The 142,745-nt window shown below is 34.4% G+C and overlaps 14 protein-coding genes, 1 long non-coding RNA gene and 2 pseudogenes across 33 annotated transcripts; 9 read left to right on the forward strand and 8 right to left on the reverse strand.

Moving 5' to 3' along the window:
• Window positions 1–1,230: 1,230 nt before the first annotated feature.
• Window positions 1,231–2,382, reverse strand: LOC148554909 (serine/threonine-protein phosphatase 7 long form homolog). Its single transcript, XM_088490542.1, has 3 exons — window positions 1,973–2,382; window positions 1,654–1,741; window positions 1,231–1,560 (listed from the first exon to the last, which is right to left on the reverse strand). Exons 1-3 carry the CDS (start codon window positions 2,380–2,382, stop codon window positions 1,231–1,233), a joined length of 828 nt encoding a protein of 275 aa, XP_088346668.1.
• Window positions 2,383–15,253: 12,871 nt separating this feature from the next.
• Window positions 15,254–17,540, forward strand: LOC107646682 (uncharacterized). Its single transcript, XM_016350850.2, has 2 exons — window positions 15,254–16,885; window positions 17,239–17,540. The coding sequence occupies exon 1, from the start codon at window positions 15,616–15,618 to the stop codon at window positions 16,828–16,830; it is 1,215 nt and encodes a 404-aa protein (XP_016206336.1). The 5' UTR covers window positions 15,254–15,615; the 3' UTR covers window positions 16,831–16,885; window positions 17,239–17,540.
• Window positions 17,541–24,956: 7,416 nt separating this feature from the next.
• On the forward strand, window positions 24,957–27,925 carry LOC107648097 (uncharacterized). Its single transcript, XR_015885765.1, has 4 exons — window positions 24,957–25,124; window positions 25,217–25,270; window positions 25,348–25,504; window positions 27,644–27,925. It is a non-coding gene; the product is annotated as an uncharacterized LOC107648097 (long non-coding RNA).
• A 14,882-nt stretch (window positions 27,926–42,807) lies between these two features.
• On the forward strand, window positions 42,808–48,112 carry LOC107646197 (casein kinase 1-like protein 9). 2 transcript variants are annotated; one of them, XM_016350402.3, is made up of 14 exons: window positions 42,808–43,616; window positions 43,706–43,746; window positions 44,343–44,412; window positions 44,692–44,840; window positions 44,927–45,022; window positions 45,215–45,285; window positions 45,740–45,801; window positions 45,921–45,984; window positions 46,104–46,188; window positions 46,381–46,507; window positions 46,630–46,706; window positions 46,787–46,871; window positions 47,127–47,251; window positions 47,480–48,112. In XM_016350402.3, exons 1-14 carry the CDS (start codon window positions 43,541–43,543, stop codon window positions 47,747–47,749), a joined length of 1,398 nt encoding a protein of 465 aa, XP_016205888.1. In that variant the 5' UTR covers window positions 42,808–43,540; the 3' UTR covers window positions 47,750–48,112. The 2 variants fall into 2 exon arrangements, with proteins under 2 accessions (XP_016205888.1, XP_088345836.1); XM_088489710.1 differs by having other exon boundaries at window positions 42,966–43,616; window positions 44,343–44,468; window positions 44,571–44,840.
• A 241-nt stretch (window positions 48,113–48,353) lies between these two features.
• LOC107646198 (vacuolar protein sorting-associated protein 2 homolog 3) lies at window positions 48,354–51,684 on the reverse strand. Its single transcript, XM_016350403.3, has 11 exons — window positions 51,499–51,684; window positions 51,365–51,409; window positions 51,139–51,173; window positions 50,998–51,048; window positions 50,669–50,773; window positions 50,495–50,566; window positions 49,877–49,948; window positions 49,687–49,767; window positions 48,998–49,033; window positions 48,864–48,919; window positions 48,354–48,717 (listed from the first exon to the last, which is right to left on the reverse strand). The coding sequence occupies exons 1-11, from the start codon at window positions 51,530–51,532 to the stop codon at window positions 48,666–48,668; spliced, it is 639 nt and encodes a 212-aa protein (XP_016205889.1). The 5' UTR covers window positions 51,533–51,684; the 3' UTR covers window positions 48,354–48,665.
• Window positions 51,685–55,256: 3,572 nt separating this feature from the next.
• Window positions 55,257–56,686, forward strand: RIC7 (ROP-interactive CRIB motif-containing protein 7). Its single transcript, XM_016352103.3, has one exon. It carries the CDS (start codon window positions 55,257–55,259, stop codon window positions 56,658–56,660), a length of 1,404 nt encoding a protein of 467 aa, XP_016207589.1. The 3' UTR covers window positions 56,661–56,686.
• A 301-nt stretch (window positions 56,687–56,987) lies between these two features.
• LOC110263241 (uncharacterized) lies at window positions 56,988–59,466 on the reverse strand. The gene is made up of 4 exons (XM_021104269.2): window positions 59,232–59,466; window positions 59,022–59,125; window positions 57,699–57,807; window positions 56,988–57,502 (listed from the first exon to the last, which is right to left on the reverse strand). Exons 1-4 carry the CDS (start codon window positions 59,293–59,295, stop codon window positions 56,988–56,990), a joined length of 792 nt encoding a protein of 263 aa, XP_020959928.1. The 5' UTR covers window positions 59,296–59,466.
• Window positions 59,467–63,076: 3,610 nt separating this feature from the next.
• On the reverse strand, window positions 63,077–67,278 carry LOC107646684 (glycolipid transfer protein 1-like). Its single transcript, XM_016350851.1, has 6 exons — window positions 67,158–67,278; window positions 66,015–66,070; window positions 65,804–65,934; window positions 63,560–63,695; window positions 63,348–63,479; window positions 63,077–63,109 (listed from the first exon to the last, which is right to left on the reverse strand). The coding sequence occupies exons 1-6, from the start codon at window positions 67,276–67,278 to the stop codon at window positions 63,077–63,079; spliced, it is 609 nt and encodes a 202-aa protein (XP_016206337.1).
• Window positions 67,279–70,061: 2,783 nt separating this feature from the next.
• Window positions 70,062–73,893, forward strand: LOC107646261 (glutathione gamma-glutamylcysteinyltransferase 1). Of its 2 annotated transcripts, none has more exons than XM_016350458.3 (8): window positions 70,062–70,275; window positions 70,349–70,505; window positions 70,587–70,825; window positions 70,934–71,097; window positions 71,237–71,288; window positions 72,041–72,268; window positions 72,348–72,848; window positions 73,412–73,893. In XM_016350458.3, exons 1-8 carry the CDS (start codon window positions 70,201–70,203, stop codon window positions 73,496–73,498), a joined length of 1,503 nt encoding a protein of 500 aa, XP_016205944.1. In that variant the 5' UTR covers window positions 70,062–70,200; the 3' UTR covers window positions 73,499–73,893. The 2 variants fall into 2 exon arrangements, with proteins under 2 accessions (XP_016205944.1, XP_016205945.1); XM_016350459.3 differs by having other exon boundaries at window positions 70,109–70,270.
• A 3,079-nt stretch (window positions 73,894–76,972) lies between these two features.
• LOC107646262 (glutathione gamma-glutamylcysteinyltransferase 3) lies at window positions 76,973–81,078 on the forward strand. Of its 3 annotated transcripts, none has more exons than XM_016350460.3 (8): window positions 76,973–77,288; window positions 77,394–77,550; window positions 77,703–77,941; window positions 78,177–78,340; window positions 78,563–78,614; window positions 79,059–79,286; window positions 79,397–79,909; window positions 80,778–81,078. In XM_016350460.3, the coding sequence occupies exons 1-8, from the start codon at window positions 77,214–77,216 to the stop codon at window positions 80,841–80,843; spliced, it is 1,494 nt and encodes a 497-aa protein (XP_016205946.1). In that variant the 5' UTR covers window positions 76,973–77,213; the 3' UTR covers window positions 80,844–81,078. The 3 variants fall into 3 exon arrangements, with proteins under 3 accessions (XP_016205946.1, XP_088346333.1, XP_088346334.1); XM_088490207.1 differs by having other exon boundaries at window positions 77,073–77,288; window positions 77,397–77,550; XM_088490208.1 differs by having other exon boundaries at window positions 77,124–77,283.
• A 2,814-nt stretch (window positions 81,079–83,892) lies between these two features.
• Window positions 83,893–86,041, forward strand: LOC148554910 (uncharacterized; annotated as a pseudogene).
• An 837-nt stretch (window positions 86,042–86,878) lies between these two features.
• LOC107646265 (uncharacterized) lies at window positions 86,879–101,004 on the forward strand. Of its 14 annotated transcripts, none has more exons than XR_015886087.1 (7): window positions 86,879–87,170; window positions 87,255–87,323; window positions 89,414–90,977; window positions 91,105–91,272; window positions 91,356–91,632; window positions 92,136–92,264; window positions 92,376–92,668. XR_015886087.1 is itself a non-coding variant. In XM_088491656.1 (7 exons), the coding sequence occupies exons 6-7, from the start codon at window positions 99,421–99,423 to the stop codon at window positions 100,091–100,093; spliced, it is 570 nt and encodes a 189-aa protein (XP_088347782.1). In that variant the 5' UTR covers window positions 86,879–87,164; window positions 87,255–87,323; window positions 92,136–92,264; window positions 92,376–92,448; window positions 95,617–97,476; window positions 98,485–99,420; the 3' UTR covers window positions 100,094–100,226. The 14 variants fall into 14 exon arrangements, 8 of the variants coding, with proteins under 8 accessions (XP_088347782.1, XP_088347784.1, XP_088347781.1 ...); XR_015886086.1 differs by having other exon boundaries at window positions 86,879–87,164; XM_088491656.1 differs by lacking the exons at window positions 89,414–90,977; window positions 91,105–91,272; window positions 91,356–91,632 and adding exons at window positions 95,617–97,476; window positions 98,485–99,952; window positions 100,056–100,226 and having other exon boundaries at window positions 86,879–87,164; window positions 92,376–92,448.
• Window positions 89,180–93,442, reverse strand: LOC107646259 (Long-chain fatty alcohol dehydrogenase family protein). 2 transcript variants are annotated; one of them, XM_016350457.3, is made up of 4 exons: window positions 93,293–93,442; window positions 92,067–92,297; window positions 91,391–91,663; window positions 89,180–91,126 (listed from the first exon to the last, which is right to left on the reverse strand). In XM_016350457.3, the coding sequence occupies exons 2-4, from the start codon at window positions 92,286–92,288 to the stop codon at window positions 89,396–89,398; spliced, it is 2,226 nt and encodes a 741-aa protein (XP_016205943.1). In that variant the 5' UTR covers window positions 92,289–92,297; window positions 93,293–93,442; the 3' UTR covers window positions 89,180–89,395. The 2 variants fall into 2 exon arrangements, with proteins under 2 accessions (XP_016205943.1, XP_016205942.1); XM_016350456.3 differs by lacking the exon at window positions 93,293–93,442 and having other exon boundaries at window positions 92,067–92,441.
• A 7,783-nt stretch (window positions 101,005–108,787) lies between the features above and the next one.
• On the reverse strand, window positions 108,788–109,329 carry LOC148554911 (uncharacterized). The gene is made up of 2 exons (XM_088490543.1): window positions 109,313–109,329; window positions 108,788–109,217 (listed from the first exon to the last, which is right to left on the reverse strand). The coding sequence occupies exons 1-2, from the start codon at window positions 109,327–109,329 to the stop codon at window positions 108,788–108,790; spliced, it is 447 nt and encodes a 148-aa protein (XP_088346669.1).
• A 5,410-nt stretch (window positions 109,330–114,739) lies between these two features.
• LOC148554912 (uncharacterized) lies at window positions 114,740–115,168 on the forward strand. The gene has a single exon (XM_088490544.1). It carries the CDS (start codon window positions 114,740–114,742, stop codon window positions 115,166–115,168), a length of 429 nt encoding a protein of 142 aa, XP_088346670.1.
• Window positions 115,169–132,684: 17,516 nt separating this feature from the next.
• On the reverse strand, window positions 132,685–133,188 carry LOC107646685 (serine/threonine protein phosphatase 2A 57 kDa regulatory subunit B' beta isoform pseudogene; annotated as a pseudogene).
• A 7,276-nt stretch (window positions 133,189–140,464) lies between these two features.
• LOC148554913 (uncharacterized) lies at window positions 140,465–140,809 on the reverse strand. The gene has a single exon (XM_088490545.1). The coding sequence runs from the start codon at window positions 140,807–140,809 to the stop codon at window positions 140,465–140,467; it is 345 nt and encodes a 114-aa protein (XP_088346671.1).
• Between the last annotated feature and the right edge of the window lie 1,936 nt (window positions 140,810–142,745).

Consider the following 142,745-nt stretch of genomic DNA (forward strand, 5'->3'; position numbering starts at 1 on the left):
CAAATTTGGAAATTATGTTCTAACTGATCTACTTCTTTTTTTAAAAAAAAATTGAGTTCATATGATCAAAACACGAACAATCCGATCATTTTCAAAAGTATAAAACTGAAAATGAGAAGCTACACATGTCTCATTTGAATGAAGTATAATTTCATTATATTTTGGGTAATTTACTGGAATAAAATAAATGAGAGAAACATTTACTGAAATGCAACAATTGCAAATTCCTTACCTGCATGTCCTGATTCATTATTATATAAACCGTGGTAGGTAACCACGTTTTACCATTTAGACATAAACCATGGGAGGTTGGCACGGTTTATGGGTGAGAAACAATGATCATAAACCGTGGGAGGTTAGTACGGTTTATGAAGAGAGAAATTTGATCATAAAACCCTGTAATCTGCCACAGTTTATGAAGTAATATGTAAATGCAAAAAACCTTGTTGCGTCCCACGGTTTATGAAGAGAAGAATTCTATATATATGAGTGAGATTCAAGTTGTTAAGGAGGAGCATTATCACAATGGCAAGTGAGGAAGAGAGTTTTCTTGTCTTAGTGCATTGCTCTAGAAAAATTCAAAGAAGCAAAAAAATGGTGTGAAGTTCACTGACAGAGAACCATTGAGTGTATTTATCAGTTCATCAAGCACTTTGTCAGATGTAAAGAACAGCATCTTGCAGAAGCTTGGGGTATTTGGGAGCAAGTGGGTGAAGAAACTATTCTACAAGATTCCCATCGCAGTTGTGTCGACCGGTGTTAAGTATGATACGTTCGTGATAGCGGCCGATGAAGATATTCGGCTTCTGTTTCATTGTGTTAGGAGTTTTCCAGAGGTCAGTATACACGAGCTGCATGCGAAGTTGGAGGTTGGTGTCGAAAGTTCTGGGGCATCAGCTCCAATTCATAGCTCGACTGCCGTGGGCGGTTACTCTAGTTCGATGCCTGCGACCGGACCAACTGTTCCGCAGGTTGCATCCCCTTCGTTTTCGGCTGATTTAGATCGAACGGAGGCAGTTGCTTCTGTACCGTTCGAGAATCGTGGGGTCTGGCAGTAGACATTTAAGGTGGATACTGGTGGTGGCATGATTCACGATGTTCAAGGGTTCGGGGAGGTGCCTGCGACGATCCTCTATGACGAGCCTCCTCTGACAAGACAATCGGTCTAGGATCATAAAATGCAACATCTGGGGACAGGAATCTGTGGGCCACACGGCACCACCAGTCCAATTACTCCGCCGATGGACCCGGATCAGCTACTCTATCGACCGGGATGACTGAATCCATCCTGTTGTCCCAATGCAAATACCATTCCTGATAATATCTGGGGAACCATCGATCTCCACCCCTTCCATCCTTTGCATGGAGACAATCTATGTTCAGAGCCAACTGGGGGAGATGCTGAACCCCGCCGAACTGTGGTATCACTCTATCCATCTGATGCCACTCTATCACAGCAAAATATATCAGACTAGTGACCTCCATCCATAGCCTACAGTGCTCCTCAACAAGTATCTCCGGATGAACAATAGTAGCAACATCGGGAGCAGAATAAGGCTCCTACAGAAACTGTACCAGAGAATGTAATCTTAGGTTAGACCATCACAGTATACATGAACGACTACTTGTAAGAACAAAAAATAAACGACTCACATCGCGATCAAGCAATCTATCCAAACAAAGGCGTGCAGACACCACTCTTTGATCCCCTGCATCGTTTGTCAGCAGATAGATTGCCCACCTACAAGTTTCATTGTGAGCATTTCATTAGGAATGACAACACATGCAATTGAACAGGTTATCGATAGAAAACAATAAACCATACCTGGATGCCAGCGAAAATTCGAACACATCAAAACCACTGGGTCTGAGACTAGGAAACCTCCAGAAAATCCAAGACTATAGAAGCTATAGTAGCCCGGCCAAGTTAACAACGTTTTTATTTGTCCCACGACAAAGACATCTATACAACCAGGCTAGTGCAGCTGAGCCCCAGCTATATCTTTCCAAGTTGTCCATCGATGTCAAATAAGGCAACCAGCGAAAGTGAACCCGGTTTGCGTTCTTGTCCGCAAACAGCTGAGACGACAACAACATCAGAATATAAGCACGCGTGTATATACGCACGGTCTCTTCACTCGCATCTGCTAGGAGAACCCGAAACCTCTCATGGAACCATGTGTAGTGAACCGTCATCTGCTTGATTTTGTCGTGCGGAGGTAACTCACCAAACAACTCCCGAAACCACTGCCATGCGGGTCTTCCATTCTCCATCAGATTCTCAAAGTTAGTCAGGCATCCACTAACGGCCTCCCCATCGATGGGCAAACCCAGCTGATATGCCACATCTTGCAAAGTGATAGTGCACTCCCCAAACGGCATGTGAAAGGTGTGGGTCTCAGGCCGCCACCTCTCAATGAATGTGCTAAGTAGAGACTCATCAACCCAGAATCACCGACTGTTCAGCCTAGCCAAGTGATACAAGCTCGTGGTCTCCAGATACGGTATAATCAATTCGTGTAAAAGCATATTCTATTGTCTCCTGACACAGGTAATAACCCTAGTAGACTGCAACATGTGGATAAGGAAATCCTCAGCATGCTTGCAATATTAATAACGGTCAATATGATTTAAAAAAATTTGTATACACTCACAACTTGAGCATGTGTATTCTTTATCCATAACTGAAACACGACATTTTTTATTTCTCATATTGGTTTTCTATTTTCTCTAATAATAGTAATAACAATAATAACATTAATAATAATAATAATAACCACTATATAACAATAATAATAATAAAAATAATAATAATAATAATAGCTCACAATAATAATAATAATAATAATAATAATAATAATAATAATAATAATAATAATAATAATAATAATAATAATAATAATAATAATAATACAACTACTAAGACGACAACGACAATAACAATAATAAGAAGGTAGTATAACTAACCTCTTGATCGATGCTTCCAGCCACATGCGCAACACCATTTAATCGATACATGCGAGCTTCGTCTTCCATGGCTCCACTACCCAAATGCTTCAAAACCCCAAAGCCTTTCCCGGATTCTCTCTCAACCTCCCATATTCAAAAATTTTGGTTTAACGCATATGAGATCCGTCATGGCTTAACGCGAATTATGTATTTATATTACTCCACTCATAAACCGTGGTAACCATCAGGGTTTTAAGAGCACAAAGTTTACTCATAAACCGTGGTAACCAAGCACAGTTTCAGCCCATGTTTTTCATGCATAAACCGTGGTAACCTACTGCGGTTTATGCTCATTGTTTCTCCCTTCATAAAACGTGACAACCTCCCACGGTTTATGATCATTGTTTCTCACCCATAAACCGTGCCAACCTTCCACGGTTTATGTCTAAAGGGTAAAACGTGGTTTCCTACCATGGTCTACATAATAATGAATCAGGACACGCAGATAAAGAATTTGTAAATGTTGCAATTCAGTAAATGTTTCTCTCACTGGTTTATCTCTCCAGCGAATCAAATTAGCCAAAGGTGTGCGTTCATGAGCCCATGCTAAAGTTTCAATCAATTCCTGCTAATATCCGCGCCAGGAGATTAAAAACATAAATCCAGTAGCCCAAACAAGATGTCCAAATAAGAACATCCATGCCCAGATGGATAAACTATTCATACCAAATGGGTTATATCCATTGATAAGTTGTGAAGAGTTTAACCATAGATAATCTCTTAACCATCCCATCAAATAGGTAGAAGATTCATTAAACTGTGAGATATTACCCTGCCATAGTGTAATGTGTTTCCAATTCCAGTAAAAAGTAACCCAGCCAATCGTATTTAACATCCAGAAAACTGCCAAATAAAATGCGTCCCAAGCCGAAATATCACAAGTACCACCTCGTTCCGGACCATCGCAAGGAAAACTATAACCAAAATCTTTTTTATCTGCCATTAACTTGGAATCACGTGCATCCAAAGCACCTTTTACTAAGATCAATGTAGTTGTATGTAAACCTAGAGCAATAGCATGATGAACTAAGAAATCTCCGGGTCCTATTGTTAAGAATAGAGAATTACTACTCTCATTTATAGCATTTAACCAACCGGGCAACCATATGCTTCGCCCCGCATTATATATATATATATATATATATATATATATATATTTTATATTTTATAATAATAATAATTATTTTTTTATATACATATAACATGAATGATATTACTATATTATATAGATTTTAATAATTAGAAGGAAATTTTCTATGATATTAATAATCATAATAATTGTAAGGGTTAAGTATTGTTTTCGTCCCTAACGATTTGGGTCAAAATCAAAATCGTCCCCGACCTTTTTTCGTTATCAAAATCATCATCAACGTTCAAAAACGCTTTAAAATCATCATTTTTACCAATTTTTTTATTACCAAACTACCCCTCATTAAAAATTATAAAATAAAATAAATATAATTATAAAATAAATAAAAAAGAAAGGAAAGAAAGGGATATAGAGAGAAACGGGGGGAGAGAAAGAAGGGGGTGGGGGCGCGAGAAGGGGGGTTAGGGGGAAGGAAGGGAAGCCGCACCGCCGCACTGCTATACCGCCGCCCCGTCGCACCGCCGCCCCGCCACCCCGTCGCACCGCCGCACCGCCGCCCTGCCGCTTGTGATCCGCCACTGTTCCTCATCCTCGCCCTCACCGCCCGCTTCTTCTTCTTCTTCTTCTTCTTCTTCTTCTTCTTCTTCTTCTTCTTCTTCTTCTTCTTCTTCTTCTTCTTCTTCTTCTTCTTCTTGTGATCCGCCACTGTTCCTCCTCCTCTTCTTATTCTGTGAACTGGATTTTTATTGTAGAATTTTTGAATTTTTTGTGAAATTTGTTATGGAATATCTATAATTTAATTTTTTGTGATTTGGCTTAAATTTAGAATATTGTTGTTGCTGAATTTGTTGATTATTGTTCAAAGTGAATTTGTTGATTATTCTGAGTTATGATTTTTTGAGGTGGGGGTGGTGGTGGTTCTGGTGTTGATGATGATAGTGGGGGTGGTGGTGGGTTCTGTTTTGAGTTTTGTTCTTCTTCTGGTGATGATGATGATGATGATGATGATGATGATGATGACCATGATGATAATGGTGGTGGTGGTGGTGGTGGGTTCTTGTTCATCTTGGACTTCTGGTTGATTTTGGTCGATTTTGGGGAAAGTTCTGATGATGGTGATGATGACCATGATGATACTGGTGGTGGTGGTGGTGGGTTCGCGTTGGACGTAGGCTTCTGTTCTGGCAGTGGAGGTGGTGAGGTGAGGAAGGTGAAGAGGAGAATGATGATGATGAGGGTATTTTGGTCCAAGAATTCGGGAAAGGATAATTTTAAAGCGTTTTTGAACGTTGAAAATGATTTTAATAACGAAAAAAGGTCGGAGACGAATTTGATTTTCACCCCTTACCTTATGGACGATTTTAGTACTTAACCCTAATTGTAAAGAAAGAAAAGAGCAAGCTCATGATTTCTATCAATCCTTGCAAATATAGAATTGTTTATGTTTTTAAGAAATTTTATTATTGTGTTTTTGTTGAGGGACTAAATTCTTAAAGTGGTCTCCAAAATTTGCATGTTTACTAACTTGATCTTTGATATTTTAGTTGCACTGATTTAGACTCTCAGATTAAATTTCAGACTACATATAGATCCCTGGTCCAATTTTAAGACTGAATCAACGGTGAGAAAACTGATGTGGCATAGCCAGTGCAACAGAGATGAATGGAACAACGCACATGAGATGAATGGAACAACGTCGTTTTGATCTTTGAGGTGTTTTGAAAGTAAAAAACGTCGTTGTTTTGCTATGCAGAGGAATAAAAAAGTTGATTGGTGAGAGGAGTGATCACTTACAACATCTTCTTCCTCTTTTCTCACCAACATCAACGCTTTGTCTCCTCCATTAGAACAGACAATGATGGTAGTTTAGGACAATCTAACGTTGCCTGATTTCTTCCGTTTCTTCCAACGACTCTTGAAGATAGTGACCATGGAGAGCTACTGAAGCAAAGGGTGAGAAACAATTTCGAGCAAGATTGAAATGGTGAGCATATATGTAGTAGGTGGGTTGTGGGGACTTACAGCAAAAATGGTAGCATGGCCAAGATTAGTAAGGTGGACAAAGAGGTTGTCAATGGGACTAGTGCCGGTTTAGATGTGCAGGAACCAAGCACCCATGACAGACAATATGGCGAGCCTGTCATTTGTTAGGTACCAGACAAATGACATAGCAAAATATAGAGATGAAAAATTAGAAATTTGTATAAAATATGGAAACAATTGAATAACTTTCTTTGAGAATTACAACTTCTCTCTATCACAAGGAGACTACAAAACACTCTCTCTTGACAAAAGGAGAACACACTTCTCTCTATATATATAGAAGAAAACTACTCAAAGAAATATTATGTTATTCTCTTTGGATGACTTGATTGAAATGAATTAAAGAAAAACTCAATTTATAGGTGAGTCTTTTCAATATGAACCATCTGTCAATTAGAGGTATATAATTCTTCTCTTTTTTAACCACTAAAATTCTAAGGTTATAAACTAAGGTTGTTTATTACCTCTCATTTTATTTAGTTATTATTTATTTATATATTTTCTAAAATTAGCTTTACTAATTTTCACAATCTCCCACTTAAAGCTAATTTTGATAAATTTTCAAAATTCATGTTGCTCATGTATTCCATAGGCCGTATAAGGATCTACACCATTCAAACTTTTCTGTGTTGATTGGTTTTGTCATGGCATCTGCTAGGTTATCTTTAGTGTGAATCTTCTGCATATCAACACTTCCTTCTTCTATTACTTCCCAAACAAAGTGATATTGTACTCCAATGTGTTTTGTTCTTGAATGAAAGGCAGGATTCCTTGCAATGTGCAAGGCACTCTGACTATCACAATACACAGAAATCTTCTGTTGTTTGTGCCCGAGTTCTTCTATCAACCTTTGGATCCAAATAGCTTCCTTGCATGCTTGTGTAGCTGCCATATATTCAGCTTCTGTAGTAGATAAAGCTACAACAGTCTGTAATTTAGATAGCCAGCTCACAGCTCCTCCTGCAAGTGTAAACACATAGCCTGTAGTAGATTTTCGTTTATCAAGATCACCTGCAAAGTCTGAGTCGACATATCCATTGACAATGAATTCTGATCCTCCAAAACATAATGCAACATTTGAGGTTCCTTTGATGTATCTCAAGATCCTCTTAACAACATTCCAATGCTCTTTACCCGGATCTGCCATAAATCGACTTACCATCGCAACTGCTTGAGCAATATCTGGCCTTGTACAGATCATGGCATACATAAGGCTTCCCACCGCTGATGCATACGGTACTCGAGACATTTCCATCCTCTCTGCTTCACTACTAGGGCACATACTTGAGGATAATTTGAAATTCATAGGAAGTGGGGTTGAAATTGGCTTACATTCTTGCATATTGAAGTGTTGCAAGATTTTCTTCAAATAATTCTTTTGCGATAGCCAAATCTTCCTATCCTTTTTGTCTCGGTGAATTTGCATCCCTAAAATCTTGTTTGCTGGTCCCAAGTCTTTCATATCAAACTCTCTAGCCAACTGTGCCTTCAATTCTTGGATTTGATCTTTGTTGGGACCTACTACCAACATGTCATCCACATACAACAGTAGAATGATGAAATCATTATCACCAGACCTCTTGTAATAAGTACAATGATCTGAACTAAGTCTGTTGTATCCAAGGCTAATAATGAAAGAATCAAATCTCTTGTACCAACACCTTGGCGCCTGCTTTAGACCGTACAGAGATTTAGTTAACCTGCAAACCAAGTTTTCTTTTCCTTTTTCTTCAAAACCTTCTGGTTGGAGCATATATATCTCTTCTTCAAGTTCTCCATGAAGAAAAGCAGTCTTTACATCTAATTGCTCTAGATGTAAATCAAATGCAGCACACATAGCCAAAACTACTCTAATAGTAGTTAGTCTCACCACTGGAGAAAATATTTCATTGAAGTCAATACCTTCTTTCTGAGCATATCCCTTGACAACCAATCTTGCACGATATCGTTCCACCTGATCATTACTATCTCGTTTGATCTTGTAAACCCATTTGTTACCAATGGCTTTCCGACCTGCTGGAAGTTCAACAAGTTTCCAGGTATGGTTTCTATGTAATGCCTCAATTTCTTCTTGCATTGCTGTCATCTACATAGAAGCGTCTGGAATGTGCATAGCCTCCATAAAAGTTGTTGGCTCTCCATCTTCTGTCAAAAGACAATATGCATCATGGTTTGTTAAAACATAATTTGAGTGCCATGATGGGGTTCTTCTTTGTCGAGTGGATCGACGAACTTCTATGTCATTGGCCTCTGCTTCTTGTTCTTCGTGCTGTGGTTCTACTTCAGAAAGATCATCTTCTCTGTATTTTTTATCTATTTGAACAGTGGTTATCTCTTTAACAGTGCTGTCATTTTCTTGTTCCTTTTGAAATTCATCTTCTGCAAATATTACATCTCTACTGACAACTACCTTGCGGGCAGTGGGATCCCACAGGCGATACCCCTTAACTCCGTCAGTATAACCCAAGAATATACATTTTCTAGACTTTGGATCTAGCTTTGTTCTTTCCTGGGAATTGTACATCACATACACAGGACAACCAAATATATGTAAAGAAGAATAATTAGGTGGCTTACCTTGCCACATCTCCATTGGTGTCTTTAACCCAATTGCAGTTGATGGTGACCGATTTATCACATAACAGGCGGTTTTAACAGCTTCTGCCCAAAAAGACTTGGCTAAACCTGCAGTTTGCAACATAGCTCGTGCTCTTTCTAGGAGAGTCCTATTCATTCGCTCTGCTACACCATTTTGCTGAGGCGTATATGCAACTATGAATTGTCGTTGAATACCTGCTTGCTTGCAAAATGTTAGAAAATCACCATCAACATATTCTCCTCCATTATCTGTCCTTAAACACTTGATCTTCTTTCCAGATTCAAGTTCTAACTTTGCTTTGAACTCTTTGAACATCGCAAACACGTCTGACTTTTTCTTGATCGGGTACACCCATAGCCTCCTAGAGTAATCATCAATAAATAATACAAGATATTTTGCTCCTCCTAGGGACATCTCCGGCGATTCCCACACATCAGAATGAATCAACTCCAATATGTGCTTGCTCCGAGCAGTTGATCTACCAAACGTCAATCTATGTTGTTTGCTTGTAACGCAGTGCTTACAAAATGGTAAGTTTACCGATTTGAGCCCGGGAATGAGATTACGTTCTACAAGAATCTTCAAGCCTCGTTCTGACATGTGGCCTAGTTTGCAATGCCATATCATCGTCATTTCTTCTTGGCTTGTTGAAGCAACTGATGCCTCTGCCTCTTGCAAAGTATCTCTCATAAGCATGTATAGATTTGCTGCAATCTTTTCTGCTTTTATTACCACAAGAGCTCCTTTAACAACTTTTAAGATCCCACCTTCAACATGGGTCTTACAACCAAGTTCATCCAATTGCCCAATCGACAACAAATTCTTCTTCAAGCCTTTCACGTGTCTTACCCCTTGAAGTGAACGAATAGAACCATCAAACATTTTTATTTTGACAGTATCCATTCCAACAATTTCTAAGGCATGATCATTTCCCATAGACACAGATCCTTCCAAGACAGGTTCATATGTACAAAACCAATCACGATGAGGAGTCATGTGCCATGTTGCTCCTGAATCAACAATCCAAACATCAGTGAGCTGTTTACTGCCTTTAGAACCAATTGTTGCTTCGCCATACAGGATTTCTCCATCAGAAGTACTTGCAACACATCCTTGAGAACTTGATCCTTCTGGAACCTTCTCTATAGTCTTCTTATTCCAACAATCTTTCTTGAAGTGCCCTTTCTTACCACAATTGTAGCATTTGACCTGCTTCTTACTTTGTGACTTTGGTCTACTTTGACTCCCACTGAAACCACGCTCCATTGATCTCCCTCTTGTCATCAACAAAGCCTCTACTTGTTTTGAGCTTTCTAATCTATCTTCCTTATTCTTGCGCCTAGATTCTTCTTCAAGATCCGCAACAGCCATGTCATCAAAAGAAAGATAATCAGTCAAAACATTATTAGTTAAGTTAATGATAAGCTGATCATATGAATCTGGTAGACTTTGAAGTAAGAGCTCTGCACTTTCATTTTCCGCTATGGTATATTCCAACGATGAGAGTTGGGAAAATAGCGTATTTAGATTGTTGATGTGATTCGTTGCCGATGTGGATTCATTCATTCGAAGAGTATAAAGTCTTCTCTTCAAGAATATCTTGTTGTGAAGTGACTTGACTTCATATAATTTGGTGAGAGCATCCCAAATTTCCTTTGCTGTCTTTTTCTCTGCTACACTAGATAAAACTGAATCAACTAGTGCCAAGTGTAAGTTTGCAACAGCATTGTTGTCCATCTCCTTCCATTTTTCATCTGTAATTCCAGTGGGTCTACCTTCAATTGCTGTCACGCAATTGTCTTTTCTCATAATGGCTTTTATCTTCAATTTCCATATGGAAAAATTACTCCCACTGAATTTCGGAATTTCATACTTTGCTGCCATTTTTTTTTAAACGGTAACTCGCAGCGGAAAAAAAAATATATTAATCAGCAACCTTTGGCTCTGATACTACTGTTAGGTACCAGACAAATGACACAGCAAAATATAGAGATAAAAAATTAGAAATTTGTATAAAATATGGAAACAATTGAATAACTTTCTTTGAGAATTACAACTTCTCTCTATGACAAGGAGACTACGAAACACTCTCTCTTGACAAAAGGAGAACACACTTCTCTATATATATATATATATAGAAGAAAACTACTCAAAGACATATTATGTTATTCTCTTTGGATGACTTGATTGAAATGAATTAAAGAAAAACTCAATTTATAGGTGAGTCTCTTCAATATGAACCATCCGTCAATTAGAGGTATATAATTCTTCTCTTTTTCAACCACTAAAATTCTAAGGTTATAAACTAAAATTGTTTATTACCTCTCATTTTATTTAGTTATTATTTATTTATTTATATATTTTCTAAAATTAGCTTTACTAATTTTCACATCATTCTTGATCTCTTTAGTTCTCAATTCCTTGATCTTTTTAGGAGAGTCCCATTCGAGAGGGTCAAACCAGAGGCCACCAGGGTAACTAACATGGGTGCCAGTGAACTTGTTGTTTGGGAATATAGGGTCGGTGTTGACACAGCTTGACTTGTTAAAAATTCGGAAATGAAGATGCCCGCAGCACCCAGCATTGCCCACCTGCAGTGCACTAGCTCTGCCTGTACATTCAATCTCAGGCTCTTTGGATCAAACTCCAGACCAAGTGGATCAAACCTAAAGTCTCCAGGGAGGCTGGCATCAAGCCATGGAGGAAGCGTGTTTCTTGCCCAGTTTGCTGTCGACGATGACTGCTTCAAGCTCCCTACGATGTGGCTTTCACTTCCTATCATGGTGACGACTATTTCTAGAGACAACAACAAGAAGAAGAGGACGAAGAAGAAGAAGAAGTGAATCAGAAGCACATGAAGAAGAAGAAGATTTAGGGTTTATAATTGGAGATCAGGGACCCGATTGGAGGATTTCACACTAACAGCCACGTCAACTAGTTGTTATATTATGCCACGTGACACTAGTTGTGCCACATCAGTTTTTTGGTTGCTGACTCACACCTTATATTATGCCACGTGACACTAGTTGTGCCACATCAGCTTTTTGGTTGCTGACTCACGCCTGAAATTAGGCCAGAACCTGTATGTAACCCGAAGTTCAATTTAGGGGTCCAAATTAGTACAATTGGAATCTCAAGGATCAAATTGATGCACAGCGTAAATTTTGGAGACCACTTTAGAGATTTAGTCTTGTTGAGCAATTCATTATTAGTTGCTAAGTTGGCTTTTCTTTTGATGGAAAAAGAGGATTTGTAAATTATAATTATTGGTGCCACTTTCATTCATATCTTATGTTTTCATTTATCATCTTCCTAGTTGCACATCCATTGCAAAATTATTGTATTAAAGTCTAAAAGGTTTGTATCCTCAAGCAATGACATTGTATATTTTCTTTGTGTGAGAGAGATTTCCTTGGTCGATTTTGCTATTTCCAATCCCAAAAAAAAAAATTAAGTCCCCCAAAACCTTAAGTCCGAATATGGATTGGTGTTTTTTTTTGTACCTGTTGCACCATGTTGATATCTGTCCCTGCAACAATTATGTCGTCAATGTAGACAAGTAGAAAAACAATGGAAGTTTCTTCCTCTAATGAGAATAAAGAGTAGTCACTTTTGCATTGTTTAAAACCATTCTGTTTGAGTGTGAAGCATAATTTGGTAAACCACTATTTCAATTTCTATCTTAATCCATAAAGTGATTTTGTTAGTCTGCATACAAGACCATTTTTTCATTTAGGATGACCCAAGGAAAGTTTCATATACACTTTTTCATCTAAATTACTATTTAGAAATGCATTATTGATATCTATTTGTACCAGATGCCAAACTTTTACAGTTGCAATTGATAAGAGGACCCTTGTGATTGAAACTTTTGCCACTGAACTAAAGGAGTCTTTAAAATCAATGCCAACTTATTGTGTGTAGCCTTTAGCAACGAGCCTGACCTTATATCGCTCCAAGCTTCCATCAGCCTTAAGCTTAACTTTATATATCCATCTGCACCCTGTTGGTTTCTTGCCTTATGGTAATGGGACCGACTCCCAAGTGTGATTAGATTCTAAAGCATCCAATTTCTTTTTTATTGCAATTCTCTATTTATGATGCTACACTTCCTGATGGTAAAACTGGGGTTCAGGAATGATGTTGGCTTGGTAGACTGTTGTATGGTAGGTGTGGTTTTATTTGTGATTGTTGATATAGTTGTTGATTGGATATGGTGAATTAGTGTGGCAAATATAGTCATTTAGGTACCTAGGTGGGCAAGTAGCTCTCCTAGTTCTTTTAAATTGACTGTGTGGTTAAGAAAGTTAAAATTGAGGATTGGTTGGAAGGTGCTAACAAAGATAAATTAGGTGTTGGTTGGTTAGGGGGCTGGGTTGGATGGGATCTCGGGTAGAGAGTGTTATGTCTAAAACAAGATTAAGTAATGGAATATCATAAAATGGGTCAAGGAGTACATATGTGTGTGGATTCTTGGTAAGAGGTAGTATTTCTTCATGGAAAGTGACATCTCAAGAGATAAAAAAACTGTTTTGTCTTTAAATTATAAAGTTTGTATTCCTTATAACCAATGGGATATCCCAAGAAGACTAATGTATCTACTCTTGGGTTGAATTTGGGTCGTGATTTTGATTTTGTAGCAACATATGCAAGGCAACCAAAGACTTGTAGATCTTGATAGTTTAGTTGCTTTTGGAATAATGCTTCGAATGGAGACTTCATGTTGAACAAAGGAGTATGTATTCTATTTATTAAAAATCCAGCAGTGTTTACGCATTTTCTCCAAAAGGCTATAGGAACTTGAGATTAAAAGGATATGGCTCTAGCTACATTTAATAAATGCTAATATTTTCGTTCCACCATTGCATTTTGTTGTGGTTTGTAAGGGCATGAAAATTGGTGTAGCACCCCTCTTTCTTGCAAGAATTCAGTGATTGCCAACTCCTTAGCATTATCAGACCTGAAACACTTGATCTTTCTTTGAAACTGAGTTTTTATGAATGAGTAAAATTGCTTCATACATGCTGTAGTCTCAGATTTGTTAGTCAACGAACAAAACCATGAAAATCTAGTAGCATTATCAACAAGGGTGACAAAATATCTCTTCCCATTATATGTTGGAACATGGTAAGGTCTCCATACATCACAATGATCAAAAGAATTTGGAGACATATTATTATTTGATTCAAAAGCAAGTTTTTGAACTTGGCTAAAGGATAGACATGACAATGAGATTCTTTTGTATGTAAAGTGTATTTATTTAAAATTTCTAAGACTGAAATGAGAGAATTCAAAATTTTATTTGAAGCATGTCCTAAGTGTGCATGCCATAACTTTGAACTACTACATAGATTTAAGTAATTATCAACTTGTTTTATTGTTAATTGATTGGAAGGAATCGAGGCTTTTAAGATGTATAAGTCTGCGTCCAGCTCACCCTTCCCAATCATCTTCAGAGACTTCTTGTCCTGAATGGTAAAATCATGAGAGTTAATAAAAATTGTGAGAGTTGTATTTTTGAGAAAATAAAAAACTGAGAGTAGGTTGATATGAAATTTGGAAACATATAAAATATTATTTAGGGTGATGGTGGGACTTAGAATGACAATGGCTATGAGCTTAGCTTGGAAGGTGGAATTATTAGACAAAGAAACTGAGAAATGTTAAGATGTATGAATTAAATGAAAAAGGGATAAATTGCATGCAATGTGGATAGTGACTCCATTATCAAGAATCCAATCGATTTTGGATAATTTTGATATAAAATTGAGGTGTTGAGAACGATATCTGTTAGAATATTCACTAAAGTTGCTGCATTGGATAGAATTTTTTGAAGCTTTTGATTGTTTAGAAGATGCACCAATTGTTGAATTTGGCTTGCATTTAGTGTCAAAGTTTGATTTTTTTCCTGTGCATTAGTAACAGTATCAGTAGTAATATTGTGTGTAGCTTGCTTAGTTCCTCCTCTATCTTTTTCATAGCTTGGTGAAAAATCATGTCATCTATAACACTTATCCATAGTGTGTTCAAGCATCCTACAATGTGAGCATAGGGGTCTATCTTTTTTCATGTTTTTCGTCCTCTACCAAAAGAATTTGGTAAACTCTGAAAATTTTAGTTTCTTACTAAGAAAGTAAGTTGAGAAGAATTTGACGAGCTGTCTAGTGACATGGACTTCTCTTCTTGAATTACAAGTGCTAAGACTCTGTTAATGGCTGGTAGAGCTTCCATGAGTAGAATCTGACCTCTGAGTTGTGCAAAAAAGTCATCTAGTCCCTTAAAAAAGCAATGCACATACTCAGCTTGTAAAAAAATTTAAAAGAGGCCTTTAGCATCTCCACAATTACACTGAGCTAGGTGATAAGAATTGAGTTCTTCCCAAAGAACTTTAATCTTGGTGAAGTATTGAGAAATTGACATAACATCTTAGCATAAATTTATCAATTCTCTCTTGATTTCAAAGATTCGGAATCCATTACTATGTTAAAATCTCTTTTTAAGGTCGTTCCACAGTGTTGGAGATGATATTAAGATGGTATCTAATGGCTCACAAAAGCAAGCTGTAACTGATTATGGTTGAATAACTATAGTTAATTTATTTACCATATTGAGTTAGGTTTTAGTAAGGTTAATTTTCTAATAGCTATAAATAGTGGATAACAATATGTACTCCCTGGTACTCAGTGGTTCATTTTCAATTTTAGGTTTTGTATTTGTTCATATGACAAATCTACTGAGTCTTCTTCTTCCGCCTCAATATTATTTTCTTCACTAAAATCAGATCTAGACCTCGATTTCTTCATAGTGCGGTGAGCGTGGAAGATCGTGAAAGAGGTAAAGTTTTAGCCACAAATACAGTATTGAGTTAGCATCAATGGCCGACACTCCTTCCGACCTAATGTCTGGGGGAAATCACGGGTCACATGAGAACCAGGAGCTTTCAGCTGGTGAGCTTCGAAATCTAGCTCGCATTCTAAGCCAACTCTCGAGTTTGCAGCCACAGAGCGCGAAATCGAGTACCAATCTGCTTGCGGATCCAGCAAGTGTTTACTTCCTACATCCAGGTGAGAATCCTGGAGTTTCTATTGTCCCAATTGTGCTGAATGCTAAGAACTACAATTCCTGGTCAAGAGCTATGAAATTAGCGCTGAAATCAAAGAATAAGATAGGCTTTGTTGATGGAACCATTGTGAAACCAGATAAAAATGATCCTGCATATATAGCATGGGATAAATGTAATACTTATGTTGTTTCTTGGTTAAATCTATCATTGAGTGCTGAGATTGCACATAGTGTTGTTTGGAATGAAACTGCTGTAGATTTGTGGCTTGATTTGAAGCATAGGTATTATCATGGAGACAGATACAGGGTTGCTGAATTAGAAGAAGAGTTGTATGCTATGAAACAAGGGAATCTAAGCATAACAAATTATTTTACCAAGTTTAAGGCTATTTGGGAAGACATTGACAGTTTCAAACCAGTTCCACAATGCAAGGAATGCTATGAAAAATGTGACTGTGGCTTAGGAACCATGAGAGATTATCGAGATGAAACTTATGCAGTGAGATTTTTAAGAGGATTGAATGAACAGTATGGGACTGTGAGATCCCAAATCATGCTGATGAAGCCTCTTCCAGACATCAATGAAATTTTTTCTTTACTTATTCAGCAAGAGAGACAGTTTAATGGATCAGATTTGGAGACTCAGAACTTTACAGCTTTGGCCAATTCAATTCATAATTTCAACAATAATTCAAGCAGTGTTTCTAGAGGAAGAGGACGAGGAACCCGTGGAGGTAGAGGTGGAAGAGGAGGAAGAAATTCAGCACCTAAGATCTGTTCTTATTATCACAAGGCAGGGCATCTTGTGGATACTTGTTACCACAAACATGGATTTTCACCTCATCTACAGAGGCAGAAATGGCCACGAGAGACTAGCAACGGAGCTATGGCTAATCATGTTGTTGCTGGAATTGAAGAGAGCAGTACCAACAATATCAAGCAGGACAAGGAAGCTGATGGTCAATCCCAATTCAATCAGAGTTTGAGAGATGCACTGATTACCTTTCTTCGGCAGGAGTGTGCATAGTCATCTCAAGGAGCAAGTGTGAGAGATGTCAATCAATCAAATGCAGGAAGTTGAGGTATACCTTTAGAGACTTATACACTTTGCATGAGCTCTCATATTGCACGATTATTGTCAGTAAAAATCTTTTTCTCAAATTCTTGGGTGCTTGATACAGGAGCTACTGATCATGTATCACACTCATTGCATTTTTTTACAAATTTTAGACATATTAGGCCGATTCTGGTAAAATTACCAGATGGAACACACACAACTGCAACTATAAATGAAACTATGGTATTTTCAGCTACATTCTATCTCACGGATGTGCTGTACATACCAAGTTTCAACTTCAATCTTTTATCTATTTCCAAACTTACAAAAGACCTGCATTGTGAATGTGTTTTTACTGACAAACTTTGTGAGATACAGAATCAGACCTCTTTGAAGATGATTGGCACAGCTAGAGCAAAACATGGATTATACATGATGGATTTTCCTGCATTAGAGTTAGCACACAAGGACAACATGGAAAATACAACATACAATAGGAGTACTAGGATTCTAGATCCACAAAGTCATAGTGACAAGATTTTACTTTCTTCTAATCTTAGGACAGCAAATTTGGTTACACAAACTTCATGTTTTTCTGTTGAGAATTTATGGCATTTTAGATTGGGTCATGTACCACAAAACAAATTTGATATTATCAAACAAATATATCCTTGTGTGCAGTTTCCTACATCTACTTGCTCTAAACCATGTGATTTTTGCCATTATGCCAAGCAAAAACGGTTACCATATACCCTTAGTGAAACAACAAGTTTAAACAGTTTTGATTTAATACATATTGATATCTGGGGGCCAATGTCACTTATTTCTCTACAAGGTTATAAATATTTTTTAACTGTAGTAGATGATAAAATCAGATTTGTATGGATTTATTTCATGAAATTAAAGTTAGAGGCCAGCAGTTTAGTTCAGAATTTTGTTGCTTATATGAAAACTCAATTTAATTCTCAAGTAAAGATTATTCGAACTGACAATGGTCCTGAGTTTAAACTTGATATTTTTTATAATTCACAGGGTATAGTGCATCAAACATCATGTGTTGAGACACCTCAACAAAATGGTATTGTTGAGCGGAAATACCAACATATTCTCAACATTGCAAGAGCATTAATGTTTCAATCATCCTTGCCAAAAAAATTTTGGAATTTTGCTATTGGTTTAGCTGTTCATTTAATTAATAGACTTTCGACTCCAGTTTTAAAAAATAAAACCCCTTATGCTACCTTATTTGGCAAGGATGCGGACATCAGTAACCTTAAAGTGTTTGGATGCTTGGCTTTTGCTTCAACGTTAATTCATGGACGAAAAAAATTTGATAAACGAGCACGAAAGAGTATTTTTCTTGGTTGCCCACTTGGCACAAAAGGATATATTTTGTTTGATATTCACACTAGAGAACTATTTTTGTCTCGAAATGTGGAGTTTTATGAACATTATTTTCCTTATAAATCCTTTCATGATGACATGACCAAAAATTTTATAAGTGCTTCTTCTCTACCTATTGCTGATTCTAATTTTAATGAATTTGATCTTTTCACTTATGATTCTTTAGATGCATTTCATCCATCTCATGTAAATTTTGATTCTTTTCATGATCCTAGGGACCCTACCTCACTCACTGATTCACATGTAGTTTCTACTAGTCCACTAAATAATACATCATCTAATTCTCATTCAAATGATAATATGCATCATAAGGATCTTAGAAGATCAATTCGTACACATAAACCACCTTCTTATCCTCAAGATTATCATTGTATGTTACTTAGAACAGGAAGCTCTAGTAACCAATCATGTTCTAAGCGGTACGGTCTATCTCACATGGTGGATTATGGGAAGCTATCCCCTGCCCATAAAGCCTTTTCCCTAGCAATAACAACAACAGTTGAACCGAAGACTTATGAACAAGCTGTGCAGCACGAATGTTGGAGAATGCAATTAGTGCGAAATTGCTTGCTCTTGAGAAGAACAAAACTTGGTCTATCACTTCTTTGCCTCTTGGAAAGCGCCTCATTGGATGCAAGTGGGTTTTTAAAGTGAAGTTTCACCTAGATGGTAGTGTTGAACGCCACAAAGCACGTCTTGTGGCTCAAGGTTTTCGTCAAAGAGTTGGCTATGATTACTTTGATACATTCAGTCCGGTTGTAAAAATCACTACTTTACGACTTATTCTTACTCTTGCTGCGGTACATGATTGGAAACTTCACCAATTAGACGTCAATACAGCATTCTTGCATGGTGAGTTGCAAGAAGAGGTTTATATGAAACCCCCCAAGGTCTCGATATTCCAAATGGTGCTGTTTGTAAGTTGAATCGTTCTTTATATGGCTTGAAACAAGCAAGCCGTCAATGGAATTTAAGATTAAGTGGTTTTCTTCAGCAACATGGCTTTATCAAGTCTCCTCATGATCACTCTTTGTTCACCAAGCACACTAACCTCGGCTTGGCTATTATTATTGTTTATGTTGATGATCTTGTTTTATCTGGAGATAATCTATTTGAAATTGAAGCTATTAAAAAGGCTCTTGATGCTGAATTTAGTATTAAGGACTTAGGCCGGTTGAAATTTTTTCTTGGAATAGAAGTTGCTCGTAGTTCTGAAGGGATTGCTTTGTATCAACGTAAGTACACTCTTGATTTGCTTGAGGAATATGGTATGTTGGAAGCTAAACCTACTTTAGTTCCTATACTGTATAATGGGAAACTTTCTAAGGAGAGTGGCACAAGATTACAAGATCCATTACAATATAGAAGACTGCTCGGACGACTCCTATATCTCACCAATACTCGTCCGGACATTGCTTTTGCAGTTGGGAAGCTCAGCCAATTTTCGGATTGTGCAACTGATGACCATTACAAGGCAGCACTACATGTTCTTCGATACATCAAGAAATCTCCTTCTAAGGGTCTTTTCTTCTCTTCAAATAATGATCTCAAATTGACTGGTTATGTTGATTCGGATTGGGCAACTTGTTCCGATACCCGTCGATCAATAACTGGGTATTGTTTTTTCTTAGTTTCTTCATTAGTGTCTTGGAAGAGTAAGAAGCAAACAACTGTAGCATGTTCTTCCTCAGAAGCTGAATATCGTGCCATGGCACAAGCAACTCGGGAAGGTTAATGGCTTCTTTATCTTCTTAATGACTGCCATGTATCTCATCCTCACCCAATCAATCTCTATTGTGACAATCAATCTGCGCTGTACATTGCAACTAATCCGGTTTTTCACGAAAGAACGAAGCACATTGAAGTAGATTGTCACATTGTTCGTGAAAAGTCTCAAACAGGGGTGCTGAAATTGCTACCTATTAAATCAGCTCATCAAACGGCTGATTTACTTACTAAAGCGTTATCACCGGGTGTCTTCGAATCTTTACTTTTTAAGTTGGGCATGCTTGACTTACACGCCCTACTTGAGGGAGGATATTCTGATGATAAGAGGATAAATGTTTCATCAAGCCTTAATTCAAGGGAGGATGATAATAATGTTGCTGAACTTGCAACTAATTCGATCAGTTTCAACTTGAGGGAGGATGTTGGAGATGATATTAAGATGGTATCTAATGGCTCACAAAAGCAAGCTGTAACTAATTATGGTTGAATAACTATAGTTAATTTATTTACCATATTGAGTTAGGTTTTAGTAAGGTTAATTTTCTAATAGCTATAAATAGTGGATAACAATATGTACTCCCTGGTACTCGGTGGTTCATTTTCAATTTTAGGTTTTGTATTTGTTCATATGACAAATCTACTGAGTCTTCTTCTTCCGCCTCAATATTATTTTCTTCACTAAAATCAGATCTAGACCTCGATTTCTTCACACAGTTCTGCCGCTGAATTAACATAAACCAACGATGTTGCAATTTCTTTAGATACTGAGTTTAGGATCTAAGTGCTTACCACATTGTTGATACATTGCCAATTCTCAAATGGAGGCCACTCAGATAAAGACGCGTAAAACGTCTTTTTTTTAAAGATGCTTTCATGTTGTGTTTTAATTGGTTTCTGTATAATTTATTCGGTGTTTCTCATCACATATTATTAAATTCTTCAAAAGATTTTCTTTCCAGAAACAATAAAAAATATTTAATTTGGACTAAAACAAAAAAGGTAATAAATTAACTATTAGATTTTTTTAAAAGATTATTTACATAAAAAAAATATATCACATTCATCTATATATATATATATTTATATATATAAAACAAGCTCTTAAAATTTTTATAAATAAAAAAAATTAATTTTTATTCGTATAATATATAAAATAATTACTATATTATTATTATATTATAGATTAAAATTTACTAATTTAAATTTTGTTTTTATTTTTAATATAAGCATTAGAAATAAATAAATTTTTTATAACAAGATGTAATGTAACAAAATATATATAATATTAATTAGTTTTTAAAAAATTCTGAAAAGATGATTTTTTTTAATAAAGTGTTATTAAAAATTAATATTATAAAAACTAATTTCAACCAATATGATATAATAGGTTATTAAATATATTTAATACAGCTTCTTCCTGTCCAGCAAGATGTCTTCTGTCGAGAAGGTTATATCTGCACTCTGGACTTTCTTCATTGGTGCTTCCATGAATATAAATTTTTATTGAGTTTGAATTTTAAATAATTTTTAATTGAATTTCGAATATTTTTATTTTAAAGAATTAGAATATTTTAACATCATTTTTTTCGTATCTTTTTAATTGAATCTTTGATTTTTTAAATTATAAACCTTATTTATAATTAAGAGTAATATTTTAACACCACCAATTAGTCACACATATAAAAATACAAGAACAATTCTATTGGCATAATTATAATCTAACTTTATAAGCAATACAATACAATGAAACTATATATAAGTAATATAACTAAATTTTATCTACATCTATATATAGTCACATTTCATAAATAATATAATTAAATTATATTTATGTTTATAATTAAAATATGAATAAAAATACAAAAAATTATCAGGATAGTTAATTTTTTTCGTTCATAATTTTTTTTATTTTTGTTGTGAAAATTTTAATTATTTTAATAATTAATTATTTTTTAAAAAAGATAATTGAATAACACAAAAAAGTCTTAATGATTAAAAAATAATTGAATAATTATATACGATAAAAAATTAATATTATTAAAAAATAAAATTAAACTTTATTTTAAAATTAAAAATAAAGTTTATTTAAAAATAAAATTAAAAATCATGTTTTTTTTCCAAAATTTATCTACGAGTAATTCTATAAATATTTTATGATGAATAAAAATATTAAACTCGTACTAAAATTTATTTTAATAAAATTTATTTTTATTCTACTAAACGTTAAATAAACTATTGAAAAGAATTTTGTTTCCTCCATTAGAGAAGAATGATAAACTTCCATACTTTTATTATGTTATGGCAATAATTTGGCCTGTTATTTTTTAATGTACATAATAATAATAATAATAATAATAATAATAATAATAATAATAATAATAATAATAAACAAGTATATCACAGTAAAAGCCAATGAGTAATAGCTCAAATGGCATAGTCTCCCCATACTCAATTAAGAGGTTGCGGGTTCGAGTCTCCTAACTTTGGTAAAAAAAAAAAAAAGTATATCACAGTAAAAAAGGAAGCACGTCACCAAATAATTTATCATTCGAATTATATATGAATCAAATTGATAATATGAGGGCTAACACTACAAAAATCAATAACAAAGTTAGAGACTTACAAAATCTTTCTTAAGATCATAGAAAAAAAAACGTTTATATTTGTGTGATATATAAAACAATTATCATATTATTATTATTATTACATTATATATATATATATATATGAGCAAAAAAAGTTCAACTGTTTTAAAGTAAAATTTTCTTTTAATATTTGATTAAATGTTCTTGTATTTAGTACTTTTTTTTGGCACTTCCTCTTAGTTAAAAATATAATCATTATAATTTTTTAGTTATTATTGCTAGGGGTGTTTACAGATGGGATATGGCTGAAATTTCGATCCAATCCGCACTAAACTCATTATATCAAATTCGATATTCGCACTTTTATGTTTGGATCAGATATCAAATATATCCATAAAATAAAAAATATTTAAAAATTTTATTTAAAAAAGTCAATAATTTTTTTTTTACTTTTGTAAACATATTTACTTCTATCTGATTAGAGTGTGGATCCAATTCGATCCAATCCGATCATCTTACAGATCAGATCATCCTCAAATTACAGATCAGATACGGATAAATACTGTGGATTTATATGGATATGATCTAATCTATGAACACCCCTAACTACTACTATAGGTTCATTGTTGCAAAAGAATGCTTCTTTTATTATAAACCATTATTAGATCCTAATTACCATTAAAACAACTTAATGGTCAACAAAGAGATAATACCTATTGGTCTCTGAAATTATGTTCGTATTTGAATCCATAGTTGTAAAAACCGAACTGGATCGGCTGGTTCGACCGAAAAACTAGTCCTTAGACCGTTTAAGGAATAAAACTGGTGTGAACCGGTAAGAATCGGTCTAACCGAACTGGTCTGCTTGAAAAAATTTTTAAAATGTCTCCACAAGGTCTCGAACCAAGAACCTTGGAGCAAAAATATCCTTTACTTGCCACTTAGCCATTGCAATTCTAAGTAATATATTTGACAAATACTAATTATATAGTATACATAAATATCTAATTTAATTTAATTTTTATTTTTTTCTATTTTTAAAATTAATTATATTTTAATTATATACCATTATTAATATAAATATAAATTTCACTAAAAATTTATTAATTTACTTGATCTATTTTATTCCTAGTATTGTGATTAAGGTTATTTGTTTTGATGTTAGTGTTAAAATCTACTGATATTATAGTTAGATGATAGGCTTTGTGAATTAATTATTTTTTATTGTGTCAAAATAAGATACTATTGTAGTATTAAAATTTTATAATTTTTTTATATTAGTTATTTTTAGAAGTTGAGACTTGATTCTTCATAAAATGTTAGTGAAGATATGTATTTCAAATTTTAATTTTAAGTTTTTAACTATTTTATATTTTATATTTACGTGAGACCGGTTTTATCGGTTCAACCAGTGATTTATCGGTTGAATCAATAAACCAGTGAACCAGTAGCTTGACCGGTTCGATCACTGGTTCGGTTCTAACAAGTAACAACTATGTTTCAATCTAATTTCAAAAATTTCGATTTACTCAATTTAGTCTCCCAACTTAATAGTTATGACTCACATTGGTTCCTAATCTTATTTTTGTCACTGTCTCACAAAATCGTTAACGACATGCTGAGATGGACTAACGACTGTTACTTTATACATTCTAGCGACTGTTTGATGTAGCAATTGAAATTTTTCTTACTTTTTTTTTCAACTAAACACTTAAAACCCTAATATAAGTCACGGATACCTAAGTTAAAAAAATCAAACTAAGTAAATTGAAACTTTAAAAATCACATTAAAGCTCGAATATAACTTCAAAATAGAACTTTAACTTATGTAGTGATTAATTTAAATGAGAATCAAATAAATCAAAATTCAACATAATTTTTATCAATGTTTTCAAATTTGAAATTTCTATACCAAAATTAACTAGGATTTTTCTTTAAATTAAAAATTTAATGAAATAGTAACTTTAATTATCTTAACCAATGTCCTAATTAATTACTTTTATGTCTTAAAAAAACTGTATATGAGAAGAAAATAATTAATTTGTCTATTTTAATAAATAGTTTTTTTAATAAAATGAAAGAAACTATTTTTTAAAATTTTTTAAGAACTAATTAATATTATATATATTTTGTGTAAACCCCGCTAGAATCGGAAAATAATTAGTCAATAAATCGAATTTTAAATAGGAAAATTAAAAATGCAAAACTAGTATCAAAATAGGATAGAGCTCATCAAAACGAGAATTTTGATACCAATTTTGAAAATTTGGCCCAAAATCGAACCGGGAGGACCAAACCGGTTGAACCGGAGCCTGAACCGAGCCCGTGGGTCCAACCGGACCCAAACACTTAAAGAAGACAGCAGCTCCTTCTTCCCCCATTTGCATGCAACGCAGCAAAACAGATTTGGGGAGGAAGAAGAGCCCCCAAACCCTTAACCTCCTTTGATCCACCATAACTCTTCCGTCCGGGCTCCGATCGCCGCACCGTTCGCGGCCACGCGCTCAGCGCGTCGAGCTCTACCTTTCTATCCGAACAATTTCACTGGTAAGCCTCCTATTAAGTTCAGAATCCCTATCCCTCTTTCTTTGGTAAACTTGGAAACCTATGGTGAATCTTGTCCAATTTCTATGTTCTAGGTTCAAGTTAGCTTCCGGAACTTGTGGGCTCAAGCTATTGAGCATATGGGTATGGTAAGAACACCCTAACCCTAGCTCAATCTTATTTTTGGTAATAGAAAACTGAATTGGAACATATATATGTGTATTAGGTGTAGTTTAAGAGGGTGTTTATGCATTGGACTTGAATTTGGATTACTTGGAGCTTTGTTGGTGACAAGGCTTACTTTGGGGCTGTTTGATTGAGCTTGGAGGGGCTGTGATTTTGTGTTGAGAGGCTGCCTTGGGTGAATTAAGTGATCGGCCAAGGTATGGTTTAAGTTTCGCACGTTTAATATTTACGGTGTTGTGAAAACTTAGGTTAGAGGAACCATAGGATAAGTTGAATTGTTTGTTGTATTTAATGATTAGCCTTGTAATGTTGTTGGGATAGATTTGTTGGTGGATTTATATATTGGAATTATGAGATGTGGAAGTTATTAATGGTGTGCTCTTATATTTATTTATGATGGATTAGGATTGGTGTTTGTTAATAAGGATGTAGAGTTGTGTTGTGGTGGTATTGCATATGCTGTAACTAATTATGTAATGATTAGAATTGCATGAGACCAAGTCTGGGCTAAACTTGGGAATATAAGGAACTAAACTGGAAAATTTGGAACCTTTTTGTTAAATATACAATTTATGGCAAATTTTTAAAGTTAAGTTGTTAAATCTGTCCTGCAGCAGAAAAGGTTAAACAGGGCAGCAACTTGTTTGTCTTGCTACGACTTCTACGAGTTGAGTTTTGGAGCGAAACTAATTTTGTTATAAAATTTGATTAACTTGCTTTATTTCTCTAAAACTTCAGAATTTTAAAAGTTGAGGATTGGGAGTTGCGAATTTTTTAATATTGGTGGTCAAAACTGAAAAGAAACAGATTTCAGCAAGCTATGCATCAACTTTCAATACTTGTAACTCTTAGAATTGAATAGCAATTGGGTTGCAACCAAGACACAGTTGTTTTTGGATGAGCTAGGAGTTTCCAAATCAAAATTTAGCTTAATTGGAGTTTTGTAATAAAAGTTATTCAAATTGAAAGGTACTAAGCTTGTTGGTTTCAAAAACAGATTTTGACTCATTTTTACTTAACTTCCAGGTAATGTAACGTCTTCATTAAAAATGATATTAACTCAAAACTAATTGAGAAAGAAACCTGGATAAGTGAAGTTTAACTACATTAATTTTTAAATTCATTGGATTTAACTTGAATTTTATATTGAATTTTGAATATCACATGTTGCTGCTGTTTTTCTGGTTTTATGCACTGCAGAACAGTCACGGTTTTTCCTTTATTCCTAAGGCTAGAAAAATCAGAAAATTATGATCTTTAGTTTTTTAGAAAGCTTATTTCAAGATGAACGCCTGGACATAAAGTTCGTGCAATTCCGAGTTCATTTGTTATATTAAGAACAGAAAAGGAAATAGAGTGTCGAGGATGTCTTAGTGATAGTCATGGGTTCGAGAAGTTAAAGTTTAATCTTCGTGTGATGTGATTGATTTGATATTAGAGTTGGGTTGATTTTAAGATTATTCGATATTAATAAGGTTGAGAAGAGTTTGATAAATAGTTTGGTCAGGACCCAGAAAGGATAATTAAGATGAATTATAAGGGAATGATGATGAAAAATGTGAAAGGGAGGTTGTTTATAAAAGGAGTTAACATGCCATGGCTTGATGAATGATTAAATAATGATTATGACTATGAAATGGCTTATGAATGATGATATCTGAGATACGAGTTTCCCTGGGTAAAAACCGTGGCTCACCACCACGTGTTCCAGGTTGATTCTCGATACTCTGTTAACCCTACGTCGTAAGGGTGACCGGGCACGTATAAATTCCCGGGTATGGATAACCCCCATTGAGTGATTTATATGATGATTGAATGTGAACTCTATGCATAGACTCTTGGGATGCGCGACGGGGGACAGTCTAAGGTTTTCGGACTTGTCGGGTTGGCTGGATAACCGACAGATGGGCCCCATCAGCCATAGGACAGGCATACATCATATGCATTTGTTTGTTTTGATTGCTATGCATTTCCTGGGTTTGCCTAATTGATATATATCACCTGCTATCTGTTATACTTGCTATTTGTACTATCTTCTTATTACTTGTGCGTGACCTTGTTTGGTTGCTTGTTTCTGTTGTATTGTGGATGATGGAGGGATGGAGGAAAAGGAGAAATGGTTTGGTGTTAGATTAGGATTGAAATTGAGTAAGTTAGGTAGATTTAGAATACCTACCCCTGTTATAGCTTCTGTTTAGTAATTAAGTTGGATAATTGTATAACAGAGTTCTAGGACTGCCTATGGCATTCTCAGGACCGTATTTCTTATGCGCGTGGCACTTTTACCATGCTGAGAACCTCTGGTTCTCATTTCATATTGTATTGTTGTTTTTCAGATGCAGGTCGAGAGGCTCCTCGCTAGGCGTCTGGATCTTAGGAAGCGAAGTAGTCCTTGGGTGTATTTTGGTTTTCTATTTGTATATATGTATATATGTATTTAGCTTACTCTCCAAGTAACTTATGTATGCTGCTCCTCTTAGAGGTTGAGGAAGAGATAGGAGTTTATTTTGGTATTTTGGTATATTTTGGGATACCTATGTATGTTCATATGTATATATATATATATCCTCTGGCCAGCCTTAGCTTCGCAGGCTAAGTCAGGGGCTAGTTATGCTGTTTCCTTGGCTTTCCTTTATTCTTTTGCTTAACTTTATCATGTTCCTATTAGGTTTCTTAGCACGCAAGTAATCCTTTCCTGAGCGTTGCGCTTTTTGTTTTGCGATTTTGTTTTACCTGTTTTTCAAGGCTCCTAGTTAAGTATCTTTTCTCTATTATTATATATATATTACTATTCTTAGAGGTCGTAATACCTTACTAACTCAGTCTTATGACTTAAGCATAAGATTAAGTATGGTAGGGTGTTACATTTTGTTACACTACATTTAGTTATAAAAATTTTATTTATTTCTAATGCTTATATTAAAAATAAAAAGAAAATTTAAATTAGTGAATCTTAATATATAATATAATAATAATATAGTAATTATTTTATATATTGTACGAATATAAATTAATTATTTTTTTATTTATAAAAATTTTAAGAGTTTATTTTATATATATATATATATATATATATATATATATATATATATATATATATATTTTGATGAATATGATATATTTTTTTTATGTAAATAATCTTTTAAAAAAATCTAATAGTTAATTTATTATCTTTTTTGTTTTAGTCCAAATTAAATATTTTTTATTGTTTATGGAAAGAAAATCTTTTGAGGAATTTAATAATATGTGATGAGAAACACCGAATAAATTATACAGAAACCAATTAAAACACAACATGAAAACATTTTTAAAAAAAGACATTTTATGTGTATTTATCTAAATTGCCTCCTTCTCAAATTGTTCTGAATTTAGCGCAGGATTAGGTCTAGGAATTGTGCCTTTGATGAAATCGAGTTTTCTCTTTGCATTGAGAGCCTTCTTCATAGTCCGGCTCCATAAGTGATTATTTTTTCTGAGTTATTGTGTAACTAAAATCAAGCTTAGTTGATCTATCTCGGAGAGAAAGAATGGATCTGCCATAGTTGTAGTGCGTGAGCTCTGTTGTGTGATGAGTTCAAGATAGGATTGAAAGAAGAAAGTAGAAGTAGAGATCGAAGTGAGAAGTAGAAGAATGCATGCAACATGTTCGATGAAAGGTTTCAGAAATGTGAGACAATCTGTAATGTAGTGTCTCCAAAAAAAAGATGACGAATCAATGAGAAAGAAATAAAAGGAGATGTTAGTTAATTTCATTTGATATCATATTAGTTCAGAAACTTTGGTGATGGAAAATGAATTATTCAACTGAGAATGAATATTAAGAATATAAAAAAATACATACTTATATAAAAGGAACATCTCACTAACTAGTTGTAATAGTAACTAATTTAATTACTAACTATTAAATTAAATACATGTGAGTGTAATAAAGTAAATTGAGTTTTTTTAGAATATACACCTGGTGTAATAAACAATAATTGTTTAAAAGCTAAAGTATTATTTTGTTTCTTAATGTTTATATCGAATTTTAATTTGATTTTTAATATTTTAAGTGTCTTATTTCGTCTAAAAAAATTTTAAATATCTTATTTTAATCCCAAAAAAATTTTAAGCGGGTTCAATATTGTTCGACTATTAAATTTAACACAAATAATGAACCAATAGTATTTAATTTCAGTATGTAAGTAAAATTGATCTACTAACGATCACTAATATAAAAATTTTTTCTTTAATTTTTAAACATTGATGATTAATTGTTAGGATTTAGAATTTTGAACAAAAAAAATAAAAAAAAGAAATATCACAAAAGGGTTTTAGTTATTTTTTTAACACATAGAAAAATATATAATTTAACTAATAATATTATTAACATCTTGAAAGAGCCTAGCAACGAAACGACACAAATGTCCAACACAAGAACAATATGGAAGCACTCACAACACAATATGGCAGCAACTATAACAAGTAAATATAGCAAGTAAAGCAATAATAAGAACACACCGAGATTTTAACGTGGAAAACCCTCTCAATGTGAGAGGTAAAAACCACGAGTCGTCCAGACCAATGAAATAGCTCCACTATAATCAAATGAGGTACAAGAGAGTCTCAAACAAAGCACAAAAATGTGCATATAACCAGCCAAAACATCAAAGCACCAAAGCTCACAAATGAAAAGCAAGAAGATGAAATATACCCAAAAATAGAGCTACTGTCGAAGCCAATTTCTCCCTCTTCAGACCTCCAATTAAAATCTCCACCGTCCAGAATAAAGAACAAGATGTGAAGAATCTACAGTTTAAATTTCACGTCGATCCAACGGTGAAAGAATGAGAAACTGCCGTTCCAAAATTGCTACTCTGTGTAAAAATGGAAAACCTAATTTCTCTCTTGCGAAGCCAATTTCTCTCACTACAAATCCCCAATCAACATCTCCACCGACCAGAATGAAGAACAAGATGATAAGAACATGCAGTTTAAATTTCAAGCCGATCCAACGGTGAACAACTGAGAAACTGACATTTGAAATTTACTGCTTTGGGCAAAAACGGGAATTCTGTTTTTCCCCTTCTCTCTCACTTGGTGGCTACTCTCTCTTACTCTCAATGACCTCCAAAAATCTGAACTAGGGTTGTGGCACAATGGGTACAAGAGACACCCTCAAAATATTGGACTTGGGCCTCACAAAGGAGAGAAAAACCCAACAAATCTCCCCCTTCTCGACTAGGTGGAGGCTCTCGCCATTCCGGCGATCAAACAACATGTTTCAAACTTTTCTCTTGACAATGCTTTTGTCATCATATCAGTACCATTGTCATCAGTGTGAACTTTCTCAAGTTCCAACAACTTTGAATCTAACACATCCCGTATCCAGTGATACCTAACATCAATATGTTTAGATCTCGGATGAAAAGTAGAATTCTTGGCAAGATGAATAGCACTTTGGCTATCACACAACAACACATAACGGTCTTGCTTGAAACCAAGTGCTGCAAGAAACTTCTTCATCCACAACAACTCTTTACATGCTTCAGTTGCTGCAATAAACTCTGCCTCTGTGGTAGAAAGTGCAACACACTTTTGTAGCCTTGACTGCCATGAAATAGCTCCCCCTGCAAACTTGACCAAATAACCTGAAGTATACTTTCGAGAATCAATATCTCCTTCCATGTCTGCATCAGTAAAGCCAACTAGCAAAGGTTTCTCACCACCAAAACTCAAACTCAAGTTAGTTGTACCTTTGAGATATCTCATAATCCATTTAACAGCATTCCAATGTTCTTTACCTGGATTAGAGAGAAAACGACTCACAGTACCAACTGCATGAGCAATGTCTGGTCTAGTACATACCATAGCATACATCAAGCTTCCAACAGCTGAGGCATAAGGAATTTCATCCATTGCTTGTTTCTCCTCATCAGTGGTTGGACACTGCTTGGTACTCAACTTAAAATGAGGAGCAAAAGAACTAGCAACACATTTGGCATCATTCATGCCAAACCTTTGAAGCACCTTCTTTATGTACTTCTCCTGTGACAAATAAAGCTTCTTGGAATCTCTATAACGAGTAATAGTCATGCCCAAAATTTGTTTGGCAGGACCCAAGTCCTTCATAGCAAAGAACTTACTCAACTGTTTCTTCAACTCATTAATCCTCAAAGCATTCTTGCCCACAATCAAAATATCATCCACATAAAGCAAAAGAATGATAAAATCATCATCAGAAAAATTTTGCACAAATACACAATGATCTGAAGTTGTCTTACGGTAACCATGCTTCCCCATAACAGATTCAAACTTCTTGTACCACTGTCTTGGAGCTTGCTTCAACCCATAAAGACTCTTCTTAAGCTTGCACACAAAATCTTCCTTTCCTTTAACAACAAAGCCCTCCGGTTGCTCCATGTAAATCTCCTTGTCTAAATCACCATGAAGAAAAGCTGTCTTCACATCCATTTGCTCAATCTCCAAATCAAGAGACGCTGCTAATCCAAGCACAGCACGAATGGATGACATCCTCACAACAGGAGAAAAAATCTCCTCATAATCAACACCTTTTCTCTGGCTGAAGCCTCTAACAACCAATCTAGCCTTATACCGAGGCTTAGAATTGTGTTCTTCATTCTTGATTCTGAATACCCATTTGTTCTTCAAAACTCGCATACCCTTCGGTAGCTTCACCAACTCATAGGTATCATTCTCAAGCAAGGACTTCATTTCTTCTTGCATAGCTTCAAGCCATTGAGCTTTGCTTTCATCTTCAACAGCCTCTCCAAAGCATTCAGGTTCTCCCCCATCAGTCAACAAAACAAACTCATGCGGAGAATACCTTGACGAAGGCTTTCTCTCTCTTGTAGACCTTCTAAGTGCATTTGCAGGAATTTCTAAAGCTGGTTCTTCATCTTGATCATCATCACCAACTTCATCAAGTATTGGATCAACTGTTCCATCTTCACCTGCACTTGTATCATGCTCATTATTTTGAACTTCAACTCTACCATCTTCTACCATAGGCATAGAGGGAGTAATATCCAAGTCAGAAAAATCATCACTAGGCTGAACCATTGGCTTCTCAGCATTATCAACATCCTTCAATGTTTGGTCTTCAACAAAGACAACATCTTTACTCCAAATCACCTTTTTGTTAACAGGATCATAAAACCTGTAACCAAACTCATCCATGCCATAGCCAATAAAAATACATTGCCTAGTCTTTACATCAAGCTTAGATCTCTCATTTTTAGGAATATGAACAAAAGCTTTACATCCAAAGACTCTTAAATGATCATAAGAAACATCTTTACCTGACCATACCTTCTCTGGCACTTCAAATTGCAAGGGAACACATGGTGTTCGGTTCAAGACATGAACAACAGTGCTCAATGCTTCACCCCAAAAGGATTTTGCCAATCCAGACTGTGACAATAAGCACCTAACTCTTTCAACCAATGTTCTGTTCATCCTTTCAGCCAAGCCATTCAACTGAGGAGTCTTCGGAGGAGTCTTCTGATGTCTTATACCATGCTCTTTACAATAAGCATCAAATGGACCTGAGTACTCACCACCATTGTCAGTACGAATGCATTTCAACTTCTTCCCAGTTTCTCTTTCAACAGAAGCTTGAAATTGCTTGAACACATTCAAAACTTGATCTTTGGTCTTCAAAGTGTAAACCCATAATTTTCTAGAATGATCATCAATAAAGGTTACAAAATAGATAGACCCTCCAAGTGTTCTTGTCTTCATCGGCCCACATACATCAGAATGCACCAAGTCAAGTATCTCTGACTTCCTTGAAGGTGGGTGGCTCTTGAAAGAAACCCTGTTTTGTTTCCCAGCAAAGCAATAGTTGCACTTTTGCAAAGTAACCTTACAACCAGATAAAAGATTCCTCTTGGATAACATATTCATGCCCTTCTCACTCATATGACATAATCTCTTATGCCATAAATCAGTTTCATCAACAAACTCAGCAGCATTGACAACATCTTTCACAATCTTTGCTTGAGTTAAATAAAGAGTAGAGTGTCGAGTACCTCTAGCAACAACCATGGAACCCTTGGTGAGCTTCCAACTATCACGAGAGAATGAGCTATCCAAGTCTTCATCACACAACTTACCAACAGAAAGTAAGTTCAACCGAATATCTGGAACATGCTTCACATGCTTCAAAGTCAACTTGGTACCGTTGGAGGTTTCCAAGCAAACCTGTCCAACACCGGCACATTTTGCAACACCTTGATGAGCCATTTTTACATCACCAAAATCACCAGGAGTATAGGACGTAAACAAATCCCTCCTAGATGTAACATGAATAGAAGCACCGCTATCAATCACCCAACTAGTGCTATTATCAACAAGGTTAACAGATTCAAACTCCTCAACAACAAGAAAATCATCATGAGTTACATTAACTTTGTCTTCCTTGCTACCATCATCTTTATTTGTGCTCTTGTCTTTACTTGCCTTGGCTTTCTCCTTCTTTAGCTGCCAACAAAATTTCTTCACATGTCCCTTTTGACCACAATGATGACACTCAATATTCTTATACTTTCCTCGAGACTTGCTTCTGCTTTGATCTTTACCTTTAGGACCTCGACTTTTGCTTCTCCCCCTAAACTCAGAAACAAGAACATCTGAATGTGTAGTCGATGTACCTTGTGACTTTTTTCTCATCTCTTCATTCAAAACACTGCTCTTGGCAAGATCCATAGAGATTACACCATCAGGAGCAGAATTAGACAATGACATTCTGAGAATTTCCCACGAGTCTGGTAAGGAGCCAAGAAGTAACAATCCTTGAACCTCTTCATCAAACTTGATACCCATGGAAGATAACTGATTCATAATTCCTTGGAAATTATTCAAGTGATCTGTCATTGATGTCCCATCTGTATACTTCAAAGCCAACAACTGCTTGATCAAAAACATCTTGTTATTCCCAGTTTTTCGAGCATACAACTGTTCAAGCTTAATCCAAAGGGTCCGAGCATGTGTCTCTCCAATAATATGGTTCAACACATTATCGTCAACCCACTGCCTAATATATCCACAAACTTGTCTATGCAACAAAGTCCAATCATCATCAGATTTATCATTAGGCTTCTCTGTACCAAAAACTGGTGGATGAAAATTCTTGACATAAAGCAAATCTTCCATTTTTGACTTCCACAAATCATAATTAGGACCATTAAGAGTGATCATCCTACTAGTATTAGTATTAGCTTCCATTGTTCACAAACTCACAAGCCCAGAAAAATACCAACAAGCTCTGATGCCAGTATGAAAGAGCCTAGCAGCGAAACGACACAAATGTCCAACACAAGAACAATATGGAAGCACTCACAACACAATATGGCAGCAACTATAACAAGCAAATATAGCAAGTAAAGCAATAATAAGAACACACCGAGATTTTAACGTGGAAAACCCTCTCAATGTGAGAGGTAAAAACCACGAGTCGTCCAGACCAATGAAATAGCTCCACTATAATCAAATGAGGTACAAGAGAGTCTCAAACAAAGCACAAAAATGTGCATATAACCAGCCAAAACATCAAAGCACCAAAGCTCACAAATGAAAAGCAAGAAGATGAAATATACCCAAAAACAGAGCTACTGTCGAAGCCAATTTCTCCCTCTGCAAACCTCCAATTAAAATCTTCACCGTCCAGAATGAAGAAAAAGATGTGAAGAATCTACAGTTTAAATTTCACGTCGATCCAACGGTGAAAGAATGAGAAACTGCCGTTCCAAAATTGCTGCTATGTGTAAAAACGGAAAACCTAATTTCTCTCTTGCGAAGCCAATTTCTCTCATTGCAAATCTCCAATCAACATCTCCACCGACCAGAAAGAATAACAAGATGATAAAAACATGCAGTTTAAATTTCAAGTCGATCCAACGGTGAACAACTGAGAAACTGACATTTGAAATTTACTGCTTTGGGCAAAAACGGGAATTCTGTTTTTCCCCTTCTCTCTCACTTGGTGGCTACTCTCTCTTACTCTCAATGACCTCCAAAAATCTGAACTAGGGTTGTGGCACAATGGGTGCAAGAGACACTCTCAAAATGTTGGACTTGGGTCTCACAAAGGAGAGAAAAACCTAACACATCTATATCATTTATAAGATAAAAATGAGACGTTTAAAATATTAAAATTTGACTTAAATATAGTATTTTATCCTGATTAAATTAGGAACTCCTTACATATATGGACACATATTAGATGTACTACAATTAATGAAGATAGTATAAAAAGAATAATATTAAAAATATTTTTAAATTGATCAAATAACCTATGAGTCAACAAAATCATAATCTTACGTAACGTTGTTACTTTTTATAGTTTACAGAGAGAAAAGTAGAGCTTAAACCATGCTTAAAATAAGATAATATTGAATTTGCTATCTAAATTTTCACCAACAAAATTTTTTTTTTAATCAAAGAAAGCTTAACACAGTAGAGTAGAGCAAAGAAACCAAACAATAAGTACTACAAAAAAAATTTATGATTCTGACATTGCCATTAACAACCAAAAGGATCACTGCCAGTTCATGCTGCGTAGCTCAGAAAGGTCCTCCTTTGTATGATATCAACACCTGATTTTTTATTATCGAAAATCTTAGCATTACGTTCTAACCAGATGTTTCAAATCACTGCAAAGAACTCAGTCAGTCACTTCTTCTACTCTTGTTTTTGTCTGTGCATACCAATCCAACTCTCAAACAGTTCTTTTATGGTTTCAGGAATAGCCCAATCTTCACCAAAAGACCTCAACCAATTACACTACACCTGCCATGTTAATTCACATAAAATAAATAAATGCTGAGCAGATTCTACCTCCTTCTTACATAGTACACATATACTATCACTATGAATAATAACGCCTAGTCTATTCAACCTTTCTTTGATATTAACTCGACCAACAAGTACAAACCATCCAAACAGCTCAATTAATTTAGTGTATGAAATTGAATGATTCCTTAATTTGGTGCTAAAATCTTTCAACAGTGAATTATGTTTTTGTATGACGAAAGAATTAATATATCACGATAAAAAATTTACGTGTAAAAATTTAGAAACTAAATTTAACATTATTTTTGCATGCAATTTAATAGACTTTTTAAGAATAAAAAATAAATAAAAGAAAGAGAAACACTTTTGAGTTTTGACCACAAGCATGAGTTGCAAACAGGTAATTTTTTTAACCAAGTATACATTTTTTACTTTCACGAATTGATAAACTAGTTATATACTTTTTAATTATATATATTTTAAAATCATTTTATAATGATAAATTGATATAAAATGGTTTTATTACATAGCTAGTTTAAATAATTTTACTAAATTTTTATTTATACTTTCACAGTTTAGAAATTCCTAATTAGATTTTGAGAATAATTTCAATTATTTGCTTACAAAATATTTTGGAATTTATCTTACGTATTTCGTACTTTTTAACAAAAAATGTCAGCAATGATTTAATTAAAATTTTTTATTTGAGATAGAGACTCAATTATAAATTTATAAACTATAAGATTTAATTAAGATTTTAGTTAAATTATAAATTAAAAATCAACATAATAATTAAACAAACGAGAATCATTTTTCTATAGTATCTTAAAAAATTCTTTTTCTATGTTATACACACACAAAAAATAGCTATTGAATCACCACTCATATAGAATAAATATTAGAACATACAATACTCATCAAAGTTATATAAATATATATAAAATATCTATTTTTTGTTATGTAGCATTTTTTTTTTAAATTTAATCACTTGATAAACACCTTGGTCTTGTTACATTCTTCTTAAATTTTGGAAAAAAAAGATTCAAATTTCACCTAAAACCGCTTAAATTAAAGATTAATAAAAAGAAAAGTCAAATATAAAAGAAAAAAAATTATTGATAGAGTAAATTATTATTTTTATTAAAAATTTAAAAAATTAAAATATTCATACATGTAAAACTAATTTTATATCTATAAAAATAAAAAATATTTTTATTTATAAAAATTTAAAATATTAAAAATTAACAAATACATAAAATTAAAGTATGATTATTTTTATCACATGAAAATAATCTTTTGTAAAACAAAATTAATTTTATTTATTTATAGACATATTAGTTAACATTTTGAATCTTTACGAGTAAGATTATTAATTTATTTTTTAATATAAAATAAATTTAATTATTTTGTTAGTTTATAATTATCATACTTTTAATTAAATATTTAGGGTTTAAAAGTTATAATTAGATCTTTATATTAAATAAAATATTTATCATTACTAATTATTATTCATTAAAAATAGGGCAAAAAACCATATTAAGCCACATGCAGAAAAGTTTAACCAAAATACGCCAAACAGAAATTTGTTTCAGCAATAAGCCAAGAGGCATTTTTATATAAATCGAACCACCAAGGTTCGAACTGTATTAGCTAGTAATTCGAACCAAGTTGGTTCGAACTAGTATTGGAAAATTTTGAATAATTCGAACCGGATAGGTTCGAACCAAGAAAGCATGTAACTCGAACCTAGTTGGTTCGAATTATGGGGAGAGAGCTTGGTTGTAGTAATTCGAACCAGGCTGGTTCGAATTACATGCTTTCTTGATTCGAACCAACCTGGTTCGAACCATAGAGAGGTTGATTGTAGTAATTCGAACCACCCTGGTTCGAATTACGTGTATCATGGTTCGAACCAGGTTAGTTCGAATTAGTACGAATCAGAGCTCTATATAAACGCTGTAAACGTGAATTGCTCTCATTAGAGAACGTAAGATGGCTAGTGAGGAGGAGAGTTTTGCTGTTTTGGTACACCATAAAGGATCCATCAAGAGGAAAACTCGGTCCGGAGTGAAGTTCACAGATAAGAATCCTCTCTATATTGTGGTGAATCGAACGACAAGCTATGATGACTTGGTTAGAGCTGTGCTGATGAAACTTGGCCTGGAAGGTGCGAAGCGGATTAAGAAGTTTTTCTATCGCATTCCAGTCACGATCCTGCACGATACGGTGAAGTATGATTGTCTGACGATTGGTAGTGATGAGGACCTCCAAGTCATGTTTCTTTGTCGGAGACAGTTTCCGGAGGTCCGCACACCAGAGTTGCTGGCAAAGCTGGTTGATGTGGTATCCAGCTCAGGGGGTTCGAACCGGAATACCGCCAATGTAGCCACGGCAGCTGGCTCCAGTTCGATGGCTGCTGTGGCTTCTTCCTCCGTCCCAGTTTACGAGCCAGCGGCCCAACTTGTCGCCTCTCCGTCATTTGCTGTTGATTTGAATGACGGCGTCCGCGACGAGGTAGGATCCTTTGATGTTATGGCAAACGCTTTACAGGGCGTTCCACCGGTTGGCGTCGGAGACGGAGAATTGGGTGATCCTGATGAGGACGACGTTGAGCCCGAAACGATTGAGGACGATAGCGGGGACGAGGTTCAAGCGGCTGGGCCTGCATTGGCTGGCGGTGGTTCTAGCTCTGGCACACAGCAGTATCCACCATATTTTTCTTCTCTGGATCTGGACGCCATGACGCATGAGGTTGCGCTAGGTCACCCTGTTGGATTCGGAGCTAGAGATGCGGAAGGAAATGCTGGTCTCACAGAGTTCCAGGTTGGTCAGCAATTCCAGGATAAAGATGAGGCCCTGTTAAGTGTGAAGACTTACAGCATCCGGCGAGGGGTACAGTACAAGGTGGTGGAGTCCGATCACCGCCGGTATGTGGGCAAGTGTTCCGAGTTCGGGAATGGGTGCACATGGTTGATTCGGCTCAGTCTCCGGAAGCGGAAGGGCATTTGGGAGGTCAAACGGTACAATGGCCCTCACACTTGCCTGGCCACATCCATATCAAGTGATCACAGAAGTTTGGACCATTCTGTGATTTCGGCGTTCATTATGCCAATGGTCAGGGCTGACGCATCGGTTAGCATCAAGGTGCTCCTCAACGCCACGGCAGCGCATTTTGGTTTTAGGCCGACTTACAGGAGGGTTTGGATGGCGAAGCAGAAGGCCGTTGGCATCATCTATGGTGACTGGGATGAGTCATACAGCGAGATACCTAGGTGGGTGTTGGGTGTCCAGCTGACGATGCCTGGTACTGTTGCGGTCCTCAGGACGAGCCCGGTTCTAGTTGGAGGACAAGTTGACGAGTCTCAAGCTTATTTCCACAGACTTTTCTGGACTTTCCCTCCGTGCATCGAGGCATTCCGGCATTGCAAGCCGCTAGTCAGCATTGACGGCACACATCTATATGGTAAGTATGGGGGAACGTTGCTCATTGCGATTGCACAGGACGGGAACTCCAACATTCTACCTGTCGCATTCGCACTAGTAGAGGGTGAGAATGCGGAGTCGTGGACATTCTTTCTCTCGCATCTACGGCAGCACGTGACCCCGCAGCCCGGTCTGCTGGTTATATCGGATAGGCACAACGGTATCAAGTCTGCGCTTGAGGCCCCGGACGGAGGTTGGTTACCACCATCTGCGTACCGTGCATTCTGCATACGACACGTAGCGGCTAATTTCGCCCTAACCTTCAAGGGCAAAGACGCTAGGAGGCTAATTTCACAACATGTCTGTTTGCCACCCTGCACATGCACCGGTACAACCAGGCCAGTGCTGCCGAACCCCAGCTGTACGTACCCAGCTCCTCCAGCCTCGCTACATAGGGAAGCCATCTAATGTGAATCCGGTTGCCAGACTTGTCCGCAAACAACTGCGTGCCTAGCAACATCATGATGTACGCACGGACATATCGACGAACAGTGTCATCATCTGCATCCTCAGGGCACTCACCAAAGGTCTCCTGAAACCAGCTGCAGTTCACTGCGTACTTCTGAACCTGACTGGGAGGAGGTATAACTCCTAGCAACTCCTGGAACCAGACCCAGGGTGGACGGCCTCCATCGATGTATATATGGAACTCTGACAGGCACCCGCTCACGTAACGGCCATCGACTGGCAAACCCAGCTGGTATGCCACGTCCTGGAGTGTGATCGTGCACTCTCCGAACGGCATATGAAAAGTGTGCGTCTCGGGACGCCATCTCTCCACGAATGCACTGACGAGCGCCTCGTCTAGCCGGAACCACCGGTCGTTCAGCCTTGCAAGATGGTATAGCCCTGCCATCTGCAAGTATGGAATGTATCTGTCATCAAGACGCATGCCCTGCTGCCGCCTCATGCTCCTAATGCATCGCTCGGGCTGCGCATGAAAAGAACCGCATACTGAGATATATAACTACACAGGTTTTACAGTAAACCGGTTCACATAAACCGGTTCACAGTAAACCGGTCTACGTAAACGGGTTTACATAAAACGGTTTCCATAAACGGGTTTACATTAACCATTTTTCTAAATTAAACAGCATAACATTACATGAAGGATAACTAACTGGAAAAGAAACCCCTAAACCACACAACTAAACCGCTAGCATATACCACAATTACCGAGACCCATTAACAAGAAACAAATTCAATAAACCGGCTTACTTAAACCACCTAGCATTAAACAACTACCATAAACCACATAAAAAAACCGCTTGCAAAAATCGCTAACAAAAACCGCTAACATAAACCACCAGCATAAACCACTACCAAAAACCACTGACTTAAACCACTAACAAAAACCACTACCCTAAACCACCACCCTAAACCACTAACATAAACCACTAACTTATACCGCTAGCTTAAACCACTATCATAAACCACCTACAAGATCCCCTCACCTAAACCGCCTACATAAACCACTAACATAAAGTACCATCTAACTAAGATACAAAACCACTAACGCACAAGTAACGCTAGGATCAAAAAAAATTTCCGTACTAACCTCGTCGTTGATGACCCCGGCGATATGAGCGACTCCGTCCAACCGATATAACCGTGCCGGATCGTCCTCCATCAGCAGACTCGTCCGTTCAGGTCTTTCTCGGAGAGAATCTGGGTCGTTTTCTCTGGGATTTTGTGGGGTAGGGGGGAGGGATAATGGTTCGAATGAGGGTGATTCGAACTCCTTTTATAGTCGAATCACACATAATTCGAACCAGCCTGGTTCGAATTATGAAGGAGTGTATTAGGAGTAATTCGAACCGACCTGGTTCGAATTACATGGACTCGAATACAAAGCATAATTCGAACCACCCTGGTTCGAATTATGTGTTATTGAAGTTCGAACCATAGTGGTTCGAATTATGTATGGGAGAAGTTCGAACCATCTTGGTTCGAATTATTCAAAAATGTAGAACACTAAATCGAACCATTTTGGTTCGAATTATGAAGGAGTGTAATTCGAACCAGCTTGGTTCGAATTGTATTAAAATACACTTTGGCTCATTGCTGAAACGAAATTGGATTTGGCGCATTTTGGTTACAAGTTTCTTGCTCTGGCTCAATATGGTTTTTTGCCCTTAAAAATATGAAATATTTGTTTTTGTGTTCTAAATTATAAAATATTACACAAATATTTTAAATTTATTAAATTTTTAAAAAGATAACAATTAATAAAAACTAAGGTTAACCACAAAAAATGTCCTCAAATTATTTAAACTTTGACAAAAATACACTTTAATTTTACTATTGACAAAAATATCTTTAAACAATTTAAAAATACAACAACAATATCCATCAGTAAATATATATTTTCATAAAATATCTTTGAGATTGAATTTTGATACAATTTTTTGCAAGTATGATTATAAAAGTAAGATATTATTATACATAAAAATTGGTCACTTTTCGTTAAGTATATATATTTTTATAATTTTTTTATTAACAACCAATAATACTTTTAAAAAATCACAAAATAATATATACTTAACAAAAAATTACTAAATTTAAGCATAATAATATCTCATTTTTTTAATCATGTTTGCAAAAAATTGCATCAAAATTCAATCTCTAATATATTTTTTGAGAAATACATATTTAATGTTAGATAATCTTGCAAAAAAATTAACATTAAATATGTATTTCTCAAGAAATACATTAGAAATTGAATTTTGATACAATTATTTGCAAGCATAATTAAAAAAATGAGATATTATTATCCTTAAAATTTGGTAATTTTTCGTTGAGTATATATATATATATATATATATATATATATATATTGTAATTTTTTTGTTAACAACTAATAAAATTAAAAAATATATAAAAAATATATACTAAGAAAAAAATTACCAAATTTTATGAATAATAATATCTTATTTTTTTAATTATGTTTGTAAAAAATCAAATCAAAATTTAATCTTTAAGGTATTTTTGAAAATATATATTTACTGTTGGATATTATTGTTGTGTTTTTAAATTATTTAAATACATTTTTATTGATAGTGAAATTTAGGTGCATTTTTGTGAGCGTTTGAATAATTTGGGAAATTTTTGATGGTTTTTTAATTAATTTTTTTATTTAATATAAAAGTTCAATTCAATTAAAAACTTTTAAAAATTTTAATTAAAAAGTTTTGCTAAAACTAAAAGATGCCAAAAAGTAACTAATGCAGAAAAGAATTACAACCAAAACACAGCAAGGGTTATACTGTTATAGTATAATACATTCTCTCTCACATGCTTTCTACTTCTCATCTTTCTCTTTCTCTCTCTCCTCTCTCTCCAAAACCTTTTTGATTTGGTGGAATTTCACCTTTTACTTTTGTTCCTACCTGATTGATCCTCATTCCTCAATCTCCTCCTGTTGCTCTTTCGTTATCATCTTTAGTTTTCTCAAAACTTTCAATTTTTAGTGTTGTTTCCGATACTCATTTCCTTAAATTTTATGAGGTCAATGCGGTCCTCTTCTTCGCTGGAAATTAGGGCTTCAATTTTTGGTTTGGGCTGATTTTTTTTTTTCTTTTTGGCGCAAAAGGAATGTAGTTGGAGAGGGTGGTGTTGTAAGGAGATTTCATCTTCATTTTTTGGGGGTGATGTCGCAATTTTCCTTGTAAATTTTGCTCCTTTTGATCTTTACCCTTTTCCCGGATTCGCACCACACATTGATTTTGGGGCTGATTGGAGGCATAGAGTGGGAAATCTCTTTGGATTCGAGTGGATTAGTGAATCAAGTTTGGGACTTTAACCCCTTAATCAGGTGAATCCGTGGAACAATAAGCAGGAGTTTGGTTCTATTTGAGGTTTTGTGCAGAAAATAGGTGCTGAACTGAGCACAAATCTGAGAGTAGAAAGGTTTGTTATAGTTGGTCGGAGAGGGTGTATTGAGGGCAATTTTCACGATGGATCATGTCATTGCTGGGAAGTTCAAACTTGGGAGGAAAATTGGGAGTGGTTCTTTTGGGGAGCTTTATATAGGTATCTTTATCTTTATGTTTCCTCTTTTTGTTATTTGTGCACTGCACTTTTATTTATTGACTAACAAGTTCCTTGTTTTTCTGTGGCAGCTGTTAATGTACAAACTGGGGAGGAGGTTGCAGTCAAGCTGGTATGTTAGGTTCTCTGTAAGGATATATAATCCTTGTTATGCCCCTGGATGAGCAAAAAAATGATTAATCATTCAATTATGTTATGATATATCTGGTGATCGGTTAATGGCTAGTGTTTATGATTGCATTTGTAGTATCTCAAAGGTGTATGAAGGCTTTGATCAACTAAAATGCTTTGATTCACACTTTGGAGCTTGTTTTCTGTAGGGGTTTAGATGTAATTTTCCCATTATATAGAAGTACTTTATATCGATACTATGGGAGTTAGTTCTAGTCAGGATTCATGACTTTTGAGATATTTTATTGCTAAACAGCTAAAGAACTTAACATTAAAAAAGGGGAAATTTCAGCTGTCTTCTGTTTACAATTAATTTAGGACAATAGTTGGAGCAGTACTTATTAAGGTTGCATAGAATTGATAGGATCTGAGGTATGAAGTGGCATATGAAATGAAATGACACATTATAGCTTTATGGATGCATGCTTATTTTTTCTTCAATTTTTACATGCCATTTTGTTCATTGTACTTCGTGTTTTGATTCTTTATAGTAGTGTAATTCTTGGCGATAACTTTCTACCCCCCAAAATTTTCCAGGAATCTGTGAAGACAAAGCATCCACAGCTTCATTATGAATCAAAATTATATATGCTTCTTCAAGGAGGGAGTAAGTATATATATATGTCTATTTCTTTTCAGCATTCTCTGTGCTAAAAGACTTAGGTACTACCTAATAGAAAATTTTCACTTGAAAAATGGTTTCTGCTTTCTCGAGTTTGAAATTTTAAAATGATTGTTGTCCAGAATCTTCTGGTCTTAATGTAGTCAAAAGTATGAGATTGAAATCATGCATTTATATTAAAATTAAATAATTAGGACTTCAAGTTTATCAGAAAACAATCAAGATGTATTCCTTTGAGTAATCCAATTTGGTTCCTTATTGAAGCTGGGATTCCCCACCTAAAATGGTTTGGAGTTGAAGGAGACTACAACATTATGGCTATTGACCTTCTTGGACCAAGTTTGGAAGATTTATTCAATTATTGCAACAGGAAGTTTACACTGAAGACAGTGTTAATGCTTGCTGATCAATTAGTAAGTCTACATGTCAACTATTATAATCAAATAATGCACATCAAACACCAATTCTAATATTTTATTTGCTTCATATTATTTTTCAGCTTAATAGGGTTGAATATATGCATTCAAGGGGCTTCCTTCACCGTGACATAAAGCCAGACAATTTTCTAATGGGTCTGGGACGTAAAGCAAACCAGGTATGTTATCTTGTTGAAGATGCTCTCTTTCAAAAAAAAAAAAAAACTTATGCTTCTCTTTCTTATATCCCTTTAATCATTTTGGAGGGTTTTGGTTGATATTTTTATTGTTGTTCATATGAATGATTGCTACTTGTTGTTTTTTGTTTGGTTGTTATTCTCACCTGTGTCATGCTGGGTATCTCATGTCAGGTATACATCATTGACTATGGCCTTGCAAAAAAATACAGGGATCTCCAGACTCATAGGCACATACCATACAGGTAAACTTTGTCATCTTTATTCCAAGATATTAAGGTGGACTTTTTATTTTCTTAACTCATTTTGTAGGATGCAACACTTTCGGAGCAACCCAACTTCATCCTGCCTTATTGTTTGCACTACTTCTCGTTGGATTTAGGCATTTTTTTTAGATATTATTCCATTTTTAGTGGACCATCTACACATAAATGTAATTATAGTATTATATTCATAAAGATGATGATAATAATTTCATCACTCTAAATACCATAAATACCATACATGAGAAAAATGGTTTTGACCAATCATATATAACTTGACTTTAAGATCTCAATTGCCTTGTATCCATTTTGTCATGATGATACTGAATACTTCCAAAGATGTTTCTTTCAGTTCCATCTTCGTTATAATTCTATTTCTTTGTATGGTTAACAAGTTGCATCCTTTCTTCTGAAAATCTTTGTTCTTCTTGATTAGGGAGAACAAGAACCTCACAGGTACAGCTCGATATGCTAGTGTCAACACTCATCTCGGAATTGGTGAGTAAAGTTATGGTAGTCTTTTCCTTTTTTTGTTGATAACCAAAATCGAAAGGTAAATACTAAGTAATTACAGGTGAATATGTTCTCCTCTTAATTGTACTTAATTTTGCTGGCAGAGCAAAGCAGAAGGGATGATCTGGAATCTCTTGGTTATGTACTCATGTACTTCTTGAGAGGAAGGTTAGTCGGATGATTCTTAAAACACATCTACTTTACCTCCTACTGGATTCAGGTATCTTTATGCTAATATATATATATATATATATATATATATATATATTTGTTATACTACTTTTCAGTCTTCCTTGGCAAGGTCTGAAGGCTGGCACCAAAAAACAAAAATATGATAAAATCAGTGAGAAGAAGATATCAACTTCCATAGAGGTATTGTGACTAGCTGGATCTGTGAGGCCTCTGAAGAAATTTGATATTTCCTCTGGATCTTGAGTTTGATGCTTTGAATTTGGTTCAAAGTTTGCATAACTTGCAGTTATTCACTCTTCTGTTTTCTGTTCTTATCGGTTCCCAATTTTGCTGATCATTTTTTCGTTGCTAACTTTTGTGCTTCTATGACAGTCACTCTGCAAAAACTACCCCTCAGAGTTTGTATCGTATTTCCACTACTGCCGAGCACTGCGGTTTGAGGATAAGCCAGACTATTCGTACTTAAAGAGGCTTTTTAGAGATTTATTTATAAGAGAAGGTATGTGACCCATCATCTCTTGCACTGACATTTTTCGGAAATTAAGTGTGCTCAATTATTGCATCTTGGTCTAAATGCATGGGCATTCTTTGATCTTTATGATTTGGATATTGTTACTGCAGGCTATCAATTCGACTATGTTTTTGACTGGACCATATTGAAATATCCACAAATTGGTGGCAGCTCTAGAGGAGGGCGGGTTAGTACTATCATATCTGTGTATTTGGATTTTGTTTCGGATGGTGACTGGTTGCATACTGAGGTTGTTTCTCATAACAGCATGGCAATGTCACTGCCACCAATGCCAATGGCAAGGCTGCGATGAATGTGGGACCATCTGTTCAAAAGCCAGAAAAGATCTCAGGTCTGCACTTTTTCAGTCAAATAAGAATGAAATTTTTTGTCCTTCTAATTCTTCATAAGTCCAATCATGTGGTCAGGATTAAGGGAGTTTGAAGTATATGGTGTGACCTTTGTCAATTGAGTATCCGAAAATTATGGTTTAAAACATTTGACTATAATTATCATTTTCATTGCTTGCATCGATGCTGGTGAAGGTACCTACTTTCTCCAAAATTTCTTTTTAGTTAATATTTGGCCGTGCAATTGCTTCTTTCAGCTGGGAAAGAGGTTCGCGAGAGATTCACTGGTGGTGTTGAAGGTTTCTCCCGGAGGAACCCTAGTCCTCGCGCTGAGCACACTAAACATAGGACTTATGAAGACACAGGAGTACAAAAGGAGTTGGTAAGTGGTTTTTCTTCCAATATTTGGAGCCTATGAGTGTCATTCATTTGGAGATTTCTATTTAAGAGGAGCATTATGTTAAGCAACATCTGGGTGTTGATCTGAAGTTTACTGGCTCTATTTTTCTATTTTGTTAGTATATATGAGATTGATCAGTCTCCTGTGTTCATATTTGCTTATCTTTTCGGCGCAACTGTTAGTTTATTTTTTCTTTTTGTGTGTTACCAGCATCATGATCAAGAGAAAGGACGCAGTTCCTCTCGATATGGCAGTACTTCAAGAAAAGCCATTATCTCATCAACCCGGCCAAGTTCCTCGGGTGACCATACTGACGTTCGTACTGGCCGGCTGACCTCAGTGGCTAGCCGTCCATCTACTACACAGAGAGCTCAGCCTGTGTTTGAGAACAAACAAGCAACTTTCACACGCACCGGATCTACACGAGGTACACGTGACGATCCTCTGCGAAGCTTTGAGCTTCTCACTATCAGGAAGTAACCAAGCATATGCTGTTTAGTCTTGTCAAAAAAACATTGTCCAGATTCTAACACCTGAAGTGTTAAATCGGCTTTTATGCAAAAGAACATTCTCCAGCATTTGGGAATCATGTCCATGTATATTTTCTGAATTACCTTGAGTTCATAATCGACACATCCCTGTTATCATTTTCTGGATCAAGGTAGACTTTTTGCTGCCGCCCCAGATTGTCCTTCCAATGCTGTAACATGTTCCTAAACCTTCTCCCAAGAACTCAACAGGGGTTCTTTCCTTTTGCTCATTTTAACTATTATTAGAAAAAAATGTTAAATAGTTTATGATACACTATCATTTCTTTACAATGAGACTCAACACTTTCTGTTACTGTTGACACTTGCCCCCAATGTTGAGAGTATTTAATGACAAGCTATAATCTGCGTAAACTATCATGAGAAGATTGAAATGAAAATGAGAGAATGATGGCTCATACTGATTTACTTTGAGATACTTCACTTAAGGACAAGTTATGTGTTGCTAGTACATTAATACATTAAGAAATTATTTTGGTTACTTTTTGTTGGTCAAGTAGCACTAGTCATTAGACACTTGCAGATCATGTAACATATATCTTCTAAATTCTTTATTGTTCTTTATTAAACAATGTTTAAACGAACAATTGATTATATCATTACATATAATCCCTGATAAGCCACGTGTATATGAAAAAAAATGTTCAATTTCCACAACAATACAAGATTACCCTCAATAGCCTAAGGCATGAGTAAATTTGACAGGATTTTGCGTAACATAATATTAATTTCAAGGAGTTATGTACACACTAAATATATTATAGCTCTATATAACAGCTCAGGAAAGAATTCTAGTTCAGAACTTGGGAGTTCGGAGTATTTGAGCATCAAACAATCCAAGCAAAAAATTATGGGTTTCTAAGAGCTGCCAAACGCTTCTCAAGGTCATCGATGCCCGAGCTGCAATGACATCAAACCCCTTAGGTCAAACAAATTGGAAAAGAAAGAAACAACAAAGGAAATTGTGATTTATTCAAAAGAAAAAAAAAATCACATGATTCGTCCAGAATAACATGCTCTCCTTATCTGAAATTTAATTTAGATACCTGCTGACATTTTCTGTGTTCTTTGTTCGGACTCTCCCTTTGGGAGCTGCTGATAACTGTCAAAAGGTTACAAATTCAACGAAAGTTAACCAAAAACATTAGGAGTACATAGATTAATAACAGCTGATTCGTACCTGTGATGCAACATCCACTCCAATTTCGTCAAGGACCTGCAGAAACAGTTTAAATGAAGCAGTTTCTTTATCAAAAGCTAAATCAATCCTAAAATTATAAGTTGTTTCTTGCCCATCTAGACACGTGAATCAAAAACCGTTCCTTCTAAAATTCTTAAACAAACACACAAAGAATCACACAACAAGAAAAACTTTTTCTAGTAGTTGGGATCGGCTCAATGCAATGGTGCCTTGTCATAAACCACCAGAAGAAATCATAACTTGATCTATAAATATGGGAAATAGTTTCAAGGAAACATGAGAGCTAATAAGCTATGCCCTCTGCTTGATTTTTATCTTTTACTTTTTAAAAAAAGTGATGCGGGGCTATGAGGGAATCTTAAGCTTCCACTGATTAGTTCCCTAGTTATATCTCAACCAGATTAGGGATTACTTAAGTGTGCTATTGTGAGGCTGAAGTTTGTGTCCAACTCTGGATCTATGATTTTTAAGCACAGTTAATCCTTACGAATTGTGACACAAGATATATACATATACCTCCAAATAAATTGGCTTTTGTGGAAACAAATTGACCACGTTAAATATAACAGAGGTCCTCATTTATTTGAGAGATCAGGAAAAAAAATATCTCTTCAAACAGCAAGGGAAAAAGTCATAGAAATAAGCAATACAAGCTAATTGAAGGGTACCTGGTTTGTCAAATCTTCAGTCTCCTCTTCGGCTTCATCATTATCCAATGCATCATCTATGGTATCAGACATCATCTCAGTCTGCACACAAATCATATATCATTGAAGTAAAAACGGTGTGCAAACAAAAACAATGGTTCTCTGTTTTTCCCCACTTGGGAAGCAAACTAAGAGCAAAACATCATCTTACAGTCATATCCATCTGCGCTGATTGTCTCTGGAAGTCTTGTATAACTTTGGCTTGCTTGGCTGGTGCCATTTGCTGCAAAAGTATCTTATAACTTAGCACAGGGTTAAAAGATTAAAAAAGACCATAGAAATTTGTTTATGGACACCGCATTCACTAGTAACGTTATTACTGTTATTGCTTGTTGCTTTTCTTATGCTGCATTTTGGAATAGCCAAATTCTTAACCTTTCTTTTTGCAGAAGTTCCATTTCTTTTGTGTGTGCATGTGCAATGAGGGGAGGAAAGGAGGATCCACAATTTTCAGCCAAAAAAAATCTCATATTCATGACTATCATTGAACCTTCACTACTCATGAACCACACTGCACTCAGCCTTGTAAAAACTTGTTCTTTATTCCTTGAATAATGAATATACATCTAGCTAAGGCAAATTTATGCACACAATAACAATCTCAAAAGTTATGAGGACTTTGTCCTAAGATCATCCTTTACTCTGACTAAACCAAACAGAATGCTGATATCAATATCATGGTCCAATCCAGAAAAGAAAAAGAAAAAGGAACAAATATATGTTATATAAGGATAAGAAACACTTAAAAATATAAAATTGAAGGTGCTACCTTATTCATAGCTGCCATTGCCTTACTAGCTCCTTGCATACCAGCAGCAACAGAAGAATGGGCATGCATAGCCTGAATCAAAATCCCAACCACACCAAAGAGCATTAAACTGATAAACATCTCTACCTGCATAAACAACCATCCGAAAAAGAAACAAAGACATCAACAATCTACCTGTGTGTGAGTTGCTATGCCTCTCATCTGAGCTCGACTACCTTGAAGGTTAGCAATCTGCTGCCTAAGCCTTACCAACTGTCGAGCAAGAACTTTAGTTGCAGCCTGAATATTGCACAGGAAAAGAAGAATATATTAGCATGTTTGGCACAACAGATTATCTAGAGAGAAATAACAGTTTTTAATACTTTCAAAACTTTTGACAGGTGGTCTTTTAATATATAAGATGTTTCGAACCGAAAGTAAGCCAATTCGAACACATTCAGATCAACGTGACAGCTTCTCAAGTAATTATGCATAAGAAACCTATGAGAAAACGTGGATCATACCTCGTTTCCCGTCTTAGCAGTTCTCTTTATCTCAGCAAGAAGCTTCTTTTCCTAAAAACAGTAAGAAAGAAAAACATTAGAGATAATCCCAAAGTTCAGCAAGAAAATAATCAGTGATCAATGAATAACTGCTTCACATACTTCCAATTGTAATGCTCCAATTTCCCTCTCTATACCTGAAAAACATCACCAAAAATCAATCAATAAATAAATTCTAGGTAGCAGTGATATCACACCTCTCTGAATCAAATTCACACGAAATTCGAAGAGATATTTATATTTAGCATAATTGAGCAGATTTTTTTGTTCTATAGCATAAAAACTAGTTAGTTAATTAATTAATTAATTAATATACACACATATGTACCTCTGGTAGCAGTTGTCATTTCGCGTTTACTCTCGCGAAGAGCCTCTGCAAAAAAAGAAAAATACAATGAATGAAAGATGAAAATTGAGTGATAAGAAAAAAGATGAGGAGGGTAAAATCAGGTAGCTCAGAACCTTTAGCAGTGGGTTTCTTGGAGAAGATGTTCATGGCGAAAGGGTAAGGATGTAAATTACCAAAGAAAACCGTAATGAATTCCACGTAGGTCAAAGGAAATTGCAGAAGAGAAGGATCGAGGTAACTGCTGAGTTGATCGAACCTTAGATCGCTGTTTCTTTATATACTTTTCACGTCTACGGTACGGTCTCAGTTTCGCTCCTTTTTATTTATTTATTTATTTTTTTACATCAACAGAAACCGCGTTGGCGCGTTTACTAGCAGAGCATAAACAGCCTCTTTAGTTAATTTTAATTTATAATGAATTAAAATTTTAATAATAATATATTTCAATAATTATATTTTTTAACCCTAACATTAATATATTTTTAGCTACATTCTAAAATTAAAAAATATTTTTTATATATTTTTTTAAATAATTGTGTTTAAGTTGTGACAGTGTAAGTCTGCAAGATACCTAACCAATTCTTTTTTTTTTAAATATTTTTGACATGTATGACTTCGTTTAGTTTAAACAGTTTTTCTTGTGGCCCTTTTTTAATCGGACATGTTTCAAATTCGGAGTGGATTTTTTTGATAGAGAAAAAACTGAATAGTATTTTATTGTTCTCTTTTTTATATTTATTTTTCGTTCTATTTATAAAATTAATGGTAAAAGATTATATTTTATTTTTTCAAATATTGAAAAAATTGAGAGGATTTATTTTCTTTTAAACTTTACATTTTAAATGGTAGAGACAGAGAGAAAAAAAAGAAAAAGAATAAACTATTAAAATAAAAACTAATTTGTAGCAAGGTCCGAGACTAGTGAAAGTTTTGTAAGCCTCATAAAATCGTATTTCTGGGTTTGAGTCTCCATGAAAATAACAGAGGGGAACCCTTAAGTAGATTATCTTTGAGTGTCTGTGAGTGTCTAAGTTGTATGACCAAAAAAAAAAAGTTTGCACCATTGATAAAAATCCATGATGTACGGACGGATATGAGACAACCAAACATACGAATCTAAAATTTTTATAAAATAAAGCGATAAATATATAAAATATAAAATAGTTGTTAGATAAATTATAATTATAGTTTGTTATTTTATTAATATTAAAATATAAATTAATTTTTTTAGTTATTTTTAATAATTTTTAATTACTAAAGTATTAAAAATATTTTTTATTATAATAATTAATAATATATACTATTTTTAAATTCATTTTAAGAATACATATTAAGAATAAGACTAGAGGTATGTTCAAATATGTCTCGAAATTTTTTTTTATTTTTTATTAAGATACGATTAAACACATAAGACACACGTATCGAATGAGTATCGTGTCCGAAATATGTCTAACACGCAGACACAACAAATCAGAAAAATGTTCGCGCTTCATAGATAAATATAATCTTTTATTAATGATATAATATGATAAAAATAACAAAAAGTATTATATTTCTTTATAAGTAGTAAACTATTTTTATATCTAATAAATAATTTTACATTTAATCTGAATTTTTGTTACAATATTTAAATAACTATTTAAAAATATATAAAAAAAAAGAGCAAAATTTAATCCGTAAACTTTTTATTTTTTAAAAAATTTGGTCATTCATAATAATTTTTTATTCTTATTTTTTTAAAAATATTTGTCAAAAATTGTATTAAAATTTTATTTTTAATTTTTTTAAAAATATATATTTAATATTTAGTTATTTTTTGTCACATTTTTATTTTTGTGAGAGTTTATTTGTTGTTTATATTTTTTCAAATTGTTTTTATTAACAACATAAACTTTTAAATACTATTTTGATAGTTTAGCTGCTTCAAAAAAAAAAAAAAAACAAATAAAAAGGAGCTTGCAGTTGTAGGTTGGTACAGGATGTAGAGAAAGAGAGTTAGTTTGACCAGGTTAGATGAGATGAAAATGACATTTTATATATTTAATTATTTATAGGATAAAGAAAAGGCAAAATCATGAACCCAAAAAAAAAGGGTAAATTAAGTAGGTATATTTTAAAAAATATTATACACGGAAATATTATGAGTATTGTAAAAAATGTGTTTGTTTAGTAATTTAAATAGTTGTTAATTGTTTTTTCATATTTCTGACGTTAAATTATTAAATATGTTTATTCATTATATATATTTTTGGAAATAAATTTTTTACTTTTAAAATACTCCCAATATCAATAAAAGGAAAATCTCTTTAATAAAAAAAAAGGATATAATAATAATTTATATGTTAATCCTTATACTTTTAACATGAAAATACCAAATTCCTATTTTTTGGGATGAGAATTAAAAACTTTAAATTTTTTACAATAAATTTTTTTGGAATAAGTTATTTTTAAGAATATATTTTAAAATTTCAAGCAAATGTGAAAATAATATATTTTTATGAATAATTTTCGAAAAAGTAATTAAAATCGATTGAACCAAACACATCCTAACAGATACTACTCAAAGTTGATTAATTAAATAGAGTTAAACGTAATTAGAACACACATTAGTATTTTCCCTAATTAAAAAAAAAAAACTGATTAGAAATTTAGAATTTAGATTATCTGCTACCAATTAATCATAGGAAACTTATCTAAGGACAAATGTTGATCTCAGATGATAAGTAATTGGTTGAATTATTATAAAAAGAAACGAATTTTGGAACCATGTACTGTCCAATGTGCAGTATCCACAAAGCTTGAAATGGAATAACCTAAAAGCTCAAGGCAACAATGTTATATGTATCAGAATTGAATAAGTTGGACGATAATTGTTTGTAGAAACTGACACGTTAATGTACAATTCTGACCCTTGTCTCATTGGGATGGAAATCAGAGTCAATTCCCTCTTACAAAGTTACCAACCTCCTGCCCCTGCAGCACTATTTCCCCTTTCTTACTTAACAATATTACATGTTAAAATGTTAATTATTTTTCAGGTGACTTTTTTAATTTTTATTGATATGTATTTAGTTAATTAGATTTGAGTAATTTGTTTGGTGTTTTGTTCACGGCATCTGAGGCAGCTAGTTTTGGAATCTGTTAGTGATACTTATTGTGTTCTCTTCTCTTCCCTTAAATTGCAACTGCCTTCTGGTTCTGTTATGAATATTTGAAACTGTACTAGCATGCTAATTACTATTCTGTCCTAGTTTACTTTTTACTTTTCTTGTTGTACCTACCTAACGATTCTGTTTCGTACGTTGGTATTGTTTGATTGATGGTTTAGGAGGATATAAAATCATAAATGAATGAATATAATCATGTTAGCATCACATAATGATGATGAGAGAATAAGGACAAAAGAGAGGAGAGAGTAGTAGGTAATAGGGAGTAGGTGGGGCTATGTATTTTCATGCGGGAACCCTAATAAAAAAGCCTAAGACTGAGGAAACGGATTTATACAGTAACAGTATCTCTATCCCACAGTACACTTGTTATGATAGGCAATGGCATCATTTGTTAATACTCCATGGCTCACAGTCACAATACAAAGATGTAATTAAGTTAAAAAGAAAGTAATGGAAGGGTTTTCCCCTAGGCACCACCCAACCACTAGCCGTATAGTTTTGTCTGCTTCACACTACACTACTTTTCTTTTTCTTCTGCATGCTGCTCGTTGCTCTTTTTCACCCTTGTAGCGCAACATTCTCTGCTCCTTCCCCTCCTCTCTCTTCTCAACATACTCCCTATTTATTACCCTTTCAAATCACAACATCACATCACATTTTTCTCTTCTTCTTCTTCTTCATCTCCATTCCAAATTCCCAAAATGCCCTCTTCTTTCCAACTCTTCTTAACATTCTTCTTCTCCATCCTTCTCCTCTCTCACCAACAGCCTCCATTGAACCCACATGAGCAAGAATCTCTCTACAAAGTCCTTCACTCCATCAACCCCACCATTCCATGGCGCACTCTCTTCCCTTCTCACGACTTCTGCATTTCCCCACCACACGGCATTCTCTGCGACTACGACGACTCCCAAAACGACACCGTTTCGTTTTCACACCTCCTTCAGCTCAGCTTCGGCTACGTCTCCGATGAATCTTCAAACCCACCTTGTTCCGATAACGCCACCCTCAACTCTCTTCTCTTCACTTCATTTCCATTCCTTCAAAAACTCTTCTTTTACAACTGCTTCAACGCTTCATCACTCGTTATTTCCACTCCACAAACGCTTCCTTTCTCTTTCGCTTTCTCTTCAACTCTTCAAGAACTCGTTTTCATCGATAACCCTTCTCTTGTTATGCCTATCGCCGATATTCTTCTCCAAAACTTCACCAGCCTCAGAAGGCTTGTTCTGGTTAACAATGGCTTCCACGGTGAACTTCCAGAAACCGTTGGCTCTTTTGTTAACTTGGAAGAGGTTACTTTATCGGGTAACAACCTAAGCGGCGAGGTTCCAACAAGCTTGGGAACGCTGGAGAAGCTCAAGGTTCTTGATCTCAGCCACAACGACTTCCATGGTTGCGTACCCGAGAGTTTCGGTGATGGAAAATTCATGGAGATGGTGAAACTTGACCTGAGCCATAATGGATTTGGTTGTAGGGTCCCAGAGAGTCTTGGGCACTTGCAAAGTTTGGAGCTTTTGGACCTAAGCTTCAACAAATTCGGAAACTTTGGGGTCCCTTTGTTTTTGGGAAAGGTTCCAACTTTGAAGGAGGTGTACCTGAGTGGGAATAATCTTGGAGGGGTGATTCCGGAAATATGGGAAAATCTTGGGGGTATTAGAGGAATTGGGTTTTCTATGATGGGCCTTGTTGGGGAGATACCTGCATCAATGGGGGTTTATCTGAAGAATCTGACATACCTAGGGCTTGATAACAACATGCTTGTGGGGCCCGTACCTGAGGAGTTTGGGCTTTTGGATTGTGCAGATGAGATCAACTTGGAGAACAACAACTTGAGTGGTAAGGTTCCAGCTTCAATTAGAGTTGTTGGGGAGAAGCTTAAGCTGAAAGGGAACACACAACTTTGTGTTGATGATAGGTTGATGAGATGTGATAATGGTGAAAGGTGTGGCTTGTTGAGTCAAATGAAGCTATGCAACAAAGCTGATAATGATATTCTTGATGCTGCTGCTTTCCTTTTGAGTAGTGCTTGTGGGGTTTCTTCTTTTGATCCTCTTGTCTTGTTCTTTTCTCTATTGGGGTTTGTTTTTTGTTTGTATTTGTAGGAATGTGACACTTCATCATCATGGTTATACATACTGAGAATAGGCCTAACTTGTAACTTCAAAGTCTCTAACAACATTGGAGCAGCAAATTTCTTTTTGGACGTTAAAAATCAGAAAGCAAAAGTTGCATGTTTTTTAGTAGTCAAGGAGAAAGAAGAAGAGGAAAAGCATGCATTTACATTATTAGTAGTTGTAATTAGCACATTAATCAGTATCATTAACTTATATTACAATTTTGAAGATAGAGTTCTGAGTTCTAACTTCAATTCTCAATTTACAGAACACTCTATAGTAGCTAAAGCCTTTGTAGTAGAAAGAATTGTTACACTAATTTGTCCAGAGGATTTTGTCAGATCCCCTTTGAGTTTGATGTCCATCTTGGTCTTGGTCTTGTTCTGACTCTGATTGATCTTCTTCAAAATGTCTATGTTTCTTTCTAGCTTTGTGGCCTGATCTAGAAGAGATTTCTTTGTTCAAAATTCTTTGTGCTCTTGATGATCTTGACTTGGTTGAGGTAGAACCAGCGTTGGAAGAAGCATCTTTAACTTTAGTGGAGCTAGTCCTTTTAAGTTTAGGAACATCTGGTAATAGGTTGTTCCTAGGTGGCTGCAAATTTAAGTCACTACTACAACCTTGGATTTGTTGTTGGATAGAGTCCATGTCATTTGATGGTTGCTCTGAGGAGCATTTGGAATTGGTGGATTCATTATTATTGCATGATGATGATTCCTTTGATTTGGATGACCTAGTTTTGGGATTCTTTGGCCTGTCTGATTTTTCCTTTGCATGAGATTCTCTCATGTTTCCCATTGATTGCCTCCTTGAACCTCTTTTTATTGAATCTGTCTCAAACGCAATTCTTTTTATATTATCATCAACATTTATTCATGTTTGATTAGTTTAAGCTTTTTTTATTCAAGTAAAAAGTGCGTGGCAAAAAATATTATATGCAAGCGAAATTAATATGTTAATTCATATTTAATTTATTATTAAATAATGCGTGAATTAAAAAAAGCGAAGGTGAATAGTAAAAGATACCGTCGGAGAGGCATTGGGATGAATTGTCATCTCCTTGGCTATGAATGTCTCCATGAAGACTTAGAGGTGCTGATGCTGAAAGTCCATGAACAGATTTAAACTCGTTCATCTGAAACAAACCCAAATGAATTTCCACATGCCTTTCTCAAATCATGAAAAACACACACACACACACATAAATATTAACTCAAATTACAAAAATCAGTACTATATCGTACTAATACTAAATATGTTTAACACTTTAAAAAAAATTGTGCATTTAATATCTAGAAGAGATACGTGTTAAGTTTATTAATTGAAATTCATTTTATAAAAGATATATATAAAATTTATGTTTTTAATATATTTATTAAAATAAATATTTAAAATTTTTTACGAATAATAATTTTAACATGTATATATAAAATTTTTGTTTTTATTTATTTATTTATTAAATTATTAAGCATGTTATTAGTCATATCATATGTTAGTATTAAGTCTACTTAAGATACAGCCAAATTAAGCATTAAGTAATTGAATAATCTTAAAACAAAGCTTTGTTTTATTTCCTACTAACAAACGATTTTTTTTTAAAAAGTTGGATTATTTAGAGTGAATTTATAAAAAATGACCTATATTATGTTTTATACGATGTTGTGTGCCTTTGTAAAATGTCAATGACGTTTTGTCTTTTCATAATTTTAAAAAGGAAACGTATAAGTAAACAATAAAAATATTAAATAACGTGAACAATAGATATATAGGATGTTTAATATATTAAGTGTGCAGATGATTATCTTAATATTAAGATTTAAGTAAGTAATTTAGGGTGTATGTGTTTTTATTTTATTGAGCTAATTTTAGAACACATTGTTCATAATAGTCATTGTCTACCTAACAAAATCTTTTTAAATAATATTTTTTTATAAAATATCAATAACGTTTTATTTTTTTATATTTAAAAAATATTTTTATTACAAAAAGATAAATGGTATTTTATCTTTTATAATTAAAAAAATATTTTTATTATAAAATAATAATGATATTTTGTGCTGCTATCACAACATTATAAAATATTAAAATAATTAAATATTATTGTATTTCACGTTAAAATTAATAATATATAAACAAATTAATCCTAAAATTTGTTATGGATTAAAGTTCTATTTAAAAAATTGTTGTTCACTAATAAATTATAATATATCTAAGATAAAATTTTAACTGAACGAATGAATTAACTATTCAATTAACCAAAGTGAGTTTTTTTTTTTTTTTTTGGTTGACTAAAGGGAGTCTTTTAAAAGAAAGGTTTGAATATGATTTACAAAGAAAATAGGGAAGTACCCAGCTAGGATTATTTTCAGCCGAAGGACCCTGCCACCCGATGTGGGCCACATGCTTCACATCTGTGGGATGACCAATCTCAATTTCTTGTTCTTTATCACTTTCTGCAAATTAAACCTCATCATCAATAACTTATATACTTTAAATTATGAAAAATTCAAAAGGCAATTAGAAATATAATAATCAATTTACATGAAGGGCTTAACTTACCAAATATCTGAGAAATGAATCTAATCCCTCTTAGAATGCCCTTCACCTTGCAATTGTTGGACATGTTCAACAAAATCTTAAGCTTTGGAAATTAATTCTAATTTACACAAGTTGGTTGTAAATAATATGTACTTAGTGAAATGGAAGATAAGAATGCAACACTGAATGAGACCCACAAAGACACAATCATGAATTTCAACTAACGTTTTTTTTTTTTTTTGCCCTTCCTTCTTAGTACTTGCAAGTTTCAAGTTATTGTTGTCCTATGATTCTCCTGACATTTGAAGAAATAGAAGAATTGTTTAAAATAATATTTAAGGCGCACACACACACTCTCTCTCTCTCTCTCTTAAACGAATAATGTCTATTAGGATAATGAGAAAAGGGTTCAAGTCCTAGTATCTTGGACACCAATTTTTCTGTTTAAAAAGCATACCCAATTTTAGTTTCATGAAATGTAGGGTAGTGGTTTGTTTGTTGATTCTATCCTTCAATTGAAACCTGAAGCTGGCCGAAATTTTAGGTGTGAAAATGAGAGTGACTGAATTTAGGAAGGTCCTAATAATAATAATCCTAATATGTTTTGTCTATAGAATGAAATTAATTAATTAATTAATTAATAGATTTTTTTTTTTTAGTTTACACCAGGGTATCCATCAGGCAGGAAGTTCAATGACTAATCTCTCGGGTATTACAGAGGTAAAGTGAGTGATCCTCCCAATCAAGCAAGTTTTATTGAGTATCGAATCTAAAAAGAATAATTAAGGGATACAGACCATCATCCATCTGTACTAATTTGGGTTGATAATTAATGGATTATTAGTGAGTGAGTATCAATGAATTTTTAAGAAGGGAAAAAAATCACAAGTTTCCACTTTTGTAAAAAATAATGAAAAATCGTATACTAAGTTTATTATTAAGATTATTCAAGATTTTTTTTTGGAAAGATAATTCAAGAACGTTAATGGAATCATTACCATTAATGTCGATGATAGATACTTCCTAAAAAAACCAAGCTTCGGTTATAGTAAGTAAAATAATAATGTATAAAATAATTTTATTTTTGTATTTAATACTTTTTTTATTCAATAAAAAAGTATTTAATAAAAAAAATTTGAACTTCTTTATTTAAAAAAAAAATCTTTTTTAAATACTAGAAAGATCATCGGATGATGTTGTTTTATTAAAAAAATATAGAAATATAATTATAATCACCATATAAGTAACATAAGAGTAAATTTTATTCAACAATAGGCACGATTTCAGTCACAAAAAAAAAAAAGGCACGATTTTTATAAGAATAAAATTCTACATCTAAGTTATAATTTAATCAAATTTAATTAAGTATTTTAAATTTATGTTCGCATATTTTTTTGATGGTGTGTCTTTTTTTTCTTCTTTTTCTTTTTTGTTATCTTTTTCTTTTGTTATTGTCATCACTAACAAGACTAATATTTTGCTAACATCTTTATTGATTCTGATTTTTTCTGGTGACATCATTAAATAATTTTGATTCATTTCTTAATTCATTTGAGATCCATTTGGATCTAGAAATGAATTCAATATGTTTTTGTTGATGATTGAATTTTTTTTACCACTTGTTTAAATTTGAACTAATTTCGGTTCATTTGTAAATTAGTTGAGGTTTACTTGATGCTACTAATAAGTATTGACCAAATTTTTTATTTTTTAAATAATTTTGGTTTATTTATTAGTTTAATTGAGGTTCATTTAATTTAGATCCAGAAATAAATTCGATGTGTTTTGGTTGATGATGGAGTCTTTTTAACTAGTTCAAATCTGAACTAATTTCGATTCTTTTGTGTGTTAATTGATGAGGTTCGCTTGATGCTGCTGATAATTATTGACCAAATTTTTTATTCCTTAAGTAATTTCGATTCATTTCTTAGTTTAATTGAGATTCATTTGGATTTAGAAATGAATTTAATGTGTTTTTGTTGATGATTGAGTCTTTTTGACTGCTTGTTCAAATTTGAACTAATTTCGGTTAATTTGTGGGGTTAATAGTCAAATTAGTCATTGAAAGATAAGGCATTCTTCAAATTCATCCTTGAAAGATGTTTTTAATCAAACTAGTCATTCAAAAATTATGAAATAATCATATATATTCTTCAGTTACTCCACTCACAATTTTCGTCAACCATTGATGATGTGAAATGTTAACTGATAGCATACATGACACATAATAATTAATATGTTCAATTAGACAATGACTAAAGATGTTTACCAAAATCTATCAATTCAGCCACTAAATCATATTAGGAATATAATTTTTGTAATTAGAAAAAATGACTAAATTAATAATTTTTTATAAACATATTTCGTCAATATCTAATACATAAAAAGTATTATATATGTATCAATTAACATTTTACAATATCAATCTTTGAAAAAAATTGTTAATGGAGTGACTGGAAGACAAATATGATTAATTCATAATCTTTAAAAGACTAATTTGATTGAAAAAAATTTCAGGGATGAATTTGAAGAATGTCTTATTTTTCAGAGATTAATTTTATTATTAACCCTTAATTTGTGTGTTAATGGTTAACTTTATGCTGCTGATAAGTATTGACCAAATTTTTTAGCAAAGAAAAATTAAATTATTCATTATCACTTTATTTAATTGCATTAGATTCCATTTCATTCCATTCTTAAAAATTATCCCGATCTTTGGGATAAATTGTTCAGCGACAACACACCTAAACTGCAAACCGAAATATTATTATAATAATGCCATTGTGTAATAACAAATGAATCGAAAATTGTGCATTCTATAAAATCAAAAACTCCTGTAATTTCGGTGCATTTTAAAGTTAATTGTGTCGCAATCACTATGTAATTTCGGTGCATTTGATCTCGTTGTCCTATACAATTCAAAATTCTTTTTCCTCCTCCTCCTCCTCATTTCCGCTTCGTCTTCTTTTTTTTCATATTCTAGTTTTTATTTTATTTTCTCAAAATTCACTTATTTACTCTTTGGAGAGGAATAAAATCAACAAAAAGAAAAATATCAAATAAAAAAGAAGAATAAATGACTGCAATAACATAAAAAAGAGGAGGAGAAAAAGAAACAAAAATAAAACACAGCAACAACATCACTAATAAAAAAAAAGGAGGCGCATGAAAAATAAATACAAAGTGAAGTAGAACTTTATTTGCGTTAGTAAAGTGCATGTATACACACTATATATCATAAAAATAGTGTTAAATTTAAATCAACTTAATTAAATTTAATTAAAAAAAATACTTAAATACATAACAATTCTCTTTCTATAAATAGACCTGCCAAATATAATTAATTAAAGCTATTTGTAATTAATTCATGATTTTGGGCGTTCAAAAGTAGAATAATGGCATGATAAAAGCTTGAAGGTCTATTATGTAGTATATATATCAATAATATTGGAAGACAATAAAAATAAGTTAAAACCATTTAAATTTATTTTATGTTATTAAATAAAATAAATTTGAATTATTTTTTAATATTATTATATATATGTCATTGTTTTTATATGTATAAAAATGTAATAATTAAGAAAAAATGATTAAAAATCTTAATTCATTCTTCTAATTATTCTTTTAATTTTTAAACAAAAAATTTTAAATTTTTTATTTCATTAATATTTTAAAAAAATTATATATTTAATTTTGTATTCATTTAAATATTATAAGAATAATTAAAAAAAATAAACTAAAATTTCAGTCTTCAACTCTCAATCATTACACATAATATATCAAATTACACTAATAGAAATGATCATCAACTCAAATAATTTGTAATAAAAGGTTAGAATCAAGCTAGAACGGTTTCACTTTGTGCATTAAGCTTTTAAATTATCCATTCCAATACTAGCCTGCAGCAAAATAATAAGAACAAATCAAACCAATGAAAATGATATATATAAAAATATTATATGAAATAATCTAATTTATGCATGTATTAACAATTCTAAAATCAGGTTCACGTTCTCCTATAAAAATTCATTAACATTATGTTAATAGGAATAAAAATAAACTTGGTCAGCTTAACACAATCTTCTAGATTATTACAATATATAATTAGTATAGTAATTAAGTAATTAAAATTTGTACCAGAAATTTGTGATTCTCTTCAAGCACTGAAGAGAAATCGGTACAAAATTTTTTCATTTCAGGTCCAAATTCTCCTCCGCAACAAAGCACTTGCATAAATTTTTCTCTATCTGGAAGAAGCTTCATTGCAACCTGCAATAGAACTATTTTCTTATTTTCTCTCTTATTTCTTTTGCCAGAATTAAAAAGAAGAAAGAATTATAATAACTTACATGGAAAGTCTTAATAGCTAACCAGCCATGCCAGCTTTTGAGTGTCTTGTTGTATGAATCATTGCAAGCTTCTTGCATGCTCCAATTCTTATGTTCCTCTAAGTTGCTGAACATTTTTACACTGTAATCCATTCCCCTAACAAAATTGCCACGCCATTGTGTTTTAATGTTTCTTTGGATTGACATTTTTTTGGTTTAGAAAAAGTATATTTAAATTTTTTTTAAAAATATTTCTCTTAAATTTTAATCATATTTAGATATATTTTTTTTTGAAAAAATATTAAAATAATTTATTTACTTTTACTATTAGTGCATAACACTTTGTTTTAAAAAAATAATTATTTTCTTTATAAAAATATCATTTATCATAATTAATAATTATTATAATTTATATCCTTAATTCTATTTTTTTAATTCTAATTTTCTTTTTAAATCCTTCATTTTTCTTCACATTCATATTTATATATTTCCGATCGTTAAGATTTTTTATGCTCTATATCATTTCAATAGGATAAATAAAGTGCTTGTTTGGGTGCTATTAAGGTGGTAAAATTTTTTAAAATATTTTTTATTTTTTAGCGTATTTAATAAGTTTTTAGTAGTAAAAGTAAAAATACTAAAAAAAATAAAAAAATATTTTTGAGAAGTTACAATTTATATCTCTTTTTAAAATATATTTTTCTAAAAAAAATATTTTTATATAATAAATAAATAAAAAAGTACTTTTATATTATTATACGCAAACATAATTGATAGATAAAAATATTATTTTGCATAAAATATCCAAATATAAAATTACTTTTATTTTTCTATAAAATCTTTTAAAAAAAGATAACTTAAAAAAAAGATATTTTCTTAGAATTCGTGTAAAAAGTTTCAAAAGCTATTTTTTAAACTATTTACTTATAAAAAGTTACATTAATGTTATGTGGTACCATCTTTTAAATATACTTTTAACTTTTCAAAAAATTGTTTAAAAATTTTTGAAAAAGTAAAAAAATTTGACTTCTTTATTTTTCAAAAATGATTTTACTACTCCTATTTATTAAAATACCTTTAAAATAAATATTTTTATAATAAAAATCTAAACACAAAATAACTTATGTTTTAAGCTTTTTTTTAATTTAATTAAATTATTTATCCAAACTGATCTTTAAAAACTCATCCAAATAAAATTATATTAATTTGTTAAAAATTTTGTTTTATCAATTTGAATAATATAAATTTAATTTATCCCGTGTAACAAAAATTACTATGACTTTAAAATTTTGTTTGATAAAATTTTCCAATAATTTTTTTCTTCGTGCATAAATTTAATGTAATAATGAAAAAAAAAGTTTAATTATCTTGTTGATCTCTATAGTTTTACCAAATTTTTAATTAAGTCCCTATATTTTTTTAATTTTTTTTATTGAGCCCCTACACTATTTTTAGTTTTGTAATTACGTCCTTTTTATGTTAAAAAAAACATAATATTTTTATCAAAATACATGCGGCCAAAGATTTAATTAAGTTTTTAATTATAAATTCCTTCAATTTGTGAAAAAATATTTAGTTAACTCTAATATTTTTTACAATAGAAAGGACTTAATTACAAAATTAAAGTAGTGTAAAGACCCAACTTATTATTGGAAGTTTGAGTGTTTTTGTTTGATATGGAGTTATTTTTTAAAAAATTGATATTAAATAAATCGGACAGTCTAATTTGTTTGAAGAAGAAAAATAAGCTACAAATCGAAGTACTTTTAATTTTTTTATTTTCAAAAACAAAAATCAAAGAGTCAGATGTCAATGTTAAATTTCTTTTATAATTTTCAAAAACATAAATCGCACGGTTTGATTTATGATTCATTTAAAAAAAAGTTAAATAACATAAATCGATAAATTCGATTTTTAAAAAAAATCACTATGTAACAAAACAAGAAATTGAAGACACCTATTCCTTTCATCCTATAGTATTGAAAAACACATCTCATGACTCATTCTTTTGTGTTACACACTATCATGCAGCATAGAAAAAATAATAAATGCCTTTAACTTGGTTTTAAAGCATAATTTTAAAATTATTTTCATATTAAAATTTTTTCATAGTACTTTAACTTTTTTTTTAAGGTCAATTATGAATATGACGCAGAAGTTTTTCAAAAATTGAAATAATACAAGTTTTATTTAAAAAAATTATGAGTAATAGTGCACAAACCTTGAATGTGGAATTGCACAATTTACAAAGCTTGGTGCACATACCTTGTCAACCATAGTAGGGCATTAGTGCAGCTTGATGAAGACTTGTGTGTTTTATCTTCAATTTCTTTCTCCACTACTCTGTATAGAAGTTTGTATTCACAAGGGTTGGACTCATACCTAGACTCCAATCTCTGTACGCATAAGTTTAAAAGTAATTAAACTCACAAAATGACATAAATTAAGGTCAACAATTTAAGAGTGTCTTCCTTACCAATATGTTACCACCAACATCAGATTTTACAAATGAAAATGCTCCCCCTAACATGTCTGAAATCAATTACATAAACATCAGAGGTGTAAAGCGATTGTAATTATGCTCCTGAGCATCCAAAACTTGAAAATCTTGATAAATCATACTCTTTTTAGAATTTATCTATCATGTGTCTTAAAAATATATGTTAAGATTATAAATTATTTTTTTTATCGAAAATATAAAAATTAAATTTTTAATATATTTATTTTATATTTATTAAATAAAAAATTAAAATCTTTTACTAATAATAAACTCATCATATATGTCCTTGTTAGCTAAATCCCTTAATTTATATTCTTGATATTTAAAAAAAATAAAAAAATTCAAATATAATGAATGTTACTCTTAAAAAGCATAAAAATACAAAAATTTAAAACTTTCTCTTTTTAAGAGTTAAGCGATAAGCAAGAAGTCACCAAAAAAAAAGCGATAAGCAAGAGACATCTAATTAATTTTCATATAAAAATACACCTAAAACACCAACTACAAAATTCGAGCCCATTTGAAAAAGAATAATGTCATATATTAGGATCGAATCTGTATCATTATAAGGACAAAAAAAAAATCTATTATCATTATATGATTTTAAATTTTTAACTACAAATTAAAAGAACCTTATTAACTACAAAATAATTACTATTGAATATAAGTTTAAATTTTATCAATTGTGAAATCACCTAATAATAATAATATTAAATTTAAGGACATATATTAAAAATAATCTAATGCACAAGTATATTTTGTAATAAAACAAAATCTAAAAAGAATTGCATCTAATATAATATAGATGATTTAATCTGATAATTGTATTAAATAGACAAAAATATACATAAAAGAATTTGCCATCTACAAAAATATCCATCAAAATTCATAAATATTAAAATAGAGTCTAAAGATTAATTTTAATGGACAAAAGTACACTCTAAACCTTACAAACTCACTGCATGTATAGTATTTTTGTCTATTGAAAACAATCTCTCTTATATATTTTGATATTTACAATCTTCCATTCTTTTGTAGGTATTTTTGTGTACGACAAATTCTTTTATGTATGATTTTTTGTCCATTTACTCCAAAGAAAAAAAATGTATATATATATACCTAAAACCGGTAAGACACTCTTGCATACATTCAAGAAGGGTTTAGTGAGTATCTTTCCCTCTTTAGATTTAACATTAGCCAATTCCTCCAAAGGCACCCGAAATATCTGTCCTTCCACCATCGTTCCTCTCCTCCTGTAATCATTCATAAATAATCTTCTACCATTTAATTATTATATTCATTATTTACCAGTCCAAAATAATAATAAATATAATAATGTTACTTATATTATTTTTTATTAATTTAATATTGATGATAATTAATTATAGTAAGACTACATAAAGAGTACGTTAGGTTAACTACAAAATATATTTTTTTAATTTTCTATATTTATTTATTTAAAATTTTAAAAATTAAAAGAACTAATTTTATTTTTACTAAAAAAATATTTTATAGTTAACTTAATATACTCATTATATATTCTACTATATTTAATTATCATCATTATTAAACAAATGAAAAAATAATTTAAGTAACAAATAATATCAATGTTTTTCACTTTACTAATACATTATGTGCCATTCAAAATCAAAATACGCAACAATAATTAATAACTAAATGAATAAATAAATGATTCAATTGAAAAAGATACCATCTAATAATTTAATTCAATTAAAATGTATTCAGATCAATAACTGAATTCCTTAGGTTGAACATTTTGATCATACTTGATTACCGATAAATCACCAATGGTTAAACGATTAAAATAATGAAATTAAAAAAAAAAAAAAATTAGGATTCGCATAGAAGGAAAAGAATTAATGAATTACCTTCTGAGTTTTCTAGTAATGATATTGCTGTCGGAATCTGAGGCAGTTAGTTCTGCTCTTTCAACTAGTTCTTTAGCTTTTTCATCCGGATTCATTAAAATTTTGGTTTTTAATAATAATAGTACCTATATTTAGTAAATTGAAATAGTAAATTATTTTTAATATGTAAAATAATTTTGATAAAACAATGATTTCCTTTTTTATCATTTTTATTATAGTCAAAGATTTATTTCTACATTATTTTAGAATCTTTTATTGACCATTGATATTGTTTGGTTTTAAAAATAGCTATTATGGATTCAACTTGTAACTACATGTATATTTGATTCCATTTCTTCCTATCTCCATTCATTATATATTTTTCATTTATCATACTCTTCTAATAAGGAAAAGAATTAACCATTAATTTACTATCACACATGATCTATCACCCATTATGAATTGTAATTTAGTTTGATTGTGTAATTATTTTAGAGTATAATATAATTGATGACATAAATGACTCAAGTTGATATATTGATTCAGAACATCAATACAAAATAAATTCGGTCTGAGAAATAAAACTTCTTTTTATATAGCTAAGCTATCTATATATATTTCTTCAACAAATAAATTAGTACAGGAATTAAGTTTTGACATTTATATACAACCTTTACAAGGGTTATAGAATAGAATTCTTCTTAATTTGACTTCAAATTTAAGACAACTATGGATAAAAGGCAAGGTTAGTATATGCTTTCAAATCATTCTCTTATGCTCTGTTAATGTGTTTATTTGTAGTGTTTAAGCTATATATTTTCACATGCATGCTATATGCAACAATGCATTGTTGTTTGTGATGATTGTTCTATCTGTATACATATTTTGGACATTAACTTTTAAGGTTTAATTTATCTTTTTATATGGATTATACTCTCTTTTGCAGGCATATGTTAAAGAATATTATCACTTTTAAGCAAGTTACAAACTTTACAAAGAAAATTGTGAAGGATGAACTGCATCTTCATCAATTGATTTATATATCCAATTGTTTTTATTTTTAATCATAACAACCACCCATTAATTAAGTTAAATTAAATGAATAACGGTTTCTACAAACGACCCCTACCATCACCTCCCGCAGTTGATTTTATTTCCGAGGAAGGAAAGGTTAGTGCATGCTTTTAAACCATTATTTTCTTACACTTTTAACTAATATATGCCATTTACTTAATTTTCTGTTACTTAATTTACACTTTCTGTAGTTTTTAACTATGCATGTTATTTGCAATCTTGCACTGTTGTTTGTTATTGTGCTATATTTTAATTTGCTTAAATCTTGCATTAAAGCTGAAAATTAAAATAGATGAATTTAAAATTTTAATTGATCATCCTAATCATCAAGTGCAATGAAATTTAATCCATGTAGTTGGATAAGGTTTTGTTTTTGGATAAGGTTTTGTTTTTGTTATCGTTGTTATTGTATTTGATCAAAGAAATCAGTTTTTTAAAGAATAAAAAAATATTTTGTAATAACTAAAAACTTATTCAATAATACAACCTCTGCATATTTATTTGCTATCAAATAAGCAACATGTGTGAGGACCATACACATTATATAAATGGTCATATTTTAATTTCGCAACGAAAATTTGAGAGCCTATAAATTTACCCATAAAAATATAAATGAATTTTGTATTTACTAAAAATTAGACTAATTTAATAAAATTATAAAAAATAAAAAATTATTTTGGGAACTAAATAATACTATGCTCTTACATATTCTTCAAAGTTCACATTAGAATTGGATTAGAATTCATTGGGTATTTTTTTTTTTGTGACTAATTCATTGGGTATAATCATTGTTTGAGTACATATCTAATGATCTCAGAAATTTTAAATTGAACACTTTGTCCTAAATAATTTTTTATTGTTTTAAAAATTTTCAATAATTATTCTTAATGATTGATTTTCTTTGTTTCTTTGAAAAGAACTAATTTATATAATTCAATTATTTTATAATAAAAGTTATTAAAAATTTCTAACAAATATGTACAAAAAATTACTAAAAAGAAGAGATACTAGAATCAATTCTAATATTTTCTGAAAAAAAAATAAAGAGTACAGTATTTTTTAAATTTAGGAAAAATTTCTATGAGGAGTGAGGAGAGAATAGTTATTGGGAAGGGTGCCAGTACGGCAGAGGTATCAGCGATGAGCGATAATTAAAAACAAAAAAACGCGGGATATATTCTTTCAATAATTCGGTTACTGTGTTGTGTTTGCAAATTGCAATGGCGACGGCGGGGTTGTATCGGCGGTTTCTTTCGTGCCCCCCCGCCGTGGAATTCGCTTCCTCTCCAGGCAAGGTTGCTTGTTGCTTACTCTGCTTTTTTTATTACCTAATCATCATTTCAATTGAATCGAATCTGCATTCTGCAGCAACTGTTTCTTGAAGCTATTCAGAACGGAACCATGGAAGGCTTCTACAGGTTGGTCTCTTATTTCCAGACCCAATCGGAACCCGCCTACTGCGGCCTCGCAAGCTTATCCATGGTCTTAAATGCTCTTGCCATTGATCCTGGTCGCAAATGGAAAGGTTTCTTACTTCCTATTTCCCTGATTAGGGTTTAGTTGATTGAATCCCCTACCTCAATTTGCTGTGTAATCAATCATACAGGACCTTGGAGATGGTTTGATGAATCTATGTTGGACTGTTGTGAGCCTCTTGAAAAGGTCAAAGCTAAAGGCATCTCCTTTGGGAAGCTCGTGTGCTTGGCTCATTGTGCTGGAGCAAAAGTTGAAGCCTTTCATGCTAGCCAGAGCAGCATCGATGCTTTCCGTGAATATGTCATGAATTGTTCAGCTTCTGATGAGTGTCATGTCATCTCTTCGTACCACAGGGCTGCTCTCAAACAAGTATGTCTTCAAAGCTATAAAATTTGTTTAGGTAGACATTGTTGATGCATATATGGTATTCTGGATGAAATGATGAACATGAATATTTTAATTTAACTTTCACAACAGACTGGAACTGGTCATTTTTCACCTATTGGAGGCTATCATGCTGGGAAGGACATGGCGCTTATTTTGGATGTTGCACGATTTAAGTATCCCCCTCATTGGGTTCCACTTTCGCTTCTCTGGGAAGGCATGAACTATGTTGACGAATCCACTGGACAAACTAGGGGGTAATTTTCTTGTATAAATTTTATACTTTTTGACTTTGTATGCCTAGTTATAGTTAGTAGAAATCAATGATTAGATGTCCATTTACTCAAGAGTGTGTTAATTCTATATGTAATTTCTGTAATTATTTATTCTTTCCAGGTTCATGCTTATATCAAGACCACATAGGGAACCTGGCATGCTTTATACTCTGGTATTTGTCTTTCCATTATATAATGGGCCCAAACTTGGCATTTCATCATATATAAAAATATTGGTATGGATGATAAATTATTGGATAATTTCTGTTACATGTGCGAGTGAAGAGATTCCTTTACTTTTTATTGAACTATACTTCAGTTTCTGTGGTATGGTGAACTTGTTTGTTGGAGCATATTGGACAGTTTGTTTATTTCAAGTTTGTGTGATCTTCTATCTAGCAGATGTTGTGAAATGAACCACAATTTTCCTTTCTTAATCAAGCATTTCCCTTAGTTTGTAATAGATATGAACTTGTTAGTTTGTCTCTTAAAACTATAGATGAAATTGTGTCCAGAAGATACCTTGTTTTCCATCATATTTCATGATATCAATGTCCGTTCAGATACATCCTTTCTTTTGTGATGATATTATCTCATTCAGTTCGTATGGAATTTGCTAGTAGGTGTCTGGAAGAAAAAAAAATTGAGGTTTGATTCAAAAGTCATTTTGAAATCAATGATTACAAAATCCAAGTTGGAAAGTCAGTTTGCACATTGGACCATTTGATGTATTTTTGAGAATATGTGGTGCCGTTCTTAATTTAATGGACTTCAGAATTCTGCGAGTATGAAACTTATTTACATGTGTGGGTGACTGGGTGTGTAGTAATAGTATATTTCTAGAAAGTGATGCCTGTACATTTTGTTGTTTATGTTGGTTGGTGCGGGTGGATGGATGCATTACGCACTTCTTTTGATGTTACAGAGCTGCAAACATGAGAGTTGGATTAGTATTGCGAAATTCCTAATGGATGATGTTCCTCTTCTATTAAAATCAGAGGATGTGAAAGACATTCAAATGGTTCTTTCAATAATAGTCACATCACTTCCATCTAAATTTGAGGAATTTATCAAATGGGTTGCGGAGATCAGGAGGCGAGAAGATGGTGGTCCAAGTTTAAGCCCAGAGGAGAAAGCAAGGCTTGGTGTTAAGGTTTGACATGTTTCTTACCAACTTATCGTAATTCTCTCCAAAATTTTAATCTACTGCAGTTAACTCCTTTTTCATGCAGGAAGAGGTATTGAAACAAGTGCAGGAGACAGGGCTTTTCAAACATGTGATTCGCTTTATGTCAACTTCTTGCAGCATACATTCACCCACTTCAGGTGATGGAGACACCTTACCTGACATTGCTGCAAATGTTTGTTGCCAAGGAGCAGAAATTTTAGGTGGGAAAATTAGCTCATCGGCGGAGTATTGCTGTCATGAAACATGCTTGAAATGCTGTAAAGCTGAAGATGAAAAACCAGTAACAATGGTTTGTGGGACTGTGGTAAATGGCAACAGTGAGCAAGGGGTTGATGTGCTGATTCCTTCTGCTAGAAAATCATGTTGCACTTGCTCTAGCCTAAGTAATTCCATTAGGATGCACCCAGCTAGCACAGATGTGCTAACTGTGCTTTTACTGTCCTTACCATCTACGACATGGTCTGATATCAAAGATGAGCGGCTCTTGAGGGAAATAAATAGCCTGGTTTCAGTTGAAAATCTTCCTACTTTGCTTCAAGAAGAGGTAGTTATCATAATTTCTTTTTTAACAAAAATTTAACTATCTCCTTTTATCCTCAATCTCTTGTTAATTACTAATATCATCCCTTGATGCCTCCAAGTGGTAACAATAATAATTGTTCTGTTTGTTTAATCTTGTGCTCACTGTTTTTGGTTTTCATGAATTTGTGAAGAAAATAATAAAAACATTGGAAAACAATGAAATCATATTTTCTATTTTCACTTTTTTCTTCACAAAATCCTAAACTGAAAACGTTGAAAATGAAACCAAAGATAAAAATACAAACCAAAGAGGTGATTGTCTTTGTTTGTACCTCTTTTAATTCATATATAGAAATTTGCATTTGACCTTTTTATGTAAGCAATGTAAATTCCGTACACAAATATGTTGAACCGCTAGTAGCAACCCACGTATTCGAGTCTTTCGCTGCAGGTTGTTGTACCAAGTCGTGATGCAGTAAACTTCTCAATAAAAAACAATGTCTTTCCATGCATTGTAGCACTCTGATTTTTGCATATTCTGTTCTATTTCCATCTTCTGCTTATAATATAAAATCTGGATTTCAGGTTCTGCACTTAAGACGTCAGCTACATCTTCTGAAGAAATGTCAAGAGGATAAGGTAGATGAGGATCTCCATGCGCCTTTCTCTTAGAATCTCTCTCATTTCGGTCATCCTGGTCAACCCACGTTGAACAGTATAGAATTACTGAAATTGGTGACTATCCGCTGAAGAAATTTTGGTACATAATTGCAATTGCAGCAGGTTTTTATTTTTTAAGTTGTTTTTTGGGACATGCTAGTGCTATTGAAGACGCTAGAGCATTTAGTAATTTACAACTTAGCTGTGATTTTTTTTTTTTTCGATATTTTAACTTTTCATACAAATTTCAAGGAAGAGAAATCATCCGGTGATAGATTTTGTTGAACGATTATAGGAGATCCATTTTTGTATATTCTAATATTCATTGGTCGTCAAATACTCAAATTACATTGTTATATCAAGTAGCTATTCTATTCTATTCTATTCAGAATATGTTTACCATTTCACATTCGGTTTCTGAGATTTGATTTTCTCATCCTCATCATTGAAAGCACGTCAAGGGGAAGGCCAGTGGCACTAATCACTAACTTGGATTTTTAACGTTTTGGAGCATATTTAATGAGTGTTCTAAGAAATGAAACATATTTAATGTATATACATGTCAATTTAACTCAAAATTGCAATGTTTAAAGTTTATTAAATATTTGAAATGAGTGGTTTTGTTTGGGAAGTTTATAAGAATTTCTTTTTCCCTTGAACGAGATAGGCATGAGTTGTGCTTCCATTCAAGCTTAAAATATTGGGATATACAAACACCAATGAAGTCTGAGTAACACTCACTAAGTTTTCAAGAAGTTTTTTATTACACATACAAGTTTTAATAAAATTCAATTTCCAAATCAATCTTTAATTTTTTTTATTTTATTAAACAAATTAATTTCACATCAAAATTGATATAGAAACTAAAAAGAAATAAAAGTCTTAATAAAAAATTCTTATAATCATCAAATCATTAAGAACATTTTCAATGGGCCAAAAATTGAAGCCCTCTGAATCCCTCTGAACAGGGACTTTCTCCTTCCAATAATAACTTGTCATGTGACGAGTTATTATAAAATTAAACATTTATATAAAATCTTAATTAATTAAATAATTATATCTATACTTAATTAATAATTTATATTAATTATTTAAACAATAATATTATCTATTCAAAAAAATAAATAATTTAATTATGTTTAATTTATTAATAATTATAATAATTAATTATATTAAATAGTTATATCTTTATTTAATTAATAATTTATATTAATTATTTAAATAATAATTAATATAAATAATTATATTAAATCAATATTAAATATTATTTATATTATTATATTAAATTATAGGGTAAAAAACACAAATAAACCAATAGAGGATAGTTATTACATGAATAAGCCAAATTGAAGATTGATTCACGAATGAACCAAAGCATACTTATATGTAATTCGAACTTATTTGGTTCGAACTTCAATTGCATATAAATCGAACCTATTTGGTTCGAACTAGACACACATAATTCGAACCTAATTGGTTCGAATTACACACGAATTGGGCTATCACATAATTCGAACCTAATTGGTTCGAATTACTAAGGAATAAATATGAATATGTTACGTGCATGAGATTGTAATTAAAATGAAACAAATTTAAAATGTTCGATTTTAAAATGTTGTATAACTGAAAATTGGAATTAAATTAAAAATACACTTTATATATGCAACTTGAGGATTATTTAATTTTATTCTTAAATTTTATTTTATTTAACTTTATTTAATTTTAATTTTATTTTATTAGGATTTAATTTTCTTTAATTAAATTGAAATAAGGATAAAATTAACACAAAATAAAATGTTGAAAGTAAATCTAAACGAAATGAAATTTAACATTAAAAAATTAAGACAATTAAAGATATAAAGTATATTTTTCTCTTACAAAATTTGTAAACCAATTATTAAAAAAAAGTTAAAAAGGATTTGATTTTAGAAATATTTTTTAACAACGCAGAAAATTAAAACTAAACAGAGACTAATATATTTAAAAAAAAAAAGCCTAATTTTTTATTACAATAAATGATAAGTAAAGTACAAGTTATATTAGAAATCAGAAGAGTACACTAACTATAATTTAGAGAAGTTTAGAATTGGTCTTAAAGATATTTTTTATAAATTTTATATAATAAATAATTTTTTCGTATATATTACACCATTTTAAATTTGTTCCATTTCAACGAATATATAATTTATTACAAACATTTTTTAATGTCAATAAAAAATTTGATTTTTATCTTTTATGTGTATATTTCTTTAGCTCATCGCTGTTTCTAGAGATTATATAGTTAAATATTGTAATTAAATTAAAAATACACTTTATATATGCAATTTGAAAATTATTTTAATTTTATTCTTAAATTTTATTTTATTTAACTTTATTTAATTTTAATTTTATTTTATTAGGATTTAATGTTCTTTAATTAAATTGAAGTAAGGATAAAATTAACACAAAATAAAATGTAAAAGTAAATTGAAACGAAATGAAATTTAAGATTAAAAAACTAAGACAATTAAAGATATAAAGTATATTTTTTTCTTAAAAAATTTGTAATCAAATTATTAAAAAAAAATAAAAAGGATTTGATTTTAGAAGCATTTTTTATTGAGGCATACAATTAAACCCAAGCAGATACTAATATATTAAAAAAAACTTATTTTTTTACAATAAATAATAAGTAAAATATAAGTAATCTTAGAAATTAAAAGAGTACATTAATTATAATTTAAAAAAGTTTAGAATTAATTTTAAAGATATTTTTTATAAACTTTATATAATAAATAATTTTTCTGTATGTGTTATAACATTTTAAATTTGTTTCATTTCAATTACAATCCATGCACGTAACATATTCACACTTATTCCTTAGTAATTCGAACCAATTATGTTTGAATTATGTGATAGTCCAATTCGTGTATAATTCGAACCAAATAGGTTCGATTTATATGCAATTGGAGTTCGAACCAAATAGGTTCGAATTACATATAAGTATGCTTTGGCTCATTCGTGAATCAATCTTCAATTTGGCTTATTCATGTAATAACTATCCTCCATTGGTTTATTTGTGTTTTTTACCCTAAATTATAATTAATTAAATTTATTTACATAAAAAAATAAATTTAATTTTTATATTTTGCAAAATAATTTAACTATGTTTTTTTAATATTAAGTAAATTTACAAATTAGTATAATCTCAAATTATATATTATGTATTATTTTTATATATAATTTTTTTAATATTAATATTTTTTAATAGTGAATTATTTTTGAATTTATAAATTTAAAAATATTATTATAAAAAAATAATAATATTAATTTTAATTATTTTAATTAATTAAATAAGACCATGACAGAGACCTTCTAATGGAAAAGAGAGATGTTTTAAATTTTTTTTACTTAAAAACTAATAAAAAATTACTTTTTATGATAAGTAGGGTATAAATAAAAATTGGAATGAATTCTCTTATGGTCTAATCATCCCTTTGGTCTATTAATTTGGAGATTAACGCCCAACCCACTTGAGAGCATTTAAATAAAAATAAAGCGGCGAGAAGAACATAATAATTGGACAAAAGGGGTTGAAAATGTTGAAGAATCGAATTTGGAAGCATAAATAAAAGCAGCAGAGAAGTTGGACCCCGCTACTCCACTAACAAGAAAGAATGTATGACCATAGCACTTGGCGTATCATCAAAATCAGAGCTTCAATTTTGTTTCATTGAATTGAATTGTTATGGCAAGCGCAGGGCTCTATCGTAGAGCTCTCCCTTCTCCTCCTGCAATCGACTTCTCCTCCCCTCAAGGCAAGGTTAGTCTTCAACTATTTCAATCCAACTAACAAACCCCATTTCATCAAAATCCCTTTTTTCAATCTTGATTGCTCCCAATTCAATTTCATCAATTGTTTGAACAGAAGATCTTTGCTGAAGCTCTAGCTCATGGAACCATGGAGGGGTTCTTCAAGTTGATATCTTACTACCAAACACAATCAGAGCCTGCTTACTGCGGACTCGCCACACTTGCTGTTGTCCTTAATGCTCTATCCATTGATCCTGGTAGAAAATGGAAAGGTCTCTTCTTTTCTTTTCCTTTTCCTCCTTCTTTTTCTTTTCCCTATTTGGTTCTCTTGTTCTCTCTAATTTTAGCTTTTTAATTGTTTTTATAAATGTCTTCCATTGAATGGCATGAAAAGGATATAAGGAAGTTTGTTCAAGGTGTATAGGTCCTTGGAGATGGTTTGATGACTCTATGCTGGATTGCTGTGAGCCTTTGGAAAAAGTCAAAGCAGAAGGAATCACATTTGGCAAAGTTGCGTGCTTGGCTCGGTGCAATGGGGCTAGAGTTGAAGCTTTTCATTCAGACGGAAGTACCATTGATGATTTTCGCAAGCGTGTGATCTCGTGCTGTTCCTCCGAGGATTGCCATGTGATTGTGTCTTATCACCGAGCAGCTTTCAATCAGGTGTTGTCTGAAGGTCATTCTTCCTGTTTTATGTTCATAAACTATGCCAATGAATTCTTTAGTTGAGTTTGGTTCTTGATCAAGTTCACCAGAAAGCATGTTTCTCTATCATTATAGTTCATAAATTATACGATTTTAGATCTTCTTGCATAGATACAAAGATTGTTGTCTAAGGAATGTAAAGCTAAACAAGTTTATAGGAATGATGGGAATTTGTCGAATTATTGGATAACAGACTGGTACTGGCCATTTTTCACCAATCGGAGGATATCACGCCGAAAGGGATATGGTTCTCATTCTGGATGTTGCTCGTTTTAAATATCCTCCTCATTGGGTTCCCACTTCTCTTCTCTGGGATGCCATGAATACAATTGATAAATCAACTGGACATCGCAGGGGGTAAGATCTACTTTGTTAATTGTAGTGTGATAGTTAACAATGTCTCTTCTGCGGTTTTGTCAAGACAACAGTCTTCACTGTCATTTCCTTCAATTATATTGCAGTTTTCAGAATTGTTGTGATGAAAAAGGTTACAACTTATGAGCTTAGTCGTTTACTCATTTGGGCATGCTCAGCTAGTGTTGTTGACCTCCATTTGTATTTGAAATTTGTTTTTTTCAGGTACATGATTATTTCAAGACTTAATAGGGCACCATCAATACTTTATACTGTGGTAATGTTTTGCTGATTGATTCTTTATGAGACCACTGGAAAGCAAATATAGAGTCTCTAAATTCATAATTCTAAAATAGATGGAAAAGTAATTTGTCTTACCGTAAATTTATCTTGTTGAAGTCATCTATAAGATAGGTTTTCTGATTCCGTTATATCAGACAATACAAAAATCAGTCATCCACGAATTTATTAAAATTATCAACTATCATTGCAAGGTCTTAATATGATCCTTCCTGGTTGATTGAGAGTATGCTGGATTTCATATGAATAAGCTTAATCTTGGTGTCGAATTGTTGTTCCCTTTTAGGAATTGTCAGGGCCTGAGTACTTGTATTGTTCAAATTTAGCAGAACTCATACTGATTATTTATTTTGTTTATGTTTCATTAATATTATTTGTCTTTGTAGATTACAGTCAATACTTATTATTAGACTATCCACAGAGTTGTAGACATGAGGGTTGGAGCAGTATCGCCAAATTCTTAGCCGAAGATGTTCCTATCCTTCTAAAGTCAGACGATTTAAAAGACATGCATGATGTACTCTCTCTTGTATTTAAGTCTCCTCCTAATAAATTAAGAGGGTTCATCACATGGGTTGCTGAAGTTCGTCGGCAAGAAGATGGGAATCTCACACTGAGCGAAGAGGAGAAAGGAAGGCTAGCTATCAAGGTTTTGAGACTAAATTCCTCACACTGAATTAGAAAAAACATATTGTTTATATTTGAAAAGGAAAAACCAATAAATCAAGACTCATAATGTTTGAGTGCTTTGAATTTCAGGCAGACATATTGGAACAGATAAGGACAACTGTGCTCTTCAAACATGTGACCAGGTGGTTGGTTTCGGAAAGTTCGTGCTGCAACAATGGTTCAAAACTTGGCGACAAAGATATTTTACCAGAACTTGCCGCAAACATTTGTTGCCAAGGGGCAGATCTTTTGAATGGTTGCAGTAGGTCAGGTGGAAAATGCTGTGGACAAATAGACCTAAAGCATCTGAATATCGATGGTGAAAATCAAGCAACGCTGGTTTCTGGAACTGTTACAACTGGTGGCAGCAACGAACAAGGAGTTGATGTTTTGGTCCCTTTGTGTAAGAGAGAACCGAATAGTTTGTGTTTTTCTGATGAAGGTCAGTGCATCGGAATGCACCCTTCTACGGCAGATGTCTTAACAGTGCTTCTATTGGCGCTGCCGTTGCATACTTGGTCAGGCATTAAGGAAGAAAAGCTGCGTGAAGAAGTTAATAGCGTTCTAACAACTGAAAATCTTCCTCCCTTACTTCAGGAAGAGGTAATGTCCATTTGTTTAGAGCCTTTGTTCCTGTTCCTTTTCTAACTTTTTTTTTTTTAAAGAATGGAAAATATTGATTACAATATGTACTAGACAAGAACAAAATATGATTTTGGTGATTTTATGAAAGAAAAAAAAAGTGGCTAATTTTTTCCATCATGTAAATGGTTTATTTTAAATTAATCCTCTTGAAGATTCGGAATGCAGGAATTGTTCATAAAAACTAACAATGAAAGAGGGCCATTTACCATGCCCCTTTTTTTTTTCTTTTATATATATATATTTTAACTGAGCGTTCATGCTGACTCTGATTTTTGCTATCTCATGCATCTTGGTAAGCCCTGTGAACTTAGGTGAAAGAAAATGATTAATTCCATAATTCAACGAACAATAGTTAATTGGGGAACAAATTCCAGGGTTGGAATATAATTTAAACTCAATAAAATCTGGATGCCTAAGTTACTTAATATGAAAACATATTCCCTCCATAATTAAATGGTGCTTATAGTTATGGTGGTTTTACAACTTTAGCAGCATTTATAAAGTGTTGCTAAAGCAAAAGTAATGCTTTTTTTACTACTTAACAATGCTTTTTAATTTAAAAAAAAATATTACCAAAATATTAAAAAAAAATGACTTTAATTTTAGCAACACTTTTTAGGTGTTGCTAAAGTTGTTTAGACACCATAGTCACTGTAGTCATATGCACAATAGACTCCACCATATATATCATTGGAAACCTCAGCCATTGAGTTGATACTTAATATGATGTGTTCAAAACTCCCATAGTGAATTTTATGAGAAACAATTGAAGAACATTGTTAAATTCCTCAAATGACTACTTAATTACGAGTGACTTGTGAAACAGGTTTTGTTCCTGCGAGAGCAGCTCTGTTTTCTCATGATGGATATTGGTGCTTCTTCTGTTCCTTAAGGCATGCACTATTGATCTTGATTCATGTAAAGACTAAGGTGTCCTACAGTATAATTGATTACATTTCTCTCTTTCTTTTCCCATTATTGTATCCATGGGATGTTTATTTTTAGTATCGTCAAATAACATTGCTAGTTTGAACAAATAACAAGTGGAGGATATCATAATTCACGCTATGTGCATACAAAAGTTCAGACATAATTAACTACTCGTATAAAATATATGAGAATTGCTATACATCTAAGTCTTATTGTTATTCAAATAGGTCTAACACGAATAAAAATTATTCTCATTAAAAGAGCGTAATTACTCGTGCTTTCACATACGAAACTTCTTCTTTGCCTGTGTTTTTTTTATTCTTTTCCTTCTTCTCTTTCTGATGATTTTGTACCATTTGTGTTTCTTCTTCTTGGTTTGCATTTTTTTTTCTTTTCCTTCTTCTCTTCTTAATGATTTTGTACCATTATGTGTGTTTTTTTTTGTTTGATTTTTTTCTTTTTCTTGATTTTATTTCTCTCAATAGAGTGAAACAAGAAAAATTATAACAAAATAAAATAAGATGAAAAAAAAAAATGAAAAAAAAGAAGTAGTAGTAGAAGGTTAGGACGAAGAGCTTTGAATTGTACAGAACAATGAGATTAAATGCACCTTAATTTACTCAGAACAATGAACTGAAAATTAAATTCAGAATGTAAACTCGTTTTAAAACAAGCACAGACCAAATGTGCCTTATTTAAATCCAGAATGAATTGAAATTAATGATTGTGACACACAAACTCAATTCGAAAACAAACATAAAAACCAAATTGAATCATAAACAAAAGGATCCTGCTAGGGAGACAATGGACTATTTGTACAATGAGTACAATGGGCTATTGAATTACAAAATGAACATCTCCCATACTATCTAGAATAACCATCTGAGTACTAGTGATAATAAACATCTTTCCAAAAGTTTAAATTGATTTTGTGGTTCACCAAGATTTGAACTCTTAACCTTTCAAATCTAGCGCTCTAATACCATGCATGATACCACTCATCCCAAAAGCTTCAGCTGATGAGAAAATGTAACACTAATGATTATATCTCTAATACTCTCTAAACTTCCATTGTACACATTGTATAAATATTCCATTGGCTCTTCATACTTTCTCTTTTATGTATTTGACCGTATACACAAAAATTGTCCAAACCTTGAAAAAAATGAGATACACAAATTTGTTGTAAGGCTTTTATTTTCTGTGCTTCATCTGTATTTTTATGTGTTGTGTTTGTCTCTATTCTGTATCAATATATTTTTCAATTTATGACTTTCAGAGTATAATCATAAATAAAATGTTAGCATATCTAAACTACTAAAAGAAGAAGAAATAGTTGAGCAATCAGTAAAATATGTCCACATTTTAGAACATGATGTTTATTAATTATTTTATTTTTTAATATAATTTATTTGTTATATCTTTCTTATGTATTCTCCTTTTTTGTTTTATCAATTGCAATTGTGCAATCTATGTCATGAAGTGGTTAAAATTATTTAATTCAACAAAACTGATAAATAAAAAAATAGTGATGCCAAAATAGAATGAAGTATCTTAAACTTAGTTGATTTTTTAAGTTTAATTTAATAGAATTTTAACATATTTTTTTCAGTTGTAGGATGATCTTCAAAGTATTAAAAAGGAGTATACTTCTATAGTTCTCTTCAATGAGTTAAATGAATATCGAGATCAAGTAATTGAAAGAGTACAAAAAACAAGAATATATAAACTCTCTACTACATTGCAATATTTTTTTTGCCAACCAACATTAGCTGATTTAGTCACTAAATAGAATTTTTATCTGTAAATTTAGAATGTGAATAATGATTTACTTTTCATTTTCAAGAACACAAATATTTATTTTTTGCTTCCTATAAAGTCTTTGAGGATTTGGTTAAAAACTCATAGTACAAATTTATTCTCTTTAATAAAAAAAAATTTATTTTCAAGCACAAAAACTAAAGATTGTCTTAAATCTCTTATTTTATTGTTGTCTTCATTCCGTCATACCACAGAAACTTATATGGCTAGCACATAAATTGTATAGTGTAGCATACAAAATATTTTTGTTCGGCACAAAAATTAAGGATTGCTTTAAAACTTTGTTTTGTTATTATCTTCATTGCATATCACAAAATCTGTTATGGCTAGCACACAAATTGCGTAGTAGCACACAAAATATTTGTGTCATCACAAAAAGAAAAAAATTGCTTTAAATCGTCGTGGATGCATTTAAAACGAGCACAATAATTTTGTGCGCATTAGATGCGCCACTTTTTATAAACTATTAGATATTACTAAATAAAAAACACAACATATTATAAAAAGAGAATATTAATAGACTTTATAAATATAGAACATATAAATACATACAAAAATAAATATATTTTAATATATAATATTTTTAAAATAATAAGTGTAATTTTTGTTTTAAAATAAATAAAGAGTAAATTACTAATTATGCCCCTAAATTTTTAAAACGCTGACAATAATAATCCTCATATTTGTTAATAACAATTATACCTTTAAAATATTTAAAAACGCTATAAATTTGTCCAACCGTGAGGAGAACCCTTTTCCATTAAACGGAGCTTGGTGATATGGCAAACAGAATCCAACGTGGCATCCCTTTAGGGTTTCAATCCCGTTTTAGCGTTATCCCTAATTCATGAAACCGTAATTGCCCAATTCAAATTGAATGGCCAAATTAACCTTATATGAAAGACCTTATTTGACTATCACTATTTACAACGCGCGAAATTGAACAGTTTCTTGGTGTTCATCTCTTTTTGTCTTCGTCTCTTTTAGTCTTCACATTCTTCTCTTCGAATTGGTAACACCGCATGCAGGCTTACATTTGGCTAACGTTTGGCATTGATACTCAGTGTATAAATTTCTATTGAACAACTAAAGTTTGGGTAAGTATTTTATATTTCTATTTTTGTTATTATCAATTTATTGGGTTTGCATAGTATTGGTGATTAAGTTGATTTCTTTTTTTTTTTTTTGAAATGGAGGTTCGATTATAGTGTTTTGATGTGTTGATGTAGTTGATTGTCACTTATTTGATACTTTTTGTTAGATAGCAACTCATATCACGTTTGTTTATCATCATCGGAGTTTGTTAGAGAAGGATGAGGATGGTATGCTGAAGTATACTAGTGGATTAGTGAGTATCATCAAGAGGGTACATGTTGATACATGCAATCTGTTTCTTGTTGAAGGTTTGTTTCTAGATTTAGGTTATACTAGGTATAATGAAGTGTATTGGTTGGAATCAGGGATGGATTTAGCTAACGGATTACGGGTGCTGAGAATGGATGCTGGTGTGGTTAAGATATGTGATGCTGCATTGAAGAATGAAAATAGGGTCCACTTGTATTTTGAGTATCCTGTTGATGCTGAACCAGAGTATGTTGATGAAGTTTTAGTTTCTGATTATACAAATCAGGCTAGTGCAATGGTTGGAGGACCTGATGACAAAGAAGAAGAAGGACCTCCTTCAGAAAATCAGGAAGATCATCACGAGTCTTCCCCACAGCATGAAGAGCAATGGCAAGAAGAGGGTGAACCAATGTTGAGTAAAGGTGGGAATGATGAGCAATTACAAAATGACGGATCTATTGAGGTGTTGCCTAATCAAAGTTAAGCTGCAACAATTGCCAATGAGTCTCCTAATTTAGGAAACAACCACGGTATACAAGTTGCAGATCAAGAGGGGCAATCTAACCCTGAAGAAGTTGATGGCAGGGGAAGGAGACATAGGAAAAAACATCCAAAACCCCAATCATCTGGTAGAGCAGAACCTGCACCACAGAACAATAGTGATGCACATGTAGGTTAGTATATTTTTTAATGCATGTATGATATTGAATATGATTATGTTTTATGATGGTATATTTTTTGTTGATTAAAGCATGCAATTATTTACAAATATCGTATTAAATGAATTGCAGATCCTATACTAATTCTGTTTAATTTTGTGATTCTGTTTTACTTGCAAAAATTTGTCGGTTAATTAATAACTTAATGATATGACTAGTTCACATTGTTGGATTAGATGAGGATGTCTCTGGTGGGACACAATGTAGGAGGCATCATCTAAGACCCCCCTCCATCAGGTCAGAGGATTCTACCACCTAGAGAAGAGAATGAAGCTCCAAAGGAGATTGTTCGTAACCCAAATGACCATGATGAGGAGCCAGCTGAATATCAATACCACTCTGAGGAGTTGCACATCCCTCCCGGTTCTGATTTTGAGGCTGAAAACTTAGTATTCCCTCAGCATAATCCTGAGACAAAGTTTGGCAAAATTAGATTGGAATTAGGCATGGAGTTTGGCATGATGGAACAGTTTAAGAATGTATTCAGGAAGTACAATATTCAAATGGACAGAGAGGCATTTTTCTGAAGGTTGAACCACATAGGTGTAAGGTCATTTGCTACAATGAAACTTGTCCATGGGAGGTTTACTGTGCAAGAAGAAACCAGCCACCTAGTTACCAAATTGAAATGTTGGTGGATGAGCATACTTGTCCTAGGAGTAATAAAAGTAGGTCAGTCACTTGTAAATAGATTTTGGAAGAGTTAATTAGCAAGATTAGGGTCTGTTCCAAGTTGTCCCACAGAAAGGCTCGAAACTTGTTTAAGGTTGAGTTTGATATATGTGTAGGAGAGAGGATGATGTTTAGGACAATGGAAAAGGCTAAGAATATCATTAAGGGAACAGAAAGAAAACAATATTTGAAGTTAAAGACTTATCTAAATGAGCTGCATAAGGCCAATCCAGAATCCACTTGCCATATGGGCACAACCCCACAACCTATAGGGTTGCCTAAGTTTAGAAGTCTATACATTTGCTTAGATGCCTACAAAAGGGAATTTAAGCAAGGATGTAAGTTATTCTTATGCCTTGATGCAGTATTTTTGAAGGGTTATTTTGAAGGACAGCTGCTAACAGCCGTTGTTCAAGATGCCAACAAGCATCTATTCTTAGTTGCATATAGAGTAGTTGATGCAGAAACAAAGAAAAATTGGAAGAAATTCTTAAAATATTTTTTGGCAGACATTGAAAACCATAATCAATTTGATTGGCACTTAATGTCAGATAAGCAGAAGGTTAAATCTCCCTTTCAAATCTTCAATTGCATTGCATACTAGTGTGTTATTCTTAGAGCATTCCTCCACCCTAACTGCTTCCTCATTAGTTTCGTCCATTCACTGAAAATAAGGATACACAGTGTTCTTCATCTGCCCAGCACAAAAGCCATCCATCAACATCAACTCTCAAAAAGGGGCACAAATAAAGCAGTAAATTCATACATACCTTCTAAGACACCTGAAAAACTATCTCCTTGGATTTCTCTTCGTCTTTAACTTTAACGCCACCACCTGAAGGCGACAGGAGTATGTCCCATCATAGGGCTTGCTCCCATGTTCTTCAAGCCCTTCAGAGCTACCATTTTTTATTGACTGTGTCCTTCGATTATTATTGGACATGCCTCTGCTTCTACCATGCATGACAATGATTAAGGTTTTGATTTTGGGTGAAATTGAAGAAAATATTGTCTCTCAATTTTATATAAAGAAAAAATAGAGAAGTAAACTTTAAAGGGATGTCATGTTTTATCTGCCACATCACCAACTTCTGTTTAACGGAAAAAGATTCTCCTCACAATCGGGCAGATTTGTAGCGTTTTAAAATATTTAGAGAGTATAATTATCGTTAACAAATATGAGAGTTATTATTGCCAATATTCTAAAAATTTAGGAACATAATTGGTAATTTATTCATAAATAAATATAAAACATATAAATATATCTACAAATATTTTTATTCGTTAAGATTAATTATTATACAGTATTATTTTTAGTTACAATTAATTATTTTATATTACTTGAAAATAATAGATTATTCGTTAAAATAAAAAATATTATAATAGTTAATTTTGTTAAAAATATATTATTATATAATATAATTTTTTTTATCCAACTATTAACGGCGGGGAAGCAGAGGACACAGAGAGAGGGTTCGCTGAAGAGAGAGAAGACCGCGACCAGTGGCGTCAGATCTTCAACGGCTAGCATAGCTCGAGAAGGCGTTAGCCGGAAGAAAGAAGGAAGAGGAGAGAGAGAGCTCGATGGTGATTGAAGCATCGCGAGGAAGAAGAATGGCAGCGGTGAGTGATGGCTGAGGTGGAACAAGGACGATGATGATGGTGGTAAAGAGAGGCTCGACGGTGGTGGTGGAGTTGTTGCTGCCGCAGGAGCCACCGTTTGAGAGGTAGAGGTATTTTTTTTCTTTTGGTATATAAATATACAAATAAATGCTATTTATTATTATTTTTTTATTCTGCTTCCGTTTTGGCTGAAGGTTGAAGTTGGGTTGGAGATAATGATATTTGATGGCTAATTTGTGTAGAGCAGTGGCAGGCAGCTTCAGGTTTGGTTTAATTTTGTTTCTGGATTGGTACTGGATATGAATTGGCATTTGATTTAGCTGGTTGAATTGGTTTTATTTATGGCTGTGTTTGGCTGAATGAGCTTGAAAATGTTTATAGTTTAGGTGTTTGATTGGTTTAGTATGTGGTTTTCTTATGGCTGAAAGTTGTGAATTCAAATTAGTTAAGTTTCCTAATATAGTTTCTAGCTTTCTCAAGGTCAAGAGACTCTCTTAAACTTACTAATCTCTTAGTTACAACTTATGTGAGAAAAAGATTATGTTCTTATGAAAATTGCATAACAACCACATGTCTATCTCTAGTTTTTGTTCAAATTTTATGTTGTTCAATAAATAGTTTCATTTACAACCTCTTTCTCAAGTGTATTATAAATCAATATATCATTTAAATGGTGATCAAGCATCTAAAAGCATTAAAATTGGTTATAAACCCACATGAATCAAAACAAATATTATTGAATGATATTGATCTATAATTATCCAATTCACATAAAAGGTTACATCTTTGTCCTACCTAACAAAATTAGTTCATAATCACACAAGTAAAACATAAAATATAAGTAAATGATGAGAGAAAATTGTACATTATTGAAAATGAAGTTAGATTGTTGATTCCAAATTCTAATCTTCTCTAACTATCTTTCCTCTAATTTGTATTTCTATTTTGTGTGTATCTCTCACTCCTCCACTCTATATCTCAAGTTCGAAGTGAGTTCTCTTTTTATAGAGTAAGGAATGCATTATTTTTCAAAATCTAGCATGCATGTGTTTGAGGAACATGAGATTGTGGAAATCTTTGATTTTCTGCAAAAGCTAATTGTAGTGACAACTTGATTAGCTAGTTATAGTCCAAAGCAAGTGCATCTTTAAGTTGTCATTGAATTTATGCATGTTTGAGCCTTTTAAATGATTTTACCTTCAATGAAATCTGAAAATTACACAAATATAATATTTTATTTGACTAACAATATTAGTTAATAATAATAAGTTAAACTAGACATTTTTATTGAATTTTAACAAAATAAATTCATAAACTATCATAAAAGATATGAAAATATAACTCTAGTTAGAAAGTTATCAATGTGTGAGGAAGAAGAATAAGACGAAGAAGTGTGCGTAGGCGTACATATAACATGACTTGGTTGGACTTTTTTACTAAAAACATTTGGTCACCAAGTATTTCTGTATTTTTTATTGGTGTGATAATATGGAGTAAACATGAGTGATGGAGAAGTTACTAATCTGTTATTAAGATGATGTGGCTACAATATAAAATATTATGTGTCAAGTTTTAACATAACATTATTTTGGTTTTTCTTTCTATAATATTATAAATAGATAGATTGCTTATCGGCGATATACTTTATGAAGCTGAATTTGTTTGAAATTAAATCAGGTAATTAATTAATTCACCACCCAAAAAGGAACAAAAAGCTGCCGACAAAACAAGAACATAATCAAAAGAAATGTACATATATGATGTATCTTAGGAACATCACATAAACTGGTTGTAATTCAAGGACAAACAAGTGGTTCAGTTTATGTTATGTGGACTGTATTTGCAAGGTGGTATTCATTTCGTGTTTCATATTATAAATTTGATTATTGGCACATATATTGCTACCATGCTGCTTCTAATATGACCAATTAAGTTCAAAAGTTATGCAACCAATAGAAGTAGAGAAAGCAACTACATTCTGCAAACGTTGTTGTCAAATACAAATCAGCCACTACACTGTCTTTGTATACTTTGGTTTGATAGCATGCAACTCAACATCTAGCTGAACATCACCACCCACCATGTTGTTTTACATGGTATTATGTTTAATTCTCTTAAATCCGTGAGAAACATGAGACATGGTAACATTTTATTACAAGCTACTGCATAATAAGCATTTGATACTACTAGTCTTCAAGCAAATAAAGTTCATTATGCCATTGCTAACAAATACATAAATCATGGATAAATTATTGGATTTGAACATGAAAGGAAAAAACATAAATTGACTATGAAATTCTTAAATTAGAATGATACAAACTTAGCTGTTCATGTTCTACATCTCATTCATCAGTGATTCTGCAATCTTAGTGGCAATACAATATGCTGTGGACTGAATTGTTATCATGGGGTTGACACCGACAGCATTGGGAAACACACTTGCATCACACACATACAACCCTTCTGCTTCCCAACTCTCACCATTTTCATCGAGTGCGCCGTCATCTTTGGTGGCGCCCATCCTACAACTTGCCATCTGATGTGCAGTAGTGAAAAGAGTCCAAAGTTCATTCCTTGAGCTTGGACCACCAGCCACTGTGACTGTGTCCAGAAACTCCTCAAAATCTTCCTCCTTGATCCCTTTGCATTTGATTCTTTGGCCATCGCTCCTGTAAGTGCCCACTTCTACAGCTCCGGCTGCAACCAAGATCCTCAAGGCTTTCCTCAATCCAATTCTAAGGCTTTCTTTGTCCACTTGGTCAAGTCTGTAAGAAACTCTGCCTTCAGCCTTTACTTCTCCTGAACCCTGGTCTCTTACCAATGCAAAAAGGTGCGCAGTTCTTGCATACTTTGCCAACCTGTCTTTTGCATTGAGCCCTGAGACCCAAGGAACCAATGCTGAAAATGATCCGGGTCCTAGAGCAGGTGCTTCTATAATGAATTTTGGGGTGGAATCCTCTGCAAATTCTTTGTGGATTGAAGTTATGATTCCTCCCTCATAGTTAGTTCCACTGAAATTTGTCATGTCTTCCGGGAAGTACCCCCAAGCGAATTGGACTGGGTGTAGCCGGAGGTTCTTCCCAATGTATGGATTTTGCAGGCCACTTGAAATCAATAGAGGAGGTGTGGAGAGAGAGCCACATGATGAAATAGATACCTTGGATTCAATTCGGAGCTTCTTTGAGACCTTACTCCTCCAAGTGGCTGCAGCAATTACTCCTCTGCATTTCTTTTTCTTCAGTCCATTCTTTCCATCTTCCAATATGAACTTCTCAGCTTTACATCCGGCGAGGATCACTGCTCCGTTCGCAACAGCATCAACCAACCAAGTAGAGTCAGTGCCCTTCTTATCTCCAGTTCTACAACCATAGCAGCATGAGCCACAATAATGATCTGCTGAAGCGTTTATTGCAACTGACTCAACTTTTAAGTCAACTTTCTTGCATCCTTCTCGGAGAATTTGATTTTGAAAGCTTTCTTTTGCGCATTGTGGTGTCACCCCAATCCTTTTGCATACTGCATCCATTGCAGATTGATAATTAGAGCTTCCAAAAAGTGGGATTTTATATTTTTCAGACCATTCCTTCAGAACAGGATCAGGTGTTCTGATGCATGCAGACCAGTTTATAGCTGAGCCTCCACCAACTGTTGAACCAGCCAAGATCATCATCTTCCCGTCGACACTTGACATGATTCCACCTGATTCATAAAGCTCATTCGTGGATGGACCTTCAAAGGAAGAATAATCTTCAGAAACAAAATACTCTCCTTTCTCTAGGACAATCACTTTCAGACCCGAGTTTGCGAGAATTGCAGCCGCAACTCCTCCACCACAGCCAGAGCCAACAATGACAACATCACATTTGATGTTGTATGAATTGTGCTCTAGATCTTCAGTGACTTCAAGGCCCTTTTCGGTGAGAGACTGGATTAAAGTAGAATCATTTTCATACATAGTTTCTACTATCCCCTTCTGTAGAGGCCTCTCCTTATGTGTTAACTTCTGTCTGGTGTCCACTTTGTACCCCATTGCTTCCCATGCAGGATTATGCCCGCTTCCATCAGTCTGCAGCAATTGGAGAAAAGTAGCAAAGTTAAACAAAAGGGAACAAAAATAATTAGTTACTTAGCTAGCAAGAAAAGGGATTAACAAGACAATTATGAGACATGCAGCTTTTCAGTATGTCTCTCAGTCAAATAATCAAATATGTGGTATACATTTTCTTCATTCACTTATTATGAAATCGGAAGGTCCTTACATCCAGTTATTACTAACATGCAAAAATTCACTACAGACTGAAATCTCAGAGAAGAAGAAAACCATTATTACCCTTGTGAAGAAATTGTAGAAGGAAACAAGTTTGATGAACACAAACACTATCCTTAGAGGTGTCCAATTGTTCTCCCTTGACCATTTCTTGAGAATTTCTTCTCTTTTGTTCAATGGAATCTCAGAGAATTTGTGGATGAAAGGCCACTTCCATTCCAAGCAATCCTTTCCACAAAGCAACAATGTTCCAAACCTGAATGAAAGAATCCACAGAACCCAGCTAACTAGGGACCATGCTTCTGGTAATGCCCTCTTGATCATGATCTCTGCAGTCTGAATTTTCATTTTGAATTGGTTCATAAATAAAAATAGAATAAATTGTATTTTTTTCATTTGAAAAAAAAAATCAAAACAATAAAGTGGAGCATAGTACAATATAGAAGAAATAAAAGAGAAAGTACTCAAACTAGACGTACTTAAACACAAATAAAATAAATTGTATTTAATTCACAAATTCCTCTCTTGTGTTCAATTGCAAAATTAAAGTACTACTTCAATTAAGTTTTTCAAATTGACAGATATTTCAGACACAAACAGTAATGAAGATTCAAGTACAACAATTGAATCAAATTGGCTAAGCTTGTGATAATCATGAAGAAAAACAGCACATGCAAGATTCACACGTATGATGCATGTCATGCATAACCTATGAAGAAAATAATAAAATAAAATTCACCTCATCAGGAAATGGAGCCTGAGAACCAGAGATATTGTAGAAAGCTGAAAGTGCATGATTGTGTTGCAGGTTTTGTTCCTTGTTTAATGGGAGAGAAGGCAATAGGGCCTCACAGAAGGAAGCCATTACTTGCATCTGAGAGGAAGATAGGCCATGGCTGTAACCTTTCTCTCTTTTGTTACCTCCTCTCAGAAGAGGGTGACAACTCTTTCCATCTTCCATTATCTCTCTCTGTGAATAACAAATTATTATTATTTTGCTTCTTCTGAGTTGATTAAACAGTTACAAAGTACTCCTTTTTATTGGCAGAGAAAGATCAAGACAGTGAGGTTGAGGAATGAATTTGGAACAAGAAAACGCTTGGTGTCATTTTCAATTATGGGTATGCCAATCAAGATTGCAATAAATTTCTATAAGTCTTGTGTCTTTTAATATTTAATTATAGAATCATGCATATATCTATATACTCTATTTTGTTACAAGCTCCAAAGTCCATCCACAATTCCTCATCCACCACATAATAATAATGTCCTAAACAAATTTTCAAACTTGTGATCCGCATAATTTATAACAATACGAATAATGGTGGTTGTTTGGTTTTATTGATATTTGATTATTTTCAGACAATCTATGGCTAAGGCCTAAGATATGTCCCCAGTTGAGGTTTTGCAAGAAATATTGATATATGTTAATATTACTTAATATAAAGGGGTTTTCTAACAGATTTTTGTTAAGGTTATTTATATTTTTTTTCTAATTTTTTAATACAAACTTTCTATTATGCATTCTAAAGACATATGCTAGCTAAATTTTTATGTAAATAGTAAAAAATTTGAATTTATAACTAATCTTAAAACTTTTTCTTTTTTTTTGTTCGTTCCCTTAACTTGCTTTTGTTAGAGTCTTAGAGGACTTGCTAGTCCTATAATAAGTTACTTTATTCATTGGACCTGTTATATTCCGTGGCATTTAAGACTCCTTTATAGTTATTTCATTATTTGGGAGACGAAAGACCAAACCATAAATAACTAAAGAGGAGGGACCAAAGAAATTAAATTTCATATTACAGGGCCAAGGTGTAATGAATTTTCTACAAGTTAAAGTACACTACGTTTAACATTGGTTTTGGCATTAGAAAAAGGAAAATATTATTTGAGTTATTAGTTAATAATAGATCTCTGTCACTAGTTTGTTACTGTAAGTAATATTTTCAGTTCTAGGCTTACCTGAATATGATCGGAGAAAGATAATAGGGTAGCACCGTAGCAAACACCAAATTGTTGTTGATTTTCTTGATCCCAATAATGAAAGTGTAGTGTATCTCAATTGCTTTGGTACTTAGGTATGAGTCTCGAGATATTAGAATTAGAAAACATATATGATACGTATCAGTGATCCTTTATAAGAGAGAAAAGCGGTTAAAACTTCATTATATTAAAAGATTTATCTTTATCTTTATCTTAAAATATTTCATAATCATTAATAAAATAAATTTTTTTAAATTTGAATAGTAAGTTAAAAATATAATAATATTTGAAATTATATCCTATTAGACCTATTTGGTTATTTTGTTAGATAATTTATATCTAATAATATTACATTAAAATCTGTATATCTTTCATCATGTTTGATCATCATATCTTTCACCATCAAAAGATAAGAATTTCTGAAACATGATATTTTCTTTATTTTCAAAACTGATATTTAAGGCTTATAGTTGAAATTAAGATCATGACGTATTTAACTATCTGTCATTATGGAACTAAAGTCATTCACGACTTTGTTATGTACTCTATCCTTTTCTTTCTTGCTTTTAATTGTAAGAAAATTTCACGGGTATTAATGTATTGAAAAAATATAGGTAATTAAGTAATTTTGGATTTTTTTTTATTTTAAATAATTCTTTCAACTAATTTTAGATTTTTTTTTTCAGTTTTAGGTTTATTGTTATATGTTTTAGATATTTTTTTCTATGATTTAGATTGTTCTTCTTTTTAGGTTTTAAATATTTTTTTAATAGTTTTGAATGTTTCTTTTCTTAATTTTCGGATGTTCTTTTTTCAATATTTTTAAATGTGTCCTTTTATTAGGTTATAGATTTTCAAAATGATTTTGAATGTCATTTTTTTGTTGGGTTTTGAATTTTTTTATTATGTTTCGAATATTTTTTTTTATTAGATTTTAAATATTCGCTTTATAATAATTTTAGAGATTTGTTTTTATTTGGTTTTAGATATTTTTTATTTTGGATATTTTTTCAATTGATTTTAAATATTTCTTATGATAATTTAAATTCACGTTTTTACCAAAAAAAATTAAAAAGGCCCAACTTTGTTTTTGTTATTTTAGCCTTTTTCTTTACTAGTTAATTGCAGTTGGATGTATTTTAGTTGGTTATCTAACAAAATTAATTACAAAATTAAAAATAATGTAGAGATCTAAATAAAAAAAATTAATTTTGAATTTGGTGAAAAAGAAAATTATAAAAATTAATAAAATAATTAAAAAAAAACTATTTCAAAAGGTGTATTTTGTCTTTTGGCTAACGGTGCTAGTTGTAGTGATAGTCAATCAAACCGAACATGGCCATTTACAACTTTTATGTTTGGTTCCTCTAATCACTAAAATCATGCCACGTGTTCGAATAAAGATTTTGGATTATTCATCCTAGCAAAAAAAACTGTCCTTACTCCAATGATTTCCATTCTCATTTGTTTGTGGTATTTTTTTATTTGAATTAATAAAATATAATATTTATTAAAATGAGTAATGTATAGATGAATTACGAATTTAAATACTTATTACACATTTTGGATACATAAACAAAACAAAAAACTATTAAGTACACAAATCAAGTATTGTGTATCTAAGATATGCTATATTTTAAAGAAAACAAAAAATATCATTGCACTTGGATATGGTACAATTGCGTACTTATACCAAGATATATAATCATATAAAAATTTTGGACAATATATCTGAAATATGTACAATAATACGAATATAGTTATTTATATTTGATTTTACATATATCTTAAATATATTTAAAATTTAAAATTTAAAATTATTAATTTTTTAATTTAAAAATTTTATATCATTATTTTTTTAAATCAAATACATAAATATAATTAACTATAATAATACCAATATATTTATTTATATTAGATTGAATTAAATTCTTAATATAAATTTAAATTAAAAATTTTATAATTTTAAAATTTTAAATTATTTAAATAAAATTAGATACAATAAAAAAAATAAAAATTTAACTAACAAAATATTATTCAGAACATTATATCGATTTTAAAATAAACTTACTCATATTATATAATGTTATGGATAATATATTCGTATATTGTACTCAAATAATTAAATATAAGTACTACCTAATTAATTTTTGAATTTTTTTAAAATATACATACAAATATTAAATAATTATTTGATAATTAAAAGAATTCTATATTTAATAAAAAAGTGATTCTAGAGTAAAGATTTCAAATTTACATATTTATAGAATGGCCAGTTATACGGTACAGATTCATTTATACAGATCGAAGAATATGTTGACAAGTGGTAAGCCGTTGGGTTGAGGGAACAGGCTTGGCAGAGCTTTGCAAGCTTGTCTGGTATGCTAGTTGGAGAGGGAAGCTGGCTAATGGAATTATTGAATAATGGGCCTAATTTTTTTTTTAGGGTTCAATGAAAGGGCCAATTTGAGAGATCGCCAATTGGATTGACGCAGCTGGACTGGGCCGATGCTGTTTGTGTTTTGTTTTTGGTCATGGTTGGTGGACTCGTTGAAGCTGTAGGGCCAAATACGTCTTCCAGGTTGCTCATGGGTGTGACCAAACACTGCAGTTATGGAGTCGCTCTGAATGGCATCAGGTCTTGGCATCGGAGGAGAAGATCAATCGGCGGAAAGAACCTGCGATGGTTGAGTGGCGGCAGCGACGGGAACAAGCACCTTTGGGCAACGTCTTCATTGTGGGAGGCCTATCAGGCGGCGTTGGGCCGCCTGTGTTGGAGTTTAAGAAATCTCATATAAGAAACCGACCAACCTGAAGTATGTGCTTTGACTAATATCTTTCTCTTAATATCCAGCTTTAGTCTATTGGATATTACTTTATGATAATCTTATGGAGCAATCGTCAGAAACATAGAGTCATAAACTCCTACCATAGGAATTTGTTGCTTCTAGTGGTTATGCATGTACACTAGATGCCCAATACGTATGCAATTGGAGGACTTAAATGTGTCAGGTAGATTTCATTAGTTCAAAGAAATTGTATATATCATGCTGAGAAATTCTGAGAGACTAGTACTGTACCATTAATTGTTGAGATCTTATTCTGTGTTGTTGCCTATCTAGTGAGTAAGGCTAGCAATGAGTAAGGTAGGGTAGGGTTTGGAGCCTACCCTAACCCTACCCGCGGGTTGAGAATCTCTCAATCCTAACCCTACCCGCACCCTAAAATTTTAAACCCTACCCTACCCTACCCGCAGAAATATCATATTTTTTCAAAGTAAATATAAAATTCAATCATTTCGAATTTTATACATATTAATAACATAAAAAATAAAAAACTAATGTTTTAAATTACTAAATTAACTAACTAGTTTTAATGGTTGTTCACTTATTGTAAGTCATTACATAAGGGAGGTTGTGGGTTCAACTCTCACTCCCTTCACTATATACCTAATTTTTATAAAATATGTGTTATATATGAGGTAGGGGTGTACACGGCGCGGCCCGGCCCGAAGACCCGGCCCGGGCCCGAAGGATTTTGGGCGGTGAAGGCTCGGACCCGAAGTGACCCGGGGAGGACATGGGGAAAAAAAATGAAACCAAGAAAGGAGGTGAAACCGGGACCGGGCCATGGCTCGGGTCACCCGGCCCGGCCATATACACAACGCTGATTTCAAATTAGGGATAGGGGCTACTAGGGCACGCAGTCCATTCTCCATTCACTCATTTCACTGCCTCCCTCAGCAGCTCAGCCATTCAGGCTCACTAGTCACTCCCACACCCCCAGTTCCCAGTCTCCACTCCCCACTCCGGCACCGGCAGTCCCCACTCCCCACGGCACAGGATGTGATCTGGTGACCCCTGACCTCATCGTCTCTCCCCACGGGCCACTCCCAGTCTCGCAGCACACAGCAACGCATGACGCAGTCGCCCACTCCTCCCGTTCTCGTCTCTTCTCAACCCTCCGTGTTTCAGCCCAGTCACCGGCGAAGTTCTTTGTTCGACTGAAGACGGTGACGACCTACGGTGCTACCCTGCTTCTCGGTGATGGTGACAACCTACGGTCCTCTTCTCTATTACTGTCCCACCGTTGCTCTGCTCTGCTAGTCCTGCTCCTTCTGCTTCGCTCTCTTCTCCAGTCTTCTTCACAGATCTTCTTCTCAGGTAAGTAATTAATTTTATTATTTCATTATATTCTGATTAAGGATTAGGGTTTTTGATAAACAGAATTTGTGAATTTAGGATGTGGGTGTTGATTTTCATTATTAGAACTCTGATTAGGTGTGGGTGTTGATGTGTGTTTAGCTGATTTTTGTTCTGAATTGTTGTTGATTACTGATGTGTTTGGTTAATAGTGATTACTTGTTCTGTGTTTACTGATTTTTTACTGATTTGGTGTGGGTGTTGATGTGTGTTAAATGATTTGTTTAGCTGATTTTTGTTTTGAGTTGTTCTTGATTACTGATGACTGATGTATTTACTGATTATTTGTTTAGCTGATTTGGTATTTACTGATTACTGATGACTGATGGGTGTTGATGTATTTACTGATTTTTGTTTTGCTGATTTATTTAGTTGATTTTCAGTATTTGTTCTGTGTTTACTGAAAAATTGAGATGGTGTTGACTGAAAATTTCCAAAACTTGAGTATGTGATCTGAAAAATAAATCAGTACATTTGAAAGGAAAATATTGAACTAGTTGTTGTCTCTATCCCAATCGCCTTCTGAGTTGTGTTTTCTTGTCACTGGTTTCATTTTAATTTTGATATATTGATTTGTCTTATTTTCTTTTTTCGGGAAAAAATAAAACCTACACTGTTTGAAGACATGAAAACTCGTAGTTGAGGAAGAATGGTGTGCCACGAAGCTTTTTAATTATGAAATTCAATTTGCATATGAAATTCAATTTGCAAGTGCCTTTTAATTAACAATTAGCAATTCCATATGAAATTCAATTTGCAAGTTCCTTTTAATTATGCTTCGTGATAAGTAATAACTGATAAGCTTCTTCTATATCATAATAACAACTTGCTAAGCTAGACCCCTCCCCCCTCTCTTTTTTCCTATACTAAAATTTAATATGTGATGATCTAAATTAGTTTTACAAATTTAATTTGATAGTCTAAACTAATTTTATAGATATATTTATGGTCTTGACTTTGTTATTTTAGGATACAAACAATGGGAGGAGGAGATAACTGTGTTCCTCCACCAACTATGGAAGAAGACAAACCAATAGAAATTGAAGCTGAAAATGTTGCTGTTCCTACTTCCGCTATTGAAGCTGAAAATCCTGCTGCTCCTACTCCTGCTATTAATGCACAAGTAGACGAAGAAAACAAAGATGCAAACAATGAAGATCCAGAAGTTGTTCGTAAGGGAAAAAAATCATATGTTTGGCAGTATTTTACTGTATTTCCGTTGACTGAGACAAAGGGATAGCATCAGGATAAATGTCATCATTGCCAGAAGAAATACAGTTGTCACCTACTAAACATGGCACGAATTCTCTAAATAAGCACTTGAAGAGTGCTCATAAATGGATATTTACTAAAGTAAGGAAGCAGGGGACACTTCATGGTTATATGCCTAAAATTGATGAAGAAGGGGAACTATGCAAAGCTTTTAAGGGTTATAGCTTGGAAGATTGTAAGAAGTCTGTAGCTGAATTCGTTGTACTTGATGAAATGCCGTTTAAAGTTGTTGAGGGGATTGGGTTTCGCAAAATGTTAAATCGATTTGAGCCAAGATTTACGGTCCCATCTAGGGTGACGGTCTCAAGAGATTGCTTTCAACTTTATTTAGATGAGAAGAAAAAGCTAAAAGAATGGTTGGCAAAGTCATATGCTCGGGTTTGCTTGACAACAGATTGTTGGACATCAAATCAGAATTATAGTTATATGAGCTTGACAAATTTAACCCGTTGTTACTTGTTGCTGTTCTATGAAGAATAAATATCATAAATATTGGGGACCTGTTGACAAATTTAACCCGTTGACAAATTTAACCCGTTGTTACTTGTTGCTGTTGTATTGGATCCTCGTTATAAATTAGATTATCTCTGTTGGTGTTTGGAGGATGTTTATGACAAGGAAGTGTCTACTACTATGACTGGTTTTGTTAAACTAACATTGGAGACTTTATATAAGTTTTATGAAAAGGATGTTGTAGATGATAAAGGAAGGGAAGATGGTGAAAGTTCATCTAGAGATGTCTTGGATGATAATACTAAAGTCTCAACTGGTGCTAAGGGAGTTTCTGAAAATAGAGTGAATATGTGGAAAAAGCAAAAAAGAGAGAAGGCTAATGCAGATAGCAAGTCAGATGTGGAGAGATATCTGGGCGAGGATACTGTAGAAGATGAGAATTTTGATATATTGGCTTGGTGGAAAGTGAATGCTTCAAAATACAGAATTCTTTCTCTCATAGCCCATGACGTCTTAGGTATTCCGGTCTCAACCGTTGCTTCTGAATCATGCTTTAGCACTGGTGGACGTGTGCTTGATGTCTTCCGCAGCTCTTTGTCACCATTAATGGCTGAAGCTTTGATATGTACTCAAAGTTGGTTGTGCCCTTCGAAACAACAAGTTGGAGATCAAGAGTTTGATCAATATGATAGTAGTCAGAAGGTTGTTGAAGGTACATTTATAATATTTTTATTATTGCGACTTTATTATTTGAAGTAATAATCTCTTATATGAAAATGAATAATTTTATATATTTTGTGATTTGTATTTTGTAGGTTTTACTAATGCATCCATATCACAAGGAACAAGTTGACAACATTAATAGCAATTGATGGATGACTATTCTTCTGTGGTTAATGTTATGTTATAAAGACTGAGTTAAAGTTCTATGTTTAGGAAGAATAAGACTTTTGATTGTGGTTATGTGTTTAGTATGTGACTTAACTATTTAGTGTTATGAGACAATATTAATATTGATTGTGGTTATATTTTAATTTTAGAAAATGGTTAGTTTTTGTTATAATTTTTTAAGTGAATTTTACTATGTGAATTGTAAAATAATGGTTGGACATTAGGTGAATTTTACATGTCAAAGACCCGGTTTTCACTCGGTTTTTACCCGGTTTTTACCCGGCCCGAAGATGCATGGGTTTCATCGGGTTTAGGATCGGGTTAGGGTCATGAAATTAGACCCGGTCTATATTTCGGGCGGGTCTAGGTCAGGTCAAACCCGGTGTGGCCCGGCCCATGTACACCCCTAATATGAGGTGCAGGTAGGGTAGGATAGGGTACACGCTAAACCCGTACCCTACCCTACCCGCAGGCATACCTAGACCGTACCCTACCCTACCCACAGCGGGTCAGGTAGCCTACCCTACCCGAACGGGTTGAACCGGGTTGGGTACCCGCAGGTAGGGTATGAATTGCCAGCCCTACTAGTGAGCAAAGACTCTGGTGTTATTGCTATTGTTATGAATCTTACTCTGTTCAATTGGTAGATATCTCACGATTACACATGGATATGAAAAATTCACCATTATCTCTCCATCTGGCATTTATTTATTTATTTTAAGCAAGATATATAGTTTCAGTAGTGCCTTATATAACTGATGTGTTGGATCTAACACACTTTTTTCTGCAGCAATTTCTGAAAGATATACTTAAAGATCTGTGTGTTTCCAATAACAAAGGAACTAATCAAGGCACTTATGAACTGAAGCCAGAATACAAAAAATCCGGAGATTAAGCAACCTTATGTTATGCTTATCAATTTGTTAACTCTCTTCAACCAAATATAGATTACTCATTCCCGTTTGTCCATTCATTTTGGAGTTACAAAATGGAGCCAGTGTGCTTCTTGTTTGTGCAGTTTTTTTAAACATGAATTGCCTTTCAGTGAACTATCATAAGGTTTGAGATTTGAGTATATCCTAATAAATATTTTCTTCCTCTTCTTTATGAATTATGTTCTACAATATACAATCTTAACTCTGGTCTAGAATATGCTATTATTTGTCCACTAAAGCAACATTTACATTCTTTAGGTACATTATTTAGGTAGAAATACAGATGAAATTCTATTGCATTATGTCCTGACTCTGAGACTTAGCATTGCAATCTTTTCGGTAAGGACTGTACTTTCTTATACAAGTTTTGGGGTCTAATCTTAATTTTGAAGCTGTGTTAAAACTTAAGAGACCATTTTATTACAAGCAACTCTACTTTCTCAGAACTGGATTGCATGGTTGTCTTAATTAAAATATAGATGCAAATTTTCTTTTAAACATTATAATTTTTCACGAATCAGCGGGATGAAATATTTTCCAAAAACCATGTAACATGGTACACGATTAATTTATTTTTCAAAAAACAGAATACCTAATATGCCAGGTTATCGGTAACAAAACAACCAAGGAGAGCAAAAACTTGGATGCATGAGAAAGTTACTATTGATATGGGTATAACAAATACAACGAATCTTTTTATTCTATATGTTGGTTAAGTACATATGTGAGTCGATTATATTTATCCGACAGAAGAAAGAAAAAACTTTATGATTCACAAATATCACTGTCCAACGGAAAATGCACATAAAAATGTTACATAACTACACAAAAATGTTGTAACTAATGTACCCCCTCCGAAAAGGTCACTTGTAATAGTTTCATATTGACTGAACCGATCCCAATTTACAAAAGCTGAGGAATTATACATTATTTGCAGCATCTCTCTTTTGTGACTCTCCAGCAATGCACGCAGCAGCCAACCTCTCTTTCCAGTGCTCGAGCTCCTCTTTTTCTGCAACAAAAGGATCAATTAGAAGGGAATGTTTAAGAAGAACTATTACTAAACAAGGTAAATATACGAATGATTTAGTTGAAGAAACCAATAAAACTGACAAAAGTGAAAAATAATTGATGAGGACCTGCTCCTGTTTAATATATGCTTACATGTAACTCTCCTTTGTTGAAATGTAGTATAAGGCAATAGTGGTGATGAATACACAATGGCTATTGACAAACGGATTTTTGTCAGTGAAGAATTTTACAAATGAAACCTCGTTGCAAGTATAGTTTCTAAACCAACAAAGAATCCTTTCATACAAAAATTTGGTTGTCACAAGTAACAAACCCTTATAAAAATAATAACCGAAGTATTCAAACCTCGGGTTGTCTCTCAAGGAATTGCAGAGAAGTGTAGTTATTATTGGTTATGAAAAAATATCTTTTTGGATTTTTTGAAAGGTTGAACAAGGAAATAAAATGGCAAAAAAGTAAATTAATAATTGAGAAAGCTCTTGGCAAGGTATGAGAATTAGAAGTCCTATCCTAGTTATCCTTATCAATTGTGATGAGAATTGTTCATTGCTCCCACTTAGCTAACCTCTAACTATGAAGGAAAGTCAAGTGGACAAATCAATTTGATTCCTCAAGTCCTAGTCAACTCCTAAGGAAAGACTAGCTTTAGAAGGATCCAAATCAACCAGTAACTTTCAATTATCAATCAACAAAGGAGTTTGATAATTCGAGAGTCTCCAATTACTCAACCAAAGCCAAGAACATAAAAATCTAACTTAAAATCCTATCAAGCATTTTATCAAACACTTGGAAAGTATAACATAAAAACATAGGAAACTAGCAAGGAATATTAAAATCCAAACAACCAATTGAAAGCATCAATAACGTAAATTGAAGAAAGCAATCATGAATATGAAATACCTCAAATTTCATTAAATAGAAAATCAAATCTAACATGGAGTTCATAAACTAAATTGGAGAATAAATAAATCAACAAGGGAAGATAGATAAACTAAAGTGTTAGAACAAATAAGAGTAGAAAAGAAACTAATTAAACTAAGACAGAAATCTGAAATTGAAAATAGCTAAACCTAAGAATCCTAAAACTTAGAGAGAGGAGAGAGCCTCTCTCTCTAGAAAACTATATCTAAAACCTAAAATTATGTGAATGAATGTTGTATGAATGAATGAATGTGATTCCCCCACTCTGCAGCCTCTAATTTGTGTTTTTCGGGCTTGAAACTGGGCCAAAAGGAGCCTAGAAATTGCCTCCAGCATTTTCTGATATTTCCAGCACGTGGCTCTGTCACGCGTGCGCGTACGTCACGCGTGCGCGTACGTCATGCGTACGCGTCGATGAACTTTTGCAAGGTCACGCGTACGCGTGATGCACGCGTGCGCGTCACTTAACTGCATGGAAACTATAGCAAATTGTATATCATTTTGAAGTCCCGGGTGTTAGCTTTCCAACGCAACTAGAACTGCCTCATTTGGACCTCTGTAGCTCAAGTTATGATCGATTTAGTACGAAGAGGTCAGGCAATTCCTTCAATTTCTTGTATTCCTTCCACTTTTGCATGCTTCCTTTCTATCCTCTAGGCCATTCCTGCCCTATAAACCCTAAAATCACTTAACACACATATCAAGGCATCGAATGGTAATAAGAGAGGATTAATAATTAGCAATTTTAAGGCCAGAGAAGCATGTTTTCAATTAAAGCACATAATTAGGAAGGAAAATGTAAAACATGCGAATTATATGAATAAGTGTGAGTTTAGTGGATAAAATCCACTCAATTAAGTACAAAATGTATCACAAAATAGTGGTGCATCAGTTATCGATCGGGTACATGAATGACTTCGTGTATTCTATACAATGGCTATCCATGGCATGGCAGGAACACTATATTGTTACACATAAAAAGAGAAAAAGAGATAACAAATCTGAGTCAGACTAAGCAAGTGTAAATGATCCCATAAGTCTATTACTACCAGTATTCAGTACTACGGTTAACCAATACAACTGGGAATTCCATTGATAGAAATTCAAAAGGAAGAAAGTCCGAAGGAAGTTAAATGTTCACGAAAAGTGGGCAACAAAGTCTGGTTGAAAGCGTTGTGACGAGGAAAGTAAAGTTCACAAAGACAGAGACGGATAAACCAGCTATTCATGATCCTAGGCGAGTTCGAAAACCAAAAATATCGAAAGAGAATTTATCAACAAATTTATGGATTATAATCAATTCAATACAGCCAATGCTCGAACCACATAGAGCAAAAGTAATACACCGTTTTGGATACAACATAATGCAACAGAGCAAAATCAACGAAATTCATACCTACGATAAGGCCCCAACTAGAACAGCAGCAACTTCCAGTCCGGCCTCCGACGGAGCGGTTAACGGTAATACGCAACCAACGCAGGATAAGACACGACGCCGCAACTTCAATCGTAGAGGGTTTCCAGTGTTGACCCTCCGCCACATCAACCCTTCAGCGGCTTTATCCCTCTCACAGAAACCTAAGTCTTCGTTTCTGGGGATCACATCTTCCTCAATTGATCACCCTCCATGGATGCAGGCCGACATCGCTTCTCCTTTTTTTCTTTCCCATTCACAGAATAAAAAAAAACTTTTTTCTTTGGATACCCAGTTTTTGTTGATGACCAAATCTCACCTCAACAGATTCAACACTAGTGTTTGCGCACGAACGCCCATGGCTAATGGCTCAGCCACACTTAACGTCAACCATGAGACAAGCCCTGCAAAAAAAAAAAAAAAGAGCGATGTGTCAATCTTATGTTCATTTACATAAAAAATCTGTAAATCTGTATGAACTTGAATCTGTACCGTAGAACGACCCTTATAGAATTGGTCTTAATATTGACACAGACTTTTTTGGACATCATATCATATGTCACATCTATTAAGTAGTTAGCAATTATAGTTTGTGTTCTAACTGCATGTTATTAATATGCTAATCACGACATTATTTCTTTTAATACAAATGGTGACCAAGCGCAGTTAAGGAGTTTTCTACAGTGCAACTTAAGATAAAATATTATTAAATTTTCAAATCTCAACTATATAATTATTATAATATTTTACTTTTACTTTTTTTTTTGGTGTATATGACCGAGTATGGAAAAATTAGAAAATTAATTTACATTGATATTATCTTTTTATACATAATAATTTTATTTTAGTTACAAATAATAAACAAAAGCACATAATTATATATATTTCATTTATAATGCAAATGAAATGTATGATAAAGTATGTTTATATACATATCTTGTGTTTACATGGCAATAAGATAACCACGGAAACTTAAAAAAAAAGTATTATAATAGAATTTAGATTGATTTAAAAAAAACGATATAATTTATTATAATTTGAATTGTATTGATTTTATTTTATTTTTTAATCTAATCCAATTGATTTAAATTATTGAAATTCATATTGTATCTTGTTCTGTTGTTTGGGTGTTTGATGGATCGGGTAAAGTTGATAACGGAGTAAAGAAGTGAGAGGATTTGGACCTGAGCATGAGTTACATTCAGTCTATTTATCGGCGTGTCGGTGGGTGGGCCACCTGCAAGGATACTCTAATGCTAAAGTCGGTGTCCGTACGAAGAGGCGGTCAATTAGGGTGAGAAAGGTGACGTACCTCTGGGGAGGTGTAGGCCCCTCCCCATTTATACTCTGTACTCAGGTGGACGCCTTGCGTTTAGGTCCACTCGTCTGGAAGCTTCTACTAACTGTCCAGGTTTCTTTCGCGGTATGGTAGGTGACATATGGGTCGCCTCTGAGTTGGGGTCAGTAGACCCGGTGGGTCGAAGACTTGTAGCTGGACCCAGGATCCGTAATGGGTCGGGTTGGACCGGAACAGTGCCCCAACATGCCAACCGTAAAGCCGAAAACTCGTGGTTGGCCATTCAAGCTACTCGCACCCATTTTGGTCGAATCTTCTTGAGCTCGAGAGTCCGTCAGTAGAGTCCGTGCCTCCAATGCGCGTGATTTGCCCCCATCCGTTGCTTGGGATGCTTCGATTTCTGTGTCAAGAGCATTTAATGCTCTTTAATCTTTATAATTGATTTGAAAGCGAGAAAAAAAGTGCATTATACCCCTGCCTTTTTGTGCTTCACCCTGACGGTTATCCTTCTGTGTTACTTGCTTTTTATCTTCGAAACTTCTCATTCCTAATTTTTTTTACCATTCTGTACTCTTTTCCTCTTATTTCTTCCATCATCCACTTTCCTTCTGCTGTTGGTTTGCTGTGAGATTTGCTGCGCTCATCCCATTTGCCTCTCCCTATTGTTTTTGCTGCGTCTTCTTCTGGTACGTATTTATTATTTTTTACACTTGATGTTCCTACTTTCTTTGTTGATCATTGTATGATGTCTCCTGTTTGATTTGTGCCTACTTAGATTAGCCTTGCCTTTGTTAGATGGTTCTTAGGGTGTACCATTAGGTGTCTGTTTCTTGAATTTAGGTTCTTTTCTGGATTTAGGCCTTGAATCAGCGTAGATAGTGTAGTGTAGTAATGTGGTAGGATGTAGTTTCGTCTTTTCATTTTCTTCCAAATTTTCGACTTCTCGAGTTGACTTAAGTGGTGCCCCCACTATAAGTATAGCTCAACAACCTACGACATGCAATGTTGTGGATCGCTATCTTTGGATCACATTTGATGTGAAAGATACGGCTTCCTGAGAAACCCAAGAAGAATTACAGGAGCTTCGGGACTCCGGGACCTTATATGGAGGGAGCTCGGAGGAGGCGAATTACCAGGTTTTTGTCCCGAGTTAACGGGAGCGCATCTGCCATATAAACCTGGCGTCTCTGCGGGCGGTCGATTGGATGTGGGTATACAAGCCCATGTTCACCACATTGGGTGTCCGTCTCTCCTTTTCCCCTTTCGTCATCTCTCTATTGAATCGTTGTGACGTCGCCCCGTCACAACTTCACCTGAATAGCTGGGCTGCCATCCGTACTTTTGAGATGGTCTGTGAGTATTTGGAGCTCCCAGCCTCTGTTAATGTCTTTCTCTACTTTTTCTTACTTACCAACCCCTCCCGGGAAGGCAAGCACAAAAAAGGCTACATATCCTTCCGAGTTGTACAGAACCGTCGTATTTTTGGTCTTTTTGAAGATTCTTTTGACGGCTTCAAGAGCACCCACTTCAAGGAATGGTCGGCCCCTGTCCATCACCCTTTGGTGCCGACTCCGATTACTTAATAAAGGTGACCTACGAGGGATTAGGTAAGGAGAACCGCCAAATCACCGACATCTTGTTGGTGATCTTTGGCACCAAGAATCTTAAACCCTATTTGATGATGGGCGACTGGAAAACGGTTGAAGCCATGTAGGTGAGTTGCCCTACTTCTGTTTTCTTAATGGGTTTGACTGTTGTGGTTCAAGTTTCTCTGGTTTCCCGACTTTATAACTTGTGTTTACCTTTCGCAGTTTCCATGGCTGTTGGAAAGACTACGATGGCTGAGTTGATGACCGCGATTTGATCATTGTGACTAACCCAAAGAAAAGGAAAACCAGTTCCAGCTTTGGCAAGACTCCAACAGTCATGGAGAAAAATTTTGACTCCCGACATTTCATCGACTCCCAACTTCTCCCGGGCTCGGAAGAGTTCTTCCGAGAGGCGAGGTGGCCTACCACAGTCTTCTTCGGGAAGTTGCTATCGCGAGAAAGGTGGAACCAGTGCTGGCTTAAAGCCAACTTGCAGAAGGTAAACTTAGGGCTGCCCAGAGAGATATTGCTCGGCTGAAGGCTGAAGAGGAGTCGCTGAAGACCCGCCTTGCCGAAGCGGAGAAAACAGCCGAGGAGAGTGCCACCAAAATCAACCGTCTAACGGAGTGCGACCTCTCTCTTTCAGCCCAACTTAATATCGCCCGAAGTGAGGCCACGACTGCCGAGGCGAAGGAGAAAGAGCTGGAGGAGAAGGTTAAGGAGCTGGAGGGAAAAGCTGTCGACGCCACGAGGTCAGCTGAGGTTGCTCCGCAAGAGGCCCAGGATTTGAAGAAGAAAAACTAAAAAGTTGTGAGGGATGCTCAGAAGGTTGTCAAGGCTACCGAGGAGGAGATTAAGGCCCAGATCTTGGACCTTGCTCCCGACTTCGACACTTCATTGATTGGAGCCTTTAAAATGGTGCAAGATGGGAAGATTGTGGACATCCCGAGGCCATGAGGCTTTTTCTGTTTGCCTTATATTCTTGTATTGTGACTTACTAGGCTGATGTGGTGCCCCCGACTTTGTAACTTTGAAACTACTTTGATTTATTCGTCGTTAGATAGTTGTCATAACTTGTGGTGTTATTTGACTTTAGATCGTTAACCACTGTTTTCATTCATAGAATGTTCTGGCTATTTTACTTGTTTCTTCTTTGTTTGGCTATTAAGCTGTAAACCACTATGCACTGGATATCGTCGTAATCGTTTTGACTCCTGGGGTGATTAGTTCTGGGTTGCCATTAAAACAAAGGCAAACCATATGATAAGAGGCGTAAATTAATTGTTTCAACATAGGCCTCGTTAACCTCCCTTACTATAGCCTCGTATGGAAGGTAGGGAAAATAGTGCCTTCAGAAATACAAACACTTGTAGTTTTTAAAAGGAAACAAGACACTTAAAACATGGATGGTGAAATAAGAGATGATAATTAAGGTGTGGAGAGAACCGTTATGCAGGGAGGTCGCCTATCAGGAGTAGAACCTTTTCAAGTTCACCACATTCCACATCCTCGGGATATCGCTCCCATCCAAGCATTCTAGCTTGTAAGCTCCCTTTCCGAGGACTTCCTTTACTCTGTACGGACCTTCCCAATTAGCTGCTAGCTTACCTTCTCCTAGGGTCGGCGGACCGATGTCATTACACCATAACACCAAATTCCCTTCCCCAAAGTTTCTGTTAAGCACTTTGCTGTTGTAGCGCAAGGCTATCCTCTTTAGTGCAGCTTTCGATAACCGGGTCATCTCCCTTGTTTCATCGATTAGATCTTTTTCGATTGCTTTAGTGCCTCCGTCGAGGAGTAGACTTGGGCTTGGTTCCCTGATTTCCACAGGGATGATCGCATCGACCCCGTATATAAGCCGAAAGGGTGTCTCCCCAGTGAAAGACTGCGGCGTTGTCCTATAAGACCATAGAACTGATGCTAGCTCGTCTGGCCAAGAGCCCTTTCACTTATCCAGGCACTTTTTCAATCCATTGAGTATGATATTGTTCACCGCCTCGACTTGACCATTACTATGGGGATGCTTCACTGAGGAAAACTTTTGTTTGATCCCATCCCGGATAAGAATTCTCCGAATCTCTTGTCAGTGAACTGTGTCCTGTTATCCGAGATCACGATCTCTAGGATTCCAAACCTGTAGATTACTTGTCTCCACAAAAATTTTTGACAATTTACCGACGATATTCTGGCTGACGGCTTTGCTTCTACCCACTTGGTGTAGTAATCAATAGCCACTATGAGATACTTTACTTACCCCAGGGCTACCAGGAATGGCCCCAAAAGGTCAACTCCCCACCGAAAAAAGGGTTGGGAGGACAACATGGAACTCAACTCCTCCGTTGGAACCTTGTTTGATGATCGGGTGAAGTTGATGACAGAGCAAAGGAGTGAGAGGATCTGGACCTAAGCATGAGCTACTAAAGCGATGCGTTCGGCCTATTTGTCGGCGTGTTGGCGGGTGGGGCCACCTGCAATCACACTCCGATGCTAAAGTCAGTGTCCGTACGAAGATGCAGCCAATTAGAGTAAGAAGGGTGACGTACTTCTGGGGAGAGATAGATGATGAGCGGATATTTTATACGCTTTTTGGGGTTAATTTCATATAGTTTTGAGTATGTTCTAGTTAGTTTTTAGTCTATTTTCATTAGTTTTTAGGAAAAATTCATATTTCTGGACTTTACTATGAGTTGTGTGTTTTTCTGTAATTTCAGGTATTTTTCTGGCTGAAATTGAAGGAGCTGAGCAAAAATCTGATTCAGGCTGAAAAAGGACTGCTGATGCTGTTGGATTCTGACCTCCCTGCACTCAAAGTGGATTTTCTGGAGCTAAAAAACTCGAAATGGCATGCTTCTAATTGCGTTGGAAAGTAGACATCCAGGGCTTTCCAGAAATATATAATAGTCCATACTTTGCACAAGGATAGACGACGTAAACTGGTGTTCAACGCCAGTTCTCTGCCCAATTCTGGCGTCCAGCGCCAGAAAAGGATCAAAAGCTGGAGTTGAACGCCCAAACTGGCACAAAAACTGGCGTTCAACTCCACAAATGGCCTCTTCACGTGAGTTGCTTAAATCTCAGCCCCAGCACACACCAAGTGGGCCCCAGAAGTGGATCTCTGCATCATCCATCATAGTTTACTCATTTTTTGTAAACCTAGGCTACTAGGTTAGTATTTAAACAACTTTTAGAGACTTATTTTGCATCTCATGACATTTTAGATCTGAACTTTGTACTCTTTGACGGCATGAGTCTCTAAACTCCATTGTTGGGGGTGAGGAGCTCTGCTGTGTCTCGATGAATTAATGCAAGTATTTCTGTTTTCTATTCAAACACGCTTGTTCCTATCTAAGATGTTCATTCGCGCTTAATTGTGATGAAGGTGATGATCCGTGACACTCATCACCTTCCTCAAACCATGAACGTGTGTCTGACAACCACCTCCGTTCTATATCCGATTGAATGAGTATCTCTTAGATCTCTTAATCAGAATCTTCGTGGTATAAGCTAGAACTGATGGCGACATTCATGAGAATCTGGAAAGTCTAAACCTTGTCTGTGGTATTCCGAGTAGGATTCAATGATTGAGTGACTGTGACGAACCTCAAACTCACGAGTGCTGGGCGTAGTGACAGACGCAAAAGGATAGCAGATCCTATTCCGGCATGATTGAGAACCTGCAGATGATTAGCCGTGCGGTGACAGCGCATTGGGAATCTTTTCACTGGAAGGATGGATGGTAGCCATTGACAACGGTGATCCACCTACACACAGCTTGCCATAGGGGGATGTGCGTGCGTGAATCAGAAGACAGAGGAAAGCAGAGATTCAGAAGACAAAGCATCTCCAAAACTCCAACACATTCTCCATTACTGCATAACAAGTAACCTTTAATTTATGCTCTCTTGTTTATTTGCAATTCAACTGATAAACATAATTGACTTCCTGACTAAGATTTACAAGATAACCATAGATTGCTTCAAACCAACAATCTCCGTGGGATTCGACCCTTACTCACGTGAGGTATTACTTGGACGACCCAGTGCACTTGCTGGTCAGTGGTACGAGTTGTGAAAAGTGTGATTCACAATTCGTGCACCAATAGACCCCTCTCCATTTATACTCTGTACTCGAGTGGTCTCCTTGCGTTTAGGCCCACTTGTCTGGAAGCTTCAACTAGCTATCCAGGTTTCTTTCGAACAACCATCCATGTAGTTATTAAAATAATCATCTGGCTACCTAGTGAAATGACCATCAAGCATTTGTTAATTGTATATACTTAAACTGAATCGAACAAAATAACCATCCAATTAATAATTAAAATAACCATCTACATATCCATTATCTCCTTTTTATCCCTATTGTATACATTGTACACTAAATTCATTGTCTCTTTATACTCTTTCTAAATAATAATATACAATAAAGTCTTATATTACAGAGAATTTATGGATGAAGAAAAAAATTGAAGAAACTTTTAGGTTAAATTTTTTTGTTGTTTTTTTTCTTCGACACTTTATTAGTTGATTAAGAATCAAAAGTCTTGTTTAAATAGTCTTAATAATAAAAGGATGTTAGAAATTATTTCAATTCATTGTCACATTGTTCCTTAGAAACAGAGATGAAAAACACATAGTTTTCATTTTAGCTTGTATTTGCACATTTTCTTCTTTTGGTAGCTTCATACTATATTTTCAAAAGATGAGAGAAAAGCTACTTACAAAATAATTTGACTATTAAGTATGTTCATTTTTAGAAGGGTGTGTTAAAAGACGGCTCATTAATTTAGATATGCTTCATCTATGTGTGTAACGCATGGATATGGATTAAGGGGGTGCTTTACAGGGGTGTGGGGCAACTTTTGGATGTACCATGGAGGAAGAAATTGGAGGGAGTGAGTTGTGTGCAAAAAAAATTGAGGAAGAAATCGGAGGGAGGGAGTTGTGTGCAAAAAAAATTGAGGCACCAAATCGGAGAGTCCGAAATGAGAGGGAGGGAAAATTTCGACTTTCACGGTGAACTAATCGGAGGTCCGATTAGTTCTTTTTTTTTCTAATTAGGAAAACGGACCGTCCGAGTTTTGCATAAAAAATTTTTTTTTGAATATAGTAACGCTAATCGATGAGTTCGAGTTGAGTATAATAATTTTTTTCCGTTATATAAGCGTCGGTAGCTTGTATTGTAATGATACGAGTGTTTCCTCAGTTCATCTTCTTCTTCCCGAAGCACCTTCATCTACATTTCTTTCTTATTTCAAACATAGAAAAATATTGAAAGTGTGAAGTTTATTCATATGAGTGAGAAAAATGGATGATAGAGTTTTAATGAAAGTATATTATTTCGGGCAGATTTTGTTAGAAACAATTGAAGGAGTGAGATTTGTTTGTGAAAATCCATTAGATATTGTTATTCCATTCACAATCTCATTCGAGGAACTAAAAGGTGTGATTTGTGAATTAAATATCATGTATTTTATACAGGTATCCCATACCTTTATTTGGTGGATTCGTACAATTTCAGACAAAATATGTAACAGATGAAGCGAGCATGCAAGAGATATTTTTAATGTACATTGAAAGTCGTGGTCAGATATCGTTCATTGAGGTGTATGTGGAATTCGAACCGTCCGAAGCCGATCGAAATATTGAACGGGAAGATTACAACAGCGACAGTGAGGAAGAATTTGAAAGCAATTACAAAGTTGTTGGTCCTGATGGAGACGAAGACGAAGGTGACGGCAATGTGGCACCAAATGTAGCTGACGTGGCAAGTGCACTCGCAAACGAACATTTGTTTGAGGAGCCGTCTTTCATGCGAGCTTTGGACTTAGAAGCCATGCATGCTCCGGAGTTTCTGAAGTATATGAATGCAGGTACGTAGTTGCCTATAGGTACACGAAGGATTAGAATTTTATAATAATTTATATTGATCAATGTGAACAAATAGTTATGTGATATGTGATAATATACGTAATTGGCATTTGTTGGTGTGTTTGCTTAGTTGATAATATTATTTGTAGTTAGTTATTAATGAAGTTAAATGATAATTAATGTTTATTCATCAGTAATTATTTATGTGCTCATAATTTTAATTAGTGTTTATTAATTATTTTAAGATTGATGTAGGTAGAGATTGATTTACTTTTAATTGGACTTATTAAATATTTGTGTATTAACTATTTATGCTACAGCTTTCGTCGTGGCAGAAATTCTTTTTGTCGCAGATGGTGAATTTGCCGTGGGTATGGAATTCAGTTCTAGGGAAGCTGTTATTAGGGCGATGAAAGATTATACTATCTGAAGAGGTGTAGACTACCGGGTGTATGAGTCAGAGCCGTTAACATTTTATGCCAAGTGTACGCAGTATGGATCAGGTTGTGATTGGCTTATTAGGGTTAGCTTGATGAGCAGAAAGTACTGTTGGGTTATAAGGAGGTATAATGGTAGTCACAATTGCACCAGAGCAACCATTTCTCAGGATCATTCGAAGCTTGATTCGAACACAATTACAGAAGCAATAAAGCCATTGGTTGAGGCTGATCCCTCGATAAAGGTGAAATCAGTTATTACGGAAGTGCAGTCCAAGTTCAATTACACCGTCAGCTATTGAAAAGCATGGTTGGCTAAGCAAAAGTTAGTGGAAAAAATATTTGGAGGTTGGGAAGCATCGTACGAAGCTTTGCCTATATGGTTTGAGGCCATGTGTCATAAGGAGCCATCAACAGTTGTCCATTTTGAGACTATGCCTGCCTATCAAGGCGATGACTTGGTTACGGATATCCGGGTGTTAGATCGAGTCTTTTGGAGTTATTACCCCTGTATTAGAGCATTTAGACATTGTAAACCGGTTGTCCAAGTAGGTAGGACTCACTTGTATGGAAAGTACAAGGGTTGTCTGTTGGTTGCAGTTTCACAAGATGGAAACAACAATATCGTCCCAACTGTATTTGCTATTGTGGAGGGAGAGACTTCCGATGCTTGGCACTTTTTCTGAGTAACCTGCGACAACATGTAGTGACTCAGGATGGCGTGGGACTGATCTCTGACCGACACGAATCCATCAATGCAGCTGTGGCCCGCAGTAACGAAGCTTGGTCGCCTCCCAAAGCTTTCCACATATTTTGCATCAGGCATATAGAGTCGAATTTTTTGAGAAAGTTCAAGGCACCATACCTACAAAAACTTGTCGTCAATATAGGTAACCTTGTTGTAATTTGAGGGTCGTTATTAATAAGTAGGTACTGTTAATTGTTTTTTTTGTAATTTGTGCTTTCTTGTTGCGCAGAATATTCGAGGACGGTCCGCGAGTACGGGTTGCGTTACCAACGTTTACGAGAGCGAAGTGAGGCTTACACATCCTGGCTAAACCGAATACCCGGGAACAGTATGCATTGGCATTCGACGGTGGTTACCGATGGGGTCATATGACTACGAACCTCGTAGAATGCATCAACTCAGTATTGAATGGTGCGCGCAATCTCCCCATCACCGCACTTGTGAAAGCAACTTTCTACAGACTCAACGAGTTGTTCACTCGAAAAAGAGCCGAGGCGGAGGCTTGGATTACTGTCGACCATGTTTTTTCTGAGATTGTGACCTCCAAGTTGCATGCGAATCAACTTGCATCAGGAAACATCCAGGTGAATTGCTTCGACAGGCAGAATGAGGTCTTTGAAGTGCGTGAGATGCCAAGTGAAGTGGAGTATGCCGTCGACCTCCGTCGACAACGATGTGACTGCAGTGAGTTCCAGGTGGACCGAATTCCTTGTAGGCATGTTTTTGCATGTTGTGCAAATCAACGATTAGATTGGCAGGTTTATGTTCATGAGGTGTATAATATGGACCAAGTCTGACGGTTTACCAAGCCAGGTTTAGGCCACTGGGGAATCCTACTACATGGCCTGCTTATAACGGGCCTTACTTCGTACCAAATCTGTACCTAAGGCGAGTTACCAAATGTCATCCAAGGATGACGTGCTTCTTGAACGAGATGGACACGTGAATGTTACGTCGTCCTAGGATATGTAGGCAATGTGGGGCTAAGGGACACAGCCATAGTAGATGCCGTCAGGCAAGTGGTGCAAATGCCGACAATGATGCTCAGTAGATTTTGTATTTCGTGTTAAATCCAAGTATGCTATGATATTTTCTACCCTGTATAACTTATCTTTGCCATAAAGTATGTTACTTGAAACATTGTAACTGATATCAAACTACTGTATGCCATGTTCGATAGACAAGTATTACATAATTTGCATTGTAACAATCCATAGAACATTTAAACAATACATGGAAAAGTGTTTGATGATGTACACTGTAATAATACTAAATACACGAAATCTACTTTCTCCTTGCCCACTTTATGTCGTCCACAAGATCCTTGCATTTTTTGGAGATCCTTTTGAACATGGATGGAGTGTATCGATTAGCGCTATGACGTGGCAGATCAACCCTAAGATTGTAGCATTTCCCTGCTCCAGCTGGAGTACGTACCTCACCTGTGTACAACTTAATTAGTTGAGTGAACAAGTTTCTAATATAATCAAACCAACACAAATGACTCAGCATGTATACAATATAAGCAAATCACCATAAATGCATATAATATAATCAATTGTCCCAGCAAGTTCAAAGTATAAGCAATTCAACCATATATGAATACAACATAATCAAACGAAGCAGCAAGTGTATAAAAAAGCAAATCAACCACACATGAATTTAATATAATCATATGATCCAGCATGTATATAATATAAGCAAATCAACCGTAAATGAATATAATATAATGAATTGGCTAAAGATTAAAGCAATAATAAGACCTAAACCCTTACCATCACCGAAAGCATCATTATTCGATTCTTCATCTTCGTTCATCTCTTCATCTTCCTCCTCATCGTCATTCTCGTCATCCGGGATATCAACTAGATACTCATCCCTCTCTAGATCAGCTGTATTAACATTTTCTTCAATTAGACCCATTGAAACACAATGAGAGTTTTGACTATTAAGAATTCCTCTACCACCATCACTCCTACTTGAGTCACCAGATACCAACCCTTCAGTACTAACCGAGGAAGTGCGGTATGAATGCATCGCGTCCAAGGAATACCTACCAGGCATGAAATCAGGTTGATGGCCGTACTGTGATTGGCCTGCTTCTACAGCCTTGAATCCAAGTAACTGGCTAAAAGATGCTCCATCTCCTGAGTCAAGCTGTAGAGTACCCCAATACTGCTGATGTATTGGATATGATGTGGTAAACTGTATTTGCGGTACATATGGGTTTGAGTATTGCGGTTGTTCTTGTGTAGGTGGAGGTGGAGGTGGAGGTGGAGGTGGAGGAGGCGGTGACTGTGGCTCCTGTTCTCCATTGTCATCATCCATGACTTCATTACCCTCCTCATTCTCTTGACCCACACGATCTGACAGATTCAAGTGGTTGCCATATCTTGCACGGTACCAATACATGTAAATCTCCAACGGATGCTGTGGAGGCATGAGAAGCTCAGTAAGAATATGGTTATACCTGTTTGTCCACTGCATCACCCAAAACGAATGAGTCGTGGCCGTTGCCCAGTCAAGATTCTTAGGACCAGTCAAGACCATTCCGTGTGCCTTGTCAAGATTCCATTCCTGATGAGGAACTCCCTGAACGAAACCAAACTGTCTCCTAAATCTATCGGTTGCATGCCATTCAATGATTTCAAAAGACACTAGAGGCACCGTAGCGCTCCACACAACCGAGTGCATGTAGATATCTGCAGGAATTATATCCGGATCAATGCGATCCATAGCATAAGCAAGCCACACAAATTGCGATAAATAAGGGAAACAGATTATTACAACCCAGATAACATTAACACTAAACCCGAATCAGTTACTTCTTTAATAACCACACACCTGGCCTTCCTGGAGATCATCCAAGTTTTTTCTAAAATGCTCTAGTGTAAGGTACCTAAAGCGTCGGTCTCCACGCTCCCAGTTACGCCACCTACTATGACTTAATTCATTAAGACAATTCCTTTATACACATGAATATAGGATGTAACTGTAAGATAATGTTACCTGTTTGCAAGCGGAAAACTGCGGGGTTCTCGAGGAACCGGCGCTAGATATGGGAGACGCATCCAAGCCCAAGTTAGCAAAAGTGTTAGCGGACCATCGATTTCCTTGCAGTCAAAACAAGATGCCCTGCATAATGACCTGTACAGGTGTGCCAGGCATGCAGATCCCCAGCTGTACTGTCCGATACTACCAAAATCACGAAGCAAAGGCAAGAACTTCTAGTGCACAGATGCCCCAGACTTATCACCAAACAACACTGTACCAAATAATAGCATAATGTGGCACTTCACGTACCTCTGCATGCTGGTTTTGTCAACCAACTGTATTCTTTCTTTAAGATCTCGAAGCTAGGTCAGTTTTATGCAGCTTGCTCTACAGTCTGACTTCCTCGGTGCAACCCTAAATTGCTGCAAACACTCCACCTCTAGGGCTTCAAAACTACTCATAGTCATCCCTGTGACTGGAAGACCATCTGTTAGAAGACCAAGGATAAGAGCAACATCTTCCAGTGTCACTGCACATTCACCAACAGGAAGGTGAAAGGTATATGTGTCTGGGTGCCACCTTTCGACTAGTGCATTTACCAGTGCACTTTGACAATGAACTACTCCAAGTTGGGAAACATGCAAGAAACCGGTAAACCGTAAGTGCTCCTAAACCCTATTATTGTACCGATCCGGAGGGAGTGGGTGATCACATGTCAAATACCGTAAACTCTACAAAAACATATAAGCTTATTAGTCAAATCATTAACAATAACTAATTTACCACTAAAAGATAATAACTATCTATGATATATAATTTACATATTCTCCACAATTAACTAACCGATACATAATAATTCAAATTGCAAAGCTATGGTATATAATTTTACTAAATCCCAGTCAAACAAAAAAAATAATCACTGAAACATAATATTAAGAGATACTATATAATTATAAAAAAATAACGGAGTCTATAATTATTGTTAACTAAAATTATAGTTAATTTAAGAATGAATGAGTTCATAACCAAAACTAAACTAAATTAAATAGAAGTAAGTTATTTGCTAAAAGATATTTACATGTATATTAATCTGCGCATATATCAATAGTAAGTTTAGTAGTCTGGTGGTTGTGAGTATCATTTTTCTCCTTCAAGAGGGGAGTTCGAACCCCATCTTCCACGTTTTAGAAAATTTTGACACTCAAGCAGTTCGGTCGAACCGGTGTTATCGAATTTGACCGGTTCGTTGACTCAGTCGGTTCATTGAACCGGATCGATTTAGGGTCCGGTTTAACTATTTTTCTATTGAACTGATCGGTTCGGTCTGGTTTTCATAACAATGCACTCAGCTCCTACACCAACATCTCTATCTCAGTTAAAAATCAAACAACAACCAAAAATATATTACAACAAATTCTGCCAAATTTACTCAAAATTCCACAAACCATTTCCAAAAAATAATCAACTTATACGTAATAAATAATTATAATTTCTAAAATTATTACAAAAAAATTCTAACCCATATATTATTATTTTTACTAATCATAATCTTAACATATATATATATATATATATATATATATATATATTCCTAAATCTACTTTCTAACAATAACAACATTAACTCTATAACATATAATATTTACTACATTTAAATATATTTTCTAATAATAATAATAATAATAAATCTGAAATATAAAAAAAATTAAAAATTAAACTTACATAATCAGGGTGGCTGAAATAATGTATAATATGAAGTTCAGGACGATCAACATCTTTATATTTTTGTTTCTTTAGCATTATGAATGTTTCCTTCCAACATGCATGAACGCTAATGGAGTTTTGTGGGACTGAAGGAGAAGAAGAAGAGAGGAAAGTTTTTGCTGGTGGGGTGCTTGAAAGAGACTCGGAAGGAGTGAATATGGTCCAACATGCTGGTATAAGGGGCACCGTCCATGGAGCAACGACAGCGCGCCACGTGGCCTCTAGATCACAAATCGGACGGTCCGTGTTGCTTCCATAACTCCCTGGATCCAAGTTCTTCTACCCGTGACACCACAATGAAGTAAAGCACCTGTTTACTCCATAACGAGACAACACACCTAACTCATCCCAATATCAAAAATAAAAAGTGTTAAAACACACATTTTACTAGAATGCATTATGAGTCAAGTATTTTTCACACATTTAAACTTTTGGCTTATGAAACAGCGACTTTGGTCTTTTGAGGTATGTTATCACTAAGTAATATGCTTTTGAACTAGTCTATTAAGATTATTTAACTTTTAATCCCGATTTTCTCATGTTTAGACTTATCTTATTTGCATATATTTTTTAAAAAAGATTTTGTAGTACATCATACATTTGAATAAATGTTAAGTAGCAATTAAATAAATATTAAATTATATTTATGTTTCTTAATGATCAAACCTCAATCTAAAATACTATCAAGAGTAAATTACTAATTATAACTTTGATTTTTCATGATGCCGACAATAATACCCTCAACTTTTATTAACGATAATTATATCCTCTAAATATTTAAAAATGTTACAAATATGTCTAACTATAAGGAGAATTCTTTTTCGCTAAATGAGGTTTGGTGATGTGTCAAACGAAAATTTATTGTGAAAAAGAAAAATGTTTTCTTCTTTATTTGAATTTGAGTTCCCACCATTGTTTCCCAATTTCACCCAAAATCAAAACTCTAAGATGACACCATTGTGCATGGTCGAAACAAAGGAATGTCCATCTCAAATCTCTGAATAGTCAATCAATGAAAAATATTAACTATGAAGAGTTCAAAGAACATGGGAGCAAGCCCTATGATAGGACGTGCTTCTGTCGTCTTTAAGTAGTGGCATTAAAGTTGAAGATGACGACAAATCCAGGAAGAAGAGATATGTATGAATTTACTGCTTCATTTGATCGTCTTTATTGGGAATCGAATTTTCATAGTTGCCTTTTGTGCTAGGCAGAAGAACGTTGGGCGTTGTTATTTTCCGTTGATGGATGAAACTAATGAGGATGAATTTGGTGTGGAGAATGCTATGCAAATAGTACCCCAACAGGCAATGCAAGTGGAAGTTTGAAAGGAAGATATAGTCTCTTCTCCGGTTTCGTCGATGGCGGCGACGCGTCCTCTTCTACCATCTCTTTTCTCCTTCTCTCTCCCTCTCTCTCTCTTATGGATCTGCTTTGCATCCTCCATCTCTCTCTTCATCTCTCGCTTTGAATATGCTCTCCTTCGAGACTTTCAAAATGTGTTGTTAATGGATTGATGGAAAAAAGAGAAACAATGATGAAAAAATTGAAAAAGTAGAAACAGTGATGAGAATCAATTTTGGGAATAATATCACAATTTTCTATTTCTTCAATTTGGGGTTAATAAGGATGAAAATGAAAATTTTGGGTTTGTATGTGGAGATGGTGACAGAGTAGGAGAAGAGAGGTGGTTAAAGGTGGGGACAATTTTCTATTTTTTTATTAAAATGTTGTTGTTGCAACGGCTTCAACAAAGAAGAAGAAGATGATGTTGTCGTTGTTGCAATTTTGAAAGAGTGATTGAGATTTATTGTTGTTGTTCTTGCAGCTGCTCCGGAGAGACTTGGGGGAGGGAGGGAGGGGGGAGGGAGTGACTTAGATGTTGTTTATTATATATGAAGTACGAACATTTTCTTGATTTTATCGTGTTCCCGTGTCGGACACATTTTAAACACGACACACGTCGATACTCGTCCGACACACGTGTCTTATGTGTCCAACCGTGTCTTACTAAAAAATAAAAGGGCAAAGTATATTTTTTGTCCTTGAAGTTTGGCAAAAATTTTAAAAATACTCTTAAGTTTTATTTTGTTTCAATTTTGTTCAAAAAATTTTCGATTTGCTTCAAATATACCCTCGACGGCTAAATTTTCAAAAAATTTAAGATCAGTCTAATAATAATGCATGAAATTATGCTCGATATGCTTGTATTGTGGGTTGTTCTTATGAAATTGTTGTTGAATTTGTCTTAAATTTTGTGAAAAATTAGCCGTCAGTGGGTATATTTGATGTAAATCGAAAATTTTTTGGACAAAATTAAAATAAAATAAAACTTAGAGGTATTTTTGAAACTTTTGTCAAACTTCACGAATAAAAAATATACTTTAAATTTTTCTCCTAACACGCTTAGACACACCTAAATATCATCACATATCAGTATATCCAGTCTTATTCTTAACATGTATTATTGAAATGAGTTTATAAATAGTATATATTATTAATTATTAAAATAAAATATATTTTAAATACTTTATATAATTAAAAAAATAAAAAATAGCTAAAAATTTAATTATATTTTAATATTAATAAAATACTAAAATATCATTACAATTTATCTAAAAAATACTTTATATTTTATATATATGTCGTGTTCCCATATTTTATAAGAATTTTAAATTTGTGTGTCCACGTATTCCGTATCGTGTCGTATTCTGTGTTCGTGTTCGTGTTCGTGTCCGTGTCCATATTAGTGTGCATGCATCATAATTTGTTATTGTTACAATTGCTTTGGAGAATGAGGGAGAATAAAAAAAAAAAAAGTATAACAGAACCTTTGAGGAAATGTATGGTATATAAATACTTGTTCCTACGGTAATATTAAATTTGTTCCAGTACTAAAATTAAAATTACTTTATTGAATTTAACGTTAATAAGAATATTTTATTAAACTTAACTTCATATATAATGACAAAAAAATTACTCTATTAAATTTCATTTAACATAAAAAGATAGACAACAATATGACACTATCTAATATTATCACAATAAAAAATTATTTTTAGTATTAAATTTTTAGTGATAATAACATAATAGTGTCATATTGTTGACAATAAAAATTATTTTTAGTATTAAATTTTTAGTAATAATAACATAATAGTCATTATATATCTTATTTAACTTATATTTTTGTGACAATTATATATTAGACATTATTATTATGTGCTATAATAAAAATTATATATATTTTGTGACCATTAAAAAAAAATCTTTTCCGTACAATTACTGCTAAAATTGTTTAACGATAAAATATAAGACAATTAATATTTAATTGTAGATAAATATATTAGTGATTATTTTTATTAACACTAAAAATAAGTAAATAACCGCTAAAAGTGCTTTTTTTTTTTGTAGTAATGTACATCCAATATTCTTATGAATCAATCAGGTAATTAATTAATCATCACAAAAAAAACAAAAAGCTGCCAACAAAACAAGAACATAATCAAAAGAAGGGAATGTTTTTGGTGGAGAAAAAATAATGAGTTCCTCAAAGGATCATGCAATAAGTAGAGGTGGCAATATATACCTTATCCGCAGGTATCCAATTCGATCCCATCCGATCGGATAGGGTTGCCAACCCGATCTGTAGCGGGTAGGGTAAGGTGTGGGTTGAGTCTCAATCCTATCCGATCAACCCACACTCTATATATGTATATGTTATATACTTATATAAAAATATGTTTTAAGTAGATGTTGAACTAAAGACCTCTCACTAAATGTAAAAGATCCTTAGCCATTAAAAGAAAATCATTAGTTGATAATTTAATATTTTTTTTTACATAAAAATTAGTTCTATTTTTAATTATCATCAAGTTATATAATAATAGTGTATCTTTTCTGTAACCCACGGGTAAAATTGGATATCCGCGGGTTAAGAGCGGATAGGGTTAGCAGATAGGGTTAGGATTGGATCTAAACCTACCTTACTCTACCGATTGCCACCCCTAGCAATAAGATGCCAAATGAATGATTTAGATGACTGCCGTACTGAGCTTATTGAAAATGCTAGATTTACTCTAAAATTAAATATATTTGTGGACTGGCCCAACATGATTCAGTTGAACCAACCTTGTACATACTGGTTATTTTTTTAGAGGAATTAGTTTCCGTTTTCTAGGAGGATTGGTTTCTGTTTTTTTTTTTTTCTTTTTAACTTTGCTACATGGGTCAAATTCACAACCCATCCAAACACATGTTATAAAAATTCATACCCCAAAAACAAGGTTCAATTCCTACCCATTATCCAATAACATTATCCATTTTTACTGGTACTTCATTTTTTACATTATCATATGTATGAATTCCGAGAAAGCTTCAAAGCCATAAAAATATTAATAACAAAGGAGAGTTAATAGTCAAAATCGTTCCTGAAAGATACATCGATCTCCATATGAGTTCTCGAAAGATAAAGTTAATCAAAATCGTCCCCAAAAGATGACGGACATGACCACGTTAGTCCTTCCGTCATCTCGTCTGTTGAGCTAGCTAACGTTGGGTGACGTGTTCCATTAAGTGCCCACGTGGCACAGTAACAAAACGATGCCATTTTGATTCAATAGCTTCCAGGTCTTGATACGATGTCGTTTAGTGTCTAGGTGTTTGATACAATCAACCTTCTATCTTCCTCAACCTTCCCAAAGTCGCATAGATCCTTAACCAATAACCACTATCCCGGTGCTATAGTTATCCACAACTTTACCAGTGCCACCATCAGTCACAAGTATTTATTCCTCATCTTTAACTCTAACCAATTCTTTTCTTGTGTCTTTTTTCTCACAAATTGAGCCCCGGTTTATGTGCAGGAGTGACTTCGGAAGGTTGGGTTATGGCGATCACAGCAATTTGCTGATTCCTCATCCAATTACAGCATTACATGGTGTCAATAGGTAAAGCAAATTACTTGTGGGGACAGTCATTGTTTAGCACTCACCACCATCTCTCACAAGCATTTCATCATACAGCTTCCTTGCAACCTCAACCTTCCCCCTTTTGACCAAACAATTCAGCAACGAATTAGAAGCGACAACACTAGGGAAACAACCATGCACTTCCCGCACTGTATAGAATAACCGTAGGGCAGCATCAACCATCCTAGAATCTCCGTAGGCTCAAATCAGAGAGTTCAAAGACTTATGGGTAGGCTTCAAGTTCCCAACTTTCATGCTGTTCAGAACCAGCTCAATCTCGGAGAACACTCTGAATCTTGACAAGAGCTTAAGAAGAGAGGAATAAGCAAAGCCATCAAGGGAACAAAAAAAGGGTATCGAGTTAGCCCAGTTGAAGAACTTCAAACCCAGCTCGGGGTCGTGTATTCGGTCTAGAACGAAATGGGCAACGTCCGAAACTAGAACCTCAGATTCTGCAAAGCGAGACTCGAGGGAGTCCCGCCAATGGGCGTGGGTTGCCAGTATTCGAACAGCGTCAATAACGAGTGGGACTGAAGCGGGTCGGCGTAAAGGTGGTGACTTTGGGGCGGTTACGGGGTTTGATTCGAGCGAGGATGGCCTTTGACATTGGATTTTGAGTGTTATGGTGCCAATCATTTGTGAAAGACAAGCTCTCTTCTTGGAGCTGCTTGATTGTAGACCGCGATTTATTTATCATTGAATTTAGGATTAGGGTTCATCATCTAAGGGACTGATTTGATTTCTTTTAATGTACTTACCTTGTCAGCAACTCCAGCGTACACGTAGGCGTCATCCACCTAGGCAGTTAATGGAACACGTCACCCAACGTTAGCCAGCTCAGCAAACGAGATGACGGAAGGACTAACGTGGTCATGTCCGTCATCTTTCAGGGATGATTTTGATTAACTTTATCTTTCGGGGACTCATATGGAGATCGAGGTATCTTTCAGGGACGATTTTGAGTATTAACTCCAACAAAGGAGATTAATTTTCAAAGCCATTAGTTTGTGCAATTGCAAATCAATCCAGTTTGATAAAGGAAAATGGAAATGGTTAAACCCAAAAAAATAATATAGTAAAGAAATTTATATGGATCTAGAGGAGATCAAGAGGAGATCAGATATCCTTGCGGAGATGGGCACGGACATCACCACCGTCCATAACAGGAAGCTTTCATTGCAGGAAACAAAGCGCCTCCACACTCCACAGCAAGTTCGAGCGAGAGAGAGCCAGAACGAGAGGGAGAGAAGGAGCTGCAATAGGGATAAATCCAGTTTGTCGGGTCGAAACTGGGACGGGTTGTAATCGGAGAAGGCAACTCTGTTGGTCATCGTTGTTGGGTGGCCGTCTTGGAGCCGGAGGCATAGAAGGTGGAGGTCCTTCAATGGCTGCTACAATTCGAAGAAGGAATAGGAATAGAGCAAGTTCTTAGGTCAGGTTGTTGTCTCAAAATGTTATTTGAGATAGTTAACAAATAAATTAGAGTAAATAGTCATTTCTGACCATAAAAGATTTGGACGCTGACAAAACTGACCATGAAAAATTGAAACTAAAGTTATACCCATATAAGATAAGTTTTGTTTGACAAAAATAACCAATTATTAAATTTTTGTTCATAATTTCGTAAATACCCCTAACTTTTTATCTTCTTTTATCTCTAGACCCAATCTCTAACCCTAACAATTCAATCCCGTTCCCTCCTCCTCTGCCTCTACCCTCCAACCTTCTCCGCCGTCACAATCCCCCTCCACCACCATTATCGCCTCCAGCCCCCTCACCCTTCCTTCCCCGTCGACCATCACCAACTCCATCATCACTGCCGCTCCATTTCCTTCCTCACCCTCCCCTCCAACCACCTCATTCACACCATTGAAGACCTTCCTCAGTCCTCACAAATAAAACAGAACCAAGTAAACCCAAAATTAAACCAAATAAATCGTCTCTCATATTTTTAGACACAAAGAAAAGAAGGATGCTATTATTATTATTAGGAAAAGTCTAGGGGACCAGCAATTTTATTGAATTCTGGCCAGCATGTAACCAGCAAAGAAAAGTGAGCCATTGGATGAAATTTCACACCAATCTCACACCATTAAAATCATCATTGATGGCTATTTGATGGCTACAAATTACAAAAATTGATGTCCCCCTAGCACTCCTCTTATTATTAAATCAAATACACCACTGTAGAATCATTAGAACTTTATCAACAAGCTCATCATGGAGGAGGAACTACCACAGCCACCACCATGACGGCACTCTTCTTTAAGAAACTTGGGCTTGGGCTTCTGAGTGCTACATACTTGTGCATGGTTCTGTTCTTGGTTCTGATTGTGGCAACGATTTTAGGGGTTTGTTTGGTGAAGCTGTGGGTGGAAGAGCCGGTGGTGATTTGAGAGAATTTGCATTTTGATTACACTGAAGAATTAAAATTCTTCTACTGTGTTCTCGTTTGATGGGGGAATGAGTGATTTTGTTGAAAGAACAAAGAGGGATAAGCATATAAGTGTGCCTGTTGGTCATATGTTTCATGTTTCTTTGCTTCTTTTCATGTCCGAATATGATTTTAATACACAACTTGGTGTCTTTTAGATTCCTACACTTTTTCTCAATTTTCATTGACATTCTCAACATATATTAACATAGTAATAAACATACATTTGTGAGGACTGAAGAAGGTCTTCAATAGTGTAGAGGAGGTGGTTGGAGAGGAGGGATGAGGAAGGAAATGGAGTGGTGATGGTATTGGAGTTGGTGATGGTTGAAGGAAAAAGGAGGTGAGGAGAATGAAGGGAATGGCGGCGGTGGAAGGGGATTGTGACGGCGGAAAAGGTTGGAAGGTAAAGGCAGAGGAGGAGGGAGCGGGATTAAATTACTAGGGTTAGAGATTGGGTGTAGAGATAAAAGAAGATAATATAAAAAGTTAGGGGTATTTATGAAATTATGAATAAAAATTTAATAATTGGTTATTTCTGTCGAACAAAATATATCTTATATGGGTATAACTTTAGTTTCAATTTTTTATGGTCAGTTTTGTCAGCGTCCAAATCTTTCATAGTCAAAAATGACTATTTACTCAATGAATTATTATGTTACTTTTTGATAATAATAATAATAATAATAATAATAATAATAATAATAATAATAATAATAATAATAATAATAATAATTGCGACAATACTATTATTACAGTATTACTACTTATCACAAACTCGGCCATTCTACTTTCAATACTTTCAATTCTCTAGCTTAAAATTATTTATGAACCAGCAACTCAAATATTCATTAATATCAAAGATTTCATGGACTTTAAAGATCCCAAAAATACTTTTCTCATATAAGAAACGTCCTCAAAAGAAATGTACATACATGAGGTATCTTAGGAACATCACATAAACTAGTTGTAATTCAAGGACAAACAACGAGTGGTTCAATTTATGTTATGTTATGTGGAGTGTATTTGCAAGGTACCATGCAACTCAACATCAACATCACCATCATATCCAGTAAATCAGTAATCCACCACGTTGTTTGTGTTTTAGTTGGAGTTTGCGACCTGGGAATATATATACCAAGCTGTCTGATAGAGACTAAAATAAATATTTTAAAATTTTATTTATTTTTTTCAATAAGAACCAAAACAAAAAGCGGACAATTTATAGATATAAAAAATTTATTTAAATAGTAATCAGATGTATATGTAAAACACTTTTATACTGTTGATATATAAAATTTAAATCCAAAATTAATGTTATATTTGGTTATTAAACTGAATAAAAAATAATTGAAAGTAAAAATAAAAAATTAAAGATTGATTATGCTAATACTCGAAAGTATTATGATATAAAAACGGTATCTATATACTGAAAATTAGTCACTAAATCAGCCATTATGTATTTATATATATATGTTGTTTAATTCATTTGTAATATTTATTTTGTATTTTAAAATATATTTTGTATTATTTTTCATATTCAATCAATTTTAACATCCAAATTCATCCAATTGATTTAGAGTCACGCGCTTCTTTTTTCCGCTTTCTTCTTCCTCGTGGTGCTTCTTCTTCTTCTTCTTTATCCTTAATGCTACGTCGTCTTCTTCTTCTCCTACTTTTTTATTATTTTTCACTTTCGTTATCGTCGTCACCAACACTTCCTTCTCCTCCTCCTCTTCCTCTTCCTCTTTCTTCTTCTTTTCTCATTGAAATTTCTTCTCCTCCTTCCTTTTCATCCTTCTCCTCCTCCTCCACCACCACCACCACCATCATCATCATCGTTATCGTAATTGTCGTCTTCTTCTAATACGCATCGTCATTATCGTTATCGATTTATTCTGGATATAATTTCGGTTCATTCTGAATTTAAATAAAGTGCACTTAGTCTGTGCTTATTTTGAAACGAGTTTATATTTTGAATTTAATTTTCGGTTCATTCTGAATATAATTTCGGTTCATTTCTGAGTAAATTAAGGTGCATTTGGTCTCGTTGTTCTGCAAAATTCAAAACTCTTCCTCTTCACCTTCTACTGCTTCTTCTTCTTCTTCTTTTTTTTTTTCATCTTCTTCTTATTTCATTTTGTTATGATGTTTCTTGTTTCACTCTCTTAAAAGGAATAAAACCAAGAAAAAAAATCAAACAAAAAAAAAAATAAAAGACTCCTCAAAACTCTTTATCATATTCTTCTTCTTCTTGTCTTGTTTATCTAATCAAACAAAGAAAAAGAAACACATAATGCTACAAAATTACTTGATGGATTTGGATGTATTTTTGTTCATAATTCAATTTTGTTTGTGTTTGTTTTGAACTGAGTTTGTGTGTCGCAATCATTAAGTAATTTTGTTTCATTCTGGATTTAAATAAGATGTACTTGGTCTGTGTTTGTTTTGAAACGAGTTTACATTTTGTATTTAATTTTCGGTTCATTCTAAATATAATTTCGGTTTATTTATGAGTGAATTAAAGTGCATTTGGTGTTGTTGATCTGCACATTTAAAAACTCTTCTTCCTCACCTACAATCACTTGATGGATTTGGATGTGTTTTTATTTAAAAAAAAATATGAGGAGCCAATGAAATATTTATACAATGTGTACAATGACCTTCATAGCAAGCCGGTGCAATTAAGTATGGTCGGGTTGCCAACTTGTCCTTGTCAAGTACGAGTATATAATTTTCTAACTTTTTTCCAAATGAGAAAGGATTTTTTTTCCAAACAATGTAATTACTAGAGTGTCTCATGAACATGAGATTCTGAAATAATATGCAACAACACATCAATAATGAATCAAAGCACATGAATAATAAGCATCAACAAATAAATAATAGAGTACAATACATACATAAGACAGTAAAGCAAATGAATAATAGAGCACATCACACAAATTTTGAATTACATACTATTATGTTTGGAGGTATGAAGTATATTTACTCTACAAATCTCTTAATATTTTTTGTGTTTAAGATGAAATATAATACTGGTGCGCGAATTAGGATTTCGCACAGCTTAACCGGCAAGTGTACCGGGTCATCCAAGTAATATCTCAGGTGAGTGAGGATCGATCCCATGAGAATTGTCGGATTGAACAAAAATGGCTATCCAATTGGCTTAGTTAGGCGAATCAAAAAGAGGTTTTAATGGTTGAAACACATAAAATAGCATATAAGCAAGTAAAGAAAGCTAAAAACAAGTTTGGTATAAGAATAGTATGAGAAAACAGTTAAGGCTTTGGAGATGTTTACTTTTCCGGATTAAAAGTTCTTACCAACTATTTTAACAATGTATGATTCATTCTATGGAAAACTGTAAATGTCTAAACCCTAATCTCTTGGTGATTTAGCCTCCTTTAACATTCATTAACCGCCACTCTCGTGGTCACTTAATTCCGATTAGAGGGTTAAGTTCAAAACTAGTTTATGACCACAAAAACCCTAATTACCCAAATCTAACAGGATTATATGTCACATATTCCAATTAGTTCATATAATTAGCAATTTAGAAAGAATTTGTTTTCAAGCTGTAGTTCAAGCGAGATAACTCTCTCGAGAATCACAAGAACTTGAGTAGAATAAGGTTCATACTCTCGTTCCATCCAGATTCATAAGACTAAGAACGAAAATAATCCTTAGAATTGAATCAAAATATTAATTAAAATAGAAGAATAATAATCTTAATCCATAAAAATAAACAGAGCTCCTAACCTTAACCAAGAGGTTTAGTTGCTCATGACTTACAGAGAAACTAGGGTTCTGAAAAAATACGGAAGAGAGCAGATCCCCCAAAGGGTAAATCTTTTCCCTTTTATATCTAATCTAATTTGATTTAAAAAAAATAAATTATGGGCCTATAAGATTTTGTTTGTAAATAAAAACAACTAAAGTAAAATAAAATATAATAATTAGAAGCCAAATCCAACTAAAGATGCTCCTTGGGTGAAGTGGATCCGTATTCTGGCATTTAGCTAGCGTTTAGCGCTAGAGATGGGCAATTCTGGCGTTCAGAACTGGAAATGGACAGTTCTGGTGTTCTTCTGTCCATCTTGGGCGCTAAACGCCAGGCTCGGCGTTTAGCACCAGAATTGGCAGTGATTCCAGAAGAAAAGTATAAACTATTATATATTGTTAAAAAGCTCTGGAAGTTGGCTTTCCAACATTGTTAGAACTGCATCAATTGGACCTCTATAGCTCAAGTTATGCTCGTTGGAATGCAAGGAGGTCAGGGTTGACAACATCTACTTTCTTCCTTTGTTTTTGCACAAAACTTTGCCAAGTTCGCCCGAATTTTACCTGAAATTATAAAAACACCAAAATAACTCAAAGTAACATCCAAAGAAGATTTTTGCACTAAAATATAATAAATCTTAATAAACTCTAACTAAATTTAATTAGAAAATAAGCAAAAAATGAGTATAAGATGCTCACGCATCAAATACCCTAACAAACTGTGGAAAGAAAGTAGAGAAATATATTTATATATTACTTAATTTGAAAAAAAAACATTTAAATAACATTGATATATATTGAAATATTTCAAGAAAATATGAAAAAGTCTTATGAATTGATCAATGTATGTTCCAGGAGATATGGACATGAAATGTTCTCTATACCCTACATAGTAGCAGTCAGGATCATTTAGCTTGAAAAGCTCATTAACTTGATTCGTTCTTAGCATAGAAACTTATCCCATCTCTCTTGGATTCATTTTCAATCCTCTCTACCAAATTTTCCCTCTTTTAGTACAACATCCATGGTCTTTGAAGGATAGTAGGTCCACGCTCAACCCCCCACCTTTTGTTGTGGAAGTATATGATGACTAGAGCATATATGCAACTATCGACGGATTTTTTGTTCTTTTTCTTGAAGATTATGACTCCTTACATGAGAAATTCATAAATATGGCTAGCCTAATTCTTTTCAGTTATGTTTTCGACATCCAGAATTGCAGGGAAGTGAACTAGAGAAATCTTTGGGACTGCTGTTGGGGATAGAAAACTTTTTGAATAAACAGAATAAATGCTCTTTTAAATTTTGTTATGTTCTCTTCAGTATCAACAATGATTTAGACAACCATATCCCTCAAATACGATAAGAGATTTGTTCTAGAATGGCCTTATTATATTCTTCATCTTTTCCGTTAATTCAGATTCTTTAATCTTTGAAGGTATAATTTCATCTACAAAATAAATAGTTTAAAAAAATTTCAATTTTTTTTATAGAAAATAGTGACAGAAAGCATGCCAAGTGATTGCATGCATATATACTTGTTAATCCTAGTTTTTCTGTGCTCATAAGTTTTTGCATGTTTGACAATAATAAAATGAGAAAGAATCGAATTTATTATCTTGAATAATTGTCAGTTTCTTTGCTTCTTAAGTTTCGTTGGAGTTTTTGTGGTCTGATTTGAGATTTTTTTTATTGTAAACGATTTTGGATTTTAAAAGATTTTTAAATCTGAAGATAAAGATGAAACGGTTTTGGAACAAGAGTAGAAGAAACTGTTTTGGAGTGAGAGAGGAAGAAAACTGCAACCCGTTCTTTTGAATTATGTACTATTGGAGCGTGCACGTGTTTTATTTTGAGAGTGTTTTTAGTTGTAATTAAACTAACTTAATTAGACTTGATTGTTAAAAAAATTTGTACATGTAGCATTATTCATTAAATATATTATTTTTTAATTCTAATAATATCTCTTGAGACTCATTTAAATGCAAAGTCCTTTCAAATATACTTATTATTATCGGAATCAAGAAAATCAACAATTTGGTGTTTGCTACTGTTTTCTCCAATCATATACAAGTACTAACTAGGTAAAGGATTTGACAATTTCATAACGTTTGGACTATTAAATGGTCCCATTAACAAAATATATTTTTTAATTTTTTAATAATTACTAAATAGTCCTTATTTAATTCTAAAATCTATTTTTTATAAATTATTATTTTATCATTCATGATTTATGTTTGTGAAGTATAATTTTCAAATACTCACGCGGTCATGCCCCTAGGGTCTTCTGTGTTAAACAAATCAAGCAATTTCAACATGAAAGAGTGATCAATGTATCGTTTCGTAACCTTCATATCGGTAGAAACAATGTATCATAGGAGAAGCTTGTAAACGGGTTGCAAGTGAGGCCATGCGGGATCCATAGAAGGCTCCTCCTCCTCGGGATCGGTGGATTCATGCCCGATGTTCTCGTATGACATCAGAGGAAGGCACCAAAAAATGTTAACTGAAATCATTCGAATCATTTCTTCTTGGCAATTCTCTGATAATTTTTCGCAGCCAAATTGGATGAACTCAACGAGCTCCATCAACGTTTGCTGCTTGATCTCCTTCTCTCTAACGTTCTTTAGCGTGTCGGGGAAGTTGAGGACGAAGCAACAAACCTGAAGCTTACTCAAAAAGAGATTTTGCCGTTCCACCACCGAAACATCACGGAACACCGGCAGGACCTCCATGACACCCGACAGTGGAGGCGGAGCTGATGGTATTCTAGCGGAATTTGGCGCCGATACAGGTAAAACTCCACGGGAGGCGTGGTTCACGGCGACAGCATTGGTAGAGTCGGGCATGGAGGGCTTCTTGTTCCCCCCTCCCATGAATTTCTTCAACTTTTGCCAAAAATTTGAGTTGGAACCCTAACCCTAAGGGTTGCAATCCACCATAGGTAGTAGTAGCTGCTCCAATTTGAATTTGTTTGACATAGAAAAAAAACTCATTAATTTACGTTACCAAAATATTCATGTAGGTCACGATTAATAGAAAATTTATTTAGTTATTGTTTCTAATTATTAACAAACATACATGATGAAATAATTATAAAATTAAAATAAATTTTTAAATTAAATAATAGATGAAGGATTAATTTATAAATAAAATTAAATAAAGACTATTTAATAATTATTAAAAATTAAAAATATATTTTATTACCAGAGCCATTTAATAGTCCAAACAATTATGGGATCGTTAAATTCTTTGTCTACTAACAAACTATCTGTTCCGAGGGTTTTCTGAAACTGAGAGTCGATCTCGGATGAGATCTTCTGGTGTGGTCAGAGCAGTTGTGTCCGACTTGCTGGATCTTGAGGTGCTGCGAATCCTTGGTCACCGGAGGGTGGTGGTACCTGCAAGAGACTCTGATACTTAAGTTAGCACGGGCTTTAAGCAAGTTTTTTGTAGAATTGAAGTATGAGTTATACATGGGTGCTCCAGTGTATTTATAGTAGTGTTTGACGATCTTCCTTTGAGATAAGTTTGTTATCTTGTCTTATCTTTTGAGAGTAAGATCATATCTTTGGCCAACCGCCTTCTAGTAGTCGGTAGTCCTTTCATTCTGGGCCTCCTTGGGCCTCTGCGGTGATCTTCCGAGCTCTTTGTGAAGAGTTCGTTGTAATGGGCCAGCCTTTAAAGAGGTCGGTCCTTTGTCTTCATGCAACTCGGACCTTATAGCTCGGTCCAGGGTATGAACAGTGCCCCTGCTTGAGCTTTGATCTTTTCCCGAGGTTGTGCTTCCGAGCTTCGACCTCTTTGGGGAAGTCGTGTTCAAGCATCTGTTCGGTTGTGTCCGGTCTGCTCCTTCTTATGCGAGTTTTGCGTCTTTAAATGTTATTTCAAAATGCGAAGCATTTTTTGCGTTCGCTCCTTTATTGCTGCGTTTTGTTCTTCGATGGGGTTTCCTCCTTGGGAATGCACATGCGCTTTTAATGCCTATTGATTGGGCTTATATTCTGTTTTGCCATTCCATTCCCTCGCTTTATTTTGAAATTGAAAAGCCTTAGACCTTGGTTTTCAGTTTCTTGCTTTCATCAGTTTCATTTGCTCAGTGAAGAGAGGCTTCCTTTTGTTCGTCCTTTGATTGCCCCAGCATTCCAAAATCGTTCCTTTCTTGGATTTTTGGAGTTTCCATTTTCTTTTAGTGAAGATTTATTCGTGGCTTGCTGCTTGCTCGCTTATCTTCTTCCGCAGGTTGGTGCTTTTTCTTCACGCCTTTTTTTGTTTTATGCGTTTTATTTGTCGCCCTCCTTTGCGCTTTACTCTTGCATGCTCTCTTTATGTACAAAGCTTTTGCTTTTTCTTTTTTGAAAAGAGGTTGAAGCTTTCCTGGCGACTCTTGTGTGCCTTTGTTTCTTGATAGTTACCATCTTTTTATCTTGCTGTTTATGTGGAGAGATGTTAGTATATAGGTTTCTGTTTGTCTCCTTGTATTTTCTTTTATTTAAGAGGGTTAGGGTTCTGGCTTTTGTGTCGTTTCTTTTTCTGCATTTCTACTATGTTGTTGTCTCCAAAGGGTGCCCCTGGGCTTTTGGTATTGATTCGTTGCTCTTGTGAGACCTGGGGTTCCCTTTTGTTTACCGTACCTGATGCTTGTTGGTTATTTCTTCCTATTCTGTTGCTGTCCGAGTTGTTTGATAGTGACCCCTTTTTTGTTTTCTTGCTGTAGGTGTAGTTGCTATATGTCTTCCCATAAGAACATTGTCGAGATGTCCAGCAAAGTCCCTGCTGGTATGGCCGATTGGTTAGATTTGATAGTTCTGATGTGTGTTACTGTGGCCGATCTGGAGTACTGTAAGAGGCTTAGGAGGTTCCATAGGGTGTGTAGTAATAGGGAGGACGAGAAGAATTACGAACTGTTGTCACCCGATCCTGAGGAAAGGGTTAGTTTCCCTCCCTTAACTCGGGGAGAACGTCCTTTCTTCTATGCCTATGACTACTTCTTTAGCCATCTAGGTATTACCCTTCCTTTTACTGCCTTTGAAACCGAACTCCTGTGGACCTGTAATGTGGCCCCGTCACAGCTTCATCCGAACTCTTGGGCTTTCATGAAGATTTTCAGTTATTGTGCCAAGAGCTGGGTGTCCGACCTATAATATCCCTTTTTCTTTACCTGTTTGTGTTGACAAAACCTAGGGTGGCCAAGAAGAAAGCTTCTTAGATTTCCTTCCGAGCTACCCAGGGGAAGAAAGTATTTTTGATGTTCGACAACTCTTTTCGGGACTTTAAAAACTACTATTTTAAAGTCCGAGCTGTTGAGAATGCTCACCCTTTCTTTTTGGATGAAAATGATGAACCTACTTTTCCTTTATGGTGGCAAAAAGAACCTGTAGCCCCTAAGTACCTTTGGAAAAGTTTAGATGAGGTAGAACAGGCCTTTGTGGGTGTTTTAGAGGAGTATTGGGGGGAACCTCCTCATCTGTATACGAAGAGGTTTTTAGGAGATCCTTCCATCCTTCGTGCTGAGCTAGGTAGCATCCGACCTCTTTCTTTACAGATAATTTTCTTCTATTGTTTGTGAATTTATCCTTTTCCAACTGTGTAATTGTTTTCCTGGCTTCTTTTTCAGAGATGGTTAAATCTTCGAATTCTATGAAGTCTTTTCGGAAGGCCAAGAAGGTGGTGGCTGCCCAACATCTGTCAAATGAGATGTTGGGGGAGGGGTCTTCGGCACAGCTGCCTCTTAAGAAGCCAGCGGCTGAGTCTCAGGGTCTGCGGTAGATTATCCCGACCCCAAGAGTTTGGACAGTTCCATCTGACCCGTCTCAGACGACCTCTGGTGCTGCCTCCTCTCCTACTGCTGCTGGTCCCCCTCCCAAGAAGCAAAAGACTGTTGGGACTTATAAACTTGATGACAAAGAATTTGATGGTGTGGCTTTTGCCACAGAATTGATTGCTCCTCATGGTAAAGTCCCTCTGGACGACGTTTCGATCTTTCACCACCTTGACTTCATAACGAGCAATAGTATTCGGATGGCCAATCTTGGTGCGGCCTTATCTCGAGTTGTCCGGGAGTTTCTGGTTCGTGCTACTAGAGCCTTTATGGAGGATGCTAAGTCTGAGTATGATAGGGTCAAGGCTTTGAAAGATGAGCTGGATGCCAAGGTGGCTAAATTGGAGCTTGATGTTGAGAAGGAGAAGTCTCGAGCTACTGCAGCAGAGGCGGCTGCGAATCTGGCCAAGGAGATGGCTAAAAAGTATAAGGAGAGCTATACCCGCACATATGGTGAGCTCCTGGAAACTAGGGAGAGACTTCAGTCTGCTCAGGACGATTATGCCGAGCTTCAAGTTCATATGGTGAGCAATATTACCAAGATGTATGAAAATCTAAAGACCCAAGTTCGGGTTCTTGCTCCCGAGCTCGACCTCTCTTTATTCAGTATGGACAATGTGGTGGAGGATGACAAGATCGTGCCTGCCCCAGATGAAGATGAAGGTCCTCCCCCGGTGCCGCCAGCCAAGGCTTCTGCAGCTTCAGCTTCTACGGCCCCTTCTGCTGAGGTGGTCCCTCCTGAGCCTGACCTAGAGATCCTAACTGGCCTGGACGGGGTTGTTGGAGCCGTCCCTATCTCGACGATCCCTCCTTCTCCTCAGGGTGCCGTTACTGATGCAACTTCATATCCTTTATGATTTCTTATTATATCTCTATTTTGATTATGTATTTGGTATAGTCCGACCTGTGGACTTTATTGAACTTGTTATTTTTTGTAAGTTTCTGTGGGTGACTCTGTGACACTTAGTTGCTTCCTATTAACTGATGAGCGGATAATTATACGCTTCTTGACATTGTTTTTAGGTAGTTTTCAGTATGTTTTAGTTACTTTTTATTATATTTTTATTAGTTTTTAAATAAAAATCACATTTCTGGACTTTACTATGAGTTTGTGTGTTTTTCTGTGATTTCAGGTATTTTCTGGCTGAAATTGAGGGACCTGAGCAAAAATCTGATTCAGAGGCTGAAAAAGGACTGCAGATGCTGTTGGATTCTGACCTCCCTGCACTCGAAATGAATTTTCTGGAGCTAAAGAAGCCCAATTGGTGCGCTCTCAATTGCGTTAGAAAGTAGAAATTCTGGGCTTTCCAGCAATATATAATATTCCATACTTTGCCCGAGATTTGATAACGCAAACTGGCGTTTAAACGCCAACTTTCTACCCTATTCTGGCGTTAAACGCCAAAACTGGCATAAAAGCTGGAGTTAAATGCCCAAACTGGCACCAAAGCTGGCGTTTAACTCCAAGAAAAGTCTCTACATGTGAAAGCTTCAATGCTCAGCCCAAGCACACACCAAGTGGGCCCAGAAGTGGATTTCTGCATTAATTACTTATTTCTGTAAACCCTAGGCTACTAGTTTATTATAAATAGGACCTTTCACTATTGTATTTTCATCTTTGGATCGATCTCTGGAACACATTATGTAACTTTTACGTTCTGAGACCTCCATGGGAGGCTGGCCACTCGGCCATGTCTACCCTATTTTCACTTATGTATTTTCAACGGTGGAGTTTCTACACCCTGTAGATTAAGGTGTGGAGCTCTGCTGTTCCTCATGAATTAATGCAAAGTACTACTATTTTCTATTCAATTCAAGCTTATTCTTATTCCAAGATATTCACTCGCACTTCAACATGATGAATGTGATTATCTGTGACACTTATTATCATTCTCACCTATGAACGCGTGCCTGACAACCACCTCCGTTCTATCTGCAAAGCTTGAGTGCATATCTCTTAGGTTTCTAATCTAAGATTAGAACCTTCATGGTATAGGATAGAATTATTGGCGGCCATTCCTGAGATCCAGAAAGTCTAAACCTTGTCTGTGGTATTCCGAGTAGGATCTGGGAAGGGATGACTGTGATGAGGTTCAAACTCGCGAGTGTTGGGCGTAGTGACAGACGTAAAAGGATCAATAGATCTTATTCCAACATGAGTGAGAACTGACAGATGATTAGCCATGTGGTGACAGCGCATTTGGACCATTTTCACTGAGAGGACGGACGGTAGCCATTGACAACGGTGATCCCCCAACATACAACTTACCATGGAAAGGAGTATGAATGATTGGATGAAGGCAATAGGAAAGCAGAGGTTCAGAAGCAACAAAGTATCTTCATACGCTTATCTGAAATCCCACCAATGAATTACATAAGTGCTTCTATCTTATTTTCTGTTTTAATTATATTTCAATTATCAAAATCCCATAACCATTTGAATATGCCTGACTGAGATTTACAAGGATGACCATAGCTTGCTTCATGCCGACAATCTCCGTGGGATCGATCCTTACTCACGTAAGGTATTACTTGGACGACCCAGTGCACTTGCTGGTCAGCTGCACGGAGTTGTGTAAAAAATGTGTGATCACGATTCCGTGTACCAGTAACTTAAAAAAAACTTTAAATTCTTGGGCTGCCGTTTAGGCAGCCTTTGAGTCTTTACTGCTTTAATTTGTGTTGAATGATGCATTGACTTTGCTTGTGTTAATATGCTTTGTATTTGGAAGTTGTTTTTCAACTTTTGTTTGGAGGAGGTTGCTCTTCAACCTTTATATAGGTGCTTTGGATTTCCTTGGTTTGACACCCTTTGAGGTGGGGTTTGCCTTGGTTTCCCTTACGGTAGCTACCTCCTTTCTTTAGTCGGCTATATCATCTTTGCAACTTATTGTCCGGGCTTCTTAGTCGAATTCCAAACAACTTCTTTGGGTATAAAACCCTTAGTTTGTTTGGACGACCTTCTTAGCCTTGTTTTGGGATTATCCTTTTGAATAGTATATCTTTTCAGGAGTCTTGTACCCCTTTTTAGCTGGGCTTTTCGACCTTTGGACTTTTACTTATTCTCTTTTTTTGAGGTCGTATTTGTCTCTTTGGGTCGCCTCCTTTTGGTGTTGATCTGTATGCCTTTGCTATCCGAGCTTTTTAGTCGTATTCCAACAACTTTTTAGGTAGTGTCCCAATGGGGAACATTTTCTTTTTAGTTTGTTTGGATGACTTTTTAGCTCCGTTTCGAGGTCGTGCTCTTGCTTTAGGTAAATCCTTTTCAGGGCTTGTACCTTTTTAGCTGAGCATTTTGGGCCTTGGTTTATTATCCGTTCTTTGGCCTTTGCGAGATGTTTTTGTCCCTTTTCAGTAATCCTTTCATTAGTCTGACTTCTCTGTCGGGCCTTATTAAGTTATTTTTAGTAATCCCATTTTTAGTTAGACCTCGTCAGGTCACTTTTCTGGGTTACTTTTTATAACTTCTTGCATTATCTTGCTTCTATCGCTTCACCTTGCTGACTTCTTTTAATCGGGGTGATGAATTTTGTGTTTATGAGCTTAGCATCTTGGTAGGTAACTTTTTAGGGAATTGATAACTTTCATTCAAATAATAATGAGATAAAAACATAAATAAAAGTGTGTACATGAGAGTGCTTATCCTTCTAGGTCGGGCAGTTTTTTAGATCTCGGCCTGGCGCCTCATTAAAAAACTTTTTAAGGAAAAAGAGGGCGCCTTAACCTAAGATCTTTACTATTTTCTAGCTATAGTACCTTCTTAGGTTACAGGCATGCCATGACCTTGGTAGCTCTCACCCTTCGAGGTCGGACACCTTATAGTAGCCTTTTCCTAGTACTTCTGTAACTCGGTATGGCCCTTTCCAGTTAGCTGCTAGCTTCCCTTCTCCTGACCGACCTGCTCCGATATCATTTTGGATTAAGATGAGATTGTTGGTGGCGAAGCTTCGCTGGATTACCTTCCGATTATACCTCAGAGCCATTCGACGCTTTAGGGCTTCCTCTCTGATCCGAACTCTTTCTCGGACTTTTGGAAGTAGGTCGAGCTCTTCCCTTTGAGCTTGGAAGTTGGTGTCTTCATTGTAGAGAATTCCTCTAGGGGATCCTTCTTCTATTTCCACGGGAATCATTTCCTCCATTCCGTAAGCAAGTTGGAATGGTGATTCTCCAGTGGTTGAGTGTGGTGTTGTCCGGTATGCCCATAGGACTTGCGAGAGTTCTTCGGCCCAAGCTCCCTTGGCGTCCTGTAGTCTCCGTTTTAACCCGGCCAGTATGACTTTGTTGGCGACTTCCGCCTGTCTATTGGCTTGTGGGTGCTCTACAGAGGTGAACTAGTGCTTGATTTTCAAATCGGCTACCAGGTTTCTAAAGCCCGTGTCGGTGAACTGAGTGTCATTGTCAGTGGTAACGGAGTATGAAACCCTAAACCTTGTGACAATGTTTCTGTATAAGAACTTTTGACTTCTTTGGGTGGTGGCAGTGGCTCTAGGTTCAGCCTCGGTCCAGTTTGTAAAATAGTCTATTCCTACAATGAGGAACTTGACTTGCCTTGATCTTTGAGGGAAAGGTCCGAGGAGGTCGAGCCCCCACTTTGCGAATGGCCAGGGTGAAGTGACACAAATGAGTTCTTCGGGTGGTGCGATGTGAAAGTTGGCGTGCTTCTGATATGGGGGCATGTTTTGAGGAACTCTGTTGCTTCTTTTTGCAAGGTCGACCAGTAAAAACCAGCTTGGAGTACCTTTTTGGAAAGAGCTTGCGCCCCGAAGTGGTTGCCGCACATGCCACTGTGGACTTCCTCAAGAACTTCCCTCGTAGCGGAGGTTGGGACGCATTTTAGGAGGGGTGTAGAGATTCCTCTCCTATATAGGACGTCGTGCACTATGGTGTAGTACTGCGCTTCTCGTACTAGCCTTTTCGCCTCTTCTTTGTCTGCGGGGAGTGTTTCAGACTTGAGATAGCTGACTATGGGAGTCATCCACCCTTGGTCCTAGTCTGATATGCTTAAGACCTTTTTTTCTTCCGAGGTTGACAGATTTTGTAGTGTTTCTTGGATGAGGCTTCTATTGTTGCCCTCAGGTTTGGTGCTGGCTAGTTTCAAAAGTGCATCGGCTCGGGCATTTTGTTCCCGAGGTATATGTCGGATCTCATATCCCATGAATTTTCCAAGCTATTCTCTGGTCTTGTCTAGGTATTTCTTCATGGTAGGATCCTTAGCCTGGTAGCTCCCTTCTATTTGCAAGGTGACTACCTGTGAGTCGCTAAAAATGGTAAGTTTTTGAGATCCGACCTCCCTAGCTAGCTTCAAACCTTCCAGTAGGGCTTCGTACTCGGCTTGGTTATTTGTGGCGGGAAACTCGAACTTTAGGGAGAGCTCAAGTTGAGTTCCTTTATTACTTTCTAGGATTACTCCGGCTCCACTTCCGGCTTTATTCGATGAACCATCGACGTAGAGGTTCCAGCCAGTGGGGGTGTCTGGGGTGTCGGTGTATTCTGCGACGAAGACGGCCAGATATTGGGACTTGATGGCTGTCTAGGGGTGAAAAAAGGCCAGGCGGCCTGCCAGGGGCCTGCAGCCTGGCCTGACCTGGCCTGTTATAAAATAGGCACAAGCTCAGGCTGTTATAAAAGCCTTATTATGTTAATAGGCCAGGCCCAGGCTCACTAATTAGCCTTATTAGCCTGTCAGGCCTGCCTGGGCCTTTTAATACATAATTACATATATAAATAATTTTTTTATTATTAACAAATTATAAGATATTTTAAATTTATTATATTTAATTATAAATAGCTTTGTATATTTTAAATACTTTAAAGTTTAAAAATTCTTATAAATATTAAATATGATATTTTACATATAAATATGTTTATTAAATTTTTTTTAAATAATATTTTTATTTTTGTAAAAAAAAATTAGCAGGCCTTTTAACAGGCTTCAGGCCAGGCCAGGCTGAATAACAGGCCATGCTTAGTACTTTGAAAAAAGCCTATAGCAGGCTGCAGGCCAGGCTCAGGCCAATCAACTACATGACAGGCTAGGCCTGTTAAGAGCAAAGCCTGGCCTGGCCTAGCCTGTTTCTACCCCTATGGCTGTCCGAGCTTCATACTTGAGATCAAACTTAGACAACTCGACTGCCCATTGTAGAATTCTTTCAGCTTAGTCTGTTTTTTGTAGAATACTTTTTATAGGTTGATTGGTCCGTACTCTGATAGTGTGAGCTTGAAAGTATGGCCGGAGTCATCGAGAAGTGAGTATAAGGGCGTAGGCGAACTTTTCTATCTTTTGATAGTTTAGTTTAGCCCCTTGTAGAGCCTTACTAATGAAGTAGATGGGTTGTTGCCCATTTTCGTCTTCTCTAACTAGTGCTGAAACTATTGCCCGACTTCCTACGGCGAGGTATAGTATTAGTTCTTCACCTTCCCTGGGTCGGGTTAGGATGGGTGGTCGCCCCAAGAATGTCTTGAAGTCTTGGAAAGCTTTTTCACATTCTGGGGTCTATTCGAACCTCTTTCCTTTCCTTAGTGTTGCATAGAAAGGGAGAGATCTTAATGCCGAGCCAGCTAGGAATCTGGACAGAGCCGCTAGTCTTCTGTTGAGTTGCTGGACCTCCTTAA

Source organism: Arachis ipaensis, chromosome B6, assembly GCF_059453495.1.
Source record: "Arachis ipaensis isolate K30076 ecotype BB chromosome B6, ASM5945349v1, whole genome shotgun sequence".
In the NCBI taxonomy this organism is placed as follows: Eukaryota; Viridiplantae; Streptophyta; class Magnoliopsida; order Fabales; family Fabaceae; genus Arachis; species Arachis ipaensis.

Excerpts from the sequence above, each read along its gene's own strand:
- LOC107646197 (XM_016350402.3), top strand. The coding sequence starts at position 43,541 with ATGGATCATGTCATTGCTGGGAAGTTCAAACTTGGGAGGAAAATTGGG. Across the intron at positions 45,023-45,214 it reads TGGGACGTAAAGCAAACCAG|GTATACATCATTGACTATGG; the intron begins GTATGTTATCTT and ends ATCTCATGTCAG. Across the intron at positions 45,802-45,920 it reads CAACACTCATCTCGGAATTG|AGCAAAGCAGAAGGGATGAT; the intron begins GTGAGTAAAGTT and ends TTTTGCTGGCAG.
- LOC107646682 (XM_016350850.2), top strand. The coding sequence starts at position 15,616 with ATGGCCGACACTCCTTCCGACCTAATGTCTGGGGGAAATCACGGGTCA.
- LOC107646259 (XM_016350457.3), bottom strand. The coding sequence starts at position 92,288 with ATGGAAGATGGAAAGAGTTGTCACCCTCTTCTGAGAGGAGGTAACAAA. Across the intron at positions 91,664-92,066 it reads AGGCTCCATTTCCTGATGAG|ACTGCAGAGATCATGATCAA; the intron begins GTGAATTTTATT and ends ATGAAAATTCAG. Across the intron at positions 91,127-91,390 it reads TCTACAATTTCTTCACAAGG|ACTGATGGAAGCGGGCATAA; the intron begins GTAATAATGGTT and ends CAATTGCTGCAG.
- LOC107646198 (XM_016350403.3), bottom strand. The coding sequence starts at position 51,532 with ATGAACATCTTCTCCAAGAAACCCACTGCTAAAG. Across the intron at positions 48,920-48,997 it reads GAGTGGATGTTGCATCACAG|TTATCAGCAGCTCCCAAAGG; the intron begins GTACGAATCAGC and ends ACCTTTTGACAG. Across the intron at positions 48,718-48,863 it reads AACACAGAAAATGTCAGCAG|CTCGGGCATCGATGACCTTG; the intron begins GTATCTAAATTA and ends ATGTCATTGCAG.
- LOC148554909 (XM_088490542.1), bottom strand. The coding sequence starts at position 2,382 with ATGCCGTTTGGGGAGTGCACTATCACTTTGCAAGATGTGGCATATCAG. Across the intron at positions 1,742-1,972 it reads GGCTCAGCTGCACTAGCCTG|GTGGGCAATCTATCTGCTGA; the intron begins GTTGTATAGATG and ends TGAAACTTGTAG. Across the intron at positions 1,561-1,653 it reads ATAGATTGCTTGATCGCGAT|GAGCCTTATTCTGCTCCCGA; the intron begins GTGAGTCGTTTA and ends CAGTTTCTGTAG.
- LOC148554913 (XM_088490545.1), bottom strand. The coding sequence starts at position 140,809 with ATGCCCCCATATCAGAAGCACGCCAACTTTCACATCGCACCACCCGAA.
- LOC107646684 (XM_016350851.1), bottom strand. The coding sequence starts at position 67,278 with ATGGTGGAAGGACAGATATTTCGGGTGCCTTTGGAGGAATTGGCTAAT. Across the intron at positions 66,071-67,157 it reads GAGTGTCTTACCGGTTTTAG|ACATGTTAGGGGGAGCATTT; the intron begins GTATATATATAT and ends AATTGATTTCAG. Across the intron at positions 65,935-66,014 it reads ATGTTGGTGGTAACATATTG|AGATTGGAGTCTAGGTATGA; the intron begins GTAAGGAAGACA and ends TTATGCGTACAG.
- LOC110263241 (XM_021104269.2), bottom strand. The coding sequence starts at position 59,295 with ATGTCCAACAATTGCAAGGTGAAGGGCATTCTAAGAGGGATTAGATTC. Across the intron at positions 59,126-59,231 it reads ATTCATTTCTCAGATATTTG|AAAGTGATAAAGAACAAGAA; the intron begins GTAAGTTAAGCC and ends TTTAATTTGCAG. Across the intron at positions 57,808-59,021 it reads CTGAAAATAATCCTAGCTGG|ATGAACGAGTTTAAATCTGT; the intron begins GTACTTCCCTAT and ends GGTTTGTTTCAG.
- LOC148554912 (XM_088490544.1), top strand. The coding sequence starts at position 114,740 with ATGACTACGAACCTCGTAGAATGCATCAACTCAGTATTGAATGGTGCG.
- LOC107646262 (XM_016350460.3), top strand. The coding sequence starts at position 77,214 with ATGGCAAGCGCAGGGCTCTATCGTAGAGCTCTCCCTTCTCCTCCTGCA. Across the intron at positions 77,942-78,176 it reads ACCGAGCAGCTTTCAATCAG|ACTGGTACTGGCCATTTTTC; the intron begins GTGTTGTCTGAA and ends ATTGGATAACAG. Across the intron at positions 79,287-79,396 it reads AAGGAAGGCTAGCTATCAAG|GCAGACATATTGGAACAGAT; the intron begins GTTTTGAGACTA and ends TTTGAATTTCAG.
- RIC7 (XM_016352103.3), top strand. The coding sequence starts at position 55,257 with ATGCCCTCTTCTTTCCAACTCTTCTTAACATTCTTCTTCTCCATCCTT.
- LOC107646261 (XM_016350458.3), top strand. The coding sequence starts at position 70,201 with ATGGCGACGGCGGGGTTGTATCGGCGGTTTCTTTCGTGCCCCCCCGCC. Across the intron at positions 70,826-70,933 it reads ACAGGGCTGCTCTCAAACAA|ACTGGAACTGGTCATTTTTC; the intron begins GTATGTCTTCAA and ends CTTTCACAACAG. Across the intron at positions 72,269-72,347 it reads AAGCAAGGCTTGGTGTTAAG|GAAGAGGTATTGAAACAAGT; the intron begins GTTTGACATGTT and ends TTTTTCATGCAG.
- LOC107646265 (XM_088491656.1), top strand. The coding sequence starts at position 99,421 with ATGACTGGTTTTGTTAAACTAACATTGGAGACTTTATATAAGTTTTAT. Across the intron at positions 99,953-100,055 it reads TAGTCAGAAGGTTGTTGAAG|GTTTTACTAATGCATCCATA; the intron begins GTACATTTATAA and ends TGTATTTTGTAG.